Genomic DNA, 144,179 nt, shown 5'->3' on the forward strand with positions numbered 1-144,179 from the left:
GGTTTTTCTCCTCCTGCGGATGCTGTTGTTGAGGATGACTTTTTTACGCAGTATGTCCAGCCTGCTCCGGATTCTTTGCCTTTGCATGCTGCGGTGCGCAATGTGCTGTCTCACGAATGGAAGGAGGTGGACAAGTCTTCTTTTCCTCGGTTCCTGTCCAGACGTTACCCTCTTGAGGGTTTTGCTGATGAGTTCCCTCAGGCTGTGAAAGTGGACAATTTAATGGCTGGCCTTTCCTCTCAGGGTTTGGTTGTTTCTGAGGACGCCCTTCCTGCGGACGCTGTGGATAAGCGTGTTGAAGGGGCGGTGAAGCGTTCATATGCTGCTTCTAATTTCTCTGTCCGGGCGACTGCGTATTCCAACTATATGGTTCAATCGCTCCTTAAGGACTTCCAGTCTCTGTCTGTTGTGTTGAATGACGGCGAGGATGCCATGCCTCTTCTGTCTTTGATGGAGTTGCAGGTGCGTTACCTGTCGGACATTTCCTTCGACAATTTGGGGGTGGCGGCCGCTGCTTCTGGTGCGTCCATTGCTGCCCGTCGTCATCTTTGGATGCGTTCCTGGAAGGCGGACTCTTCCCAGAAGTCGGTTCTCCTTAAGTTGCCTTTTGGGGGTTCGAAGGTGTTCGGTCCTCAGCTGGAGGGCATGGTCAAGCAGTCGGCGGAGAACCGCAAGCTGGTGGCCCCGGTCCGTCCTCCTTCTCGGGGGCGTGGATTTAATTATCGTCACGCTTTTGGGCCTCCTGCTCGTGGCGCTTCTCAGCCCTTTCGAGGCAGGGGTCGTGGCCAGGGGGCCCCTGGAAGTGCCAAGCCCCGGGCCGCTGCCGGTGTTGCCGCCGCCGCTTCCTCCTCTTCTCAATGACTGTCTGCCTTTGCCCGTTGGTGGTCGCCTCCAGTGCTTCCGCACACAGTGGTTGTCGGTCCCGGATGCCTGGGCGGTTCAGACTGTTTCGGAGGGTTGCCGGATAGAATTTTCCTCTCCTCCTCCTCCGGGTTTTGTTCAGACTCCTCTGCCCCGTCTTCCTCTGCGGCGAGATGCTTTGTTGGCCGGCGTACGGCTCCTGTTGGAGAAGAGGGCTATTGTGGAGGTGCCTCCTCTGGAGAGGGGCTTGGGATGTTACTCCATTCTCTTTCTCGTTTCCAAGAAAGACACTTCGGATCTTCGGCCTGTCTTGGATCTGAAGCGGGTCAATCGCTTCGTGCTCCATCGTCCTTTCAAGATGGTGACTCTCCAGTCCATCCTGCCTCTGGTCCTTCCGGGTGGATTCCTGGCGTCCCTGGACCTGATGGATGCTTATCTTCATGTTCCTGTCCATCCTGCCGACCAGTGTTTCCTCCGGTTTGCTGTGGGGAGCCGACATTTTCAGTTCCGGGTGCTCCCGTTCGGCCTTTCATCGGCGCCCAGCCAAGCTGTTGGCCCCTCTGGTGGGTATTCTTCATTCCAGGGGGCTGCTGGTTTTTCCTTACTTGGATGACTGGTTGATTGTCTCTCCTTCTTTTTCGCAGGCTCTGTTGGATGTGGACCAGGTGTGTCTTCTGCTGGGGTCCTTTGGGTTCCTTATCAACCACAGGAAATCCTCCCTGGTGCCCTCCCAGTCCCTGAAGTTCCTGGGGGCTCTCTTCCGAATGGACTTGGACATGGTTTTTCTCTCACAGGAGCGCCAGTTGACTTTGTTTCGTCACCTTTCCTGGCTCCTGTCCCAGTCCTGGGTATCTGCCCGTCTCTGGTTGCGGAGTCAGGGGGAGATGGCGTCCACTCTGCATCTCCTTCCTTGGTCCAGGCTGCATCTGTACCCCCTGTTGCATCATGTCCTGTCGCACTGGGATCCTGCCTCCTTGGATTACGAGACTCTGATCCCTGTCACTCCGGGGATTCGGGCGGATCTCCAGTGGTGGTTGTCCCCTCTGTCTCTGTCCCGGGGGTTCGATCTCCTTCCTCCTCTGTCTGTGGTCGTTTTGTCCACGGATGCCAGTGCTCTGGGATGGGGTGCCGTTCTGGGTGCCTCCAAGGCTCAGGGTCGGTGGACCAGCTTCGAGTCCCTCCAGTCCTCGAACTGGAAGGAGCTGAGGGCGGTTTGGTTGGCTCTTCTTTGGTTGGCTCCTCTCCTTCGGGGTCGGGCCGTCTCTGTGCAGACCGACAATCAGGTGGTTCGTGCTTATGTGAATCACCAGGGGGGAATGTGTCGTACCCTGTTTCTCCTTTCCCGGAAGATCGGCCTGTGGGCCGAATCAAATCTCTTGTCTCTGTCGGCGGTCTATCTTCCGGGGACGGAGAATGGGCCTGCGGACTCTTTGCTCCGAGAGTTCCCGTCCTCGGTGTCCATCTGTCTGTCCCCGGATCTATTCGATCTGATTGTCCTCCGGTTCGGCCTTCCTTGGCTTGATCTTTTTGCCTCGGAGGAGTCCGCCCTTCTTCCTCGGTTTTGCAGCATCGTCCCCTCTCCGCTGGCATGGGCCACCGATGCTTTCTCGATTCCTTGGTCGAGGAGTCTGCTGTTTGCCTTCCCTCCGTTTGCCTTAATTCCGAGGGTCCTCCGGAAGATTCGTTGGGATCGGGCGGAGGTTCTCCTGGTTGTTCCGGAATGGTCTCGGCGGTCTTGGTACCCCCTTCTGCTGGCCTTTTCTGTTCGCCCTCATTGGCGGTTTCCCCTGTGTCCCTCCCCTCTGAGGGTTCCTCTTCTCGGCCTTGCCTCCCTGCGTCGCCTCCGGCTGGGGGTTTGGCACTTGAGAGGTTGAGTTTGCTGGGTTTGGGTTGCTCGTTGGAGGTTGCCCAGTGTCTTCAGCTTTCCAGGCGTCCTTCCACCTTACGTTCTTATGCCCTGCACTGGAAGAGTTTTTCCACTTGGTGTCTGGGGAGGGGTCTCTCTCCTGACTCCTGTGTGGCCGTGAAGGTGCTGGACTTCTTGCGGGATGGTTTCGTCCTGGGGCTTGCGGTTTCTTCCCTGCGGGCTCAGTGGGCTGCCATTCTTGCTTTTCGGGGTTCCTCTGTTTCCTCTGTCTCCCCGTTGGTGGCTCGCCTTCTGCGGAGTTTCTTGCTCCAGCGTCCTGTTTCCCATTCGCCTGTGCCTCCTTGGGATCGTCCCTTGGTTCTGCGGGCTTTGACGGGGCCTCCTTTCGAGCCGTTGGACTCCGTGGCCCTGAAGTTCCTTTCTGCGAAGGTTATTTTTCTAGTGGCCATTACCTCTGGGCGGAGGGTTGGTGAGATTGGTGCGCTGATGGCTTCTCCCCCCTTCTTACGCTTCTGTGCTGACAAGGTCATTCTCCGTCCGAGTCAGTTCTTTCTTCCTAAGGTGGTTTCTTCCTTTCACTGTCAGGAGGATATTGTTCTCCCAGTCTTTTTTCCGGTTCCTTCTTCTCCTGAGGAGGTGCTCCTCCATTCTTTGGATGTGTTGAGGGCTCTCCGCATCTACTTGGAGCGTACGGCTGGGTTTCGTAAGGTGGATTCCCTGTTCGTCACCTATGGCCTGTCGGGTATGGGGCTTCGCCCTTCTCTGTCCACCTTGTCTCGTTGGGTCAAGGGCGCTGTGGTTTCTGCTTACGATTCTGCCCGGTGTCCCCTGCCTTCTTCTGTTCAGGGTCGGTCGACTCGAAGTGCTTCTGCCTCCTGGGCCATGTTCAAAGGGGATTCTTTGAGGGACATTTGCAATGCTGCCACGTGGGCTTCTCCCCACACTTTTGTTGCCCATTATCTTCTGGAATTGGGGATGGCGGCCTCTGCTGCTTTTGGGGCTTCTGTCCTGTCTGCTGTACATGATTTGTGATCTGTACTTGTTTTTGTTGATTAAACTGGACCTGTTTCTTGCTTTATTCTGGTCTGTTTTTTTCTTACAATCACCGTGTGCTTGGGTATGGGCTCACATCATCAGGAATGGGATGGGGAGACAGGACGAGGAGGTAATGCCCGGTTACTCACCGGTAATACCCATTACTCCGAGTCCTGGTCTCCCCGTCCCATTCCTGAGCCCTTCCCTCCCTCCCTGGTTTGGGGGTGTCTGTGGGTGATTGTCTGTGTTTCGTTCTGTTGTCTTTGGTATTTCAGGATGTTTCTTCCGGTGAGTAACCGGGCATTTCAACGTTCTAATAAACAACAGGTCACACAGTCCCTCCCCGCAGCGTTTGATCGTGCACACATTCATTTCAGATGCGCTTGATAAAAGCCTTCCATGATGAAACTAGATAACAAGAAATGTAATTCCATATTTTGAGTTGGCAAAAAACATGTTTTACCTCACTCAAAATGATAAACATCCACTTCAAAAATCTGTGAGTAATCCGTACGTTGGAAAATGTTGATACAAGTAGAGTTTTTGAACTCTATCTTAGATAGCTCTCAGTAGGCCCAACTTTTTGTTGCTCGTTTTATTAACTTTAGAAGGTTAGAAGAACACGTTTTCAGTGTCAATATTTAGAATGTTAACCTGCACATTTTTCACAGATGATTGCACCACATGTAGGGTCCTAATAAACTGTCTCTAGGGCAATACAACATAGGACCCGTTGATGAGGTGCATTCCTTCTGCAGACATTCAAACCAATGATCTATCCTACTGAGACTGGAACAGATCACGTACAATCTAAACAAACATACATACTCAGTTGATGACATCTAGTGAGCTCCATTATAAAGATTAGACCCTGGCATCTGCAGGTTGCATACGCTGATTTAAGAAGCAGGAAAAATAACTTATAGATCTGTGTTATTAAAGCATGGTTTTTGTTGTGCTCTTTAATTTTTTCCTCTAGGTTAACGCACACCCATTTCCATCTTCGTATTCACTGTCCATCATCCCTGACCACTTTTCTTCCTTTTAATCTTTGATTTGGAGAGGTTAGTAGGTCAAATCTGACCCTAACCCTCAAATCATCCAATATTCTCAGGGAATTCAGTAAGGGATTCCTGACTACTTGGTAAACTATGACCCAGATTTATAAAATAATTCACGCGTCTCAGTGCACTGAAGGAGTTGCTGTGCCAGGAGAGAGCCGAACAGTGCCATATATACAAAGGTGTGGTGATGTTCTGCTCTTTCCTTTTGCTGGCACAATTTATGCTGCCATACGCCAGCACAGACACCCTTGGAGCATTGTCCAAAAGGTTCTGCAATGTGGTCACTTCCTGCACAAAAAGTATGTTAAAAGGCAGTTTGCTTTTTTGAATGTATGCTGCAGAATGCAGCACACATGAAAAGAGAAAAATATTTCCCATTGCTACGCCAGCCTAAGGGTGCTGCAGAATTTCGGCACAAATTATTTATAGATATGTAGATACAGTAGAAAGTCTTTGTAGATGTGGATTTGAGTCAAAAACCATGGATGGATGCAGAGGGACAAACATTCAGCATCCATGGAAAGCCTCCTTTACACAAAGTAATGCAAGGCAGTGCATTGTACTGCCTTGTGCTACTTTGGGTTACAGTCCAACTCATTTCATGATTTACATTGGGTTGAAAATACCAACCCACCACTTTACATCACATCTACACAGGATGATATTGACAATGATATGTTATGCAATGCCTATCTGTATGGCTCGCAACTCACCTGAGAAGCTATCCTGGAACTGGAGCAGAAGCTTTAGGGCCGGGCTGGGGTCAGGGCTAGCTGAAGCACCGGGTCTTCAGTTTCTTGTGGTATTCAAGAATAGAGGAGTTGCTTTGTTGTGCAGGTCATTCCAGGCTTTAGGAGTGAGTAAGGAGAAGGCACGACCACCAGATCTGGTTCTGTATATCTGGGATGTGTGTGCAGGCTGAGCATATCTGTCTAGTACGTTTGTGGAAGTTTATGCTGTTGTTTTGGTATGTGGGGCCAAAGTTATGTGTGGCTTTGCATGTGTGCTTGAGGAGTTTGAGGAGTGCTTGTTTATGGATTGGGAGACAATAGAGCTCTTTAAGGTGTGAGGTGGTGTGAGTGTTGCGTGTTTGGTCGGGCCACACCATTTTGTATGGTATGGAGTATTCTGGTTAGTTGAGCATTGATTCGGCATAGAGTGCATTGTTGTAGTCCAGGTTTCTGGTGATGATGGCTTGGGTAAAATTTGAAGATCTTTTTGAGCATATTGAGTGTGTGGAAGCAGTAGATGAAGACTAATTTTACTTGGCCGGTCATGACAAGTTTGTTGTTGATTACTATTCTGAGGTTCTTTGCGTAGGTTGCCAGGCAGGTTGCGGGTCTACATTCGGATGGCCACCGAGTGGAGTCCCAGAGAGAGGTGTCTTTGCTAAAGATTGCTACTCACAGCTTATCTGTGCGGAGTTTGAGGTAGTTGGTTTTCACCCATCTGGTGGCTTCAGTCATGCAGGTGCAGAAATTAGTCCGGCCGTTTGGCGTCTTTTTGGAAAGAGAAAGCATGAGCGCTCCCTTTCTGACATTGATAATGAATCTTCTGCTGATATTCTCCAAGTTCATGTCATACAGAAACATGTTGACCACTTAAAGGGGGTATATATGTTAAAAACTCCCATAATTGTAACCCTGCCCCAGAGAGCTTTTGAATAAAGCGTATCTGGTCCTCCTGAGATAGGTATATTCTTTTCCTTCATTTTCTTACACTCTGCCCCTCGCTCCCTGCTACTATCAGCTTATTATTTTTCAAATCATCTGGGCTTCTTCGCGTTGGGGAGTTGTAGCCCACATCAGGTACCTTGTAGTCCTGGTGTGAGGAGGGAACCCAATGATGAAGCATGCCAGCTGCGGGTGAGTGAGGGTTCTCGTCCTTAAAGAAGTGCTTTACCTTTGGGAGACTTACATTTACATGGTGTCTTCTTGTCTTATGTAGACAGCATAAGTTCTTTTACTGAGTTTCATGATATATAGGGAGTAGAACGCCTCTGGTTGGACTTCACCCTCTAGATCCCTTGTGTGAATGTAATGATAATGTATTACCTGTGGATATTCTCCAAGTACATGGGATGGATACATGTGCTAATTAATGTGCATGCAGTATTTGTGCAATACTTGTTCCTCAATATCCTGCAAAAATGTATTCTTAATTATAAGACAAGTTATAACCACAGAACTCAAATGGAAAAAGTAATTTGACTCACACCACTGTTATAATAACTCAATGAAATTATTTAAAGACATAAGATGATCCATGTCCTGCAGTGTCCTGGCTGTTTGGCTGCATGCAGTAGCAGGGATGCTCTGCTGTGCCTGCTGTGCATCTATTGCAAGAGAAGAAACTGCTCAGCCACTAAACTTGGAACTGTTTCTCTGTGGTACAAAAGATAATTTGATATGGAAGAAAACTCCTTATGCATTCAGTGCAAAAGGGCTGTTATATAGGGCCATATTTATCACAAGATTTGCATCGCCATGGCTCCATGCAAAGGGACGTACGGTGACTTAACACCTAGAATGAGATTAACCAAGCCATGCAATGCCTTGTGTGGCCCTGTGTAGCTAGGTTAATCTGGAGTAACGTAAGGCAGTGGGTGAAATGAGGATGTTTCCACGCATCCACCCGTGGATTGTGGTACATTCCCAGTATTAATCCCACGAGCAGGGAGAGGGGCTTGGGAGGTCCAACATACAGGCCCCAAGCAGTTACAATGAAAGGAAAGGGTATGCTGTTCCTATGTAGGATTGGGGGCGGGGGGGAGAAATGGGGTGCAGGCAAGGATGGTATGATTATTAGAACCAGGTGCTTATAAAGAGAGTACGTGGTTGGAAAGTAATAGCTCTAAGGAGCAAGGGACGCCATCCATTCCGAAGGGTGTCACACTTCACCATAGGGCAGCTCCTCGTTGGGCCAGTGCTGCAATGCACAATGAGCCCCGCGAGGGGGCTCTTTGCCGGAGGTCTTCTCTGGTTGATGACGTGAAGAAGAATTTATTTGTTTGTGGGGGCATATGTGTAGTGAGTAGAAGTAGGATAGTGTGAGTGTGGTTTAAAAATAGCTACAGGATTCTCCAAATGTAGTCACTGGGTTCCTGTGCCATGAGCAAAAACATAGACTGAAAAGTCGTAAACTAGAGAGGGGGAATAATACCGGCTTCAGTTCAGAAGAATGTGTAAGGTGTGCAGGCGGGTCGACATGGTTCATGCTCTATACAGTCCAAACGGATATAGGCATTTCATCAGGACCTAGGTTTCCTCATCTACACTTAAGGGATGGCATAAGTGTATATGAGAGAAGGTCATGTACCCTATGGTCTGGACTCAAACTGTAGTACTATTAGGTGGTGAACATAAGAGTTTAGAATTATACCTTCTGGAAAAAGGTACCTGGAGGTGATAAAGCACAAATACAGTGTGGTTGAGTTGCCCCATTCACAACAATCCAGAAAAAGCAAGTGACCGGAAGGGGTAGGGGTACAAGAGAGAGGGCACCTGCATAGGACAGAGTATAAAAACATTTTTGGTGTAGATTTAAAAAAAATGGAAAGCAGGTCCAATTGCATATTGTTCTGTATTTCAAATATTCATGCATATTATCGATAATTTGGTGGTGGTGCCACGCGGTGGCATGTCCGATGTTAGTTGGCTATTTTGTGAAGGAGAGTGGTGGTGTTCCCCTGCAGGAGTGTACCACAGCATGTGTCCCTTACAAATCACTCCATTGAATCACCTAAAAGAGGGGTTGATTAGCCCCAGCTGCAACATGCCAGGGTGCTCGCCAAAGTAGCGAGAGAGAGAAAGTCTGCAAAGTAAAGGAAATAATTGATAAAGCAGTAGAGAGGCCAAGGTGCATCTGACAAAGTGGTCGGCCAGGGTGTATAAAGAGACAGCACTCATTAATTGATGGCTGCCAGCATCCCCTTATAAGGAATGGCATACTTTACACTGGGCGCATGCTCTACAATGATGAGAAAAAAGCAAAATGCGGCATATGCAGGCGGCTATTACTGGGTGCTAACCCACAGGGGCCAGGAGCAGCTAATTGCTGGCTGGGGCTAGAGGGTAGGCATGTGAAGCTAAAATGATGCATAGTTCGGTCCGCCTGATGACAAGGGTAGCCCAGGGGGAGTCACCCACAGTGATTAGCTGGCTCCCTGTGGTGGTGGCACAACAGAAGCGGCTTTGCTGCTGGAGTGCAACCGGCAGTTACACATATGGTCCAAATGGTGAGTAGTGGATGTTATCCACAGGTATCAGAATACTGCTGGCGGTTAAATAAATGCTCCAAGGTGGAAGCAGGGGAAACCGAAGCAAGTTGGTGATGCGCCACATGTCTTTAACGATCAAGTGCAAGCGCAAACAGAGTACTTACTCGATTCGAGTTGTCTTCTAGCACGGGACCTACCCATGTCTGGCCATCACAGGATGTTTCGGCGTGGGTGCAGAAGAGGTCTCAAGTACAGGAAGGACGTAATGGTTGGAGCGCTCACTTACATGTAGGGAGACGGACTCTTGGCGGCCATTTTGGAATAGAAAAACGTTGATAGAAGTTGGGCGCCATATTGGACAGGGGTCCCGCTAAATAAAATCTGCTGACTTGATCCTAGCTAGGCCTCTAAGAAGAAGAATAGAAAAATGGCAAAACAAGATATCAGTACCACGGTATGGAGCACACGTGTGTGTGCACGAGCAGTGTGAACTGATTGGATGAAATGAGAGCTGGCAAGGATGCAGTACATCACAAGTGTGTAAGCAGGCTGCATATATCAAAAAGGTGGTGCAAGGGGTGGCAGAGGTACAATTCCTCCTCTCATTGCAAAAATCAACCATGGGAGGTAACCACAATCAGTCTGATAGAGACATGAAAATGAGGGGGGATATTGCAGGGACACATGCGTGAGCTGGCAAGGGCATGTGATCAAGTACACACAATTCCTGGTGTTACAATTAATGTGGGACTTCTGGATCCAAATATCAGTAGGACCCAGATCAACTTGTTTGGAATGTCATGTGAGTGGGCACACACTACATGAACCACATGGAAGGCCCCAGAGTGGCAGTTGTGGCATAAGTGGTTGAGGAGGAGGTCTGGTATACAACTATATCTTTGATGTTAGCAGTTCATTTGAATGCAAGCCTGGGGACAGCAGGTTACATGTTCCTAGTGTGTAAGATGGGCCAGTGCTTTTTAATGATCTTTTTATGTGATTCGACTGGGGGGGGGGGTGAAAGATGTAACACAGGTGATGACATCAGTGGTTGCCCGTTCTCGTGGTTCCAAGAGACCCTTCCTGTTGTTGTTCCTTGCCCTTTTGTATGTTTTCTGAACCACCTTCTTTGGATAGTTTCTCGCCATGAGGTCAGAGCTAAAGGACTGGGCCTATTGTTTGTAGTCGTCAACATCACAGCAATTGCAACGTAATTGCGGAAACTGTCCAAAAGGAAGATTGTCTTGCAGGTGCTTAGGGTGGTGGCTATCGTACCTTAGTAGACGGTTACTGTCTGTGGGCTTTTTGTATGTCTTGGTAGTGAGTTTAATTTCATTAACTGCAATCAATAGGTCTAGGAAAGGTATTGCAGTGGTTGAGAAAGTCTTGCTAAACTTTAGCGACCGATCATGAGTATTGACCCAATTACAAATCTCCACACAGGTGTCGAAGGTACCTTGTCATTGGATCGGTATATCCTTGATATACCTCCGCCAGATTAAGATGTTATTTCTGTAGGGATTGGTCTCGCCCTCAATGTATTTTTTCTCAAAATCAGCCATGTAGAGACATGCCAGGTTCTGGGCAAAAGTACTGGCTATGGAGGTACCCTGAGTTTGGTGGTATAACTGGTCCTCAAATTGAAAGTAGTTCTCCTTTAGGGCTAAAGTAGCACTCTCCATTATGAAACTGACAGGGGTGGGGTAGGTCCAGTCCTCATACCTAAGGATGGTCTCAACTACCTCTAAGGTTGCATCCTGGGATATGTTGGTGTAGAGGGCTTCTACGTTCAAAGTAATTAGGAGATCAACAGAGAAGTCCTCACTTAATCCCTCTAGAAGGTTAAGGACTGCAGGAAGACAATGACTAAAATGCAGACCCATTACAACGAGTTTGGTCACACGTCAAATGAGATTGACTGGACGATACTTGAAACATATAACAATATAACCCTGCAAGCCCTCTTGATTAGGGAACAATGGATTTTCCGCCTAGCCACACACCAGGTGGGACTGAATGATGACATTCTTTGGGGCGAGGTGGCATGATACCAAACTCACCACCCCCTCCCCAAGTTCAAGACTACTCAAAGGGCTAATTACCCCCTACTTATAATCTGGAGCAAGGGCTGGTAAGAAAGGACCTCTGTGCACTTAAAAGACTCTTCGTTGAAGTCACCCCCACTTCAGTGGCACAACTGGGTATAAGGACTGTTTTTTGACCTCACCAAATTAGAATCTTCTGAACCCACAGCTGGACTCTGTCAGAAGAAGAACTGTTCTTCATTGAGGACTAATACTATGCTGGACTGCTGACCTGGAAGTTTTGCTTTTCTGATGTGCTGCACTGCTGCCTGCTGCTGTTTGAATCTCCTGAGGAGAGCTGCACTCTGCCTTGCATCAAAGTGATTTCCAAGGGATTATTGGCTTTTCTCCTGTTGCTTAAGATTCAGGTAAATCAAAGTCCCTACTCCTGCTCCTGTGCCTAGTTCACTGGAAATTGACCCAGATACTTGCACCAGAGAAATCAACACATCTTCAGCTTGCATGTAGCAGACCTGGTGCACCGCTCTCGGAACAAATGCATCACCTCCAGAACCTGACGCATCAGAACTGCTGATTGGGGCAGCGTAGAGGATGTGCCAGTTTAATATACCACACATCAGCTGTGCTGCAGTGGAAGCTGGCAGGTCCACCCTTCAGTGCCCAACAAGGGGACAGGGGCGCCCTGCCCCAAGAGAAGTGGGCATGAGACCTCATACATTTTTTGAAAAAAGAGGAAATGTAAAAAGAATTTGCCCGTAACCCCTGAATAGGACAGATGTGGTGGGGAAGCCAATAATATGATATTCAAGCCCCAGGGAACAGAGGAGTGTTTCATGTGCCCCTGGTGTTGGACTAATTAGAATACTGTAATTCTTTTGAGGGGATCCTCAAAGCACAGCTGAGCCATCAATGTTTTTAAAGAGTGTTTTTGGGGATATAGAAGTGGAAAAAAAACTCCCCCAAGAGAGTTTCTAAAAAAACGCATCCTACCTCTCCCAGGGGATTGAATCCCTGATCCCAAAAGAGGTCTGCCTTAACTTTAAGTACTTCTGGAATTTGTACTTTGTAAAGAGATTCTAAAATGCAGAGAAACCTGTAGATTGATCATGTAACTGTAGTAGCCGTTTAATGGAAGTAAACTAAACATTTTGGGGGGCATGTTTTTAAACCTAATGCCTTTTTGACAATGATGATGTTGACAATACAAGATTTTTCTGTTGGTTCTTCCCCTATTACTTATCATGGTTGTTTATAATGTCTACTGTAGAGTGATACAGTTCCCATCGATTTCAATGGTGTTGCAATATTGAATTGTGACAGGAGACTAGTTTTCTTGATGTAGTGGTACTCTGCCAAAGCCAGTTTGCCTCCCTTTTTGATAACACCGAGCAATTCGATTATTGTCTGCTGCATACGGTATAGGTAGGCATATTGTGATTTTAAGGTTCAGGACCCACAAAGGGTCTAATGTGATAAAAGGGTGACACCAAAGCTAGTTCCATTTACCTGACATATATATTTGTAATTTAATTGATAGTATGTAGAAGTTAATGTGTAATAAAAATACTGTTCCTTTTTTAAAGAAAAAGCTCTGAGAGCACAATGATTTATTGAGGATTGGTGTGCACCTGCGAGATGGAGTTACTAGCCCATGCCACCTCCCCTAGTCCTTCGACTGCTCTGCTTCACTACCCTGAGAGAGTAAAGTGCTGCAAATGGGTACTTGGCTACCACTAAAAGACAATTGTCATATCCTTCACAACTAATAATCCAATTTTTTACAGAAATGCTATAAATTCTACATGTTTTATTTCAACAACACAGACCTAATTTTATCATGAATATTGAAGGTCAGTATTATTGTTGTTACTCAGTTTGTTATGGTAATGTTAGAGTGCAGTATTGGGGATTGAACTGGCACTCTTATGTTGCTGTTGAAAGTATTTTTCACTGAGCTTTTGTATCACACGTTTGATATGATACTTGGAAGTGAACAGAACATGTTAGCTCACTATGTCATTGAGAGCAACTAACAATAATTTTCATTATAAAATGAAACCCCTCATTTAACCCCTCATTAATTTTACTTTAGCCTTTTTTTTAAATAGGAAATGCTTTCTGTTCTTCAACTCCTATTCCAGTAACTTAGCATTGAGCAGTGCCTGACCTTTGCAATGAAAAGAGAATGTTAGCTTTCTAGTTGTTCATTAGTACACTGTACCAGCCGCGGTCGGCAGTAGGAGTTCCTGCGGGGCGGTGATGTGGGGAGGGGGAAGGGCAGCATGGGGGGTAGTAGTGTATGGATTACGGAGTTTAAAAGGTAAGTAAACATATAAATAAATAAAACGAATTTCGTTGCGCGCACTGCATCGCATTTGGTGATGCAGTGCGCGCATCGAAATTAGTTTTTTTATTTATATGTTTACTTACCTGGTAAACTCCATAATCCATAAATTACTACCCCCCCCCACCTTGCCTCTCCCCCTCCCCTCATCACCGCCCTGCAGGAACTCCTACTGCCGACCGCAGCTGGTCTGTACTAAAACGGCAAGTACTACACTGCGGAATCAACTTACAGTGTGTTGCAGCTGTTTGAAATACCTATTTCAAGCAAAATTCCTAAAACTCTCTGGGCTTTGCTAATATATGATGCATATTGTTACTAATATTTGTCACTTCCTTTTGAATATGTTGCTTTCTGTGAACATCAAAACCAAACATTCACTACAATGTATTTTAAGAGGGAAAACCTAATAGTCTGTATGCACTTTGTAAGCTTCCATCTAAAACACCATGAAAAGCACAACAACTAACAAACAATTTTGTGAATTTCACCCACCTTTGAAGGATCTGGGGTACAATATCAATATTTCTAAAATGGAGGGTACTCCCACATGTTTGTGATTCATGAAAAGGAGGGTGCTTTGGTTCACCTTGACCCTCTTTCTCCACCCTGACTGTGACCTCTCCTTTGGATAATATTGCTTAATCCAGTGCATGGATACCTTCACTAATGATTCACTGAGCTATGCAAATCCAGATTGATTGATTGACTGAATGAGAACATGCAAAATGTTCTGTTCATTCTTTATCGAGTCTAAGGGTATGCTCAGGTTTAATGTCCTTTATAATTTTCCTGCAATTATCAAATTAGATATCCACCACTTATTAACACAAATGGCTCACTCAAATCTAAGGAGTGTAGCAGGGTTTCTGTTCTCCCACAGAACTGTGCACAGAGGATTGGAACCTCAGCGAATTAGGGTGACCCAAAACTCACCTTAGTACCCAACAAACCCCTTACCGAGCTAGCTACAGTGTCTCATTGGTCATAACAACTCCCAATGTTTAGACAAACCAGAACATGAACTTACAATACCTCAGGTTACGTGGAACACATGCGCACTCTTTTGTTATACAATCATTTCAAACCAGAACGTGGAGTAAATGAGGACACGTGCACATTTGAAATATTTATTTACTAATGCCGTCTTCTCAGGCGCAGTATCTTAGATAATACAAGGAAACATATTATCAGAAGCAAAGTTATCAGCATAGTTACTAGTCCATAGAAAGCAAATGGTGACAGCATGTTAACATGCTGTAATGAATAAGGGTTAACAACACTTATTTCTCACCCTCCCTAACACACATATTATATTAATAGCTAAGAAGGTCTCTTTGGGTTTTAGCAGGGCGGGCCCATACCTCAGGATCCTAAAATGAAGAGATCACATCAGCATACACCAGCTCTCTCTGCATGCGAACAGCATCAAGTGTGTTTGTGTGCTTCAAGCAAAGCAATATAAAACCCGCCTAAAGCCCAAAGTTGGCAGAAGCTGCACTTATGTTATGTCTATGAAGGCGTGAAGATCAGACCTCATAACAATTCAGTATCGTGTTGTTCCTGAAGCTTCAGCACTCTCTGTACAGACATAGTTTATTAAGCAAAGCTGATATCAGAGTAATAACATATTATTCTCATGTAAACCACAACGAACTACTAGGTTGAAAGCTAATCAACAATTAAGTGTCGTGTGCAGAAGCAGCAAAAGGAAAAATGGCGTTTAAACATGTAATGAGCCTATGCTAACTTAACGCATTATAAAGATATACAGTAGCTATATGACAGGAGCAAAGCAAGTTGAGAGAACAGTTAGGAAAAACAGGATCTCTAAATATAGAAAAATTGATGAAAACTAAAAAATGTGTTAGATGTAAAAGAAGTGTTGCTTATGTAATCCAGTTTTAAGCCTAATCGTGATGCGAAAAAGGCCTGTGTTACATTTCAGAGCCCAGGTTTACTAAGACTTTGCATCAGGGTTACAATACAACACTTTTTGTGGCATAGCCCCAACACAAAATCCATTTAGAGATTTCCAAAGCCACGCAAATCTTGATTTGAGTAACTTTGTAAAAAATAATCAATAGAATGGAGTGTTTAGCACTGCCTTGCATTACCTTGGGTCAGGTACAATTCGGATGGGTGGTGCATGGGTGGTTCTGTGCTTCCATCTATGTATTTGGCACAAATCCTTTTCATGAAGACTTCTGACATTCCGATTCACAGATGCATAGAGGAATTAGCGTGAAAGGATCATTTCTGTTCAAGAGGGTATCCTTACTGCGCAGAAATTAGACTGCCCGCAACGGAGCCAACCTTCCCCCATGACGCCTTAGGCAGCTTCATGTGTGTCAGTACTAGGAGAGAGTATAACTGCACCACATCTTGGAGTGGTGTGGCACACTGGTTAGAGGCGGCAGACCCGGAAGCAGAAGTCGGCCCGGGACCAGGGTTCGATTCCCGACGCGGCAGGGGAGGCAGGGGACAGGGCAGGGGATTACCATTTAGCTTACCTCTGAGGCGGAAGCCGGAGGCTGAGCGTTTTTAAAAGTGTGCAGATGTATTTACTTTGCGGCATATTAATTACGTTTTCATTACCTTTTACTATATCAGCCTTATCCTGTTTACATCGCAGCCCACAGCGCAGCAGACTACGTGCTGACGCTGGGGCCAGAGTGCTCACAGCCGCCATACTGGGTGGGGAAAGGGTGGCGGTCGAGTTGCTGGCTACATCCCGCCCTCCCAAGGTATTTAAAACGCCTTCCAGTACAAGCGCGCTGATTACCATTTAGCTTACCTCTGATGCGGAAGCCGGAGGCTGAGCGTTTTTAAAATTGTGCATTTGTATTTACTTTGCGGCATATTAATTTAGTTTTCATTACCTTTTACTATATCAGCCTTATCCTGTTTACATCGCAGCCCACAGCGCAGCAGACTATGTGCTACGGGGCCAGAGTGCTCACAGCTGCCATACTGGGTGGGGGAAAGGGTGGCGGTCGAGTTGCTGGCCGCATCCTGTCCTCCTCCATACTGGATTTAAGGACGATGTCATCCCGTCCGCGCAAGCCCGTCTGCGCCCGTCCGTGCCGAGACCGGGCCGAGGGCCACGACCTCTGGTCTAAACGGGACTGCTGAGCACATATATTACTCTGGTAATGATCTTTTACATCTAAGGACAGTCCCATGTAACAGCTGCCCACGATTCAACCCCGAGCTTATTGCCCAATCGGTTATCTCCGCCTGTCCCAGCTGTGCTTCTTCTTTGCCGTTCACCAACGGCAAAGTGCGCGCCAACCCTGGTATTAATAACAAAACTAGTAAAATAATCATTGCACTTATTAATGTCAGATCCCTGGGCAACCACAGACAGGAAATTCATGATCTAATTCTAGATAAAAAATAGATATGTTATTTATAACTGAAACATGGATGGAGGCTGAATCAGACCCAGATCTGGTGGTCGTTATACCACCAGGATATACGGCACATCGACTCGATAGACAGGGAAAGAAAGGAGGAGGTTTAGCGGTTGTCACTCGAAATTGCTTCTCAGTTAGAATATTTCTGATTCTGTCCAAATGCTGTGAAGCATTTCAATTATCCATTAAGGTTACGCCCTCATACAATCTTAAGGGAGTACTTATGTACAGGCCGCCGGGTTCTCGATCTGCGTTCCTGGCTAACCTTCATTCGCTTATCGAATCGCTGGTGACTGAGCACTCTTTTATTGTACTGGGAGACTTGAATTTTCACTTAGAAAAACAGGAGGATGCTGATTCCCAAGCACTAAATGGAGATTTGGAAAGCTTGGGGTTGGTTCAACTGGTTAACGCCCCGACACATGAGGCCGGCCATACGCTGGACGGCATTTTCACTAACATACACAGCTTAACCATCCTGTATATTCTACCCCTAACTTGGTCCGATCACTCTGTCATTCTCTGTGCCCTTCCTATTATCAATATGCCTCCAACTAAACCAGCCTATTTAACTCAGGAGCCTTTTAAGGTTTGGAAGGACATAGACAATGTAGCCCTTACTGAGCTGCTGATCAAGTCCCGCCCTACCATTTCCATGGATCCGAACTTAGCTGCTAAACAGTTTATAGACTGGATAGAGAACGCGATGAATCTATTAGTCCCACTTAAGACTATCTCCAGGAACAGAAAGGTGCCGTCTTCCCCATGGTTTACAGAAGAACTTAGGAGATAAAAGCAAGAATGTCGTAAGGAGGAAAGACACTGGCGAAGGTCTTATGACCAAGTTAGTAAAACACGCTATAAGGAGACACAACTTACCTATAAAAAGATGATTATAGAGACTATGAAAAAGTATTTTGGAAATCAAATCGATTCTGCCAAAAACTCTAGCAAACAGTTGTTTGAAGTAGTGAATCATCTGGCCGGGAAGCTCAGAGATATAGCCCCCATCCCATCGCAGGCTCTCTGTGACTCCTTGGCTAACTTCTTCTTCACCAAAGTCCATGACATCTACTCAGAGTTCTCCACTAATAACATTGCCTCCCCAGCTATACAAATCATTCGCCCCACCTGCTCACTAGATCAATTTGAAGCACTACAGGAGGAACAAATTAGGGACCTCATGGTGTCTATAAAAACAGGATCGGCTCTGGACCCCTGTCCTCCCAGAGTCTATCTACCGGTTATTGACATAATCAGCATGGTTATCACGCAAGTTTGTAACGTGATTCTTGGGTCTGGGATATACCCGAACATGTTAAAGACCACCCTTTTAAAACCGCTCCTTAAAAAAACATCTTTAGACAAGGAGATGCTAAAAAACTATAGACCCATAGCCAGTCTGCCATTCCTATCCAAAGTGCTCGAAAAGGCAATGAACATTCAGCTGGCGGACTAGCTTGAGCAAAACAAGCTGCTGGACGATACGCAGTTCGGGTTTCGAAAGCTCAATGGCACGGAGACGGCCCTTATCAAAGCTGCAGACGATATCAGAACCATCAGGGATCAAGGAGGGACAGCCTTTCTCATAATGTTGGACTTATCAGCGGCCTTCGACACGGTCAATCACTCTATCTTGATTGACCGTGTCGGAAGTCTGGGCATCCGATCCAGCGCAAGGGAGCTGCTTACCTCGTTTCTTTCTAGCAGATCACAAGCAGTTACGTTGGGACCTTTTAAATCGCCGGAGCTTGCCTTGCCTTGTGGAGTTCCCCAGGGCTCATCGCTAAGTCCAACACTGTTTAATATCTACGTGTTGGACTTGGCGAGAGTTATTAAAACCTACCAGATGAGCCTTACCTCCTATGCTGATGACACCCAGCTGGTGCTTGCTATCAATAATGATGGGGAACAGGTAGCGGCACAGTTTCAAGAAGGTATGCTGGCTATTAAAGATTGGATGCAGGCCAACTGCTTAAGGTTGAACTCAGAGAAAACGGAGGTAGTCATTTTCAGGAAGATCGCCCCACAATGGTCGCCGGTGTGGTGGCCTCCTTCCTTAGGAGCTTTACCAACTCCTTCTGCTAGGGTCAGAAATTTGGGCATAGTCTTTGACGATAAGCTCAATTTTGTAGCACACGCTAATCAGACAGTGGCGAATGCTCATCATAAACTCAGACTCATAAGGAAAATCATCCCATTTCTTTCGGATAGTGCGGGAAAAACAGTGGCGAGTACATTGGTGCTCTCCTCTCTTGATTACTGCAATGGCTTGTTTGCCAACGCACAATCTCGGGTAATCTCTAAGTTACAAATGATTCAAAACGCGGCAGCAAGACTACTTTCTAAAACCCCAAAATTAAATTCAGTTAGCCACATAATAAAAAGCTATCACTGGTTATCAATTAAAAATCGCATTAAATTCAAGTCACTTTGCTTAGCGTTCAAAGCGATTCATAACCAAGGCCCAAGGTTTCTGCAAACTCATCTCTCTACCTACTGTCCATCTAGACAACTGAGATCGATGTCACTGCACCAACTAGCGGTACCACGCACCAGGACGGTCACTTGGGGAGATAGGCGTTTCACGGTATCTGCAGCCAGACTCTGGAACTCGCTCCCGCTGACAATCCGAGCGGTCCAATCCCTCCTCCAGTTTAGGAAACTGGTGAAGACCTGGTTGTTCAACCAGTAATGGGTCCTACGTACAGATGCTGCCATCCTCAGAGATCCTATTTGGTATTCTTAGCGCCAAGACGCCCACGGGCAAACTTATGCGCTTTACAAATTGTATTAATAAATAAATAAATAATGGACCAGGGTCAGCGGACTCGATAATTCTCGCTTCGGTGCCTACTCTAACCAGGGGTCGCACTCGGCAACTCTGGGCATTAGCTTGCCTAATCTCCACAACGGCCCCCTCAACGCCGGGGATACCTGGCTCCACCTTGGGGATTCCCAGCAGGGACCATCCCACAGGGAAAGCCAGGACGGGTTCCCCAGCGGTATACAGCACCAGGACGCCGGCTGGCAACAGTGCGCTTTACAAGTATACACATTACATTACATTACATCTTTGGAAATATGGCACAGTTCTGACCTCTCCCTCTCAAGCAACACACCTCTGTAACATCAATTGCTTTGCTGAGCTGCATGAAAATGTTAATAAATATGCTCCTTAGAATTCTAATTTTGAAACACGAGACATGGGTGATCCAGGTCTTCTAATTCAGCCCAACATTTAATCAACATTTAACATTCCTCACCACATTCTGGGGTCATGTACACTAGAGGAAAAGGTCGGAGTGTTTGAAAGAGCAGCACATTGGCTTGAGTCTCTCCTTATGGATCAGAATGTGACACTATGTTTAGGACATGCCAAATGTACTTAAATAATAGTCCCTATTGAAGTGCTATAGGGGACCTGCTCATATCCACTATTAGTTTAGATTTACCCACAACCTTTATTTGATTCATTACTTAGCTTGACTATTAAGTGTCATAATTATTTAGACACTACCCAAGAGGACTGTCACCTAACATGAAACAAATGTTCTTCTTACACATTAGTATTTGGGTAGATCCCAATTTACATATTTCTCAACTCGCAGGGAACTCATTTCCTGCAAACACAATTGATAGCTCCTGTCCATACAAAAAGCCAATGTGGAGCGGGGTGAAATCCTTTGTTGCCCAAGAATATAAACCCTTTAAACTTCCTGACAGGTGAGATAGTAAATTGATGAATACAATTTCTTTGGATATTAAAAAGCATTGGACAGAAGAATAAAACACGATTTGCATGCTGCATCTCAGCACCACAATATTGGCAATCTGGATGAAAATATGTCCCCTCCCTTTTGATCCATGTATTGTCTTCTATTGGTATTTGACCAAACTTAAATTCCATAAACATTCTTCAAGTGGTAGGAGATATATTAGCCTTCAAGTAAAATTGCATGATACCACAGTTAACAAACATAAATCTCAGTTGCATTTTTTTTTTATCTGTGAGCAATGTTGCAGATCAACCTGGAAGCTTCTCATCATCACTGCCTTTTTTAATTGTAGCTTCAAGGTCTTACATGAAAGCACCTCATCAAGGTCCTAATCCATCTGTTTAAAAAAACTGTGAAAACATATTACTAAAGGCACAAGTTCCATTCCTATCACATGAACATTCTCTACAAATAATATTTTTCAAAGATTTTTCCGTACTAAAAAACATTTGAAAAATAACAAAAAACCTGGGCATAAGCTCAAAATGTTGTTCCCGTTAGATCAAACTTAAGCCACATCATTTCATTTGAGCTAGACTTACTAAGGCCAAGAAATTGTTTCCATCATTCATATTCGATAAAGGATATAACATGGATCTTGCCTCTATACCATACAAAGCTACAGGAGGAACATTTGTTGCATAAACCTTTAATAGCAATTGCACATATTTCTTTCCCTGTGCATAAAATAATTGCAATATACCAATACCAGTAAACTTTTTTTTTTGGAACACATAAGTTTATACTGATGGCCCACTGGAGATTGTTTGAAATATTAATTCCCAAATAAATGTGCTCTTTCACAACCACTAATGTAACCCCATTTTAAAACCTGGAATGGGGAATTTAAACCATCATGCTCCCATTATCATTATTTTTGTTTTTTCTCATTATGAGTTAATGCAAAGGGGGCTAAAAAGTCCATTGATTTCTGAAGCCCAATTGTAGTCAATGACATTAAAACCAAATCATCAGCATATAACAAGGTAGAAACTTCCCTACTAATCTTTCTTCCCGAAATTCTCTATGAAGAAGAGAAATGTACGCAGCTGATGCTAATGAACAGTGGAAGGGGAGCAACAATGATGACAATAAGCTGGTCATATTTAGAGGGTTTTTTCTTATGGGCGAACAACAATAGGTCTCGGTTTACCCCCCACCACAACAGCCTGGCTTACAGTACCTCCCCTTAAAGTGGATTAACATTCTGAATCTTCCCTCAAGAGAATCATGAACAGTATGATTCTGAAAACGGCAAGGATTGCAGACAAGGACGAAAGCGTGGTTATGGAAGTGAAGCTCAAAAACGGAATTCAGTGAAAACTAAAAATATCAATGTCAGAGGCAAAAGTGGCCTCCCTGGTACATCAACTGAGGAATAAAATTGCAATACTTAAGGAGGATTTAAGAAGAGGGTCATGTACATTAACCACAAACAGAAAGGAAAATACTAAGCATCAAGTGAGTTGCCTGATAATAGACCAACTTACCACCCCCACATTTGCCAACCGTGGATAAAATTGCTCAAATGGAAAGTGGGAACTGTCTCTTACCTGTGGCAGAGATAAATGAGACTATAGTAGCTCCTCTCACCTCAGACTCTGCAGTCAGGCAGAAAACTATGCACATTAAAAGATAGGACAGACTTTTTATTTTCCGTGCGGTGTCTCCACCATAAGTGAGGAGTCCCTGGAGTCGTAAAATTACGATTATTAAAATTAAGCTCATGCTTTGTGAATACCAAAATAGTGAACTTACAAAAAATAGTAAGTTTACCTTTGTGTATCAGACACCTAGGGCCTCATTTCCAAAAGATTAGCATAGGGCAGCGCCACAAGTGTTTGTTACTGTGCTTCGCCAATTTGAAAGGGCAGGAATTACCTGTATTTACAAGATACACTGCATTCCTGTCCTTTCATCCAGTGGCAAATTTTTTCAAGTCCAATCAATGCAACAATAGGTAAGGCATTGGACTTAAAACCCAACAGCAGTCCAACAACGCTCCCCCTAAAGCAAGCCGCTGTAACGACTTGCATGGTAAAGGAATAAAGGAATGCATGGCAATGCAGTAGTCAAGGTAGTGACTGTGTTGTAAAGGCCGATCATGCAAATGACTGCATGGTAAAGGATGATTTATATATATATATATATATATATATATATATATATATATATATATATATATATATATATATCAAGCTCGCTTGTCCGTCATTAGTTCCCTTGCACTCGCGATCGGGTGCTTCTCAAGCAAATATATATTATATGCATGATACATTGGTGTCTTTATAACAACATGCTTATGTTTGTCAGTACCGTTTTCCAACAGATTCGTGGAGTGGCTATGGGTGCATGCTTCTCCCCCAGCTATGTCTGCCTTCATGTGGGTTGATAGGAGGAGCATGTACTCAAGGTCCAACATTCCTATGAATGGTCATCACATGTAGTTAAGTGGTGGCATTACATTGATGACATTTTTGTCATATGGAGAGGTACCAAAGATCTGGCCCAAGAAATTGTGGATAGTATCAATGGCAACAACTTAAATTTGCACTTCACTGCCCGTATTCACAAGACCGCTAATTTTCTAGACATCACTAACCAAGCCAAACAGGGAATACTAGAAACATGTCTTTTTAGAAAGCCCAGAGCAGGGAACACAATCTTGCATGCTGGCAGTTTCCACCCACAACATACGATTATCAGCATTCCTTGTGGAGAGTTCCTTCGTATAGACAGGGCATGTAGTACGCCAGAGGCCTGTGAATACCTTCAATTGGAAGCTAAAAAGAGGACTCATAGAAAGAGGTTACAACCCCAGAAAATTGGACATAGCTGTGAGAAAGGCCAATTTTAAAGGATAGATACCAGTCCATCCAATGACAATTTGCAGATCAGACCTATCACTATTTGCAGTAAGCAGGCCAATGAAAACAAAGCTATTATTAATAAACAATAGCCTATAGTCCTCAATCAATCAATCAATTAATCAATCAATCAATCAATCATTTGTAAAGAGCACTACATACCAGCGAGGGTCTCAAGGTGCTGGGGAGGGGGGGCACTACTGATCGAACAGCCCGGTCTAGAGTATCCTCCTGAATGTCAGCAGGTCTTGGGTCTGTCATAGGCTCAGTGGGAGGGTGTTCCATGGCTTGGCGGCAAGGCGGGAGAAGAATCTCTCACCAGTGGTTGTTCTTCAGATGCGCAGGACGGTGGTGAGTGAGAGGTCAGGGAAGCGTAGCTGGCGGTTGGGGATGTAGAAGAAGAGCCGTCTGTTGAGGTAGGCTGGGCCGGTCTTGTGGAGTGCTTTGTGTGCGTGGATAAGGAGCTTGAGATATCCTCTTGTTGATGGGGAGCCAGTGCAGGTTTCTCAAGTGGGGGGTGATGTGGCCGTGTCGTGGTACGTCAAGGATCAGTCGTGTCGAGGCATTTTGGATGCGTTGTAGTCATTTGATGAGCTTAGTTGGGGCTCCCGCGTAGAGGGCGTTTCCGTAGTTGAGTCTGCTGCTGACGAGGGCCTGGGTGCCTGTTTTTCTTGTATCTGTTGGGATCCATGTGTAGATCTTGCGGAGCATGCAGAGGGTGTTGAAGCAGGAGGAGGAGATGGCGTTGACTTGCTTGGTCATTGAGAGCATTGAGTCAAGGATGATTCCCAGGTTGCGTGCGTGATCAATGGGTGTCGGGGCTGCCCCCAGTGCCGTCGGCCACCAGGAGTCGTCCCAGGCTGAAGGGTTGGAGCTGAGGATGAGGACCTCCGTCTTGTCCGAGTTCAGCTTCAGATGGCTGATCTTCATCCAGTTGGCGACGGCCTTCATTCCTTCGTGGAGGTTGGCTTTGGCAGTGATGGGGTCCTTGGTGAGGGAGAGGATCAGTTGAGTGTCCTTGGCGTAGGAGATTATGTTGAGGTTGTGCTGTCGGGCGACGTGTGCGAGCGGGGCCATGTACATGTTGAACAGTGTCGGGCTGAGGGAGGATCCCTGGGGTATGCCGCAGATGATCTCGGAGGCTTTGGAACGGAATGGGGAGGCGGATGCTCTGGGCTCTGCCGGAGAGGAAGGAAGTGGTCCATTCCAGAGCCTTGTCTCGGATCCCTGCGGCGTGGAGGCGTGCGCGTAGAGTGCGTTGGCAGACGGTGTCGAAGGCGGCGGAGAGGTCAAGGAGGATGAGTGCTGCGGTCTCACTGTTGTCAAGCAGGGTCCTGATGTCGTCGGTGGCGGCAATGAGGGTAGTCTCAGTGCTGTAGTTGCTGCAGAACCCTGACTGGGAAGGGTCCAGGATTCTGTTTTCTTCGAGGTATCGGGTTAGCTGCCTGTTGACGATTTTCTCGATGACCTTGGCCGGGAAGGGGAGCAGAGAGATGAGTCGGAAGTTCTTGAGGTCTCTTGGGTCTGCCTTAGGTTTTTTGATTAGGGCGTTGATCTAGGCGTGTTTCCAGCTCTCTGGGAAGGTCGCGGTCTCGAGGGAGAGATTGATGATGTTGTGCAGGTGGGGTGCGATGGAGCTTCTTGCTTTGTTGAAGACGTGGTGCGGGAATGGGTCTGACGGAGAGCCGGATGGGATTGTGCTCATGGTCTTGATGGCGTCATCGACGCTCACGCTGGCCCAGGCTAGCAGGGGGTCATGGTCGATGGTGTGTGGAGGGTCTGTTGTGTACTTGTCTGTTGGGGCTGTCTGGGTGTTGAAGCTGTTGTGGATGACTGCTATCTTGCGGTGGAAGAAGGTGGTGAGTGAGTCGCACAGGGCTTGCGATGGAGGGATGTCGTTGGTGTTGCAGCTGGGGTTGGAGAGTTCCTTCACAATGTTGAAGAGCTCCTTGCTATTGTGTGCATTGTTGTAGATGGCGGTCTTTGAAGGAGGTCCTCTCTTGGCCGCCCTGATGAGGTGGTGGTGGTTGGGTATGGCGTCCTTGTGTGCTGTGTGGCTGTCGAAGTTTGTTCACTGTGCCATTCCTTCTCTAGTTTCCGGTAGGCTTGCTTGGAGGCAAAGAGTTCTGGGGTGAACCAGCTGGCCCTCTTGCTGGTGTCTCTAGGGGGGGTTTCTTCAGCGATGCGAGGGTGTTGGTGCAGTTTTTGATCCAGCATCTGAGGCTGTGGGCAGTGTTGTGTGTTTGGTGGGTGGGCTGAGAGCGACGTTTGCATGTAGTTGGTCTTCGGTGATTTTGCTCCAGCAGCGACGGGGGATCTGTTGGGTGCGGTGGTGTGTGGTGGGTTTCTGAAAGGCAAAGTGGTTGCAGCGGTGGTCGGGCCAGAGGAGTTTGGTGGTGTAGCTGACAGAGAGGTGTGGGCTTGAGGAGAAGACGGGGTCGAGCATGTGGCCGGCATTGTGGGTGGGTGTTGTGATGAGTTGCTTCCGTCCGAGGTTGGCGAGTTTATTGATCCGGGTTGTGGAGTTGCTGTCGTTGTTGTTTTCAAGGTGAAAGTTCAGGTCTCCGAGAAGGATGTAGTCGGTGGAGGTCAGGGCGTGCGTGCTGATGAGGTCGGCGATGGAGTCGCTGAACTGGGGACTGGGTCCGGGGGGGTCGGTAGACGAGGTTGCCTCTGAGGGTGGAGTTAGGGTCTGTGTGGCTCTAGAAGTGCATGTGTTTATCGGTGCTGAGCGCGTCGTCGGTGCTAGTCGAGACCCTGATGCTGTTCTTGTGGACAATGGCGATTCCTCCTCCGACTCCATTAGTGCGGTCTCTGCGAGTGATCTTGTTGCCGTCTTGGATGGCTATGGCGATGTCAGGTGTGGAGGAGTCGTTCAACCAGGTTTCTGTCATGAACGCTACCCGCGCAAAAAAGGTTCTTCCCAATAAACCCACGGTAACTTTCCACAAAGGATATTCCATGCGGAATGACCCAGTGAGGAATAGCCCGGAATCTACTAGTATCAGTAACTGGTTTTCTCGTAAATAGGGTTTTTACAAGTGCAGCTCGTGTCGAGCTTGCAAATTTAGCATTAATACCACCACCTATTTATAGATAGGCCTTTTAAGCTTAGAGATCATTTTACTTGCAGAACAGACCGCGCAGTTTATGTATTACGGTGTAGCGGTAGTCTGCGCTACATTGGTAGCACGAAACAGCAAGTACATGTACATATATTACAGCACTTGCGTGCAATAGTGAACTCCGACGAAGCCTACCCAGTCGCAAGACATTTCAAAGTAGTTCACAGTAACAACCTTAGCATCTTGCAATATTTTGTAATTGACGCAGTACAACCCAATAAAAGAGGTGTTAATCGTGAGAAAAGGTTGCGCCAACTCAAATCTAGATATATAGTCCAGTTGGATATCAAATCCCCATTAGGTCTCAACATTGGGGAGGACCTGCACAATTTCCTGTGAGCCATTACAACACCAAAGAATAGTTAGGTATCTGCAGCACTGCTACCATCAAATGGGTACGCTACCAGTATATGAGTATAGGAGTCCCATATGATATATATCATTCTACAATCTATAAGGCTTACTTCTTACCACCTATCAATGAAATGGGACTTAAGTCTAGGCTAGAACCAGGGGGCTCCCTGGTTTTCTGATTAATAGTAAGACTTACGTTAAGGGTTAGCATACAAGTGATAGTATCAATTAGGATATAGAATAGATTTGTACCACAGGGTATCAATACTAATATCTTTATGCATTCCCCTAAACCCATAGATCTTCTTATAATTTCCATTATAAGCGGCCGTTAGATGACCAAAAAACGTTTTACTACTTAATTGCACTTTTGCACAGTATATCCTTTTTCTTGCACTTAGCACGCTTCAGTACTGTATAGGCACTGTCATTTTAAACATATACAATTACTACCTCAGCGTTACATAATGGTTTTATGACTTTACTAAATATTTCTTTTAGCGATTTGCCACCTTTGCACACTTACTCTGATGTTGTATATGGATATACGTATATACATACATTAGAGGAATGTATAACTTATACATTTGCCGCATATCTGTATTTGCCAGATGTTTAGTTATGTTTGCACAGGTTCCATACATGAAGTCTGTTAACATGTTTTGACTATTAGGAATAATGTATGCACTATGCACTCTATTCTCAGATGTTATAAATTCACATCTGTTTGCACTATGTACTTTAATATGCAACTATGTCAATGACATTAGCCATAATGAGTGCTTTATGAAAGCTGATACACTTCGTCCAGTTTTAGACCTGAAGTATGCAGAAAGTTATTTGCACAGTTTACATATGTGACTTATTTTAATATGGTTTTAATATTGAAAGTAATGTATGCATTATGCATTTTATAGACCTGAGTATATATTTACATTCCTCATAACAGGATGCACTGTGCAATTTAGCAAAATGACGATATTATCTAATTAAAAGCATTCTTAGCGAGTTTCATTTTTGGTAAATAATTATTCCTATTTATAAGTAAGGATTGATCCATTAATATGGCATGTTGTATATATCTATCTAGTATTCCATAGTATTAGCATGGATAAGTACATATGAATAATGTATATTTTCCTATTACATCATTGTAGGTTGTTTAATATGTTGGCATTCAATTCTATTGTAATAACGGGAGCTAAGATGTGAGTTTTGCTAACAACTACACATCACATATTGGTACAAGGATTTTTTATGAAATAGTGCCATAAGCACCTTATGTGTCTTTAGACTGAAGTTTGAAAAACAGACTTACTCAGTAGATACATTTTTCCTTGGTTGCTAGTGCAGTTTACATCACAGGTAGCACTTCTTTCCCTTTAAATACCGATTTATGAGTAGCGTATTTATATTTATATATATATATATATTTATATATATATATATATATATGTATATATATATATATATATATTCACTGAAAAAAACATAGGTTATAGACCATATAGAGTTAGGAATTAGCATTATCAAAACCTTATTTCACTCACACAAAACCATTGAAATTCGCATATATAGTTAGTTGCACTAACTATATATCGCGCACCGCAATCCACTGCTGATGATGTCACATATTACATCATTCATGACATGGTCAGTGACATCACTGATGACATCTCAAATGGCATCACTGATGACATCACTGATGACATCATCCAGTGACTGTGTGTTTCTGTAAAGTTTAAATATGTTTTACATATTGAAGAATGAGTGGATGTATAAGTGTCTGAATGAAGGTTTTAGTAGGTGCGTGACTGACTGTATGAGTGAGTGATTAAATGCGTCTTACTGAATGCATGGGTTAGTGACTAAACTGTTTGAAAGTGTGCATCAGTATGTCTGTTGTTGTGCAAGCTGCTGCATGTGTTGATCAGTAGCTATATGAGTGGCTATATGGGTTATTGATTGGTTGCCCAAGTATTTGTATGGCAGACTGAGTGTGATTGTGGCTGGCTGGGAGGTGTGTGACTCTGTGCAGATCAATGTGTACTTGTATCAGTGATTGTATAAGAGAGTAAGTATGTGTTAGTATATGTTTGAAAATGTAAGGTGTTCTATGTTAACTGTACAGATGAGAAAATGGAAGTGTGATTGATTCTTTACAGGACTGACTAGGTGTGTGAGTAACTCCATGGATGAGTGGCAGAGTGTGAGTGTCTGTATAGGTGTATGAGTGCATATGATAGTGTTGTAAAGATAAGTGATTGTATGTATGAATGATTGTATGGGTGAATGAGTGAATGTGTGTGTAGACGTAGGAATCAGTGAGTGCGTATGTAGTAACTAGTATTGGTGTGTCCATGGTTTCAAAAATTATACTCTGTATTTAACACTGGGTGTAACAGAGGTTATATTAGAGTGTGAGGAGATGCATTGTATTATCACATGAATGATATCATCAGTGATGTGATCATTGATGTCAAATGAGATGTCATCACTGATGTCATCAGTGATGTCATTTGAGATGTCATCAGTGATGTCATCAGTGATGTCACTGACCATGTCATGAATGATGTAATATGTGACATCATCAGCAGTGGATTGCGGGTGCGCGATATATAGTTAGTGCAACTAACTATATATGCGAATTTCAATGGTTTTGTGTGAGTAAAATAAGGTTTTGATAATGCTAATTCCTAAGTACATATGGTCTATAACCTATGGTTTTTTCAGTGAATTTTCTAGGTTTTGTAAATGCTAATTCCTAACTATATATAGTCTATAACCTATGGTTTTTTCAGTGAATTTCACTGGTTTTTTAATAGCAAATATCAAATGGTGTAAAATATTTTCTTCTTTTAAAGGAAAAATATATTTTATATGTATCTAATTTAATTTTTTTATGTCTTTAATTTTTTTTAAATTATTTTTTTTGTTTCGCTACCGGTCCGCGCACCGGGTAGCTTCCTGTTAGCTCAATTTGGTGCCGCGACCCGATCCGCGCACCGGGAAACGTTCCGTTAGCGCAACTCCCGCGATCGAACACAACATCGTGACGCGTCGCGTAAGCGCGACGTATCGCGTTGCCGCGTAATGCGTCTTATGATGCGCCGCGTTAGCGCACCCGGAAACGCTTCGGTTCGCGTCCCGAGGCACGAAACGCAACACCCCGGAAGTGAACCGTGCGCGGAACGGGACGCGTAACGTAAGCGTAACAGGTCATGTGACCTGAAAATAACACTTTTCATTGGTTCATTACATTTTTTTTTTTACAAATGATGAAAGCCCCCACCTTTTTTCCTCACTCTGACTTTCATCTTTGTGAGAGGAAGACCTACTTTCCATATTTTCTAAAATGGCAAGTGTTGTAGCTGCAGCTGCTGGAGCCAATCCACCACCACCACCACCACCAAAAAAGGATGGACCACCTCCTCAGGTCATCCTTAATCAAGAGGAGGAAGAAGAGGAAGAAGAGGAAGAGGAGCAAGTGAGGAGGCAGTTTTTGCCTGAAGAGCCAAGGAGGTCCCATGTGAAGGATAATTATATCTGGCAATTCTACACATTTCCCCGGGGCCAAAAAAAAGTAAATGCCCGCTACGTCACATGTCTGATCTGTGACAAAGTTCTGTCCAGAGGGACTAATAAAAAGTACAGCTTCGGGAATTACACCATGCATCGGCACATGGAGAGGTGGCACTCTATAAATTATAGTGCTTCGCAGGTACTTGACCTGCAGGAAAACCCCCATCCTGTGGCCAGTACATCAACCGTACAGGCAGTGACGGGACCAGAGGCGAGGGAGACGGTCCCAAACATCCAGATGAACTTCGGGGACCTGAAGCATGTCTGCATTTTTTGCGGCAAATTAATTTGCTATGGGGAGAAAAGCATAAAACTAATCAACAGAGCTGTTGAAAATCATAAATGTACAAAACGCCCCAGAAAGTAAATTATCTTTTTTTTTGTTGCTCCTGTTGAGCCCTTTATAATGAATGATTTTCGTTTCCCCCCCCCAAAAAAAACAAAAAAAATATAAAACCGTTCAAAAAATACAAAAAAAGTAAAAAAATGTTCAGAAAAATAATAAAAAAATATAAAACAACAAAAATAATAAAAAAAATGTTCTTTTCAGAACTACCTCCCATTTATAAAAAATTGCTAGAATGTTTAGCACTCTGGCAACCTCTATTTCTTTTGATTCGCTTCCCGGTTCGCTACCCGGTTCACGTACCGGAAGCGAAACAGAAAAAAAAAAAAGAAAAAAAAAGGAAGAGCGAGTATAAGGGAAGGAAACAGAGAGTAATGTTAAAAGAAAGACAGCTAGAGGCAGTAACACAGAGATACTGTTTAATAGATCTATTTACCAAAGAAAAGATGTAAGAGGGTATAATTGAGAAAAACAAAATAGATAAGGAAGTGAAAGAAAAAAAGGAGAGTAGAAGAATAATAAACAAGAGTTTCTTGGAGAATGTGAGTGAATGTTCAAATTAAGAAGAAAAACAGTAAAGGATGTGGAATGAGAGGTAGGGATAGAACCGGACTAAAAGAACAAACCTGAGGGAAAGTGTTAAGAAAACAGTGAGCGAAAGTAAATAGGAATAAAACAAGATGTATGACAGTGACTAAGGTTAAAACATGTGGAATAACAGAGAGAAAAAACAGAAAGCAGAAAAGAAGAAGTGACAGAAAAGGAATAATTGAAACAGCAAAGAAATGTAAATAACATAGAGTGCTTGAACTACAGGGAGAAAGCATAATGAACAAGTAGTGAAAGAGTAGAGTAAGTAAGTAATAGAAAAAGGTATGAGGGAAGTAGCAAAGGCAGGAAACTGAGGGTTAAAGAAATGAAGCAGTGGAACTAATAGAAGTTACATGTGATAGAGATGTAACGGAAAGAGTACAAAACACTTACCTTATAATTGTCGTTAACTTAGTCACTTGTTATTTTTATACTTTCAATCTGTGAAAGAAAGAACAAAAATTTGAAAAATATTAAAACATGTATTTAAAAATTAGAAAAGACAAGGGAAAAGATTCAAAATCATCCAATTTTACAAAGAAATAAAGTTAGAGATAAACATGCAGAAAGAAAGAGAAAGAAACGGTGATAGACAGACAGAGACAAAAAGAAATTGTAATAGAGTAAATTACTAAGAGAAAAAAAAGGAAGATACTTTCAGTGACAGAAAAGAAGGATAGAAGAGAAAACTAAATTGAAGTTGTGTAAGCTACTAAAAGAAAGTGAGTAAGGTAAACTATATAAGGAAAGGGTGAATAAGGAAAAGAGAGTGAGTGAGAGAGGACATAGAGGAAGTGAAGGAAAGAGTGTCAGATACAGACTGAGTGAGGCAACAAAGAAAGATAAATGAGTGAGGGTGAGTTATACTAACTGATTGCACCAAAAAAGGAGAACCCAAAAATATTTAATTTAGAAAACAAAGGGAGGAAAGATGGAAAAGACAAGCGAAGCAGAGGGTCTAAAAGCTGGAAAATGGTGCAAGGGAGAAAAGAAAAAAGCAGAGTTGGAATAGGGAAACAAAGGTTGAAAGATAAGTGGAGTTAGAGAACAAGGGTGAAAGAGAATAAAACAAAAGGCAATGTGAGTATGTAAAGAGGATTGATAGAAGGTAGTAAAAGACGAGTGAGCATGAGACAAGACGAGTACAAATTAAAATTCACACTACAAAGTACAGAATTAATTATACATGTTAAATGGTTTATTTTTGCTGTTCTCAGAATATATCAAATTTCACTAAAAACAGTGAGTTGAAGGTATTCATCATATAACAGCGGGGAAAAAAACACAATCAAAATGATTGTGTTTATAAAACCCATATAACATAACCAATCAGAAATCAGAACTCCTCAAAAGTAATTTACTTTCCATGACGTCGAAGGATGTCCTATAAACAGCTTATACTCTGTTGTGCTGTTAATATTTTCTGCCCGCCACTTTCTGAAAGAAAAGCTCCATCGTTTTGACAAATATGTTACATACAATAAATGACTTCTCGCTCTCTACCGCACTTCTCCTCAAGGCCAAATAGTGTAAAAGCCATTTATAACTCTTGGAATTCTTCTAAGCAAATCCCGTCATTTTCTTTTTCCACAACTTTCAGAAAGAAAACGTCCAAGATCACTTTCACAATCCTGTACTAGTAATATCTCACCCTTCTTGCTCACTCATGTTCCACATTTCCTATGACACTGATACTGCTTACTATGAGGCACACTTACACTACCTCTATGACTACTACAATTATTTAATTCTCTTGATCACTGTTAATCACAAAGCAATTTAAAACAGTACATAAAATTATATCAACTCCTAGAATCATTATAGGCCAGTTACCTACCCTAAATTCTCTCTTCTGAAAACACAAAGTAAGAATATTTTAAGTCAAAAGGCAACATTGTTTCATAGTCAAATGGGAATCATTTCCGAAACACCAGCTTTTTTTACATTTTAAATAAGCTGTGTAATAAGCAGATGTTGTCAAAGGACCATCATGTCATATAATAGCTGCAGTTACAAATGTTCTTCCTAAAATCAACGACTGTGTAGCCACAACATTTGTAATTAAAGTTGAAAACTTACTTTAATCAGGTTTATATAGTTGGAATTTTAAAATGACATTATAACCAAAAGTTTGTACAAATAATGTGGACAGCATTGCAGACTTACATTACCTCTACTCCATGTTTTAATTGGCTGCTTGAATTAGCTTATTAAAAGAAACAGTTTTTCTGAACTCATTCAAAGTGCAGTTATTTTTCCATGACGTCAAGTGTTATGGTAAGAACACCGTTTGCTTTGGGAAATACTCTGTTGTCCTTTAACTAATCCGTGCCCACCACTTTCTGTAAGAAAACCTTCTTTTTTTTCAGGAACTACTTAAAACTCAAAATTAACTTTTCGGCGGATGCTTGGGCGTGTGATCTTGCTGGTTTCTTCACAAATAAGATCAAGGATATTCAGGCTACCTTCGTGGAGGGACCGGACGGAAGCAGCGCTGTGAGGGCAGTCCGCAGTCTTCCGCATACATCTGCGGCGGTGCTGTCCGATTTCCCTGCTGTTTCCAGCGATGTCTCCCGGACTCTGCTGGCCAATCTCAAATCCGGTTCGCCACTGGACCCCTGCCCTGCCAAATTTTTGGCCGGGATGGCGGCAGTGGTGAATCCACTGGTCAACTCCATCCTCAATGCCTCCCTGAGGGAGGGTAGGGTCCCCAGTTCTTGGAAAAGAGCAATGGTGATCCCCCTCCTAAAAAAACTGGGTCTTGACACCGAGGCTTTGGCGAACTACAGGCCCATCTCGCTTCTACCAGCGCTGGCGAAGATAACGGAAAAACATGCCCACGGTGTCCTGTCGAGCTTTTTGGAAGCTAATAATCTGCTCCATCCATCTCAATCGGGTTTCCGTCCTAATTTTAGTACGGAATCGGCTCTGTTGGAGGTGACTGAGATTATCAGGGAGACCCTGGATGTCGGCGGTAGGGCCATGCTGGTCATGTTAGACCTTTCGGCGGCCTTCGACACCGTCCCCCACAAGGCGCTTTTAGCTAGGCTTTATGACATCGGCCTTAGGGGGACGGTGCTCAGGTGGTTTACTTCTTTTCTTGAAGGCCGCCGCCAGACGGTCTGGGTCTCCCAGAGTTCCGCCGAGATGTCGCCATTGGGAGTTGGGGTTCCACAGGGCTCTGTGTTGAGCCCCACGTTATTTAACATCTTTATGTCCCCTTTGGCGGCCTTGGTGGAGGCTTACGGGGCCCAGATCGTCTCTTATGCCGACGACACGCAACTCCTCTTCACATGCGGGAAAGACCAAGAGTTTGATGGAGAGAGAATCCGGGACTGTCTTGCATTGGTCTTCGACTGGTTCCAGCGGAACAGTCTGAGGGCCAATTCGGGCAAGTCTGAGATTTTATTTTTCGGTTGCGTTGCCGATCCGGAGTGGCAGCATTGGTGGCCGTCCGACATGAACCCTCCGGCACAGTCTTACTTGGTGGCCAAAAATGTGGGCGTCAGGTTAGACAACCAGCTGTCGCTACGTAGTCATATTCTTGGCCTGGCCGGCACCTGCTACGGAATCCTGAAGATGCTCCGCAAATTTTTGCCCTTGCTGTCTGAGGAGCACAGGAGGATTACTGTGCAGGCTCTTGTCGGTTCAAGGCTAGACTATGCCAATGCTCTCTTTCTTGGCCTCCCTGACTACCTGGTCCAGCGCCTTCAGGTGGTGCAGAACTCTGCTGCCCGGGCGATTTTCGGCCTAGGCAGACGAGCTCGAGCTTCCGGGTTGCTTCAGACGTTGCACAGGCTCCCCATCAGGAAGCGGATCCAGTTTAAAACCCTGACCCTGATGCATAAAGCTTTGCATGGATCAGGGGCCGGATATCTGCAGCGGAGACTGACTTTCTATCATCCAGTCCGTTCTCTTCGCTCGGAATCCCTCTTTAAAGCTGTGGTCCCGCGGGTGAGGAAGGCTCGTGCTGGAGGGCGGTCTTTTAGTTGCAGAGCTCCCCAGCTTTGGAATCTGCTTCCACTCCCGCTCCGCAGCACTGCCAATTTACTCCAGTTTAGGAAGGGCCTGAAGACCTGGCTTTTTAATTCTTAGTCTGTTTTATTGTCTACTGTTTTTATTATTTTTCTCTGTTGTCTTCCGTTTTTAGCTGTGTTGTGTTATTCTGAGCTGCTGGTGGAAAGCGTCGGGACACTCTTACCGAGTAGCCGTACGCTATATAAAAACTACATAACATAACATAACATAACATAACATAACTCTGTACTACACTTATCCTCAAGGCCAAATAGTGTAGGAGCCATTAGAACCTCTTGAAATTCCTCAGAGCAAATGCCGAGATTCCTTCCCTAAAATTTTGGTTGTAAAAACACCAGATAAGAATTTTTAAGGTCAAAAGGCAATCTTTTTTTGAAAGTTAAAACAGAATCATTGCAGAATGACAAGCCGTTTCCAGACTTCAAATAAGCTGTGTAATGTCCTGATGTTGTTGAATTATGAGTGTGCGTGTGTTGAGATGAAACCAGCCCTAATTACATGGGGCTACACAATGTTCGGGCAAAACGAACATTCAGGGGATGGCAGATTGAACCATCTCTCTGTCCATAAAGTCTTAAGTATATTCTTTATCAGTCGGGCTAATATGAATGATAAGTGGGACTTGTGGCGCTAATAATAAGTTGTGCCTGAAGACAAATTATAGTTACAATTGTATAAATTTGTGCTTTTCTCTCTTCCCCCTTTTTTTCCCATTTTCTTTACAGAGACCACATTTAGGTCATCTTTTTTGATAAATTTTATCTTGCTTCCCTTGGGCCAGCTCATGCCCTGAAGCTAAAACTACCAGTGGATTTTTACTGCTAGTTTTTAGGACTGTAGGCATATCATACTTAGAAACCGAGCATTTTCTAGTAGGGGCCATTAGAAGGTCCTGATGAGTAAGCAGTAGGGGACTGCTTACGAAACATGTAGACCAGGTAGTAGCTAATTGCTCTACCTCAAAACCCCCTTCTTAACGTCCCCAGCTAGGGAAGTGAATAAATTGTTTTTTTCCACTAGCCAGAGGATTTTTAGCTTTTTAATTCCCACACATTAATAGGTCCCTACACCTTACTGACACCACTCACCTTGCACTGTCACATAGCCTTTGTCACCTTACAAGTGCTCCCGCGTAGTTCGTCAGGTCGTAGCACGCCCCGCCCCGTAGAGGGACGGGAAGACCCCAATGATGAAGCATGACACTAAAGGATTTTTTTAGTGTGTGAGGGGTATTTTAACAAGCACATTGTGCTCTCATCTTTACCACCCGAAGAGAGAGTTTATCTTTTTCATCACCCACAAAAATAAATAAAACATTTAAATCACCACACATTGATAGAATCTCTTTGTTTATGCATATCGAATTGGAGGGTGATTCTGTCAATACCTCTACACTTCCTCTATTGTTTTGGAATTACTGGCAGCGTGCAGCTGCGGAAGTTAACAAAGATTCATTTCTCCACACCACTTTGTGATTCTGCACTCCACGGTATCTAACGCAGGGAAGATAGAGGGATTCCCGTTTTTCTGGCAAAAGAATGGCCGACCTAGGCCTCGCATTCACCGAGGATGAAATTTCTAATCTAATGGCCACTCTGGGGACCTTTGAAGGACTCAACTCCGGGTGCCCCTCCACAAAAAATAGTGACTGGGATGAACTGGAGGAACTGAGGAGAACCCAAATCAAAACTGCCATCCATGGGCTATTAATGTCCGAGTACTTGAAGGTTAATACAGCTCCAGCGGGCCTTGTAGTTCGGAATGAACCATTTATATTTCTTGAGGACAAAACTTTCAAAATTGATTGGTCTCAAATTTCGTGGAGATGCACACGGGATTGGATCGTTTTGATCATCAAGACGGCAAGCAGACTAGCAAGTGATTTAAAAGGGGAGATACAAGCAATAGAGATACGTCTCAAGAGCTATGAATCTCCAGCAAATCTAAAGAAATATCTTGATGAATTAAACAAAACATTGAATGATTTTGAAATAACTCTCAAAGAAAGTAAATATGAGAAACTCAAAAAGGACACCAGTAGGTGGACGAAAGAAAAGATCTACCCTTACATAAAAGACAATTACAAACCATCGAGTGACAATATTTCTAATGATGATTCATCAGATGCTGTATCTAATAGCTCCAATTCAAGTGGCAACAAAAGCCCCAGATACCAGGGCACACGAAGAAATTTTCGACGACCTAATCATCGTGGCATGCGGGGATGGAACAGCTACCCTCAGCCGATGATGTATCCCCCACAACAGTATGGCCCACCGCCTTTTCAACATCCAAATGGCCCCTTTCCACCATGGGGATACCAACAAGACTATGGATATTTTGACAATTCGGCTCCTTTTTTAGGGTCACGCCGAGGACAGAACAAGGGGAGGAACCGGAGAGGCAACTCCGTACACTGGAACACCGAAGAAGAAGGAACTCCGAGAATGTCAACCAGGAGTATGACAGGTGTGTCCAAGAATCAGAAATGAGTCTAGTGGTAAACCTTACAGGCACGGAGCTATCTGAGTCGCAAAAAAGAGTATTAGAAAAAGGCTTAGGATATGTCCCTACTACCAACATGGATAAATTCCACCTTTGTAAAGAAATCCAGGAATTTATAAGGAGGCTGAAACTCCAGGTCTTCTTCAAAGATAAGAAGGACAACTACGAACAAGGAGACACAGGACTCAAGCCACGATCCACCTTCACTCCTATGAACAACACACTCCCCATCGAACTCCTGACCTTCGAAAAAGCGGTTATGAAAGATCTCGAAGCCCTCGATCCAATGCAGAAACGAGTCTTCCAGAATGTCTCCAACGAAGAACGACAAGCACTTCGGGAATTGAGCAACAACCGAGAAGTGGTCATAAAACCAGCGGATAAGGGGGGTGCAACTGTGTTACTGAACAGAGAACAATATGACAAGGAGTGCACAAGGTTACTACAAGACAAAAGAAACTATGAGATCCTACGGACCAACCCCACGGAGAGAATAACAATCAAAATCAAAACGATGGTAGAAGAGGCACTGTCCCATAATTGGATCACCAAAAAAGAAGGGGAGTTTCTATGTCAGAAGAACCCGAGAACCCCTTACTTGTACATCTTACCGAAGATTCATAAGGACCTAGAGAACCCCCCGGGTAGACCTATCGTATCGGGGATCGGGTCTGTCCTTGAACCAGTCTCTAGATTTGCAGACGCATTTCTAAGACCCATGATACAAAGGACATCGACCTATCTTAGAGACACCAAGGATGTGCTGAACCTACTCGAGGAGGTGTCATTTGATCCGAACACACAGCTGTTAATCAGCTGTGATGTAGAGAGTCTGTACACCAGTTTGCCACACAATGAAACCCTGGCAATAATCGAAGACGTTCTCTTCGCAGACGACTGGGAGTACCAAACCCCACGAAATGTGGTGATGGAGTGCTGCTCGTTGGCACTAAAGGAGAACTTTTTTGAACACAACGGTACCCTATACCTTCAAAAACATGGGACCAGCATGGGAAGCACATTTGCTCCAAGCATAGCTGGTCTCTATGTTCACCATCTTGAGGAAACAAGGATATTGAGTGCTAGCAACCCATTCAGAAAAAACATCATGACCTGGAAGAGGTACATCGATGATATCCTTATCATCTGGGATGGAGATGACAAGACCGCTCAGCAGTTCCTTACGTGGCTCAACTACCAAGACGAGTTCCTGAAATTTACCAGTGTCACTACCAAGAACAATCTGATATTTCTTGATCTGAACATTTTTCCTAAAAATGGCAGATTGATGACAACAACACACTTTAAAAGCACTTCAAAGAACTGTCTTTTGATGTACCAAAGCTTCCATCCTAGACATCTGATGGACAATCTACCCTACGGCCAGTTCCTGCGACTTCGCAGGAATTGTACCGAAATTGCCAATTTCAAATCACAGTCCAATGATTTACGGAAGAAGCTACAAACGAGGAACTACCCTCAAAGGATCATTGATCAAGCGTACAAAAGAGCCAGGAACAACTGCAGAGAAAGCCTCCTTGAAGAGAAAGTGAAAAAAGTGGAAGTGCAGAGACCCATATGTGTCACCACGTATAACACGAGCTCGGATCAAGTAACCAAGATCATCAATAAGAATTGGAAGATTCTCAATAGCGGAGGTCTTGAAATTCCGAAACCCATGTTTTCACACAAAAGAGCACAGAGTGTGAGAGATATACTGGTACACACCAGACCCAAGGAAAACAAGGGTAATACCCAAGGTAACTCCAGTTTTGTACAAGGACACTACCCATGCGGTGGATGCAAGGTATGCTGCCTCACCAAAAAGAGTAAAACACTAACCTTCAACAATGGGACAACATGGGAGCAGAGAAGCTTCAGTAACTGCAACAGTTCCAATGTTGTCTATCTAATCACCTGCCCCTGCAATCTTGAGTACATTGGCATGACAAGCAGGGCTGTAAAGACAAGAATTGGTGAGCACAAGAGTACAATCAAATGCAAGAAGTCAAGTACAAAACTAACCAACCACTTCCTGGAAAGTGGGCACAAACCTGAGGACATAGCCTGGACGGTGATAGAACAGATTGACAACGAGAAACATCTACTGGAAAAAGAACAAAGATGGGTTTTTCGTGTCCAGTCCAATAAGCATGGGTTAAACGATGAAATACCGTGGGGTCAGCTGTAGATCATGTACACCCACTCTCCATTGATAGGTACTCCCTTCCCCATGGGTTTTTAAGACAAACTGGGCCTACGCTCAAGAGCCCAGCTATGGATAAACATCTGCTTTTGATTTATCATACCATTACAGATACACTCCAAAGACAGTTACACTGCCTTGACTGGGGAATCTACCCCCCCCTATGGCAAGGGAAATACCCACGTTCCCCAAATAAAACTATCAAGCCAAATGAATATCTTGCAAATTTGTAATACTGCTGCTAAGCTCATTTATCCTAATACACAAGTCCGCAGTACCTGAGAAACTCACTCCGTTTTTTTATAAATATAATTTTTTTATATATTTATATTATTACTCAGCCAAACTATTAAGCCAAATGAATATCTTGCAAATTTGTAATACTGCTGCTAAGCTCATTTATCCTAATACACAAGTCCGCAGTACCTGAGAAACTCACTCAGTTTTTTTTATAAATATAATTTATTTATATATTTATATTATTACTCAGCCCCTGACAAAGTCCGCTAATGCCAGACTTTACACTTCAGACATCGTTAGAATCATTTAGTGATTCTGACACATAATCTGGGCATAAGCCTCTCGATCCCCCCACAGTGGCAACCCAGCCTCCATAACAGTCTGTTGTATTTATATTTTAGATCGAGTGTCAGTCACTTCAGACACAGAATCACCTGTCCGCGAATGATAATAAACAACAAGGACTAACGAACATATATATAAATATTGTTTGGGCTGATGTTTCTTGGCAACGAAATAGACATGGAAGAAAGACTTCCGGGAAAAGCACAATCCTTCGTTCCATCTACGGCGGCCATCTTAGGTTAGCGCGCTAGTCATGCCAGCAGACATCTAACGCGACCACGGCGCTTAGTAGAGCTTATATGATTGCTAAACTCTAGACGCGATCACTCTTCAGAGCGGCAGTACGGGTAGGAGTAAGGCAGTGTACTTATGCGGACATTGTGAGTAATAGACCTTGACCAAGGTCTTTAAACAATTGGCCTACGAGACAGGGGCAAATATGTATGTGTATTTTGACGCTAAGGGCGTGGTTTCTCTCTTACAGATTACCGCGGTGAACACCTACCAACTGTCAGCTCATGGGGCATACAACATGCGCCACAGCAGTATGTATCGTAACCTATCAAAAAACCTGGGTGTGCCCAATGGGGATTTGAATGATTGTTTCCAATACTATTACTGGAATTGAATTACGCAAAAATCGGGTCCCTGGTTTTTATCCCTGTGTGGTGCCTATGTGTGCATCGAGTTATGAGTGTGCGTGTGTTGAGATGAAACCAGCCCTAATTACATGGGGCTACACAATGTTCGGGCAAAATGAACATTCAGGGGTAGGCAGATTGAACCATCTCTCTGTCCATAAAGTCTTAAGTATATTCTTTATCAGTCGGGCTAATATGAATGATAAGTGGGACTTGTGGCGCTAATAATAAGTTGTGCCTAAAGACAAATTATAGTTACAATTGTATAAATTTGTGCTTTTCTCTCTTCCCCCTTTTTTTCCCATTTTCTTTACAGAGACCACATTTAGGTCATCTTTTTTGATAAATTTTATCTTGCTTCCCTTGGGCCAGCTCATGCCCTGAAGCTAAAACTACCAGTGGATTTTTACTGCTAGTTTTTAGGACTGTAGGCATATCATACTTAGAAACCGAGCATTTTCTAGTAGGGGCCATTAGAAGGTCCTGATGAGTAAGCAGTAGGGGACTGCTTACGAAACATGTAGACCAGGTAGTAGCTAATTGCTCTACCTCAAAACCCCCTTCTTAACGTCCCCAGCTAGGGAAGTGAATAAATTGTTTTTTTCCACTAGCCAGAGGATTTTTAGCTTTTTAATTCCCACACATTAATAGGTCCCTACACCTCACTGACACCACTCACCTTGCACTGTCACATAGCCTTTGTCACCTTACAAGTGCTCCCGCGTAGTTCGTCAGGTCGTAGCACGCCCGCCCCGTAGAGGTACGGGAAGACCCCAATGATTAAGCATGACACTAAAGGATTTTTTTAGTGTGTGATGGGTATTTTAACAAGCACATTGTGCTCTCATCTTTACCACCCGAAGAGAGAGTTTATCTTTTTCATCACCCACAAAAATAAATAAAAAATTTAAATCACCACACATTGATAGAATCTCTTTGTTTATGCATATCGAATTGGAGGGTGATTCTGTCAATACCTCTACACTTCCTCTATTGTTTTGGAGTTGTTGAAGGACCGTCATGATATATAATTGCTGCAGTTACAAAAGTCCTTCCTGATATTGACAACTGCGAAGCCACAAAATTTTTAATTAAAGTTGTCAATTTTGTTCCATCAGGCCTACATCGTTGGAACATTAAAATGACATACTGGCCATATCTTCGTATAAATAATGTGGACAGCATTGTAGACTTACATTGGCTACACTCCATGTTTTGATCAGCTGCTTTTACTAGCTTATTAAAGGACACTGATTTACTGTCTGGCAAAGTTAAATATATAATTCTTTCTGAGTCTACACTAGTAGTACTTGATACCCTACAGTTCTCGCAGTCATGCTGCCATTGATAAGAAAGGTCAAACAGATGATCTACATCTACACCTTCATCTTGCAATACATCAAGCATATACATTAAAAACTCCTGACAATCTTGCTGAATATTTTGAGAGAATTGCGTTTGACCTGAACATTTGTCTAACAGATTTCGAATTTCAGACACACTTTCTATTTTTGTTCTATCAGTGCTACATTTCTCTAACACAGAATTCAGCAAACAGCAAAAACTTTGATCCGAATTGATCACAATCTGTTCTTTTAAAGTTTCTAGAGAAAAGACAACATTAACCACTACATTAGCATAGCAGTTGACACCAGAACTATTTTCAAATTGAAAACCAACAACATCTTCAACAGAATTCATTTTCTTTCTGCTTATAATTTTGGCTTCATCGACTTTTCGTCTTTTTGCTACAACCTCCCTACTATTGGTCACATTTCTTCGTTTCCGGCCTACCACACGTTTCTCAAACAAAGGATATTGAGGCAAATGTGGCGCATACTCTCTTCTTAACCTATTGTATTCCTTAACACAATCTAGATCCGCACAAATGTTTGTGACATCACACTCAATCAAGTACAATCCCGATAAAGTTCTGACTCATGACAATGCCACATATGTCATAGCCTCCTTGAACACAGAACTGCCAATATTCACCAATGCAGTGTCTACACTTAAACCTTGCAATTTAAGGATTGTCACCGCATATGCCAAGCAAACAGGAAACTGCTTACGGCGAACATATAAGTCTTTTACAAGCAAAAACCTAGCAGAGCAACGACCAATTAGCTGTACTTCCTCAATGCCATCAAATTTAATTTTTAAAAATTCAATTCCATCTCTATTTCTGTATTTCTCAAAATCAACAACATTACCCATTGATCCATTTACCAGACCTCTTTCAACATGTAAATTCCTTCTCAAAATGATACGGCAATTTAAGCACACATTCAGAGTCTTTTCAAAACCAGCAGTTTTAGATATAATCTTCTCTAATGAATCCAATTTAGGTTTCAAATTCTCAGACAAAATAATTGTTGCTCCCATATGCTCTATTCTGTCAATAGCTTCCAGTTTCACAATCTCTTGCTTTTCTAAATTCAACATTTTGTTGTTGAAGATGGCACATTCTGCAAGAGTTGGCATCAAACATATTCCAGATTTCTTCTCAGTAATTTTCCGAAAAATATTCTCTGGCAGAATGTCTTCTTCTGGATACAAATTTGACAGCAATCGTGCATGTAAAGCTTCTTTCCCATGCTCGGTCACTTTCCCGATTCTAACATCTTGTAGAATATTCTTGTAATCTTCATCCTTCGCCTGATGCATATTTTCACGCAGCTCAGCATAATTGAAGTTTAACCATATGTTAACGTTGCCAATGCTCCCTAGGCACTTCCTGGTATCTTCATGCGTAAGCAGTTTAAACACTGGTTGTCCTTTCACTGGTGTCAGCTGCAGAAGATCACCGAAAACAATGATGTGTTTGCCACCAAATAACACATCATACTCTGTTTAAAGAACTTCCTGCATTCTCAAATGCACAAAGGCAAGCATGACATTAGAAACCATGCTTACTTCATCAATGATAAGAAGTTTCATCTTCTTCAGGACTCTGGAAACTTCACAACAAGCATCTCCAGATAACTTGTGGTATTGTAATTTGTTATCATGCTCCACTGGCAGCATCAGTAGACAATGTAAAGTAATCCCTTTAATGTTATGTGCTGCCAGCCCAGTTGGAGCGGTGACAACACAAGACAGCGATGGCTCGGTCCTTTTCTGCAGATAACATGAAATTGCTTTAATTAGGAAACTTTTTCCAGTTCCTGCTTCTCCACTCACGTACAGTCGGACAGGCTTCAACGACGTACATGAGCACTCTTTCTTCTCATGACTTAATCCATGATCAATTTGGTTTGTAACTTCGTCATATATTTTCCTCTGCTCAACGTTGAGTTGTCTTTCCAAATCTTCTAAGTTAACCGCATCCTCCTGAGCATGTGCCATGGCTCTTTCCACTTCGATCATGGCAGTGGCAGCTTCATTTTCGATAACTGGTCCTCCTAGTGGATCCTGACTCAATGAAACAGAACTCTGACTGTCCTGAGAACTGTCTCTAGCAATCTCGGCTGCAATTGTTGCTTCCTGCTCGATTTCCGCATTCAACATTTCTAGATATTTTGGAAAAACAGGACATTCTATGGTCTCCTTGGCTGCATTGAAAGAGTCTTCGTAACAGAGGAAATCTCCAAGCAGTTCCTCTTCTGCACGCCAAGGCTTGAAAAGTTGCAAAAGAGCTAAATAGAAAAACTCTTTTCTTTCAGGAGATTCGCCACTCAATTTTCGATGATTTACCAATTGGCATTTTCTTTGCTTGACCAGACATCCCTCACTTCCAATTACAGCATACACTCCTTTATCAATATCTTCTTTGATGTTCCTCTTGAATATGTAATTTTGTAGAACCTCATACAGACAAACATTCTCGAGGTGACTGCTTCTATTTGGATAATATGTATCCAACATGTTGGTCTTCAAAATATCTGTACTGTTTGGCTCCTTTTCCGCCAAATACTCAATTTCCCGTACAGGTTTCAGAACTCGATTAAGCGTTGCAGCAAGACCAAGACTCGCCCAAATGATACTCCTAGATTTGGCATAGAGACTTGCTGAAGATAACCGGTCAGAACATTCGTAAGCTCCGATTTATCGATGCGACAACATTTTCAGACTGAAACTGTACAACTTCTTACTGAGGCTCTTTTCATGGGAAATGTCCTCCCACATATCCTTCAATTCTGTCTTTTCTTTTTTTGTGATATAAGATGTCACATACTGAGCCACAGCCATACAGTTATCAGCCACAAACTGTATATCCATGTTAGCATTCCACATGGACAAAATCACTGGGTTGTAGTCGTTGATGTACTTGGACTCTTCGTTTCTTTTCAAATTGTATGTATTTTTGGGTGATTTCCTCGTCACATTATGTCGCAGCGAAGACATCAAACTGTTCACTCTTCCTTTAGATATCACCGATCGTGGAAATCCAAAACGACATTTTGTGTAGAACTTGTCCTTGTTTCTGAATTTACGACGACAGTACTTTCCACAACGATGGCTTTGAAAGCGTAAAACTTGTTCTCTTAGGCTTTTGTCTTCCTTTGTCTTTGGAACAGCACATGTAGAATACTGTTCTATGAAACTCATCACTAAGTCATCCGGATCTGTTCCAAATTTGGGTGCATCTTTGATCCATAGCAGCATATGTATATGAGGAGCACCTCTTGCTTGATACTCCTTTCTCCAGAAGAAATCCAACACCTCTCCAAGAGGTGGATTTTTCTTGTTCATGATGAAAGACATCATAGCTTCGAATCTATGATTGAAGTACCTGCATACATTCACTGGATCCAAAGAGCACAGTTCTCGGGGTGTCTTGAATTCGATATTTTCAATGTTTCCATTTGCCTCTCGTAGAAATTCAAGTAAGTCTTCCCAGCCATACTCGGCACAGCTGAGAGTGAGGAACCATGTGGGAGTTCCTAAGTTCCTCAGCATACATTTTAAATCACCATGACGACGGTACCAGTACTCATTAGTACCACGCTGACATGCCATGAGATTAATCAGGTGAGAATCCAAAATACTGTCTTGCACATTGACTTTATCCATAAAGTCCCTTGCCGAGATATTTTGCATCTGTACACCACTTTTCAAGATGTGGTTCACTGCATATGACAGTCCAGACAGATCACTTTCAAACAGTAGATGAAACAAATAGGGAATGCATTGACGAAACCTAGGATGTTCTGCATACAATCGTAAAGTCTGGTATTCAGAAGCAGGAATTTGATCAGGTCGCTCATCATATCTTCCTCCTTGACCTGTTGGAAATAGCTGTGGGAAACACCGAGCTTCCAAACTTTCCTCCCAAACACTAATGGGACTCCCTTTGGCTTGTTTCATTTGAAACAACTCAAAAGCATTCCCCATGACTTCCTTGGAATGCAAAGGATGAACACTATAATGTTCATATATTTCTTCATTTTTAGAGGCTTCTACTTTCTCAATTTGTCCAGCACACAAATCGCTGTCCTCTTCTTCACTTACTTCCTCCTCTGCAACACATACATTCTTATAGTACTCATTGTTTTTCATCAAATACAATGTTGCCGTTTTGACTTTCCTAACATCCACTAAATCTTGCCAGATTTTCTTACTCTTTGTCGGAACCCCATTAACTAAGATAACCAGAAGTTCCTCTTCCACTTTCTCTACTCCAATTGTATTAATGTTTTTCTTCAAATCTAGAGGCAAATAAACAACTCTTCCCTTTAATCCTCTCTGTAAATCTGATGGAGGCAATTTCCCTGTCTTTGGCTCCATTCGTACAATAGCCTGAAAGGGATGGACACTTTGAATCAAAATAGATTCATAAGTATTTAAATCCTTCAATTCAGAAGGAATGTCAACCAATTCCAGATTATTATGAACCGCTCTAGCAGGCATCCGGTTTTCATTTAATTTGTTACAACAATAGGTACACACACGTTGATCCGATCCCAAATCAAAACAATTTTCTACCATCAAGTATGTTGCGAAATCCTTCCATTCACTATTATTTTCCCTTTCACTTTTTGCATATAAATCCACTAACTTAGTCTGATTCTTATAATAAGTGCGTCGACAACACACACAAGTGAAATTAGGCCTCTCACTTGATTTCACCTGAAATGTGGCAATTTCCTTCTGAAAATTATCTGTACTGGAAATCTGTACACTCTCTTCCACATTACCTTCTTCTTCTGGGTCAATTTTAACATTCTCCTCTTTACTTGCAAAGTAACAAAACTCAATTTCTTCACAAATATTCTTCACATCTACTTCAGAACCATGCAAAAGAGCACTGCTTAATTGTTTAAGCTTAATTGCTGGACTCTTAGCAAAATACAACATTCTCACTAATTTACTCACTTTATTATGATGGACTGCTAGCATCCTGAAATGATGAAAAACACTCTGGCATAATGTCCTGGAAAGACAAGCCAGTGAATGACCATGTAAACCTGTCACTTCTCTCACTCTGCATGGATCTAATTCCTGCAACAACTTCATTTTCTGTTTTAAACTTTTCCTATTAAATGTCCGTACAAAATCACAAAGCAAATTTATGGAATCCTGTCGCACACTGCAAATACTACTACACTTGCAGGTGTACACTGGACCCTTAGCACGTCTCCTTAAAACTTCATCACCTAACACCTCTTCTGCCTCTGTTGACACAAGTTTTTCTTTTTCAACTGGACAACCGTCTTTCACCTCATATGCTCGACCACTGGTGTCAACTGCATGCACCAAATCATTGTCCTGGAAGTAACTCTCCTCATTGAAAAATGCCTCACAACTTGAACTATGCATCCATTCTCCTGAAAATACTTCACAAAAATTTGTACGATTAACTATTCTCTTCCATCTACTATTTGTTTTGAATTCATAAATTTCCTTGTTTAGTTTCCTAATTCTATTGATTACCAAAATAAATAACTTTCGCTTCATTTCCAAAGCCTGATCAATAATTTTCTCAACATTTTTCTTTTTCTTATAAAAAGCCAGTTTCTGTTGACCTTTCTTTACATTTTTCAACAAATTTACAATTATCCTATTGTGGAACATTCGTCTACGAATGTCCCTAAATTGATTGTGCCTTCTACCGGCACTCACAGAGTTTTCTCCTGCTCTACCACTAACTTTATTAAGGGGCCTTTCCTTCCTGTTTAAATTGACTCTCTTCTTCTGGACTAAAACATGTTCTGTAGTGATACTTTTTTTTCTGTAAATGTTTCTTAGGAAAGATTTCGTTGTCTTACCCGGAGCTTTTTTGGTGACTTGACGAGTTTTTATTGTAGAGGACTGCTGCAAGCATGTACTAAGCTGCTGTGTTTGACGTTTTGTAGCCTTTCTCCTCCTTTGCCTTGAAGGCATTTTTTAATTTTGAAATGATCTGCAGTTGAATCTGTGGTAAAATATAATAAAAAATGTTATTAACCACTATTACCAAACAGTAAATCAATAACAGTCGTCAAAAAATTAACACACTAGTTGTCAATTCTACATACAATAATTTTTAGTGCATTGACAAATTTAAAACTCACAAATAGTAGCAAAGAAATGGAATGCTTCTACATTTGACCTGTGCTCTTTTATATGTGAATCTGAACTAATTTTATTAGCATATATCACTATTTTATTAAAGACACTTCACAGCAGCTGTTTTTGAAGTTGTATATAAATTTAAATAAAACGGTTAACATGGTTACTTTTCATTTCCAGTAACTTAAATTTATTTTTAAAAAGTCTTTATAGTTCAATAGACTCCAGCAGGTCAGCTGCCCACCCTATGTCATACAATTCTGACAAATCGGCATCCTCATCATATTTTTCATCATCCACAGGATATAAATCATCCAAGGGATCTACTTCCACTGACGTTTCAATGACAAGTTCAATGATAAGATTGAGATCAACAGATTGCTCATTATCACTCATGGTTGATGTTGTCGTTATCTTTAAAAAAAAAAGAGAACAACAATGAGATGTTGCAGAGTAAGAGACAAATCTCAGAGACTATAATAGTAAAATTGTTTAACAAGAGTAACATTTTGCAGATATTATTTAGCCATGTCCAGCGATGCTGAGGAGGTGAGGCCTATGTCCAAGTTTTCAGTGAACAGGACTCATCTCTTCTTAACCTTGGATAAGCCTCACCGACTCTGTGTCCCCTGCTCATACTTAAATGTAAAGGGGCAGATTTATGTTAACTGGCGCATCCCCAGAGATGCAGCAGTTAACGTGCGCCGCTGCTCTGCCACCCATGGTGTGCCGCATTTACAATGCGGAGTACCATGGGGCAAAAACAGCACAGATGCGTCACGCATCTGTGCCACAAAAGCGGCGCATTGCAGGAATCACGTCGCAAGCGCGACATGACTCCTGAAATGCACAGGGGCAAGCCACACATTGCATGGTGCGTCACTCCTTATGCCTGTTTCAAACAGGCGTAAGGATTTGATTCAGCAATGCCATAAAGCTGACTCAGTGAAATCTTGTAAATTTCACTGTGTTAGTTTTATAGGGCTTTCATGCAAGTGAACGCCCACCCTCCAACAAAACGCCCACATGAAACCTGACGCATGTTTCATGTGGCGCAGGACTTTACAGCATGACACATCTGCCTAGATGCATCAAGTTGTAAATATGTCGCAACATGGCGCATCTTTTGCGCCGCCGCTGCGTCACAAAAGTGACGCAACGGCGGCGCAAAAGAGGCGCACGGCCATCATAAATCTGCCCCTAACATTTTAAATGATTGGTTCAGGATGCCGATAAGGTGTGGCCTATCCAGAGGTTTGTTTGAGGTGAGGCCTACTCAGGGTTGCAGATGAAATTTAGGCTTGTTGAAGAGTACAGAGGAGATAATACATGTGCAGGCCTACCAACGAAGTGAGTCATGTCCACTGCACTCTTGAACAAAGGCCAGACCTCCTCTGTCTCCCTGGACAGGCCTAAACCTCATCTGCACAATGTGATTCGTAATGTTAGGAAACACAGGTGATGTAATTGAAAAACGTGCAAATATTTTTGCTCATTTCACAATCACATCACCTGTATTTCCTCAGCTTAGGTATCTCATTGTGCAGATGTAGTCTAGCATATCCAAGAGTACGCAGAAGATGAGGACTGTATGCAACAGAGCAATGTACATTACTCACCTCCCTTGACACTTACAGAAGCCTCAGTTTCTCCATGCCTCCTACACAGTTCTAAATGTATATCATTATCATCATAGTGACTATGAAACTCTAGCATTACATATTGTGAAACCTAAATGTCTTAAAGTAACGATTTTTTAACCGACAAACAAGCAAATTATTCTCCCAGATTGATGGTGAGAAGTGATATATTTATTTAAAGAAGCAGACACCTTTTTGTCATTGTCATAAATGTAAAAAGCATTCCTTTTCTTTATGAACCATTTTCATGTCATAATTTGAAAACACAGCACAACTCCTATGTACAAGTACACCCTGTCAGTACTTAAATTTGCCAAGCACACATGCGGGCGTATTTACAAGAGCCTTGCACCACGGAGAAATGACTTAAATTTGCAAAGCACTCATGAGGGCTTATTTACAAGGACCTTGCACCACCTTTAAAGTCACTTTTAACATGGGGAAAATGACGTGAATGTAGCTCATAAGCTTTGTAAATTTGCCCCCATGTTGACTATGAAACTCTTGCAGAACATATTGTGAAACCTAAATGACTTCAAGAAACGAGTTTTTAAACCGACAAACAAGCAAATTATTTTCCCATATTCATGGTGGGAAGTGACATATTTATTTAGAGAAGCAGACACCATTTTGACCTTCTCATAAATGTAAAAAGCATTTCTTTTAAAAAAAAAACGATTTTCTGGGCATAATTTGAAAACACAACACAGCTCCTATGTACAAGCACACCCTGTCAGTACTTAAATTTGCCAAGCACACATGGGGGCGTATTTACAAGGACCTTGCACCACGGGGAAATGACTTAAATTTACAAAGCACTCATGAGGGCGTATTTACAAGGACCTTGCACCACCTTTAAAGTCACTTTTAACGTGGAGAAAATGACGTCATGTGGCTCATAAGCTTTGTAAATTTGCCCTCATGTTGACTATGAAACTCTTGCAGAACATATTGTGAAACCTAAATGACTTCAAGAAACGTGTTTTTAAACCGACAAACAAGCAACTTATTCTCCCATATTCATGGTGGGAAATGAAATATTTATATTTAAAGAAGCAAACACCATTTTGTCCTTCTCATAAATGTAAAAAGCATTTCTTTTTTTAAAAAACGATTTTCTGGTCATAATTTGAAAACACAGCACAGCTCTTATGTACAAGCATACTCTGTCAGTACTAATACTTCACATTTTCTCCAATTACAATTTGTCAAAGAAGCAAAATCTTTTTGGAAAATATAATGAATACACTTGACACAAAACAACATTTTAAATGCACAGCTGGCTTCCTTATTTTCTCCATAAACCATACTAGTCTCTATCTAAAGTAAATGAATCTTTTCTCACCTTAGCAAATGCTTTTTGAGTTTGAAAACAGTCTCAGGCACACACCAATTTTTCTTTAGCAGAGCAAAGGGTATGATCTTCTGAGTCTGCAACCAGCAATGGCACAGAAATCCTGTAATTCTTCACACATTTCCCTCATGTCAGCCAATCAAAACTCTTCCCTCACTTTTTTTAAATGAACACCCTTCCCCCCACTGCCCTTTCTGCCTTTTTTCCATAGCAACTACCTCCTGAAAGACCTCTCACACAACAATGTTTCAACTGAACTCTGAACTCTCAGTACACCTGCTTATCCAGTGCAATGTTACTTAAAATGATTTTTTCTTAACCATTCAAATTACATCTTTCAAAGAACTCATCCATGCACCCTAACTTTCTGTTTTCAGCAATCATAATCCACCAATCACTGCTACTGAATCATTAGCACTGAAACTCCACAGTTTTTTTCATAACAAACTCCTACTGTTTCAACTGCCATTTCATTCCCACACTTCATCTGACTGCAGCAGAACATCCTCTCACCATGTTTTCTGTCTGGATTATTGGACATAGTTACATCCACTGGGCTCAAAGGTATGCTGATAATAGAAATTTACACAACCTCAATTTACAAAATGTGGAAATCAACTGGATGGGCCACAGAGGATTAAGATGTCACCAATTGATACCATTGGTAAAAACCTTTTTGCATTTGCCAAACCCTGACGTGTTAATTGTGCACTGTGGAGGAAATGACTTGGGCACTTTGACTGGGGTAGGTCTGGAAATGCTTTTAAAGGACACCTTTGAGCAATTGATGGCACTTTTTCCTCAAACTGCCTTGGTATATTCAAATATATGCAAAAGACAGAAATGGAGGTGGTCCAACCAATTTTGTCCACAAATTGAGAAATCGAGGAAGCATGTAAATAAGTCTGTTTCAGCTTACATGAGAGACCATGGAATGGGCTCCATCTACAACAATAACTTGCGTTACTACATGCAAGATATCTACAGAGCAGATGGAGTTCACTTCTCAGATGAGGGGAACAGAATTTTCATCCTGAATTTAAGACTATGTATTGGTACCTACTTATAAGTACCTAGAACTTTCACAGAACCCAAAAGCTCTTTTCAGAGCTACCTTAACTATGATTACTCTTTAAAAATTTCAAATGTACCTTTTTTCACTAATTTTCACTTTTGTTTGCTTCCCGGTTCGCTACCCGGTTCGCGTACCGGCAGCTAACCTCGCGAAAAATTCCATTTTTTTTTCTTTTTCGACATATATGAGCCTCCTCAGCCACCCTTAGAAAACCTAGGGGGTCAGGATACATCTCCCGTGCCCCCTTATACCCATTTCCCACATTGTTTTTCCTCCATCTTGTGATTAAATTTGACCGAAACACAAGATGGCGGACTCCCGTTACGCTACCGGTTAGCTACCCGGTTCGCGTACCGGGTAGCGCCTCTTCCGCGAAAAAATTGAATTTTTTAATGTTTTTATTTTTTGCCCCGCGAGACCCTTTAATAGCCCCCTCATCAATCCTAGGGGGTCAGGAGGGGTCTACCTTGCCCCCTTTCATTATTTTCCCCCTTCGTTTTTCTTCACCTCTTGTCTCTCGATCCTACCGAGAGACAAGATGGCGGCCGCTCCGGACTGTTTAGAATGTTGACAGACACCGGAGAGCCAATCAGCTTCGCTTCGCGAACTTCCGTTACGCGTCAGGTACGCGAACCGGGGCGCTAACCGGAGCGCTGTTACAGATATATATATTTTTTGGAACATTAATTTATCAAAATCCACTGGAGCACATATATTGAGACCTAGCAAAGGCACATCGGGCAAACAATATCTACAATTTTGCCAAGTTTCGTGGAAATCCATTCAGTTGTTCGAGCTAAAAGTGAGTCCAACCGCCCTATGGAAAATTGCATGGGAAAAACGCGTTTTGGGACCCCCTTTTTTCTCAGCCCCCTTGACGAAACCCCCCCAAATTTTCAGTGGCTGCTCAGAGACCAAATGTTCCATTTTCCTGAAAATTTCAGCCAATTCCGTCCTCAAACGCCAAAGTTATTAGACATAGAACTTTCAAAAATCCCATAGGAAAGAAATCCTAACTATATATACCTACTGGCGACCGCCAGTAGGTAATATATATATATTACCTACTGGCGGTCGCCAGTAGGTATATATAGTTAGGATTTTTTCCCTATGGGATTTTTGAAAATTCTATGTCTAATAACTTTGGCGTTTGTGGACGGAATTGGCTGAAATTTTCTGGAAAATGGAACGTTTTGTTTCTGAGCAGCCCCTGGAAATTTGGGGAGGTTTTGTCAAGGGGGGGCCGAGAAAAAAGGGGGGTCCCAAAACGTGTTTTCCTAATGCAATTTTCCATAGGGCGGTTGGCCTCACTTTTAGCCCGAACGGCTGAATGGATTTGCATGAAACTTGGCAAAATTGTAGGGACTGGTAGCCCGATGTGCCTTTTGTAGGTCTCAATATATGTGCTCCAGTGGATTTTGAGAAATTAACGTTTAAAAAAAGATATATATCTGTAAGCGCGCTCCAGGCAGCGCTCCGGTCCGCGGACCTTAAGCGTACCGGAACTTGGCGTAGCGAAGCTGATTGGCTCTCCGGTGTCTGTCAACATTCTAAACAGTCCGGAGCGGCCGCCATCTTGTCTCTCGGTAGGATTGAGAGACAAGAGGAGGCCAAAACAAAGGGGGAAATAACCATAAGGGGGCATAGTAGATCCTCCCTGACCCCCTAGGTTTAATGTGGAGGCTTTAAAAGGGCCCCGCGGGGCAAAAAAAAAATAATATTTTTTTTGTTTTTTTGCGTGGGTAGCGCCCGGTCCGCGAACCGGGAAGCGTTCTAGGCAGCGTACTACAATGAAAAATGAATGATAGACTTTTCAAATGCTGTATGTTCATTGATTGTTGGTTTTGTTGATTATTTTTTATTTTCTTTATTTTTTAAGCATTTTTTTTATTGTGATTGTGTTTCATAATTTATTAAACTTTCTAACATTTCATTGTCAGAAATTTCATAATTATCATTGAATATACATTGTAGTCTCTGAGGGTGTAAAATGTCCTCATTTTCAAGGAGGTTATCTACTGCTTGTACACATTGCAGTAGTTCTTTGTCTAAAGTTTCATCGAAAAATTCAATATCATTTTCATCAATGATTTCTTGGCTGCTCTCTTGCAGGACAATTTGAAATTCAACTTTCTGTTCGCCTTCCATTTTGCCTGAAATTTAGATAAAAAAAATATATATTAGTAGAGATAGGGCACTGTTGGGATTAATTTTAGATAGGCAGTTTTTATCAGTGAATTTATCTTTGGGCAGTGTATAGTATCAGAGTGGAAGTAGGAATATAAAAAAGTGTATGTGATTTAACGTAAGTAAATTCATAATTATACAAGAGAAGCCTAACTCCATCCATAACTATAACAGAGAAGTCTATCTAAATCTATAACTACTACAGAGGGATAGTATATAACTATCAGAAAAAGTTTACCATATTAACTTATAGTGCACAATATACTTCAGTTTTAAAAATAAAAACTTACCTTTAGAAAGAAGTTGAAGGAATTAGTGAAAATCCTATTGAAATGTACACCAAGAAGTAGTAGTCAAAATGGCTGTGTTTTCTTCTCTTCCTTTATATATATTCAGGTATATAACCAATGAAATGTCAGGTAAAAAAAGTAGAAAATGAAAGTAACATATTAATTGGTTGTCAATTCCAACACTTCAGATGTGTTTTGTGAAGTAATTTACCTCACGGTATTTAGAGAGGTCTACAGGCTAAATGGCTAAATGGAATTCCAATCAAATTTGTGAAAATGGTAGGGATTGGTATGTAGTATGAGCTAATCTATATTTGGTGAAATTGTCTCCAGTGGCTTTTCTGTGAACTACTTTCCCACCTTTTTTGATGGTGCGCTTCCCAGGGAGCGACCCGGTACGCGAACCGTTGAGCGCCCCGGTTCGCGAACCTTAAGCGTTACGGGAGTCCACCATTTTGTGTTTCGGTCGAAATAAGATACAAAATGGAGGGCAAATAATGTTCAGAATGGGTAGAAGGGGGCACGGTAGACTTATCTTGACCCCCTAGGTTTTGTGAGGGTGGCTGAGGAGGCTTATATGTGCGAAAAAAAAACATTTTTTAAAAATTTCGCGAGGTTAGCTCCCGGTTCGCGTACCGGGTAGCGTCCCAGGGAGCGTACTTTGTTGAAAATTAGTGAAAAAAGTTAGAGGAAAAATATCAATTGTGAGTGATCAGATGTAGGGTAGCTCTGAGAAGAGCTTTTGGGTTTATGGTACATTTAGGTACTTATAAGTAGGTACCAATGCACATTCTTAAATTCAGAGTGAAAATTCTGTTGCCCTCATCTGAGAAGTGAACTCCATCTCCTCTGTAGATATCTTGCATGTAGTAACGCAAGTTATTGTTGTACAGGGAGCCCATTCCATGGTCTCTCATGTAAGCTGAAACAGATTTGTTTACATGCTTCCTCGACTTCTCAATTTGTGGACAAAATTGGTTTGACCACCTCCATTTCTGTCTTTGGCATATATTTGAATATACCAAGGCAGTCTGAGGAAAAAGTGCCATTAATTGCTCAAAGGTGTCCTTTAAAAGCATTTCCAGACCTACACCAGTCAAAGTGCCCAAGTCATTACCTCCACAGTGCACAATTAACAGGTCAGGTTTGGGCAAATGCATAAAGGTTTTCACCAATGGTATCAATTGGTGACATTTTAATCCTCTGTGGCCAAACCACTTAATTTCCACATCTTGTAAATTGAGGTTAGGTAAATTCCTGTTTTCAGCGTACCTTTGAGCCCAGTGAATATAACTATGTCCAACAATCCAGACAGAAAACATGGTGAGAGAAGGTTCTCCTGCAGTCAGATGAAGTGTGGCAATGAAATGGCAGTTGAAAAAATGAGAGTTTAAAATGAAAAAAACTGTGGAGTTTCTGTGTTCATGAAGCAGTAACAGTGATTGGTGGATTTTGATTGCTGAAAACAGAAAGTTAGGGTGCACGGATGAGTTATTTGAAAGATGTATTTTGAATGGTCAATAAAAAATCATTAAATGAAAGAATGCACTGGATATGCAGGTGCACTGAGAGTTCAGAGTTCAATTGCAACATTGTTGTGTGAACTTGCAAACACCAGAAGTCTTCCAAGAGGTGGTTGCCATGCAGAAAAGGCAGAAAGGGCAGAGGGGGGAAGGGTTTTCATTTGAAAAAAAGTGAGTTAAGAGTTTTGATTGGGTGACATGAGAGATATGTGTGAAGAATTACAGCATTTCTGTGCTTTTGATAGCTGCAGACACTGGAGTGCATACCTTTTGCTCTGCTGAAGACAAATTGGTGTGTTTCTGAGACTGTTTTCAAACTCAAAGTATTTGCTAAGGTGAGAAAATATTTCTTTAATTTAGATAGAGAATAGTGTGCTTTAAGGAGAAAATTATGAATTATGTGGCGCAAATTGCTTGTAAATATGCTCCCACCTGTGCAATTTAGATTTTGAATGTTTGTGTTACATAGCCATGTTAGAAGTGATACAAACATGCTGCAAAGGCAATTAAAAAACGCTTTTATGTGTCTTAAGGACATTTTAAGTAATTTTCCCATGTGCAGTGTTTTGAAATTATGATTTGAAAATCGTTTTTGGGGAAAAGGAATTGTTTTTAAATTTATGACAAGGACATAATGGTGTATGCTTCTTTATAAGGCAATTGACTGTCCCTGATGTTATTTTTCCCATTTTAATGTAAGACCTTTCTCTGTGGCGCAAATTGCTTGTAAATATGCTCCCACCTGTGCATGGCAAATTTAGATTTTAAATGTTTGTGTTACATAGCCATGTTAAAAGTGACCCAACCATGCTGGAAAGGCAATAAAAAAACACTTTCATGTGTCTTAAGGACATTTTAAGTAATTTCCCTGTGGGCAGTGTTTTCAAATTATGAATTGAAAATCGTTTTTGAGGTAAAGGAATGTTGTTAAAATTTATGTGCGCCATATGCCCCCAAATTTCTTTTTCAGGGGTGCAGCAGGGTGTTATTGAGACACCCCTGCACCTTTGGAAAAATTCCTAATTTGCGATGAGCTAATTGCTAATCGCAAATTGCACCTTCTTTCATATGGGCATCCTGGCGCATGGAAATGAATGGGTAATTTGCAATTAGCAATTTGCTCATCGCAAATTTGGAATGGTAAAGAATCGCTATTTATTCCTTAAAATTCGCTATTTTGGAAATGCAAAATAGTTATATGATACATATGGCGGTTGATGTCTAACAAGATAAGAAGCTTAGGGATACATTTATGATGACTGGCGCAATGAAGTGGACATCACTTACTTCATTGGTAGAGCTTTACATGTATTATGTCCTCTGTATTCTTCATCAAGCGTAACTTTAATCTGCAATCCTGAGTAGGCCTCACCTTAAACAAACCTCTGGATAGGCCACATCTTATCGTCATCCTGAATTAATCATTTAAAATGCTAGGGACAGATTTATGATAGGTGTATGCCTCTTTTGCGCCACTTACAAAACACTGTCCATGGGGAAATGACTTAAAATGTCCTTAAGACACATGAATGTGTTTTTTTAAAGCGTTTGCAATTTTTTTGGGTCACTTTTAACATGGCTATGTGACTCAAACAGTCAAAATCTAAATTCACCATGCACAGGTGGGAGCATATTTACAAGGAATGTGCTCCATGGGGAAAGGTCTTATAATGTAATATGGGAAAAATGACATCAGAGACACTGAAATGCCTTATAGAGAAGCATACACCATTATGTCCTTGTCATAAATTTGCAAACCATTACTTTTCCCCAAAAACGATTTTCAAATCATAATTTGAAAACACTGCACATGTGGAAATGACTTAAAATGTCCTTAATTCAAAATTTGCTATTCCTTATTTTGCGATTGCACTGAAGGATTTGCAAATTTTGCGATTCCTTAAATGCAATGTATCAAACAAAAAATATGTAAAAAATGACATTAAGGATTTGGAAACTACCACCAACTTCTAGTTTGTGGTAATTTGCGAATTCTTTTCAAAAAGCATTTTTTTCCAAAAAACAAAAGGTGCCATATGACGCCAATACATGTCCTTAGGGCATGTATGTGTGCCATATGCCCCCAATTTTCTTTTTCAGGGGTGCAGCAGGGTGTTCTTGAGATACCCCTGCACCCTTGAAAAAATTCCTATTTTGTGATGAGGTAATTGCTAATCGCAAATTGCAACCTTCATTCCTATGAGCCTCCTAGCCCATGGAAATGAATGGGTAATTTGCAATTAGCAATTTGCTCATTGCAAATTAGGAATGGTAAAGAATTGCTATTTATTCCTTAAAATTCGCTATTTAGGAAATGTAAAATAGTTTGATGGTACATATGGTGGTTCATCTGTAACAAGATAAGAAGCTTAGGGATACATTTATGATGACTGGCAAAATAAAGTGCAAATCACTTACTTCATTGGTAGGCCTTTACATGTATTATCTCTTCTGTATTCTTCATCAAGCGTAACTTTAATCTGCAATCCTGAGTAGGCCTCACCTTAAACAAACCTCTGGATAGGCCACACCTTATCGTCATCCTGGATTAATCATTTAAAATGCTAGGGACAGATTTATGATAGGTGTATGCCTCTTTTGCGCCACTGTGCGTCACTTTTATGATGCAGCGGCGGTGCAAAAGATTTGCTATGAGGCGACAAAATTACAAATTGATGCATTTAGGCAGATATGTCATGGTGTAAAAAAACGTACCACATGAAACCGATGCAGCAGTGATGCAAAAGATGCACCATGTTGCAAGACAGGCCTCACTTGGGGCCATATGTATCAAGCTAATTAGCATTCGCAAAGATCAAAATTCTGCGAATTTCGGCCTTTGCGAATGCTAATTAGACAAATGGTATGTATCAAACAAGTTTGATGCAAAATAAGGAATAGCAAAATTTGCTATTCCTTATTTTGCGATTGCACTGAAGGATTTGCAAATTTTGCGATTACTTAAATGCAATGTATCAAACAAAAAATATGTAAAAAAATGACATTAAGGATTTGGAAACTACCACCAACTTCTAGTTGGTGGTAATTTGTGAATTCTTTTCAAAAAGCTTTTTTTCCAAAAAACAAAAGGTGCCATATGACGCCCATACATGCCCTTAGGGCATGTATGTGCGCCATATGCCCCCAAATTTCTTTTTCAGGGGGTGCAGCAGGGTGTTCTTGAGACACCCCTGCACCCTTGGAAAAATTCCTATTTTGTGATGAGCTAATTGCTAATCGCAAATTGCACCTTCATTCCTATGAGCCTCCTAGCCCATGGAAATGAATGGGTAATTTGCAATTAGCAAATTGCTCATTGCAAATTAGGAATGGTAAAGAATTGCTATTTATTCCTTAAAATTCGCTATTTAGGAAATGCAAAATAGTTTGATGGTACATATGGTTGTTCATCTGTAACAAGATAAGAAGCTTAGGGATACATTTATGATGACTGGCGAAATAAAGTGCAAATCACTTACTTCATTGGTAGGCCTTTACATGTATTATCTCCTCTGTATTCTTCATCAAGCGTAACTTTAATCTGCAATCCTGAGTAGACCTCACCTTAAACAAACCTTTGGGTAGGCCACACCTTATCGTCATCCTGGATTAATCATTTAAAATGCTAGGGACAGATTTATGATAGGTGTATGCCTCTTTTGCGCCACTGTGCGTCACTTTTATGATGCAGCGGCGGTGCAAAAGATTTGCTATGAGGCGACAAAATTACAAATTGATGCATTTAGGCAGATATGTCATGGTGTAAAAAAAACGTACCACATGAAACCAATGCAGCAGTGATGCAAAAGATGCACCATGTTGCAAGACAGGCCTCACTTGGGGCCATATGTATCAAGCTAATTAGCATTCGCAAAGATCAAAATTCTGCGAATTTCGGCCTTTGCGAATGTTAATTAGACAAATGGTATGTATCAAACAAGTTTGATGCAAAATAAGGAGTAGCAAAATTTGCTATTCCTTATTTTGCGATTGCACTGAAGGATTTGCAAATTTTGCGATTACTTAAATGCAATGTATCAAACAAAAAATATGTAAAAAATGACATTAAGGATTTGGAAACTATTGTGGTAAATTGGTGGTAATTTGTGAATTCTTTTCAAAAAGCTTTTTTTCAAAAAAACAAAAGGTCCCATATGACGCCAACACATGCCCTTAGGGCATGTATGTGTGCCATATGCCCCCAAATTTCTTTTTCAGGGGTGCAGCAGGGTGTTCTTGAGACACCCCTGCACCCTTGGAAAAATTCCTAATTTGTGATGAGCAAATTGCTAATCGCAAATTAAACCTTCATTCCTATGAGGCTCCTAGCCCATGGAAATGAATGGGTAACTTGCAATTAGCAATTTGCTCATTGCAAATTAGGAATGGTAAAGAATTGCTATTTATTCCTTAAAATTCGCTATTTAGGAAATGCAAAATAGTTTGATGGTACATATGGCGGTTCATCTGTAACAAGATAAGAAGCTTAGGGATAGATTTATGATGACTGGTGCATCACCAGGGATGTGTCAGTCATCCTGCGCCGCTGTTCCGCCACCCATGGTGTGCTGCATTTACAATGCGGGGCATCATGGGGCAAAAATGGCACAGATGCGTGATGTATCTGTGCTGTAAAGGTAGTGATTGCTGGAGTTGTATCGCAAGTGCGATGCAGCTCAAGCAAGGCTCAGGGGTGCCCCATCTCCACAATGTTGCGTCAAGACCTATGCCTGCTTAAAGCAGGCGCAGGGTTTTGACGCAGCTTTCTCCTATCTGATTGTAAATACGGCACACCATGGGTGGCAGAGCAGCGGTGCACGTTAACTGGTGCATGCCTGGGGATGTGCCATTTAACATAAATCTGCCCCTTTACATTTAAGTATGTGCAGGACACACAGAGTCGGTGAGGCTTATCCAAGGTTAAGAAGAGATGAGTCCTGTTCACTGAAAAATTAGACATAGTCTTCACCTGATCAGCATTGCTGGACATGGCTAAATAATAGCTGCAAAATATTACTCTTGTTAAACAATTTTACTATTATAATCTCTGAGATTTGTCTCTTACTCTGCAACATCTCATTGTTGTTATCTTTCTTTAAAGATAAAGACAACATCAACATGAGCGACAATCTGCAATCAGTTGATTTTGACCTCATCATTGAACTTGTAATTGAAACATCAGTGGATGTTGATCCATTGGATGATTTAAATCCTGAGGATGAAGAAGAGCGTGATAAGGATGCAGATTTGTCCGAATTATATGACATAGGGTGGGAAGCTGACCTGCTTGAGCCTATGGAAATATAAACATTTATTTTTAAAATGTATAATTAATAAAAAGTAAAAATGTAAACCGTTTAATTTAAAAATAAAGACACCTTCAAAAACAGGTTATGTGTAGTGTCTTCAATAAAATATTAAAATATGCTCATAAAATTAGATCAGATTCACATATAAAATAGCACAGGTAACATAAATATAAATGTCATTTCTTTTCTGCTATTTCTGTATTGTAAATTTGCCAAGGACTAAAAAATCTTCTATTTAAAATGTCAAGTAGTGTGTTAAGTTTTTGATCACTGTTATTGATTTACTGTTTGGTAATAATGGTTAATAACATTTTTTATTATATTTTACCACAGATTCAACTGCAGATCATTTCAAGATTTCACCATGCCAACAATAGAAAGACAGAGAAAGGCTGCAAAACGTCAAAGACAGCAGGTGAAACAAAATAAGCAGCAGTCCTCTAACAAAAAGATTTGTCAAGTCACGAAGAAAGCACCGGGTAAGAGCACAAAATATTTCATAAGAAATATGTGTAGTAAAAAAAATATTACTACAGAAAATGTTTCAGTCCATAAAAAGAGAAGCAAATCAAATGGAAAGGAAAGGCCAATCAAAAATGTTACTGCTAGAGCAAGAGATAACTCTGTGCATGATAGTAGAAGGAAAGAACAGTTTAGGGACATTCGTAAACGAATGTTCCGCAACAGGATAATTGGCAATTTGTTAAAAAATATTAAGAAAGGTCAACAGAAACTGGTTTTTTATAAGAGAAAAAAAAAAGTTGAGAAAGTTATTGATCAGGCATTTGAAATTAAACGTAAGTTATTTATTTTGATAATCAATAGAATTAGGAAGCTAAACAAGGCAATTTATGATTTCAAAAGAAATAGTAGATGGAAGAGAATAGTTAATCGTAGTAATTTTTGTGAAGTTTTTTCTGGAGAATGGATGCATAGTTCAAGCTGTGAGGCATTTTTTAATGAGGAGAGTTATTTCCAGGATAATGATTTGGTGCATGCAGTTGACACCAGTGGTCGTGCTTATGAAGTGAAAGATGGTTGTCCAGTTGAAAAAGAAAAACTTGTGACAACAGAGACAGAAGAGGTGTTAGGTAATGAGGTTTTAGGAAGACGTGCTAAGGGTCCTGTGTACACCTGGAAGTGTAGTAGTATTTGTAGTGTGCGACAGGATTCCATCAATTTGCTTTGTGATTTTGTACGGTCATTTAATAAGAAAAGTTTGAAGCAGAAAATAAGGTTGTTGCAAGAATTAGATCCTTGCAGAGTGAGAGAAGTGACAGGTTTGCATGGTCATTCACTGGCTTGTCTTTCCAGGAGAGTATGCCAGAGTGTTTTTCATCATTTCAGGATGCTAGCAGTGCATCATAATAAAGTGAGGAAATTAGTTAGAATGTTGTATTATGCTAAGAGTCCAGCAATTATGCTTAAACAATTATGTGCTGCTCTTTTGCATGGTTCTGAAATAGATGTGAAGAACATATGTGAAGAAATTGAGTTTTGTTACTTTGGAAGTAAAGAGGAGAATGTTGAAATTGACCCAGAAGAAGAGGGTAATGTGGAAGATAGTGTACAGGTTTCCAGTACAGATAATTTCCAGAGGGAAATTGCGACGTTTCAGGTGAAATCAAGTGAGAGGCCTAATTTCACTTGTGTGTGTTGTCGACGCACTTATTATAAGAATCAGACTAAGTTGGTGGATTTATATGCAAAAAGTGAAAGGGAAAATAATAGTGAATGGAAGGATTTTGCAACATACTTGATGGTAGAAAATTGTTTTGATTTGGGATTCGATCAACGTGTGTGTACTTATTGTTGTTGCAAATTAAATCAAAACCAGATGCCTGCTAGAGCAGTTCATAATAATCTGGAATTGGTTGAGATTCCTTCTGAATTGAAGGATTTAAATACTTATGAATCTATTTTGATTCAAAGTATCCATCCCTTTCAGGCTATTGTAAGAATGGAGCCAAAGACAGGGAAATTGCCTCCATCAGATTTACAGAGAGGATTAAAGGGAAGAGTTGTTTATTTGCCTCTAGATTTGAAGAAAAACATTAACACAATTGGAGTAGAAAAAGTGGAAGAGGAACCTCTGGTTATCTTAGTTAATGGGGTTCCGACAAAGAATAAGAAAATATGGCAAGATTTAGTAGATGTTAGGAAAGTTAAAAAGGCAACATTGTATTTGAAAAAAAATAATAAATACTATAAGAATGTATATGTTGCAGAAGAGGAAGTAAGTGAGGAAGAGGATAGCGATTTGTGTGCTGGTCAAATTGAGAAAGTAGAACCCTCTACTAGTGAAGAAATATATGAACATTATAGTGTTCATCCTTTGCATTCCAAGGAAGTCATGGGGAATGCTATTGAGTTGTTTCAAATGAAACAAGCCAAAGGGAGTCCCATTAGTGTTTGGGAGGAAAGTTTGGAAGCTCGGTGTTTCCCACAGCTTTTTCCAACAGGTCAGGGAGGAAGATATGATGAGCGACCTCATCAAATTCCTGCTTCTGAATACCGGACTTTGCGATTGTATGCAGGAGATGCTAGGTTTCGACAATGCATTCCCTATTTGTTTCATCTCCTGTTTGAAAGCGATCTGTCTGGACTGTCATATGCAGTGAACCACATCTTGAAAAGTGGTATACACATGCAAAACATCTCGGCAAGTGACTTTATGGATAAAGTCAATGTCCAAGACAGTATTTTGGATTCTTACCTGATTAATCTCATGGCGTGTCAGCGTGGTACTAATGAGTACTGGTACCGTCGTCATGGTGATTTAAAATGTATGCTGAGGAACTTAGGTACTCCCACATGGTTCCTCACTCTGAGCTGTGCCGAGTATGGCTGGGAAGACTTGCTTGAATTTCTAAGAGAGGCAAATGCTAACGTAGATAACATCGAATTCAAGACACCCGGAGAACTGTGCTCTTTGGATCCAGTCAATGTATGTAGGTACTTCAATCATAGATTTGAAGCTATGATGTCTTTCATCATGAATAAGAAGAATCCACCTCTTGGAGAGGTGTTGGATTTCTTCTGGAGAAAGGAGTACCAAGCAAGAGGTGCTCCTCATATACATATGTTGCTGTGGATCAAGGATGCACCTAAATTTGGAACGGATCCAGAAGACTCAGTGATGAGTTTCATCCAACAGTATTCTACGTGTGCTGTTCCAAACGCAAAGGAGAAGAAAAGCCTAAGAGAAAAAGTTCTGCGTTTCCAAAGCCATCGATGTGGAAAGTACTGCCGTCGTAAATTCCGAAACAAGGACAAGTTCTACACCAAATGTCGTTTCGGCTTTCCACGACCGGTGATTTCTAAAGGAAGAGTAAACAGTTTGATGTCTTCGCTGCGACATAATGTCATGAAGAAATCACCTAAAAACACATACAATTTGAAGAGGAACGAAGAGTCCAAGTACATCAACGACTACAACCCGGTGATTTTGTCCATGTGGAATGCTAACATGGATATACAGTTTGTGGCTGATAACTGTATGGCTGTGGCTCGGTATGTGACGTCTTACATCACCAAAAAAGAGAAGACAGAATTGAAGGATATGTGGGAGGACATTTCCCATGAAAAGAGCCTCAGCAAGAAGTTGTACAGTTTCAGTCTGAAGATGTTGTCGCATCGAGAAATTGGAGCTTACGAATGCTCTGACCGGTTGTCTTCAGCAAGTCTCTATGCCAAGTCCAGGAGTATCGTTTGGGCGAGTCTTGGTCTTGCTGCAACGCGTAATCGAGTTCTGAAACCTGTGCGGGAAATTGAGTATTTGGCGGAAAAGGAGCCAAACAGTACCGACATTTTGAAGACCAACATGTTGGATACATATTATCCAAATAGAAGCAGTCACCTCGACAATGTTTGTCTGTATGAGGTTCTTCAAAATTACATATTCAAGAGGAACATCAAAGAAGATACTGAGAAAGGAGTGTATGCTGTAATAGGAAGTGAGGGATGTCTGGTCAAGCAAAGAAAATGCCACTTGGTAAACCATCGAAAATTGAGTGGCGAATCTCCTGAAAAAAAGGAGTTTTTCTATTTAGCACTTTTGCAACTTTTCAAGCCTTGGCGTGCAGAAGAGGAACTGCTTGGAGATTTCCTCTGTTACGAAGACTCTTTCAATGCCGCCAAGGAGACCATAGAATGTCCTGCTTTTCCCAAATATGTAGAAATGTTGAATGCGGAAATTGAGCAGGAAGCAACGATTGCAGCCGAGATTGCCAGAGACAGTTCTCAGGACAGTCAGAGTTCTGCTTCATTGAGTCGGGATCCACTAGGAGGACCTGTTATCGAAAATGAAGCTGCCACTGCCATGAATGAAGTGGAAAGAGCCATGGCACATGCTCAGGAGGATGCGGTTAACTTAGAAGAGTTGGAAAGACAACTCAACGTTGAGCAGAGGAAAATATATGACGAAGTTACCATGCAAATTGATCATGGATTAAGTCATGACAAGAAAGAGTGCTCATGTACGTCGTTGAAGCCTGCCCGACTGTACGTGAGTGGAGAAGCGGGAACTGGAAAAAGTTTCCTCATTAAAGCAATTTCATGCTATTTGCAGGAAAGGACAGAGTCATCGCTGTCTTGTGTTGTCACCGCTCCAACTGGACTGGCAGCACATAACATTAAAGGGATTACTTTACATCGTTTACTGATGCTGCCAGTGGAGCATGACAACAAATTACAATATCACAAGCTATCTGGAGATGCTTGTTTTGAAGTTTCAAGAATCTTGAGGAAAATGAAACTTCTTATCATTGACGAAGTAAGCATGGTTTCCAATGTCATGCTTGCCTTTGTGCATTTGAGAATGCAAGAAGTTCTCAAAACAGAGTATGATGTGTTATTTGGTGGCAAACACATCATTGTTTTCGGAGATCTTCTGCAGCTGACACCAGTGAAAGGGCAACCTGTGTTCAAAATGCTCATGCATGAAGATACCAGGAAGTGCCTAGGCAGCATTGGCAACGTCAATATATGGTTAAACTTCAATTATGCTGAACTGCATGAAAATATGCGTCAGGCGAAGGATGAAGTTTACAAGACTATTCTACAAGATGTTAGAATTGGAAAAGTGACCGAGCATGGGAAAGAAGCTTTACATGCACGATTACTATCAAATTTATATCCAGAACAAGATGTTGTGCCTGAGAATATTTTTCAGAAAATTACTGATAAGAAATCTGGAATATGTTTGATGCCAACTCTTGCAGAATGTGCCAAATTCAACAACAAAATGTTGCATTTAGAAAAGCAAGAGATTGTGAAACTGGAAGCTATTGACAGAGTAGAGCATATGGGATCAACAATTATTTTGTCTGAGAATCTGAAAACAAAATTGGATTCATTAGAGAAGAGTATATCTAAAACTGCAGGTTTTGAAAAGACTCTGAATGTGTGCTTCAACTGCCGTATAATTTTAAGAAGGAATTTACATGTTGAAAGAGGTCTGGTAAATGGATCAATGGGTAATGTTGTTGATTTTGTAAAATACAGAAATAGAGATGGAATTGAATTTTTAAAAATTACATTTGATGGCATTGAGGAAGTACAGCTAATTGGTCGTTGCTCTGCTAGATTTTTGCTTGTAAAAGACTTATATGTTCGCCGTAAGCAGTTTCCTGTTTGCTTGGCATATGCGGTGACAATCCATAAATCGCAAGGTTTAAGTGTAGACTGTGCATTGGTGAATATTGGCAGTTCTGTGTTCAAGGAGGGTATGGCATATGTGGCATTGTCACGAGTTAGAACTTTATCGGGATTGTACTTGATTGAGTGTGATGTCACAAACATTTGTGCGGATCTAGATTGTGTTAAGGAATACAATAGGTTAAGAAGAGAGTATGCGCCACATTTGCCTCAGTATCCTTTGTTTGAGAAACGTGTGGTAGGCCGGAAACGAAGAAATGTGACCAATACTGGGGAGGTTGTAGCAAAAAGACGAAAAGTCGATGAACCTAAAATTACAAGCAGAAACAAAAAGGATTCTGTTGAAGATGTTGTTGGTTTTCAATTTGAAAACAGTTCTGGTGTCAACTGCTATGCTAATGTAGTGGTTAATGTTTTGTTTTCTCTAGAAAATGTAAAAGAAGAGATTGTGGTCAATTCTGATCAAAGATTTTGCAGTTTGTTAAATTCTGTGTTAGAGAAATGTAGCACTGATAGAAGAAACATAGAAAGTGTGTCTGAAATTCGAAATCTGTTAGACAGATGTTCAGGCCAAACACAATTCTCTCAAAATATTCAGCAAGATTGTCAGGAGTTTTTAATGTATATGCTTGATGTATTGCATGCTGAAGGTGTAGATGTAGATCAGCTGTTTGGGCTTTCTTATCAATGGCAGCATGACTGCGAGAACTGTATGGTATCAAGTACTACTAGTGTAGACTCAGAAAGATTTATATATTTAACTTTGCCAGACAGTAAATCAGTCTCCTTTAATAAGCTAGTAAAAGCAGCTGATCACAACATGGAGTGTAGCCAATGTAAATCTGAAATGATGTCCACATTATTTATACGAACATATGGCCAGTATGTCATTTTAATGTTCCAACGATGTAGGCCTGATGGAACAAAATTGACAACTTTAATTAAAAATTTTGTAGCTTCGCAGTTGTCAATATCAGGAAGGACTTTTGTAACTGCAGCAATTATATATCATGACGGCCCTTCAATAACATCAGGACATTAAACAGCTTATTTAAAGTCTAGAAATGGCTGGTCATTCTGCAACGATTCTGTTTTAATTTTCAAAAAAAAATTGCCGTATGACCTTAAAAACTCTTACCTGGTGTTTTTAAAACCAAAATTTTAGGGAAATAATCTTGGGATGTGCTCTGTGGAATTTCAAGAAGTTCTAATGGCTCCTACACAATTTGGCCTTGAGGATAAGTGTAGTTCAGAGACATAACTTCTAACCATAAGACTGGACGTCATGGAGAAATAAGTGCACTTTGAATGAGTTCAGAAAAACTATTTCTTTTTATAAGCTAATTGAAGCAGCCAATCAAAACATAGAGTAGAGGGAATGTAAGTCTGCAACGCTGTCTACTGTTTTACATTGCTTTGTGATTGAAAGTGATGTAGAGAATTAAATAATTGTAGTAGTCATAGAGTTCGTGTAAGTCTGCTTCATAGTAAGCAGTATCAGTGTCATAGGAAATGTAGAACATGACTGAGCAAGAAGGGGAAGATATTACTATTCCAGGATTGTGAAAATGATCTTCAACATTTTAATTCTGAAAGTTGCGGAAATGCCAAATGACGGGATTGGCTTACAAGAAATCCAAGAGTTATAAATGGGTCTGACAAGATTTGGCCTTGTGGAAACTTGTGGTAGAGAGCAAGAAGTCATTTATTGCATGTAACATGTTTTTAAAAACGATGGAGATTTTCTTTCAGAAAGTGGCGGGCTGAAAGTAATAACAGCACAAAAGAGTGTAAGCTGTTCATAGGACATCCTTTGACGTCATGGAAAGTAAGTTAACTTTAAGGAGTTCTGAATTCTGATTTCTTATGTTGTATGGGTTTTTTAAACACAATCATTTTGATTGTGTTTTTTTTTCCCCGCTGTTATATGATGAATACCTTCAAGTCACTGTTTTTAGTGAATTTTGATACATTCTGAGAACAGCAAAAATAAACCATTTAACATGTATAATTAATTCTGTACTGTTTGCATTTATGATGTATATGTAGAAGTGTGTACGAGGCATGGAGAAGGTGAGGCTTCTGTAAGTGTCAAAGTTGTTGCATGCAGTGCTGCACTTCTGCGTATTCTTTCATATGCTAGACTACATCTGCACAATGAGATACCTAAGCAAAGGAAACACAAGTGATGTGATTGTGAAATGAGCAAAATAAATTGCACGTATTTCAATTACATCACCTGTGTTTCCTATCATTACGAATCACATTGTGCAGATCAAGTTTAGGTCTGTCCAGGGAAACATAGGAGGTTTGGACTTTGTTCAAGAGTGCAGTGGACATGACTCACTTCATTGGTAGACCTTCACATGTATTATGTCCTCTATTCTCTTCAACAACTCGAAATTTCATCTGCAACCCTGAGTAGGCCTCACCTCAAACAAACCTCTGGATAGGACACATCTTATTGGCATCCTGAAGCAATTATTTAAAATTTTAGTGTCTTGCGACACTTTTCTGAGACAACAGCAATGCAAAAGATGCACCATGTTTTAAGATAGGCCTCACTTCATCTGCATCAAGATACTGTTAGTTTAAAATGTATATCTTTAGGACTGTGTAGGGGGCCTGGAGAAGCAGAAGCTTCTGTAAGTGTCAAAGTTGTTGAAAAACTGTTTGTCCTTCAATCTTTTCCCTTGTCTTTTGTAATTTTTAAATACATGTTTTAATATTTTTGAAATGTTTGTTCTCTCTTTCACAGATTGAAAGTATAAAAACAAAAAGTGAGTAATTTAACGACAATTATAAGGTAAATGCTTTGTACTCTTTTCGTTACATTTCTATCACATTCACCTACTATTAGTTCCACTGCTTCATTTCTTTAACCCTCAGTTTCCTACCTTTGCTACTTCCCTCATTCCTTTCTCTATTACCTACTTACTCAACTCCTTCCACTCTTTTTCTCAGTCCCTCTCTTCTCATAGTTCCTCACTCTTGTTCACTCACTCCGTCTCTATTACTCTTAGTGTCTTTGACTGATCACTCTATCACTACTTGTTCATAATGCTTTCTCTGTGTAGTTGAAGCACACTAAGGGGCATATTATGAACACAGCCAATAAAATTATTGCTCTTTTTATTGGCAGAAAACTGGTGCAAAAGTGGTTTTAGCGGCAGTTTTCTGCCGCAAAAGCAGCTTTAGCGACACATTTCTGCCAATAAAAGCTGCAAAACTTTTATTGCCTATGTTGATGATATGGCTCTATGTTACTTACATTTCTTTGCTGTTTCAATTAATCTTTTTCTGTTATTTTTTGTTTTCTGTTTTCTATTTTTTCTCTCTGTTATTCCTCATGTTTTAATCTTATTTTGAACATTCACTCACATTCTCCAAGAAACTCTTCTTTGTTAATGTTATACTCTCTTTTTTTTTCTTTCACTTCGTTATCTATTTTGTTTTTCACAATTATACCCTCTTCCGTCTTTTCTTCGGTAAATAGATCTATTAAACAGTATCTCTTCTTTACTCCCTATAGCTGTCTTTCTTTTAACATCACTCTCTGTTTACTTTCCTTATACTTACTCTTTTTTTTTTTTTAAATTTTTTTGGTTAGCTCCCGGTCCGCGTACCGGGAAGCTAACCCGGGAGCGAACCAAAAGAAATAGAGCTTGCCAGAGTGCTAAACATTCTAGCAATTTTTTTTGAAATGGAAGGTAGTTCTGAAAAGAACTTTTTTTTAAATATTTTTGTTGTTTTATATTTTTTTTTAATTTTTTTATTTTTTTTGTTTTTTTTGTATTTTTTGAACGATTTTATATTTTTTTTGGTTTTTTTTGGGGGGGGGGAAACAACAAAAAACATGCGTTGAAAAGGGCTCAACAGGAGCAAAAAAAAAATTACTGGGGGCGGTTAGGGCAATCATGGTGTTCATACGCCAGGTTGAGTGCATTGATGCTCATGTTGCCACACGCTAACAACGCACGACAGTGCATACAAGAGTGTATCATGTGGCCAAAATGTTCTTGTATATTTGGCACAGTTTCCCGTGCCTCTTCTGGTGTTAATGAAATTGGTATTCTTGGTCTGGCCACAGGAGTTGATCTTGGATTGTCCTGCATATCCCTTATTTCCGCCCGGCTGTAATTTAGTGGATGCTTCCTTGTCATGTGCCTGTGCATTGTGTGATTTCCATAACTATATTTCTTGTCCGTCCCTCTTGATAATTGTTCTTTGCATATGAGGCAGGTGACATACCTCGCATTGACTTTTTTTTGGCCACGAGGGATCGAATAAAACTGCCAGATGAAACTGGCTTTCTTTCTGGAAACCCGGGGCACCTCTTCTAAGAACTGTGGTTCTTCTCCCTCCTCATCCATTTCTTCATCTTCCTCCTCAGTGTTGGTAATGACCTGGGGAGGTGGTCCTCTCTTCCCATGAGGAGGTGGAGGTGGTGGTGGGGGTGCACCAGCTGAAGCTACCAATGAAGCCATTTCTCATATAGTAGTAAAGGTCTTCCTCTCACAATGATGAAAGTCAGAGTGAGGAAAGAAGGAGGGGTTTTCATCATTTGGGAAAAACAATACTTCTCAACCAATGAAAAGTGTTATTTTTAGGTCACCTGACCTAGCCTTACATCATTATGAAACCAAAAGTGAAATGAACCAATGAAAAGTGTTATTAACAAGTCACATGACCTGTTATGCTTACGTTACGCGCTCCGGTCCGCGCCCCGGATAGCTTCCGGGTCGCTGCGCTTCGCGCCTCGGTCCGCGCCCCGGGGCACTTCCGGGTGCGCTAACGCGGTACGTCACAAGACGCATTACGCGGCAACGCGATACGTCGCGCTTTCGCGACGCGCCGCGGATCGCTTCCGGGGAGCTGCGTTTCGCGCCTCGGTGCGCGCCCCGGGTCACTTCCGGGTGCGCTAACGCAGTACGTCATAAGACGCATTACGCGGCAACGCGATACCGTCACTATGTTGATATCTTACCGGTTCGCGGACCGGGTCGCGGCATCAATTTGAGCTAACGGAAAGCTTCCCGGTTCGCGGACCGGGAGCGAAACAAAAAAAATATTTAAAAAAAATTATTAATAAATATATAAAATATATTTTTGGATTTAAAGAAGAATACATTTTACAGCTATAGATATTAGCTTTTAAAAAACCAATGAAATTCACTGAAAAAACCATAGGTTATAGACCATATATAGTTAGGAATTAGCATTTACAAAACCTTGAAAATTCACTGAAAAAACCATAGGTTATAGACCATATATAGTTAGGAATTAGCATTTAAAAAACCTTTTTTTACTCACACAAAACCATTGAAATTCCATATATAGTTAGTTGCACTAACTATATATCACGCACCCGCAATCCACTGCTGATCATGTCACATATTACATCATTCATGACATGGTCAGTGACATCACTGATGACATCACTGATGACATCTCAAATGACATCACTGATGACATCACTGATGACATCTCAAATGACATCACTGATAACATCTCAAATGACATCACTGAGGACATCTCAAATTACATCACTGATGACATCATATAATGCATCTCCTCACACTTTAATATAACCTCTGTTACACCCAGTGTTAAATACAGAATATAATTTTTTAAACCATTGACACACCAATACTAGTTACTACATACGCACTCACTGATTCCTACGTCTACACACACATTCACTTATTCACCCATACAATCATTCATACATACAATCACTCATCTTTACAACACTATCATATGCACTCATACACCTATACAGACACTCACACTCTGCCACTCATCCATGGAGTTATTCACACACCTAGTCAGTCCTGTAAAGAATCCATCACACTTCCATTTTTTAATCTATACAGTTAAACATAGAGTACCTTACATTTTCAAACCTATACTAACACATACTTACTCTCTTATACAATCATTGAACACATTGATCTGCACAGAGTCACACATCTCCCAGCCAGCCACACACACACTCAGTCTCCCATACAAATACTTGGACAATCAATCAATAACCCATATAGTTACTCATATAGCTACTGATCAACACATGCAGCACTTTACAGAACAACAGACATAATGATGCACAAATTAAGACAGTTTAGTCACTAACCCATGCACTCAGTGAGACACATCTAATCACTCACTCATACAGTCAGTCACGCACCTACTAAATCTTTTATTTAGACACTTCTACATCTACTTATTTTTCAATATGTAAAACATATTTAAACTTTACAGAAACACACAGTCACTGGATGATGTCATTTTCAAGGTTTTGTAAATGCTAATTCCTAACTATATATGGTCTATAACCTATGGTTTTTTCAGTGAATATATATATATGTATATATATATATATATATAGACAGAGAGAGAGAGAGAGAGAGAGAGAGAGAGAGAGAGGGAGGGAGAGAGAGAGAGAGAGAGAGAGAGTTAGTAAAAGTTAGTAAATGGAATTAAAAAATCCATGGAGATTTACTAAAAAATCAAAGGTTACAGGGACGTTATAGTTAGGCTCCGGTATCTCTCATACGAAACCAGTGGAACTCAGCAAAGTTAGCTGAGCTAACCATAACTCGCACCCTCACAATGCCCTGCTTATGACCTCACATTTTACAAAATCACGACATGGTCAGTAAAATCACTGATGAAATCTCAATTGATATCACTCATGACATCATCCAGTGACTGTGAGTGTTTTGAAAAAAGATTATGAGTGTTAAATATATATACCAAGGTGCATTGGTGAATCAGTGGGTGTATGAGTGCCTGAATGGAGGATTCAGTGAGTGGATGACTGACTGTATAGGTGAGTGATTAGGTATCTCAGTAAATGTATGGATGAGTGACTGTTTGTGTGAATGTTTGTATCAATCAGTCAGTTGATGTCTAAGTGGCAATATGGGTGTGTTAATGGGCACATGAGTGGCTGTATGAGTGATTTGTAAGTTGTGTGAGTACCTGTATGGGTGTCTGAGTGAGTTTGTGTGTGGATGAGGGTGTGTGTGCCTGCCTGTATGGATGAGTGAGTGTATGAACCAGTGGCAGTATAGGTTAGTGAGTGTTTGTATGGCTGTGTGTATGGATGGGCATGTCAGTGGTTGGGTATGTCAAAGGCAGCAGTAGAGGTGAGTGATGGGGAATATGAGTGACTGTATGGGTGAGTGAGTGAAGGTGAGAGTGGCTATATGGTTGGGTGTTTGCTAGTGTTAGTGCCTGTATATTTGAGTGAGTTTGTGTTAGTATCTATATGAGGAAGTAAGTATGTTTGTGAGTAGCTCCATGGGTGACTGACTCAGGGTGTGAGTGGCTGTATGGGTGTATGAGTGGATATGTCAGTGGGTGTATTAGTGAGTGTATGGGTGTATGAATGGCTGTATGGGTGAGAGTGGATGAGTATGTAGCTCTATGAATCAGTGAGTGGCTGTATATGTACAGGTATGGGTCTGTAAATGGGTTTGTGAATGGTTGTGTAGGAGTTAGAGTGGGTTCCATGGGGGTATGTGTGGGTACATTAGAGATTTTGTGAATGATGTCATCAGTGATGTCATTTGAGATGTCATCAATGATGTCACTGAACATGTCATGAGTGATGTAATATGTGAGGTCATAAGCAGGGCGCGAGTTATAATTAGCTCAGCTAAATATAACTGCTGAATTTCACTGGTTTTATATGAGTGAAACCTGAGTCAAACTATAACATCCCTGTAACCTTTGTTTTTTTCAGTGAATTGTTATGTTTTTCTAAGTAGTAAGGGGGCAGGGTCTCTGACCAGTAAGTCCCACACGGTGTGATTGCTCAGAAGGCTTCGGAGGCCAAGCCCCCTTTCTCCACCACTCTGCAAATGCACCGCCTGGCACACCACTGGTTGTGGAATGAAGTCCACTTTACTCCGGAGGGACCCCCCTGTTACCTCAAGTAAGTTCCACACAGCTGGACTGCTAAAAAGTTGTTGGAGGTCGTGCCACCTTTCTCCACCACTCTGCAAACGTGTCTCCTAGCGCTTTATTGGTTCGAGTGTGATTGTGCATGATGAAAGTTATATGGTGTATTGATTTCAAGTATCTTACGTTTAGGGTGCATGTATCACACTAAACCAGGTAAAGGTTGAGCACAACTCATGTGGGTTTCAGATGTATGTTTTAGAGTATGTTGCGGCTTAAACCTAAAGCTGACAATAGATTATCCACATGTGGATATGTGCCCATTTTAAATATTTGTTATACGGTGTTCTAGATAAATAGTATACAGCAAGACATTTATAAGGTGTGGATATTTACTTCCACAACTTCAATTTTGTGGTAGTGCAGCTTTTTGAATAATGCAGATTGAGGTAGTGCCATACTGTCAAGGCCCTGCACCCAACTAGCTGCGGGCAACCAACCCCTTGCCTTTGGCTGTGTGTAGCGGGGGATTGACCTCAAGGCAGACTGGACTAAACCCCCACGGGCAGCTAAACCTTTGTTGAACATGACCTTGGGCTGTGTGCTGTGAGAGTTGCCTATAGGCATTCCCCCACCCCCCAATGAGCTTTCACCTCCTGCTGCACACAGTCCTTGGCCATTCACAGCAGGGTTTGGTCGGGTCCTGCATGCAACCCTCAAAAGATGACCAGAGTCACCATAGGAAGAGCTTTTTTTGTTCTGCTAATAACTGGTGCCTATTGATGAATTTGCATGAAACCTTCTAAAAAAATCATTCAGCTTGTGTGTCCCCTTCTGTAATACTGATAGCACTAGCACACTTTCAGTGCCAGCGATGCGTTTTAGTGGATGTTCCCTCATTTGCATGGGGGCGTGGCCCACTACAAATGACAGGATCACCAAAAAGTGGCGAACTGTCTGTGAGCCCCATGAGTGCAGCTGTCACTCACTGCACCTGCCTGTAGGAGAATCTCTGTCTCCTAGTTAAAGTGCAGGCAGCCACCACCTGCACTATAAAATACAGAGCTGCCTGTAGTTGCACCTTATTTCAAAGAATGTGCTGCCCTCAAGATAGGGCCTAGTTTACAGCTACCCAGTGGCAGTGCATTAACTATGATAGTGGCCACTGACCCTGTTTGCACACAGTGCACCGACTTATAGGTGTGCTGTGGTGCAACAGAGTCAGTTTGATCATTGCGTAATGTGGGCCTAGATGGTATCCCCAATACTTTGTTAAGAAAGAAAACATCCTAGTGTCTTGTGCTTGTAATCCACCTATTTCATTTTTTGACATCATTCACTTCAAGGTAGGTCTATGTCTATGGTCTGTACCTAGGGTTTCCTGAGTACTGGATGAGATGGTTTCAAGTCATCCAGAACACGGCAGCATATCTGATCCTTAAACTTCCCCAGCCTATTTCTGTGTCTTCTCGTCTCAAGATCTTGCATTAGCAACTGTGTCAGAAGAGAATTCTCTTCAAATCTCTTGTTTTGTCCCATAGGACTTATTTCTCATCGGGCGACCAATATCTCTCAGTTAGGTCACAGATTTACTTTCCTGCAAGAGTTCTTCATTCATCCAAGGCATCATTAACAGTGGTTCGAAAGTTCAGGCAGGTAAGGAAAGGTTATTTCCCCTATTTGGCTGCATAGGCCTAGAACCAGCTCCAAGCTGAGCTTTGTTTCCTTAGTTCTGACCCACAGTTTAGGAAGAATTTGAAAACTTGGCAATTTGCTTCTGCCTGAGGTGATGATGACTTTTAGTTACGCTTTTCCTCATGCTGGGATGCTCATAGGAGTAGCCGTACAATTTATAAATCAGTTGATTAATTCATTCACTCATTCAATGTTTCAGATGACCAGAAAGACAGCCATGCCCCATGCAGGTAATTTTATTTTTATTTATGGGTTTATACTGCACTTGAATCGACTCCCGAAGGAGTATCTCTGCGCACACCGCAATTGGTGGACAAGGGTTGAAGAGCTGACCATTTGTAGAGATACTAAGCCTGAAACAGAAAGGTTTTTAGCTGTTTCCTAAAGGACAGATGGTCCGAACATTGCCTAATAGAGTCAGGGAGTTTATTCCAAAGGCTAGGACCAAGAAGGGACAGAGCTTTCCCACCCTGTCTTGCCTTTTTGACCCTTGGAACTAGTACAAACATTGATTACTGGAACAAAGGGTACGTACTGGGTTATAAGGAATGAACTTTTCAGCTAAGTACGAGGGACCCAAACCATGTATACCCTTATGAACCACACAGTAGGTCTTGCATTTAACCCGCTGGCGTATCGGCAACCAGTGTAGTTTTTCCAGCAAGGGGCTTGACGGAGATCTAGGTGGGGCGTTCAGGACCAACCTAGCAGCAGTATTTTGCACCACCTGAAGCTTGCTAAGGACACCATCGTTTGCCGATAACAACAGCCCGTTACAGTATTCTAGGCAACTAAGCACCAAAGCTTGAACCAATGTTTTCCTGGTTATGTCTGGAAGTAAAGGGAAAACTTTACGAAGTAGTCCATTCGTGTGAAAACAGGTCCCAACCGTCTGGTGGACATGGTCCTTTAAAGATAGATCTCGGTCTAGCCGTATGCCCAAATTCTTTACCACCTGTTTAGGGCTAGGGACAGGACCCAAGTCTGGGGGCCACCAGTCAGGAGTCCACCACATTGATGCTTCCTCAAAAAGCATAACCTCCGTTTTTCCAACATTACATTGTAGGAAATTCAGAGCCATCCACTGATAGCCGCCTTCATGCCATCTGAAAAGGACTGTTTGACCATGGAGCTTAGTGACTTAAAAGGGAAGAGGAGCTGAGTGTCATCAGCATATGACACCGGAATAAATCCATAAGATCTCATAATACTGGCCAGAGGGGCTACATATATGTTAAAAAGAGTAGGGCTTAAACATGATCCTTGTGGCACCCCCTTTGTGAGCTCTACAGAGGTAGATCGGAATGAGCCCATATTGACACACTGTGTTCGGCCCGTTAAAAAGCTCCTCATCCAGGCCAATGCCGAACCCTCAAGCTCCACCTCAACCAGGCGCCTGAGCAAGATGTCATGGGATATAGTATCGAACGCCGCCGATAAATCCAATAGCACCAGAATCACGGAATGGCCCATATCCTGAGACATTCGGATGTCATCTACCACTGAAAGGAGCGCTGATTGGGTGTTATGGCGAGGCCTGAAGCCGGACTGAGAATAATCCAGACTTCCTGTTTGCTCAATAAAACTTTACAGATGGGTATTAACATGCTTTTCTGTTAATTTGCTCAGGAACGGGAGGAGGGATATGGGCCTGAGGTTGGACAGCTCGGTCCATGGGATGGAAGAATTCTTCCTAATGGGTCTCACCATTGCCGTCTTCCACTCCTGTGGGATCCGGCCCTCGGAAAGGTTGACAAGAGACTGGATCGTAGGACCGAGCGTCTTGCCAACCGATGACAAAATTCTTACCGGAATAAGATCTAATGGTGAGCCACTCTTGATTTGGCCCATGAGGTCCTCTACCTCATCCATAGAGGCAGCAGGAAACTCGGTGAGCATGAAGGAGTTAGTACCCCTACTTTCCTGAGATGTTACCAAAGGCCAGCCCATGGAAAGGCTAGAGTCAATGATTTTGTCATAGATCCTGTCAATTTTGTTGGTGAAATAGAGAGAAACATCATCGCATAATTGTTGCGAAGATAAATCAGGGCTCTCACAAGCCATGGGTTTAGTAAAAGTTTGCAGAATCCTATACAGTACCTTAGGGGCATTGCCTGCCTCCTTAAGTTGAGAGGCAATATGGTTCTTACATGCCAATCTAATATTCTTATGGTAGGAGGCTCAGGCTGTGTGGTAACAGTTCTTATCCGCCTCAAAATGAGAAGTTCTCCAGATCTTTTCAAGCTTCCTACAGACCTTTTATTGAGACCGTAATTGGCCGGTAAACCAGACTTCCTGGCGTTGTGCGGGGCGAGGTTTGCATCGTTTTAAGGGGGCAATGGTATCCACAACAGAGTGGATGGCCAGAGTGTATTTGGACAGAGCTGAGTCAATATTGTCAGAAGTTGTGATACGGGGTTCAACAAATATCTCTTGAAAACCTTCATAAGATATCTTGTGCCATTGTCTTCGCAACAGAGGTAAAGATAGGGGCTGGCTAGGGTGTTTAACAAAATGAGGCGTAACAAATTCTAAGACCGCATGGTTGGTCCAATTTACCTGTTTGGGGGGGTAACATAGGATTTTAGGAGAGTTGAAAAAGATAAGATCCAATGTATGTCCTGCCTGGTGGGTGGGGCCCGTATTGTATTGTGTAAGCCCAAGTAAGGACCGGTCGGCTAGCAGAGACTGTGCCTCCACATCATCCGGTGATTCACTGTGTACATTAAATTCTCCTAGAAGTAAAAAGTCACTACCGGAATTGATGTGTGGGGCTAATGCTTCAACTAGCAAGATGGAAAAAGTCGCACAAGGGCCTGGTGCCCCTTTCCAACCAACCCGTGACGAAGTATTGATTCTAAAAATCATACGTTCCATATTCGCAGTGCAACAATGGTCCAATATAGAAATAGCTATGTCACATTTATGGACTATGGCAATGCCACCGCCAGTTTTTTTAGGTCTATCCCTCCTCACAATTTTGTATCCTTCCGGGATGCCAAGAGTGATGGCAGGGACTGAATGGGGCTTCAGCCACGTCTCGGTCACAAAGCACAGTTCAGGTTGCGAGGTTGAGATCAGGTCCCAGACCTCCGCGTAATGTTTGGACAGGGATCTGGCGTTACAGAGCAGGTTTTTCCACCCTGTTCGTGAGTTAGGAACGGTCAGAGAAGGCATTCCAGATTGATGGTCATCATGGGGAGCCTGAAACTGACAAAACCAGCAGGAAAATGGCCCTTCTAGGTACGGCCAGTTCTCCCTAGTACAGTCTTGTGCAAGTGCTGGCCAAAAAGCTAATAGGTCCTGGCAGGAGTATTTGATGGACATAGATATATTATTATCTCCATCTCGCGGGACAGGGGTCATGGCTCCTAGCCCCGTCCGGTCGCGGACACGCACAGACGGGCTTCTCTTTGGCTTGTCTTAGGCGCATCTGATGCGCTTCCCTGCGCGCGATCGCTGCGCGCTTGAAGCTACGAGAGGGCTAAATAGCCCTTCCCTTGCAACAACTAGAGCGCTAACCGCTCCAGTTGTAGACCAGAAGTACCTGGCTCTGCCTGTCCCGCCCTGGGTCGGGGGGAATTCGACGGACGATGAAAAATTATTTATTTAATTTTCCCTCATCATTGTCCGTCTAAATCCCCCTCACCTGCCCCCATCGCTCTTACATTCATGGGCTGGGGCTACACCCTTACAGGAGGAGGGGGTGTAACCTTTGTCAAGAATGATTCAAGATTGATCCCAAAAGTCCACACAAGAATTCATGCTTTCTACTCCCCATTTGAACAGCATGCATTTATATATTTTCTGTTGTTATCGGGCGGAGAGGCTGTCTTCAAAACAGTGGGTCAAATACTGCTATGGTGTTAACCAGATCAACGGGCTATAGTTTGTGAATTACTAAACTAATTGCCTGCCTGCATAAGAACATCCAATCTCATAGTGGAATGCTTCTGATCATTCGCTCATTAAGTAATGGCAGTGGATTTAGACATGGATCCATGCTTGCATCTTCCGTATTTTTTGCAAACTAACCTTCAAGCCAGTAGAAAGCAAGGTGGCTCTCAAAGTGGAAAAGTGAATTATCCTCTGTATGTAGACGAAGCACATGTAGATCACCAATTACTCTTCAAAGACTGCTGAACGTTTGAGCTATAGTTGGCATGTTAGTTAATGATGTGAAATTGAATATTATATCTCTTGAATATGTATGCAAACAAACACTGAAAATTGTATGCTCTTGCAGCTAATATAACATGGCATATTTATGTGTCTTTCCAAGTAAAACAATAACTATGATGAAAATAATCGATAGTGGCCCTGTTTCTAAAGGCTGCTGTATGTGTGCGTGTAACATTGCACTCTGTAAATACCGATATTGGGTGGTGGTGATTTACTGTTGGGGGTATCGCTTCCCCATTCCGGATTCTGCACATCGGAATGGACATTATGTGGAAAAATCGTGTTTCTTTCAGTTTGAAGGACTAACTCATTGATGCTTGGACTAGAGATTCTAAAAACAACGACAGTTGAATTCTCTCCTTTAAAGTTCATTGGCTAGTGGTGGATGGCATGTTGAAATTCAATACTGTTCAGTGGTGTCAAGGTTTGGCTCAAAATTTTAGACTTATGGGCATGAGCTCTCCAAAACACAGTTTATCTTGAACTACATATATCACGTATTTCCCCACAGCCAGAATTTACCTGGCTAGCAGGATGGCCAATGCTGTATCCAAGAAGAATGAACTGTCCGTCAAAATGTGATGCCACATCATGTACAATGGATGTTACAGTGAAACTCCTGCCAAAGGAAATAGTAAGGACGTCACCCTATTATTGAAATATATCAATATAAATTATCTTGTATATAGGGTAATGATCAGCTAAATAAATCAGTAAATGAGCTTAATCATCATCAATCCGTACAAATAAGCTACAAAACTGACAGCAAATTCCTTTCAACATATGAAATGTGCTAATTTCTGCACTGAGATGGTATTAAAGATAAAAGATGTATCTGTAGTTAAAGTATGATATTTGGAACAGATCTCAATTTTTTTTCAGTTCAGAAAAGACTTTTTTCAATCAAAAATGCAAGGTATCAATGAACAAATCATGAAAAATAAGAGGGGAACAAAAGGAAAGAAGGGGGAAACAAAAGTTAACCGGTAATGTGGTACAATAAATAGAAAGACATGAGCAAATGAACACAGGAACAAATCATGGGCAAATAATACAGCAGATTCATATAAGCAATTAAAAATGGGAAAATAACATGCAATATTAAAAAGATAAGAAGGAATGTAAAGGGCAATCAAGGCGGTTTAGGAACTTCTTGTTGGATTGGTGGGGGGCAGACAGAACGGAGAGCACATTTATCTAAATACAGTGTAACAGGAAGCCATAATTCTGCCCTTCTCGTAGCCATGGAAACGGGGAAAACAAAAGCATTATCCAGCCTATGATTATGGCAAACATTGTACCACCATGCTTTAAATGAAATATTGGAGGATGCCTTCCAATTGAGAGTAATTTGTTGGAGTGCAGCAGCCAACAACAAATCAACAATGCGAGCCTCAAGATCGACTTCTTCCCAGCAAGACGAAAGACTTCCCAGGAAAATGTGGACAGGGGAGAAGGGGACGTGTGTACCAAAAATGACATTAATTTGAGCCCAAACCTGTATCCAGAAATTGTGTACCTGCTTGCAGAGGAACAACATGTGAAAGAGGGTAGCATTCGGAGAGGAACAAGACCAACAGATATCTGGAAGGGTGGAAAACCTCTTATGAAGGGTGGAGGGGGTAAGGAGCAAACGATTATAAATAAAAAATAGAGATTGCGTGAGGGACGCCCCTCGGGACGACTTACGAAGCTTGATCCATATCTTGTCCCAAATGGAGATAGGCCACGAGATGTCCAAATCAAGCTCCCACTGTGTTTCTACCTTAGATTTGGCCCGAGGAGAATTGTGAGATTGAAAGTGCTTGTAGATAGAGGCTGCTTTGGGAGTAGTGCGAAGGAGTGAGTGAAGTTGTGAAACGGGAGAGGGTGAAGTGGGAGGCAGCTGTGTCTGCAACTCCAGGAGTCGGACATACGTAGACATCACCGCCTCTCTAAGTAAGAGATACTTGGGAGAGAGTGATGAAGGCAGATCAAACAAGGCGGAAAGCATTGAGAAAGGCAGAAAGGTGGAGCCTGAAAACAATTGTGAAATCCAAACCAACCCCTTGTGCCTCCAAGACTTCCAAAAAAAGGGTTTGTGATGTATCAAGAGATCAGTATTATGCCAAATGGTGGATGAAAGAAAATCAGCAACAGTAACAAGAGGAGAGGGTTTAGAGGATAGAAGAAGTTTAATGGTATATTTATGAATCGGAGTGAAAAGTGAGGAAGGTTTACGGGAAAAAGAAAGACACTCAGCAAAGGAGAAAGGAGACAAGAAAAGGCGTTCAACTTTAGCCCATAAGGGACATGGGGAGTCAGGGTCTGCTAACCAAAAGGAGGCTTGGCGAAGCAAAAAGGCCTTCTGATAGGTAGGAAAATCGGGAAAATTCACTCCGCCTTCAGATGCAGGGCGAATCAGTCTTGCCAGAGACATCCTGGGGCGTTTATTGTTCCACAAGAAGGTGGATAAGACCGCGTTCAATTTTTTAAAAAAGTTGGAAGGGATCGAGACCGGAATGTTAGAAATAGTATAAAGGATTATAGGGGACAACATCATTTTAATAGTGTCAAGGCGACCCCACCAAGAGAGATACAGAGGGTGCCATCTGGTTGCTAGATCGGAAACTTTTTGAATGCATTTATTGAGACAGAGGGCAACAGTGTCAAAGATTGAAGGTGTAATATGCAAACCCAGATATTTAATGTGCGAAGGACTCCAGGCAAAATTGGAAGCGCTAAAATCCGGTTTAAAAGTGAACTTTGTGAGGGGAAGAATCTCGCATTTATTGTTATTGAGTTTATATCCAGAAATGAGAGAGTAGTTCCGCACTTCCTCCAAAAAAGCTGGGATGGAGATCGTGGGATTAGAGAGAAAGATTAAAATATAATCTGCATATGCAGCAAGTTTGACATGAGAGGTCGCCGTTTGAAATCCATGAACGTCAGGGTTCTGGCGGAGCTTAGAGAGGAAGGGCTCCAACGCTAAATTGAAAAGAAAAGGAGATCGGGTGGCAACCCTAACGAAAACCCCTGCCAAGACTAAAGAAGGAAGAAATCTGACCATTTGCACATACCGCCGCTCGCGGGTTGGTATACAGGAGGGAAACCAAAGCCAAACCATTCTAAAGTGTGGAAAAGGTAAGGCCACTCCACCCGATCAAATGCCTTCTCGGCATCTAAAGCAATTGCTGCGAGAGGATGTTGAAGGCGAGAGGACTTGGATAAAATATTAAACAGGAGTCTGGTATTGTCGGTTATATAGCGGCCTTTGACGAAACCAGATTGCTCCTCCCCAACAAGGTCTGGAAGCAGATGGTCAAGTCGAGCAGCCAAAGACTTGGCAAATATCTTATAATCAATATTCACCAGGGATATGGGCCTGTAGTTCTTACAGTACTGGGCGTCCTTGCCAGCTTTCGGTATTAAGCAGATGTGGGCATCGGAGAAGGACCCAGAGGAAGACCCAAGCGCAGAAAAGGAGCCTAAAAGAGAGTGGTGTTTGGGAATGAGGAACTTAGAGAAATGCAAGTAAAATTCTACAGTAAAACCATCAGGCCCCGGAGCCTTGTTTAATTTGAGGTGTTTAGGTGCAGTTAGCAATTCTCCTTGGGAAACATCAGATTCTAAGTGGGTCAAATCAAGAGGGAAATGGTCGGGTTTGCGAATGGTAGAAAGGTATTGTGTGAGGGAGGGAGGAGAAGGAGAGATCTCGTAGAAGTACAAGGTCTTATAGAAAAGGGAAAACTCAGTGAGAATGTCAGCATCTTTGTAATGGAGAACAGAGTTGGCATCATAAATAGACTCAATGTTCAGCTTATTATGCTTAACTTTTAAATATTTAGCAAGAAGTCTCCCACCTTTATTTTGCCCCCCGTAAACCTTGGCACTAGATTTTAACAAAAACAAAAAAGCATCTTCAGTGGATTTTTGATTGAACTTCATTTTAGCAGCCACAAGAGCAGTCAAGCTGTCCTGCGCATGCGATGTAAAATAGGCATGCTCCAGTCTCTTAATTTCCTTGAGAAGATTCCCCGTGAATGTGCGAGCAGCTTGTGTTTCCTTGCCACAAAAGTGATAATGAAATCGCGAGCCGCAGCTTTAAATGCATCCCAGATAGTGTGAGCGGGGAGAGTGGGGTCATCATTAAATTTGAAAAATTCATCTGAAAAAGCCAAAAAGGAACTAGTAAATTTAGGGTCCAAGAGAAGACTATTATTAAAACGCCATCTCTTAGGGCCTACAGATTTAGGGAGTACATCTATGCCAATCAAAACGGGGGCGTGAGCCGAAAGTAGGATCGGACCGATTTCAGCTGCACGTAGAGATTGAGCCATGTGGTGAGAGACAAAAATATAATCAATACGTGACTGAGAATGGTGTAAAGGGGAATAAAAAGTAAACTCCTCTAACGTGGGATTGCAGAGACGCCATGCGCCAACGAGCTTATGTTGGGAAATGGCTTGGGTAAAAAGTTTGTGTGGGCGTGTCCAAGATGGCGGACGAGTGAGACGCGCTTTTCGTCCCTCCGACACAGCACTTGCCTTAGCCTTGGTTAGCACCTGTCCGAGCCCTTCCTAGACTGATCCAACCAGTGACGTTAGCTCCGGAGCTCGTGGGGAGCTTCTCTGGCGCTGCGTGCGGGGTCTCACGGCTTCACCGAAAGAGGGATCGGCCCCTGCGCACTTCTGGGCCTACAGCGTGGTCGGGCTGCTGGAGCCGGGGCCTTTGCGTGAGTGGAGGTGGAGACTGCAGACCCTCTCACTGCCACTACAGCGGCAGCTGCTGCCGGGGGCGCCGGAGCCCTAAGGGGGGTGCGGCTGACGTTCCTGCTCCCTGCGTCCGCCGGGACAGCTCCGCTGCTGTTCCTGTGCTGGCCTGACGGTCCGGTGTTCATGGCTGGACGGCACCGCCTCCTACCCAAGGCCGGGGATCGACGAGCGGACCGGGCCTGACCTTGTTGCCTCACGCCGCCATTGAGCCCGCCTCCCGAACGGCTCACAGGGGTCTTGCTGCTGGGACCGGAGCCTCCCCCTGCCGCCTCATACGAACTTTTGGATGGCTCGGGACGTGGGAGCGGTCCACGCGCTCCGCCCGGGGTCGCCCTGGGGAGCCGGGAGTGGAGGAGGGGACTGCCTACTGGCGCGGGCCGCCGAGAACGCCTGCAACTCGGCAGAGAACACCTACTAGGAGGTGAGCCTAAGCGCGATACTGGGGGTCCAGTGCTCTTCGGGCCCAGCTTACTACAGCACTAGAGGCCGGGGATCTTGGGCCTACTAGCCCTTCCTCTGCCTGGTGTCAGCGCTGATTCTGTGTCCCCTCCTCGAGGCCTCTACCTTCATCGTGGGCACTGCGGATGGAATTTCTCCCCCCTTGGCACTATCTCTGGGGCATCATTAGCTTGGCCTGTTGTGGCGCCGTCCCTGGCGTTCTCCCCCTGCGGAGCTCCGCCTGGCAGGGCTATCGGCCCCTTGTGACATCGTCGGTAGCAGTGCAGTGGAGCTGGGTTGGGAACCCTTCCCTTGGGCCTGCGGCCTGCGGATTCGCGCAGGGCCTGCTGTCTCGTTCTTGGGGCCTGCCCGGGATTGCGTAGCCTACGGAGCCGGGGAGTAGCTGTTATAAGGCCCGTCAGACACCTAAGCTTTGCCCTGACGCCCCCGCTGGGGTGGTGGACCTGTCGAATTGGAGCCATGTCCCACCGACTGCCGCAGAAGGAGAAACCGGGCAAAGACACCCCATCCAGGAGCTCCCAGCCGCCGGCGTCGCCCGGCCCCAGCACTTCGCCCAAGCCCAGAGACGATGAAGCACCCGCCACTAAAGCATTCATGCTGGAGCTGTTTTCCGCTATTAAAGACGACATCTCGGAGCTCCGCTCTCAACTTACATCGGACCTCCGCGAGATGAGGAGAGATGTAGATAATATTGGTGAACGAGTGGCCACGCTGGAGGACCATGATCTGGGGATGGCTGACGAGGTGCACCAGCTCCAGCAGGACGTGATACGCATTACAGAACAGAACTTAGACCTCCAGGCCCACGCGGAGGACCTGGAAAATAGGTCCAGATGGAATAACATCCGCATTCGTGCAGTACACTGGGATGGTGAGGCTGGGGACCTGCGGGGCTATGTAGAGGCCCTTTTTCTGCAGGTTTTGGGTGAGGAAGATCTTCGCGAAATCCGAATGGACAGAGTTCATAGGGTGGGCCTACCTAGTAACGGTGGAGCTCCCCCTCCTGACATCCTCGTTTGCATCCACGACTACCAACTGAAAGAACGCATACTTAGGAAGGCGCGGGGGCTTCCAGCACTACAGTTTCGGAACCATCATCCTCAGCTCTTTCAGGACTTGGCGGCCTCGATGCTTCAAAAGCGACGAGAATTTCGGCCAGTAACCTCCTTCCTGCGAGATCACAATGTGGCCTACTCCAGGGGACATCCCTTCCGTCTCATCTTCCGTTGGCAGAACAGGTTGGTTCAGCTTCGATCCCTGCAGGCTGCCAAAGACCTCTTGGGCTTGGACGACACGGCTCCCTCCCCGAGAAGAGGGGGCCCCCCTTCAAGGCGGAGACGGCGCTCTCCCTCCTGGTAACGAGTGGGAGCCGCAACCGCGGTGGGGAGGCCGGACCCCCCTGCCAGCCAGCTTGAGCGGGGAGCGGCAGTAGCATCTGTGACCGCGGTCACGGTGGCTTCGTCCCAGGGTAGCTCCGGAGCGGCCTGAACCCTGGACAGCTGGGGGCCCGTGTCAGGTACCGTGGGTTCTTATGTACTTTGTGGGAAGACACCCCGGTCCGGACTTCTGGGGAATCACTGACTGTTCCCCAGGCCCCTCTTCTATACAAATGTTCGATCCTGTTCATCCTCTGGCCATTGTTTATAAGGTGACGGGTTTCCTTGCAGTTTTTTGGGAGGGTTGGGATCCGGAATGGTGTGTTGAGGGAGTGGGGAGGGGGGGACATGGGGAAGGGGGGGCTGCACTAGGGGGTGGTGGTGACCGGAATGCGTGGTTTTATGTGAATGTTGCTTCTGAATTTGTGCTCTGTATGTGTTCTGTTGACCTGGGCCTCAGCCGTGATATAGCGAGAGTGGACTTACTGTGTTGCAATGCCACTTAGTATTGGTACTTGGAATGTGAAAGGTCTGAACTCCCCGCAAAAACGCCAGAAAATTTGGAAGTACCTGAATGATCATCAACTGCATGTGGTGGGCCTCCAGGAGACCCATTTGGCGCGCAAAGATGAGCTTCGACTCAAGCACCGACATTTCCCCTTCATTTACAGGTCCTCTGCCTCCACTAAACATCGGGGGTGGCCCTTCTGTTCCGTGCGTCCCTTCACTTTCAGCCTATGGGAGTGAGTTGCGATAAGGAAGGCCGCTGGTTGATGGTTAAGGGGATGCTGCATGGGAGGCTCTGCACTTTTGTGGTGTGTATGTCCCCAATGCGGGACAGAATAGCTTTCTCCAGGGTCTGCTACATAGAGTTGGGGACTTTGTTGAGGGGCACTTGTTTCTTCTGGGAGACTTTAATTTGGTTTGGGACAAGGATCTAGATAGCTCACGTACTCAAAGACCCGATGCCGGTCTGTTCTCTACTGAAACGCAGCGAATGGTGAGTGAATTGGGCTTGATTGATGGCTGGCGTTCTCTACACCCCCAAACCCGGGATTACACCTTCTTCTCTCATGTCCACCATTCCTATTCCCGCCTAGACCACATTTTTTTGAGCCAAGTCCTTAGGGGAGATGTTCGCGACTCCAACGTTTTTCCACTCTCGGTATTTGATCATAGCTTGCTAGTCCTCGGGTTACACTGGTCGGCGAAAGGTGACGGCCTGTGCAAATGGTATGTTCCAGCCGCGCTAGTCCGAGACGACACATCATGTAAGGAACTGCGGAAAGCCATTCGAGACTTCCTGGTCCTCAACCCCGTATCGGACACGTTCATATTCACTACCTGGGACGCATGCAAAGCTTCACTGCGGGGCACCTGCCTAGCTCTCAACGCTAATCTCAATAGACTGAGGAGGAGGGACCGGGAGGAGCTGGAGGCGGAACTCGCCACTTTGGAACGAGTGCACAAATTGCACCCTTCTAGACTGACCCTTCGCCCGCTGACGGCGATCAGGGGAAAACTGAAGGCCCACTACAATAACCGAGCAGAATTCACCCTGCTGAGGCTGCGGCACCTCTCGTACTCTCAGGGGAACAAAGTGGGAAGGCACTTGGCCCGCCAACTTCGGGACAAGAGAGAAAGGGATTACATCGGGGGTATCCGAGATTTGACAGGGGACCTGCAACACCGGGATGGGGATAAGGCAGCCCTTTTTGGCCGCTTTTATGCCGCTCTTTATGCGGGGGATGCCCTCGATCATGAGGCCCAGAAGAGATATCTGGCAGACCTTCCCGTACTTCCAAAACAAAAAGAGGAAGCATAGAGGCGTTGATAGAATCACCCACCTAGCAGTATTATATAAACAATAAGATTCTATCAATGTGAAGTGGTGGTAATTTATAGGTCATTTTTTTAATTTTTTGGTCTAGTGAGATACTAGGCTTTCTCTTAGGTCTAGAAAGACAAGAGCACTATGTGCTTGTTAAAATACCTTTAGGGCATGAGCTGGCCCTAGTGAAGCATGGTAATTTGCAATGAATACCCAAAATATTGACCTATTGTGGTCTTCTTGTCATAATTGTTCAGTGCCCCATGAGCCTGCAGGCGAAGGGTGTTCAGCGCGGTCGGATCACCGGCATGAGAACGTTTCTTTATTCCTACCCCCGTGCTGCAAATTACCATGCTTCACTAGGGCCAGCTCATGCCCTGAAGCTCAAACAGTCAGCCTATTTTTGCTGCTTTGTTTGTAGGACAGTAGGCTTACCTCTGTAGAACTGAGCTATCTGTAGTAGGGATCACTATATGGTCCTGATGAGTAAGCAGTAGGGGACTGCTTACGAAACATGTCGACTTGGTAGTAAGATATTGCTCTACCTCAAAATCCCCTTCTTAATGTTCCCAGCTAGAGAAGTGAATAAAATGTATTTTTTCTACTAGCCAGGGAATTTTTAAACATTTTTATATTTTTCGCACTCACTTGTCAGGCCCCTACACTTCACTGACACCCCTACACCTACACATAGCCTCTGTCACAACTTAAGTGCTCCTGCGTAGTCCGTTTGGTCGTAGCTCGCCCCGCCCCGTTATAGGGACGGGAAGACCCCTATGATGAAGCATGACACTAAAGGAGTTTTTTAGTGTGTGAGGGGTATTTTAACAAGCACATAATGCTCTTGTCTTTCTAGACCTAAGAGAGAGCCTAGTATCTCACTAGACCAAAATTTTTTAAAAATCACCTATAAATTACCACCACTTCACATTGATAGAATCTTATTGTTTATATAGACCTTCCCGTACGCCAGGTCTCGAAGGAGCGGAATGATCTCTCGGCTGCCCCCATCTCCAGGACAGAAGTGCTGGATGCTATCCAGGCCCTGAAACTCCATAAAGCACCGGGACCAGATGGCTATACCGCCCTTTTCTATCAGACGTTCGCGGCAGAGGTGTGTGACTATTTGGTCTTCCTCTTTAATGAAATGGCAGAGACTGGGAGAACTTCGGGTTCTATGGCTGAGGCGGTGATCTCCGTTATTCCTAAACCGGGGAAAGACCTGTCCAAATGCTCCTCGTACCGCCCTATAGCCCTCCTCAATATTGATGCTAAGTTATACTCTTCCATCATTGCACGTAGACTTCAGGACTTAATGCCGATCCTCATTCATCCGGACCAGTCCGGCTTCATCAAGGGCCGGCAGACGCATGATAATATGAGACGGGTAATCCACCTGATAGAAAAGGCCAATAGGTTTCGCATACCAGCAGTACTGGTGGGCCTTGACGCGGAAACGGCCTTCAACCGCGTTGACTGGGGATTTCCGTTCCACACCCTGGTCGCCTTTGGCTTTTCGGATAAGTCTATAACAATGATTAGGGCAAACTGTAGCAATCCCCGCTCTAGAGTGGCGGTTAATGGACATCTATCCACCTTTTTCTCGCACTCCAGCGGTACCAGACAGGGCTGTCCCCTCTCCCCCCTGCTCTTCGCACTGAGCATTGAGCCGTTAGCACTGGCGGTGAGGGAGCACGAGGAGATCCGGGGTCTCCCCTTTACCGGTGAGCAGCACAAAATCTCCCTGTTTGCGGATGACGTTTTGTTATCCGTTGGGGATCCGGCTCACTCACTCCCACACATCCAAGCTGTCCTATCTCGCTTTGAAGGGGTGGCCGGTTTCAAAGTCAACTTTGATAAATCATATATCCTCAATCTCACTCCCGTTATATGGGGCACTGGGAGGAACTTCTCGAGAGGGATATTACAGATGAAGAGTGGTTGGGTCTCTGGCGAGACATTACGGCGCACAATCAATCAGTAGATTTGCGGGAGGCCCATCTTAAGACCCTTATGGATTGCTACTTGTACCCGTCCAAGTTACATCGCATATTCCCGGCCTCGTCGGACCGATGTTGGAGGGGCTGTGGTCTGTTAGGAGACTTCCGCCACGTCTGGTGGGATTGCCCGGTCACCCGCCCATACTGGGAAGAGATTCTGTCCCATATCAAAGACATTCTCGGATACCCGTTAACTGATTCCATGGCCCAAGTCCTGCTAGGTCTCCGGGACCCAGCTCTCGAACATCAAACCAGAGCTGACAAACGGATCTTGTGGCTCTGTCTTGGAGCGGCCAAACTTACCTTGGCAGCGGCCTGGAAGAGGCCGGACGCCCCGGCAATATCCCTGTGGCACACGAGACTGTGGAGATTATTGAGCGTGGAACGAGTTTCGGGCATCTTTCTAGGCAACTTCAAAAATTTAATGTTCAGATGGGGTCCCTTGGTCCGCTTTCTCTCACGGGGCTTACCATCTGCAGTTTGCCCATCCTCAGTTCGTGCGCTCCACCTATTTCAGATATAACCACGGTCATATCAATGTAGGAATGAATGTAAGTAGTTGTCACCACCACCTGGGGGGTGGGTAGGGAGGGGGGTTGGGTGGGGTAATGTAATTACGTTATTGTTGCGACGCCCACAGGGCACTTGGAGGCCTCGGAAAATCATCTGCACCGAATCACTCACCTTGATTCCACTTCCCTTCTTCGCAGCAACTTCTACTCCTCTGGGATTCTGGAGGGGGATTGACTTTGACCACCCGTCTTGCTGCCCTCAGGAACTGCTCCTTCGAACTGTGCTATGGTAGCTCTCTATAATGCCTTGCCTATGCTTTATGCCTCTTCAATGCCCCCTATGTGGGAAGCACTGTGGGACTGTCGCTTGTTTTTTATTCTCTCTGTTTTTTTTCTCTCCATAAAATAATCAATCAATCATAACATTTGCATAGCGCACTACTCACCCGGAAGGGTCTCAAGGCGCTTGGGGGAAGGGGTCCGCTACTGCTCGAACAGCGAGGTCTTGAGTTGTCTCCTGAAGGCGAAATGGTCCTGGGTCAGCCGAAGGTGGATGGGGAGGGAGTTCCATGTCTTGGCCGCCAGGTAGAGAAGGATCTTCCTCCGGCGGTGGCTCTTCGGATGCGTGGTACGGCGGCGAGGGCGAGGCTGGTAGACCGTAGCTGGCGGGTGGGCGTGTAGAAGGTCAGGCGGTCGTTGAGGTACTTGGGGCCCAGGTCATGGAGAGACTTGTGTGCGTGGGTGAGGAGCTGGGAACGTGATCCTCTTGTTAACGGGGAGCCAGTGCAGGTCTCTCAGGTGGCCGGAGATGTGGCTGCGTCGGGGATGTCCAGGATGATTCGGGCGGAGGCGTTCTGGATGCGTTCGTGTTTTTTCTGTAGCTTGGCTGTGGTTCCGGCGTAGAGGGTGTTTCCGTAGTCCACTCGGCTGGTGACGAGTGCTTGGGTGACCGTCTTCCTGGTTTTGGTCGGGATCCATCGGAAGATCTTTCGGAGCATGCGCAGGGTGAGAAAGCACGATGAGGAGACGGCGTTGACTTGTCTGGTCATCGAGAGTGAGGAGTCCAGGATGAAGCCCAGGTTGCGTGCGTGGTCTGTTGGCTTGGGTGCGGTGCCCAGGGCGGGGGGCCACCAGGAGTCATCCCAGGCGGAGGGCGATGGTCCCAGGATGAGGACTTCCGTCTTGTCTGAGTTCAGTGTCAGGCGGCTGTTCTTCATCCACTCGGCGACGTCTTTCATCCCTTCGTGTAGGCTGGTTCTGGCGGTGTCGGGGTCTCTGGTGAGGGAGAGGATCAGCTGGGTGTCGTCGGCGTAGGAGATGATGTTGAGGTTGTGTTGGCGTGCGATGGCTGCAAGAGGTCTCATGTAGACGTTGAAGAGCGTGGGGCTGAGTGAAGATCCTTGCGGTACGCCGCAGATGACTTCGGTAGCCTCGGATCGAAACGGGGGGAGGCAGACTCTCTGTGTTCTTCCGGCGAGGAACGAGATGATCCACTCCAGTGCCTTCTCTTGGATGCCGATGTCGCTGAGGCGTTGAACTAGGGTACGGTGGCAGACAGTGTCGAATGCTGCAGAGAGGTCCAGGCGGATGAGTGCCGCTGTTTCCCCGTTGTCGAGCAGGGCTCGGATGTCGTCGGTGGCTGCGATGAGGGCGGTCTCGGTGCTGTGGTTGGCTCTGAAACCGGACTGCGAGGGGTCGAGGGATCCGTTCGTCTCGAGGAAGGCGGCAAGCTGTCTGTTGACGATCTTCTCGATGACTTTAGCAGGAAAAGGGAGGTGCGAGATGGGGCGGAAGTTTTTGAGGTCGGTGGGGTCCGCTGTTGGTTTCTTCAGTAGGGCGCTGAGCTCGGCATGCTTCCAGCTCTCCGGGAAGGTGGCGGTGTTGAAGGAGGTGTTGATGATGTTCCGGAGTTGGGGTGCGATGGTGGAGTCGGCCTTGTTGAAGACGTGGTGGGGCAGGGGTCGGTCGGAGATCCGGAGTTGATGGTGTTCATCGTGCGGGCTGTGTCCTCGGTGGTCACCGTGGTCCAGGTGCGGAGGGTGGTGGTGGGGGGCGTTGGTTCGACGGTTGGGTGCGTGGATGGTGCGCTGATGCTGTTGTGGATGTTGGCGATCTTGCGGTGGAAGAACGAGGCGAGGGAGTCGCAGAGATCTTGTGACGGAGTGATGTCGTTGTTGCCGGTGGGTGTTGTTGTCCAGTCGTTCCTTCAGAGATTTCTTCTTGGTGGTGCGGATAAGCTGGTGGTGCTTGCGGGTGGCGTGTTTGAGGGCGGTCATGTTGTCAGTGGTCTGGTCGAGGAGCCAGGCTTTCTCGAGGGTGCGGCAGGTCTTCTTGGAGTCCTTGAGTTTGTCGGTGAACCAGGATGCCTTCTTGCTTCTGGGTCTGCTGGGAGGGTTCTTCAGAGGTGCGAGGTCGTCGGCGTAGGCGGTCAGCCACTGCGTGAAGTTGCGGGCTGCTTTGCTGGGGTCCGTTGTGCTGGCGGGTGGGTTCTGGCTGAGGGAGGTGGTGAGCTGGTCGGCGGTGATCTTGCTCCAGCTTCTGTGGGGAACCTGTAGCGGGTGGTGGTGGGTCGTGGTTCTTCTGAAGCTGAAGTGGACGCAGCTGTGGTTGGTCCAGTGGAGTCCGGTGGAGTGGCTGAAGGTGATGTGCTTGCTGGATGAGAAGACATGGTCAAGCGTGTGGCCGGCGTAGTGGGTGGGTGTGTTGACCAGTTGCTTGAGTCCGAGGTTGGCGAGGTTGTCCAGCAGGGCGGCGGTGTTGCGGTCCTTGTTGTTCTCCAGGTGGAAGTTGTGGTCTCCAAGGAGGATGTAGTCAGCGGAGGGGAGGGCGTGCGGGCTGATGAAGTCTGTGATGTCTTCGCTGAATTGTGTGCGTGGTCCCGGGGGTCTGTAGACGAGGGTGCCTCTGAGGGTCGTCTTTGGGTCGGTGTGAATCTGGAAGTGGAGATGCTCGGCTGCGGCGAAGGTGTCGTTGGAGTCGGTCGTGATGCGGATGGTGATCCTGTGGACGATGACGATGCCTCCTCCGTTCTGGTTGACGCGGTCCCTCCTGATGATCTTGTACCCATCCGGGATGGCGATGGCGATGTCGGGGGCTGAGGAGACGTTCATCCAGGTTTCCGTGCGGAAGGCAACGTCTGGTGATGTTGCATCGAGGAGGTTCCAGAGTTCCACGGCGTGTCTGTGGTCGGAGCGGGTGTTGAGCAGGATGCACTTGAGGTGGTTGCTGCTGGTGCTTGGCTTGGCGGGTGCGGTGCAGGTTCGGAGGGAGGTGAACTTGCATGCCTTGCAGGTGAAGGGTCCGTGGATGCGTCTCGGGGTGGCTCGGCAGCAGGCGGGGTTCCGGCCAGCATTGAGTGCGTTGAGGGCGGCGGCGTCGTAGGTCTGGCGGGTCGTCTTGCATCAGCGAGGGCCAGGGGTCCTGGCACTGGGCGCGGTCCAGGCGCGGACGGGCGCGGACGGGCGCAGACGGGGGCGCCTTCGGCGCACAATCGGCGCGTCCGCTGCGCGTCAATGCTGCGCGTGCGTGGGGGCGACATAAGAAGGAGCCGGGAGGGAGGAGCAGCTGGGTGGCGGGAGCGGGGCGGCGAATGGGCAGGAGGGGGGCGGGGCCGCATGGAGGCAGCGGCGGGAAAGGAGGGCAGAGGGTGGCTCAGCGGCGGCTGGGTCGCCCTTTGAAAACGCTGGGAAAGGAAAATAAAAAACGAATAAAAACTATAAAGTTATCATCCTGGAAACGTGTGATGAGCCGGGAAAACTCAGCCCAAAAAAGAGGCTCACCACCCGTAGGGGCATAAACATTGAGAAAAGAGACTGAAACACCCCTACGAGACAGCTTGACAAATGCCCATCTACCGTTCACATCCGATTCTTGTGAAATAAGCGTGAGAGGAAGTGATTTACGACAAAGGATTGCGACACCATTGCGCTTCCCATCACCTTGTGAATAGAAAACCTCACCCACCCACCCCTTTTAAGTTTCTCAGATTCAGTGTCAGATAGGTGAGTTTCCTGCAAAAAAGCTATGTCAACGTTCAACTTGGCTAAATGAGATAAGATACGCTGACGCTTAATTGGAGAATTGATACCCTTAACACTCCATGAAATTAAATTAAGAGACATAGCATATAAAGCAAAGCATGGTTAACAGCAAGTTCAAATGGAAAAAAAAACCATGAAGAGGTGGAAAAAAGACAAAAGGAGAATCACATCATAAACACGGTAAATACAAAGTGCATCGAAAACAAATCCCAAAAGAAAGAATGAGACGCGAGGAGAAGAGCACCTGTAAGGAAGAAGGTGAAATAGGAAGGAGGAGGAATTAAGGAAAGCAAAGTGTGAAACAGCAGCAATGAATAGAAACAAAATGTGGAAGAGAAGAATGAAAGGAAGCAGAGGAAAAAGAACAGAGGCAAGGAAGTAAACAGAGGCCGAGTCGTAGAAAACATCATCCACAAATGAACAAGAAAAATGAATCCATAAAAGAGAAAAACAAACCAAATAGAGGAACAAATGAAAAGACGAGGAAATAACATACCTACACAAGAAGAAAGCGAGAAGAGGACTGGGGGATAGAACCACAAGGGTGAAGCGGCACATCCGGGATCGGCCAAGCAGGGACCCAGGGAGACATCACCAGACAAGATAGGATTCCTGCGGGGACGAGGACAGAAAAAACATATGATTAAATTACAGAACTGAGTCGGACAAGAGCAATAAAAACAAGAAACAACAATGCGACTTAAAGAGAACATCAACATGAACATGAATTAGAGAGCTCCATAAACAAAAACAAGAAAAAAGAAGCAATACATGGCAGAACTACGAGAGTACAGAAACAACAATGCAGTCCAGAGCATCTCAGCCAGGAGCAGATGAGGAAGGACCCGAAGAGTCCATGGCTGAAGTCTTATGTGCGTTAATAAAGCTCTGCAGTCGAACCGGATCCTCATAGGTGGTGGTCCTGTTGTTATAGGTGACTTTGAATAGGCAAGGGTGGAACAAACCATATCTGGCACCCATTGAGCGGAGATCATCCATCATGTTCAGGAAGGCTTTTCGACGGTTTGCCGTTGCCTTTGCGTAGTCCTGGGCAAAGAATAGAGAAGAGCCAGACCATGTCAACCTAGAGGTGGATTTAGCAGCTGCCAGTACCTTAAGGAGATCAGTGTATTCCAGAAAATATAGAATGACAACTTGTGGCCTCTGGGAAGGCGAAGAAGCAGTAAATGGACGACCAAGGCGATGAGCACGTTGAATGTTAAGAGTAGTACCTTCTGGTAGACGTAACAGCTTGGGAAGGAAAGATCTAAAGAAGGCGAGTTGATCCGAGCCCTCAAGATCCTCCACCAGGCCATAAATACGTAGGTTGTTACGCCTGTTCTTGTTCTCCAACTCCTCCACTTGTCTCTGGAGAGCGGATACTTGTGAAGCTAGATGTGGAACTTTAGAGCACGTGTCCTGAATGGATGAGACTGCAAGTTCGACAGAAGAAACTCTGGTATCCATGTTGGACCAATTGTCTGTAAGAGTTTGGAGCTTGACATTCGTTTCCTCCATGAAGGGGCATAAAGCTCTAATTTCCTCCAGGAATGGGCAAAAATATCGTATTTCCTCTAGCAAAAGCTCCATTGAAACAGGCTTATGCTGACTAGGAGATGAGGGAGGATTCTTCCTGTGACATTTAGTGGTAGCTTTCTCAGAAGGCATCTGAGAGGATTCCATGAGTGTGTCAAACCCAGAGGAGGCCAGAGGATCGTCAAGTTTGGATAGAGCAGAAAAAACTTTAGAGTTTTTCAAAACGACAGTCTTTTTAGTAGTGGTAGGCACGTGCGGCATCGTCCTGAGTCGGTCCGTACAACGAGGCAAGAAAACAACACCCCGCAAGAAAGCACTGAATGCAAAAAAATAAAATAAAATAGAAGCGCGTGCAGGTACTGGAGGACAAATAATTCAATCACTAAGCCAACAGTAAAGATAAGCTCAGCGCTGTTAACAAGTAGTGGGAGGGGAAGAAAAAGAGATTCCTTGGGCGTAGAAACACTCTCTCATTGTAGCATTGAAAGCCCCAAATCCAATAAGAAATATCGGAAAGAAAGACAGCATGAGGAAAAAACAGTGAACTAGGTCTCAAAAATGCTCCTGTACCATGGTTTAGAGTGCCCAGCGATATTAGGAAGAATTATGCAGAAGAAACCATCTCCAAGGGCTAAATTGCACTGCTGCGTCATATATGGTAATTGCAGAAGTCAGCGCCTGAGGCAATCAAAATGGCGGCCGAAAAAACACCAATAAAGCAAAGAACACATCAACTGAAAAATATAGGCAGTACTCCATTGTATTAAAAGGCCCAGGCAAAGTCTTAAATTGAGCAAAGCAAAACTGAGAAGCGGAGCTGAAAGGAAGAGTGCTAGGTGATAGAGTTCCGTTCACCGGCAAAGAAGTCGGGTCTGCACCGCCGTAGAAAATGGCGGTCGCGGCCACGGCCAGGGCCGAGCAACTTACTGAAGAGGAGCGCTCCATCACAAAGCCAGGAAATGTCACGGCGGGTGCCGCATCAGAGTCCTGGGATGTTCCGACGCAGCTCCATGTCCGTCACGCAGGAGAAGGCAGGCTTCGGTCGGCAAGTCACCCAGCGTCCCAACAGAGCCTCACGGCGGCGCCGCCATCACCACTGGGCGCTAAGCCACGCCCCCCAACAATTTTGAAAATTAAAGTTTATTCAGGTAAAGGTGAGGAGCACATAGAAGGTCAGCCAAAAAACGCAGAAGTTAGTCAAATTTAACCTTTAGAGCGTGCATTCTTTCAGCGTTTTTTATGTAGAAAACTGAAATTAAACCTGATGAAAGAGTTACTCAATACTCAGTAGAGTTTTTTAAATGACTTAGAGTAATAATGGAAAGTTATGTTGTTGTGGTTTTATGGTTGCGTGGCTAAGGCCTTGTGGGGTAAATACTTAGGGCCACATTTATCAGTATTGGAAATAGAGATTACATAATTGCGATTTTCTGCGAATTGCAATTAGGTAATCGCTATTCGTATTCTATAAAACTTTATAAGTTTCATTTAATGATTCCTAGTGGGTCGTAAAAATGACCTTCCTCATTAATATAAACAAGTTGGGTCACAATTTGTGACCCATTGGTACTCGCTAAAATCTGGGGGATGGTGGCCTCCATGTCCGTGATTGCTTTTAAACAAAGCAATAATTTCTTTTTTAAATGCAGCCCGTTTTCATTAAAGGAAATGGGTTGTGATTAAAATAGAAAAATATAGATTCTTTTTCTCCATTTTTTTAAGAGCATTCAGGATCTGTGGGACCATTGCCTGCTCTGAAAAAAAACATTTTTGCTACCATTCCCAAAGGGAAACAGGTCCCTTGGTGACCCATTCCCATTTGCGAATGGGTTACCACCTACTTGAAGTTAGTGGTAAAATGAGAATGTTTTGCAACTGCATTTCGGTCACAAAACATTCCTACACATGTCTGTGATTCAGGATTAGGAAGGGAAACCCTGAACATTCCTCTTCCCAATCGGTATGCATTCACAATTCCAAATTGCGATTTGGTAACATGTTACCGAAACGTAAATTGGAATTCATACATACCAAAATTCATTTTACCGGTAGCAAACCCCCTGATTTTGCGAATCGGTCTGTTTGTGACCAGTAAAATGCATGATACATGTGGCCTTTAATACATAATATTTTGGGCTTTTCTATTACTTGTGCGAATTTTCACATATACTACAGAGCAAGAAGAAATCTGTTCACAAATCCAGTTGTATAGAGGCAGAAATGTACTTTTCTAGGGATTCTTCATTATGTGAAGCAAACTTCTCAGTTTTAAGGGAATCACAATGAATTATATGATTACTTGTGTAAATGTATGACCATAATGTGTCGCTGCATACTCGAAATTCGCAACATTTTCAAATGCTTATAGTTGCCCAGTTGCAAAATCCTCATGTGGTAATCATGGGGAAATATACGTTTAGATGAGTAATATTTAAATTGCTTGTCTCCATAGAGGATGTTTTTTTCCGATGATAAGTTACCAATTTAATTTAGGGAATCCACTACCCTTAAAGCCCTGAAAAAACAGTTACTCCAGCCTTTTGTTAGGAGTAAACATATATGCATTTATATGAAACGATCTGCAATATATTTATGAAACACCTAAATGCCTTACTTTGTGGGTATTTACTGCCCTCTGCTTCACCTCCAGTGGAATATCTCCTCTTTCCTATAACTAAGTGACATATTTACTGAGGAATTGTGCTATCTTTGTATGCCACAAATCGCCCAATGCAACATAAATCCTTAAATGGAATTTACAAAGCCACCCAAGGGTCTATTTGTGGTGCCTTTGTAAAGAAATATAATGCAACTCCATGGCTTGTGCTGCATTACATTTCACTGTAGTAGGTGTTCCATAGGTGGAGCATGGGCATTCCGGTGCATCCTACCATAGAATGTGATGAAATCCTAGATTTACTAAAGGCAGTAAACCTGGGATTGCTCCATAACAGTGTACCTACCACATAGAGGAATATATGATGTTACAGCGCATGTAATTACAATGTATGCTTTTACAATGCAGTCTTTACATCGCAACTACCATTACATTGCATGATTTTACAATGCATGCCATTACAGTGCATTTTATACAAAATACCATTACAACGCATACCATTACAATGCATACCATTGCAATGCATAATACATTTAGGGCAACAGTAGGGTAAGTGTTGGATAGTGTAGGGTTAACAATTGTTATTACCTCTCCAGTGAGTGCAACAGTAGGGTAAGTGTTGGATAGTGTAAGGGTACAAATTACTATTCCCATGTACCCCAAAAACCATACCCACCCTAATACAAAAATAAATCTCTGTTACTTAGCTTTAATGCATTGTAATGGCATGCATCGTAATGGAATGCGTTGTAATGGCATGCGTTGTACTGACATGCATTGTAATGGCATGCGATGCAAAGGCAGTTGGGTTGTAACAGTTGCATTGTAAAGGTAGGTCATTGTAATGACTTTGTTGTAATGGATGTTTCCCACACAGAGTTGTACAAGGAAAACTATAATTATTTCTTCAGTTACTTCTTCCTTCTATGCATGATGCAGTCTGCACCACACACTGAAAGAGGAAATTGATGTAGGATTGTTATTGTGCAGAAAGTTATCCCTAGATGCATACACAAATCCTGCCTGTAAGGCAGGCCCTGTTGCAGCATTGCACCAGGGTACCTGCATTGGTGCTAAACAGAATGCCTTCAGTCCTTAAAGGTACAGGCCCCGTCCTTCCTATGTCCTGGATGGACCATTCCCTTATTTCCCTGTGGATATTGCTAGCTGGCACCAAACTGTAGCTGCACCACAACCCCACACTCAAACATCCCTTTTATAAACTGGTCCCTGCCACCTTTTTAGCGGCCTTAAGCACACAGCTCCTAGAAAGGTCCGCCAATATTGAAGCTGCTAATAAATCCTTTCGGGGGTGGGTCACCCAAACATTGGATAATTGCATCCCGATCAAACAAACCCACCCAAAAAACGCAGAGACTAACGTCTGGTTCAATGAGTCCCTAACTCTAGCCAGGAAGAACTGTAAGGTCCTGGAACAAGCATGGAAACGGTCCTACGAACCTCAGGCCAAAACACAGTACAGAAGTGCGATTAAAGCATAATATAAACTGATCCGTAAGACATGGGGTGTACACTATGCCAACTTGATCTCTATGAGTAGAAATCTGACCAAAAATATATTCACACTTTTGAAGGACATGGTAAAATCCCCCTCTGCTTCTGACAGCACCATATCTTCCAGTCTACAACGCGAAGTACTGGCTGATTATTTTATTGAAAAGGTTGAGTGTATCTACAGCAGTTTTTGCCATGGGGACACCTCTCCTGGCATGGGAAGGAATGTGCCCTTGCGTTTTGAACCCCATTCTCTTTCCTCGTTTCCTCCTATTCCTCTTATTCCCCCTAAAGCTATGGAAGCTCTGTTTATGAAGGTAAAATCAGGGTCTCCAGATGACCCCCTGAAACCTGATTATTTCATAGAATTCTAAAAGTGTTTTCTACCTGAATACTTGGAGCTGAATAATCTGTCCCTATCTGCGGCATCAATCCCTAAGTAATGGAAACATGGCAAAGTTGTCCCTCTGTTGAAAAAGCCAATATTGGATGTGTCCAAGTCTGAACATTTTCAACAGATTTCTTTGCTCCCGTTCCTATCCAAAATCATGGAATCATATGTTAACACGATTCTAGTCCAATACCTGGAAGTAAACTCAATACTGGACACATTTCAGAACAGTTTTTGGCCACGGCAGAGTACAGAATCCGCTCTACTGGCAGTTATACAACAGCTACATACCTCTTTAAATGCGGGCAGAACCACCGCACTGATTTTGCTTGACCTGAGCTCGACCTTCAATATGGTTTCCCACAAGATCTTGCTGCATTGCCTGATGAGGATCGATGTCGATGACAAGGCCATCTCCTGGTTCGCGCCCTTTTTGCCCCTCCTTTTTTTCTTCTACACACACCCATTATGTTGCGCTGTCCACCAGGGGTCAGCATTGAGCTCTACTTTATTCAACATCTACATCAGACCATTGGCTTTGATGGGTAAAGACCGGGGCATTTCTCTGGTGTCATATACAGATGACACTCAGCTGGTGATCACCTTTTCTAATAACCCCAGCCAGGATTCAGCAAAACTTAAAGTAGATCTAATTGCCGTGTCTGAGTGGATAGCTATCAACTATCTACAGCTGAACTCCACCAAATCCAAAATCCTCCTGGTAGGCAGAGAGGTAACCAGTGGTGGCTTCCTGCTCTTGGTTTACCCTCCGCCCAAACCTGTGGTTAAGAACTCTGGAGTACAGTTGGATAACGATCTCTCCTTTGAGGCTCATGCCAAATCTGTGGCAGGCACATGTTTCAAACTGCTGCAGGGCCTCCAAGGTCTCTATGATTCTCAACCCCAGCAGTTGATCATCCAGTCTACCATTTTGGCTAGATTGGACTTTTGTAATGTGTTACATCTCAGGTCCAGCAAATCTGTTATCAAAAGGTTTCAACGTGTACAGAACACTGCTGCCCGTGCTTTGTTCTCTCTTCCTAAACATTGTCATGTTTCCATTCTCTTCTGCCGGTTACACTGGTTACACATGGAACAGAGAATACATTTCAAAGCCCTGTGTATCATCCACAAGATCTTTTCGGGAATTTGCCCGGGATATTGAGCAATATGTGCTCCCTGTAAGTACCCACCCACGCTTTGCGCTCAGCAGACCTGAATTTGGCCAGAGTCCCGTGAATAAAGGAGGGCCAGAGTAGGTGGCCGCACGTTCAAGAAACTGGCACCTGCCCTCTGGCACTCCTTAACTCTGTCTATCTGGAGCACCCCTGATCACTGGACTTTTAGAAGGATTGTGAAGACCTGGCTTTTCTCCAATCATTAAAATTCTCTTTGACCCTACACTATGTTTGACAGTCAGTGCTGGGACTCCCGTTGCTGGGGCAGCAATGTGCTTTACAAATATTATAACATAACATAAAGCAGGGAGACCAACACTAGGAGAAAGAAGAAGTGTGACATATCTTAGGAGATATGGCACATTTCTTCTTTCTCCCTTTCATGCAATGCAGCAAGGTGCCTTGCTGCATTTCGTTGCACACAATTTTTTGGTCAATCTTTCCAGAGCTTTGTGACAAAGCCAATAAGCGATACTGGCAGATATTTAACTGCAATGAAAACAATGTAAAGGGATACATTTTCTGACTCATGATGTAAAATGTACTATTATAAATGACCTTTTGTGAACCCAAGTAAAATTTGGGAGTGTAAAATGGTTTGTAAATAAATAATGTAAATGTACAGGAATTTATATAGCGCAAATCACCAAGCGGTTTCTAAGCGCTTGCTTAGGGAACCCGTCCTGGTATTCCCCTGTGAGATAACCCCAGCAGGGTATCCGCAAGGTGAAAGCCAGGCATCCCGCCACGAGGGGCCGTTGTGGAGATTAAGCAAGCTATTGCCCAGAGTCGCAGAGTGTGAACCCGTGAATCGAGGAGGCACCCGAGCGAGAATTGTCGAGTCCATGGACATTTTAGGACTCAAGCCCCGCCGAGCTGGGAATTGAACCCTGGTCCCGGGCTGACCTCTGTTTCCAGGTCTGCCTCCTCTAACCAGTGAGCCTCTAAAGGTCTTTACCTTGAGCACCTTTTTGCTGCTACACACTCTTTAATTATACAGATGTTCCTGCAAAAATACTTACCTTTGTGAGATCCAGTTCAGAGAGACAACTGGAATTGCATTTCTGTCTGGCTGCACCTGCTGTATCTGAATTCTGAGACTTTAATTATAAGGGGAACCAATTAAACTATTCAAAAGGAGCTTGATGTCTGATCTACCTCTGACATCACCTGAGATATACTCTCATGGCACAACCTAGACTGGTTGTTGATCCCAACCTCATGAAAGAACCATAATGACAGTTAGAATTTGTTCAGAAAAGGCCTAATCTTCAGGAATTGCTATAAAACCAATAAATCAGGGGCTTATTAAGTGCATCTACTCACCTGTGGGGGTTCCAAGGTACTGGGGGAGTGGGGCTGCTGGTTTGACTTGGTATAGGCTCATTCGAAGAGCCAGACCTTAAGGTCCTTCCTGAATTGGGTCAGTGATGCTGATTGGCTGACGTACAGGGGCAGGGTGTTCCAGGTCTTGGTGGCAAGGTAGGAGAATGCTCTTCCTCTGGTTCTGGTCTTGTGGATCCTGGGGATGGCGGCGAGGGTGAGCTGGGAGGATCAGAGTTGTCTGGTGGGTACGTGGAATGTGAGATGGTTGGTTCAGGTATGCTGGTCCTTCATTGTATAGGGCTTGCAGGTGTGAGTGAGGAGCTTAAAAGTGGCTTTTTTGTAGACTGGTAGCCAGTGGAGTTGTCAAAGGTGGTGTGTGATGTGGCTGTGGCGGGGAATGTTGAGGACCAGTCTGGTGGCAGCATTTTGGATGTTCTGTAGTTTCTTGGTGATGCAGGAGTAAAGTGCATTGCCGTAGTCGAGTCTGCAGTGATGAGTGCGTGGGTGTTCGTCCTTTTGGATTCTGTGGGGATCCATTAGGGAATCCATTGATTTGGCAGTTCATTGTGAGCAAAGAGCCCAGTATAATGCACAGGTTGCGTGCGTGGTCCATCGGGGTGGGTTGAGCACCCAGAGTGACTTGCCACCAGGTGTCGTCCCAAGCTGACCTGGTGGGTCCCAGGTTGAGGACTTCGATCTTATCCAAGTAGAGCTTGAGGCAGCTGTCTTTCATTCAAGTAGTGACAGCCTGCATTCCACCATGGAAGTTGGTTCTGGTGGTTGAGTGTTCATTGGTGAGGGATAGGATCAGCTGGATGTCGTGGCGTAGGAGACGATGTTAAGTCAGTGGCCTCTGATGATGGCTGCGAGGAGGGCCATGTAGACATTGAAGAGTGTTGGGCGGAACCCGGGGGACTCCACTGCTGTTCTCCTAGGGTTCTGGGAGGAACAGTGGTAGTCTGACTCACTGAATCTAGCCGGTGATGAAGGAGTGAATCTAGTCCAGGGCATTGTCTCAGATGGCGTTGTTGTGGAGTCTGGTGATTAGGGTGAGGTGAGAGAAGGTGTTGTAGGTGGCCGAGCGGTCTAGTAGGATGAGCGCTGCGATTTCACCCCGGTCTAGGAGGGAGCAGAAGTTGTGTGTTGAGGCGAGGAGTGAGGTCTCTGTGCTGTGGTTGCTTTGAAAGCCAGATTGTGAGGTGTCCAAGACATGGTTTGCTTCGATGAAATCGGAGAGATGGGCGTTGATTAGACCTGGGCGGTAAATTCTGCTCCGCTCGCAGAATATACTGAATTTGGGTAATTTCGCGTTCCGCAGAGAACACGAGATTGCCCAAAATTCTGCGTTCCGCAACTTCGGGAATGTTTTGCTTGTTTGCGTTTTCAAAATGTGTGTTTGCGAGATATTTCCCACCAAGCACTCAGACAGCGATCGCGAACAGGAAAAAAGCATTGCGCACAAGCAATTCTGCCTGTTTGCGGAATTTCTGCGTGTTCGCAGAAATTTTTTACCTTTTCGCGGAGATTTGCATAACACAATTCCGCAAATTCCGCCCACCCCTAGTGTTGATGGCCTTCTCCATGACCTTAGTTGGAAAGGGGAGGCGCGACATCGGTCTGACGTTCTTGAGCTCTTTCGGGTCTGTGGATGGCTTTTTGAGCTGGTGGTTGACTCAGCGTATTTCCAGTCATTGGTGAAGGTGGCTGTTTCGATGGAGCAGTTGATGGTGCAGCCCAGCAGGGGGGCGATGGCGGTGGCTGCTCTGAGGAAGATGTGGTGGGTGCATGGGTCCATCGGGGCTCCTGAGTAGATGCTCTTCATGGTCTTGAGCATGTCCTCTGTAATGAGCGAAGTCCAGCAGCACATGAGTGTGTGATGGTGGCTGGCATGGTGGCCAAGTCTAGGGTGTCGAAGCTGTCATAGATCTTCCTGATCTGGTGGTGGAAGAAGTTGCCGAGTTTGTTGCAGAGGTCTTGGGAGGGGGAACTTCTGTGGCCTTTTTAGTGAACCTGGTGAACTCCTTAAGTATGGCAAAGAGTTCTATGCTGTTGTGTGCATTGGTGTTGATTCTGTCTTGGAGGGCTGTTTTTTTTGTTGTTTTCACGATGAGGTGGGGTGTTTTCAAGGTTGCGTGAGTTTCTGGGGTTTTGTTGCTCCTCCATATCTTCTCAAGATGTCTGTGGGTGCATCTGGACTCTTGGAGCGTGGGGGCGAACCATCTGGCAGCCTTGGAGCATTGTTTACCTGGTGTTCTCTGAAAAGGTGCTAGGGTCTTGGTGCAGTTGGAGATCCATTGATGGAGTCTGCGGGCTGCGGAGATGGCGTCTGTGGGTGTTGGTGGAGTGGTTGTGCTGAGGGAGTTGATGAAGAGTTCCTTGTTGGCTTGATTCAGCTGCAGCTGAGGGAGCAATGATGGTGGTGGTATACGGTGGGTGTGTGGAAGGCAAGGTGTATGCAGTGATGGTCGGTCCGGGAAAGTTTGGTGGTGTGATTGTAAGTGATTTTCCCACTAGTGGAGGAGACGGAGCCAAGTGTTTCTCCGACAGTTAAGGCAAACATGTGTGCTGTCGGTCAGCTGGATGGCGGGGGAGCTGGCAAGATGGCGTGGCTGAAGGTGCAGTTACAGTTCCGGCTGGCAAAGGGCCCAAGGGTCATCTTTGGTGATGCTAGATGGCAGGCTGCATGTCGTCCCGGGTTGAGGGCAAGGAAGGTCATTGCTTCGTAGCAGTGGGGGGATCCAAGCGGCAGGGTCCCTGGTGCTAGTCATGGTCCAGGTGCGGACGGGGGCAGACGGGCTTGCCGTTGGCGCACCCACTGTGCGGTTGCACAGTGGCTGCCATTAAGTACTGCTGCAGGGGGCTGGACAGCTGGGAGGCGGGAAATGCAGGAAAAAGGACACTGGAAGGGGTTGGGGCTTGCAGGAAACACAATGGCAATGAGGGAGAGGGCAGCAAAAATTTGAAAACAGGAAAAACAGCCAAAAGCTAAGAAACCAGAGGAAGCAAGAGAATGAATAAAGGCAGAGGCAAAAAAACAAAAAAAAACAAAGAGAGGGACAGAAACAGCGAGATTTTGGAAAGTCAAGCGGCAGAGCAGTGACACTCTACCACTGGACCATGACAGATGAGGCTCAGGCAGGAGCCTGCGAGTGTAGAAGGGCCTTGAACCTTTGACTTTCAGGACTTCCAGGTCAGTGGTGCCACCAGCAGCAGGAGGGGAGTGCTACCAGATGGTGCTGCACTGTGGAAGGAGCAAGTCCACTAAGGATAGTGGACAGCACTTTCACCGTGCTGCAGCCGCCATTGAGTAGTGCTGCCGGGGGCTGACAACTGGGAGGCGGGAAATGCAGGAGTGGGAAAAAGTACACTGGGGGGCCGGTTCCATGGGGGAACACAGCAGCAATGAGGGAGAGGGTAGCAAAACGGGAAAACAGGAGAAAAAGGCCAAAGTTAAAAAAACAGAGAATGCAAGACAATGAATAAAGGCAGAGGCAGAAAAAGGAAATAAAAACAGAGAGAGGGACAGAAACAGCGAGAAGAGGGCAGTCAAGCAGCAGAGCAGTGATGCTCTACCGCTGGACCACCAGGGATGAGGCATAGGCAGGAGCCTGCGGGTGGAGGAGGGCCACGAACTTCTGACCTCCAGGTTATTAGCGCCAGCAGCAGCAGAAGGGGACCGCAGCTGCAGCTACCAGATGACACGACACTGTGGAAGGTAAAGGTCCACTTAGGATAGTTACAGATTCTATCTGCTAAACATAGTACCAAAACCCACTCTATGGCCCATATGTACAAAACTTCAATTTTGAATTTCCTAAACAGCGAATCCTAAGAAATCGCTATTTAGGAAATGCAACATGGGAATATTTTATTTAAGTTTAAATATTGACAGAAAGGATCTTAAAACATAATTCAAGGACTTAAAAGAATAGTTATGATAAATGCAACAACTTGCAATTGTTAGATTTGTTATAACTATTACAAAACATAAGTTATAGAACGTTCTTTTCTGTAAGCCAACTTCCAGCCTCCAGCTACCTCTCTTGATTGATCAGCCTCTGCCAGGCTGAGCCAAGCTGTCTTAATAAGGTCTGAAGTGGCCTGATAGAGATACAAAGGATTTCCTGTGGGAGGAGAACTGAAACTGCAGAAGGTAGGATGGGGCGGAGTAACCAAACTGGTCTTCAAAGAGGAAATGAAACTTCATGACAGCACAGTATAGGCCCACCCCCACATACTGCACCCCTAGCCACTCAGGTGCTCCTGAATATAGATTAGTCAAGGGGCTGAAAAGGGAGCACTAAAGAATCTTATCCACACCAGTGGGTTGGCTTAGCCACATCTAACCCTAGGAAGGTTAGTGCTTTCTGGGGCAAGAATATGCCATACTTTGGAGGAAGTGGTCATACACCTGTGTGCCACCCTGCATCCCATTGGTCAGGTGCCCCCCTGCTTGACTCCCAGGAACACTGAAAAATATGGAAGAGCTGCATCGTAACTCACATCTACTGCATGAAACAACAAGAATATGAAAGACTGCCCTAATGGAACCCTGATTTGTACCCAAAGGATTGTACTCTGAAGGACTTCACCTGCTGTTCAATCTGGAACCAGAGCCCTAAGTACTTTACCTGGCTTCACAAGGACTAAGGAGTGGGCTCCCTGACAGAAACAGGATAAAATAGCGACACCTAAATAATTTCCACCAAGAAGAACCCAACTGGACTGCGTCCAGGAAAAGTTTGAGAATTTGGGCAGGTGCATTGTGGAAAACATAGTCCCAGCGTCCCAAGGACCATCTCAGAGCTTCTAGACACTTGAATTGGTGTTTGGACACTTTGAACCTACAAAATGAATTTAACAAAGAAATTCCAGAGGTTTAGAGCAACTTTTGTAAAAAGTTCCATAAGTTGACCACGTGCATTGTCGGAGTTGTTGTCCAAGACCCCAAGAGGCAAACCAGATCATCTGAATCCTTGACTGGTGCTGTGTACCACTTTCCTACATCAAAAACCCTTCAGGAAGTAAGTGCAAACGTTTTACTTTTAATCTTTAAAACACCATATCTCTGGTTTGTCATTTTGTTGTCTATTTGTTCATAAAAACACAATCTATTTTTATAAATTGGTGTTGGATTTTAATTGTGTGCTGTGTCTTACTTATTTAATGTATTGGTGTCTTTATATGCTTTATACAACAGGTTTTTAAGTTAAGCCTGCCTGCTTGTTGCCAGCTACCAAGGGATGAGCAAGGGAATAATTTATTAAGATCTTTACTGAACCATTAATTGTGTTTGTGGCCTTATTACTAGAGGAAGGTCCTTACTTATCAGTATTAATATACCACTTTCCAACAGTTATCATCAAACCACATTTGATGATAATAGCATTTCCTAAGTGCCCATTTCAAACTTAATAAATGCTTTGTACATTTGCTTAGGAAATTGAAAATAGGAAATCCCTATTTGCGATCTCTCGTTTTGGCAAAAGCAAAATGCGAATTCTATGGGGTAGAAATCAAAATTTGCAACCGCGATTCTGCTTTCGTACATTTTGTACAGACTATTTAGTATTTCTTAACAACCCAAAATAGTGATTGACTCCATGAGGAAATGATATGTCGCTTTGTACCTATGGGCCTACAAGTAAATTGAAAGTGAACATCATTTTGATCAAATTGGGTACATGTTGCCTGAAATGGACGTCTAAGACCCTTAAATACAGTGTAATTTGCCTGATCATGAACACTAGCTTGATATGAACAATGATTGAACCTCACATCTCAAAATTAAGTTATAAGATCATCATGATTTACAAACTGAGCCACCCACGGAAAAAACATGAATGTATTTGCATTGAAAAGTAGACAAGCAACATTTAGTAAAGGGTACATCTCCAAATTCAGAGCCAACAAAATTATGGCTATGAAATTATTTCACTGCCCTTGTGTTGGTCTGGGCTGCCTTTCATGCCATGCTGACTTAGGTCTCAGATCTATGTGTTGTGAGACTTCAGGTCACTCCTGCTGAATATAGTGTGCTACTGATTCATGTCAGCTGATGTGCCGGTTTGCTTTCTCTGTTCCCATTATTCAGTGTAAGAAATTAGAGTATTGAAAGGGGTTAGGAACCATTTAAAAAAATAGTCACTATCATTGTCAGGGTGAACCACTGAAGTCCCTAAATAAGCCTGTGTTTAACCACCTGTGTTACCCCGAAACTGGCCCCAGGATGCTTGTTTCCGGTCCAGGGAAGACCTGGCTTGGCAATTCGGGCTGGACTGTTCTAATGATGAACAGGGTCAAGGCTGATTTGCATATAGCTGGGTCAGAACTGGAGAGGCAATATGAGCTAAAGAAGGATGATGGATTCAACCCAGATATGTGACTGGGGGTGGGTGTCTGAAAAGTTTCTGCGCTCCATCCATCATCTCCTTGTGTTTCTTTAAACCCCTGGTTGCCTGGCACAAATAAGTCAGTCTAAACCTAAAGGCAATAGGTAAAGTATTCCGGCAGCATAAAAAGCTCAAAAAGTTAACCATGAGTATCTGGTCAAAATCGAAAGTTAAGGCTGACCACAGTGGATCATCTTTCAAATATCAGGACTAAGTTCATGCCAGTGAAAAATTTACCTTCTGACTTAGATGCTTTTCAAGGGCTAAAGTAGTGGTCCACAAGTTATTGGTGGAGCAAGCTTCAAGTAGATCTGAAGCAACGCATAAGAATTGTGGGCTGCTAAAGACCTGGGTCCTGGTACAGTCATCGATGGAGGTGGAAAAGTTCCAAGTGGATGAAGGCTGAAGTCTGTGCCCAGGAAGTCCTTGATATCAATCAGATGCTGCTCGGCATCAGTCACTGTGAGGTCCTCAAAATTTGAATGTAGAAATTTGTCTGGAAGTTGGATCTCCTTCAGCATGGCTAACTGAAAAGTTGTAGCCTGACCGGCAATTGGACATTGACCAGCATGGCTTAAAAAATAACCATGGTCTCTGTTGCTTCTGCAGGATGAAAGTTGGCAAAAATCCAGGGGCCCCAGGCGTTGGGAGCACCATTTTGGGGTTAGGACTCACTCTGTTAGTGGACAGCAGCAGGGACCTTGGAAGGTCAAGTTGGAACTGGTGAGCTCAGCAGTATCATGAAAAGAGGTCTCAGGAAGCTTTTTGTGTTCGTGTAACTAAAACAGGAGGTCAGCCACCTGATGATTGGAGCCTCCTCTGGGGTCCTGAATTTAAGGCAACCAGGTCCAGCCTTCCTTCAGTTTCTGCAGATGGTAGGGCAGTCCTTCTTGTGATTCTTGCCAGGGTTTAGGAATGCACCGACGAGAGATCTGTGGCGTCGAAATGTATGCCCAGATACCAGCCTTTGGGTGGAGGGCAGTCCTTTGTCCATCCTGTAAACCAGTTCTGGTTAGTTTCTTCCCTCCAACTGGATTTGTAGCCAGCCTGATTAGAGAGACTAAAAGGAGCCAGGCCTAGGTGTGAACGTAATCTGCCAGTGACATGGTAGATATCATTTGAAGCTCAGAAAGAAGCTGGGCACAGCTCCCAGGTCAAACTCGTAAGGGAAGAGATGCACTCCCCACACCCAGAGCCCTTTGTAGACTGTCTGTGATCAATTTACATCTCAACACGGGTGGCCTCAGGTGTTAGTAGGGCACTGGACACTGGAAGGAAAGCCTTTTGGTTTTAAGCCAAGACTGGTTAGCAGTGGTATAGAGCTCAGAGTTCTATAGCCAACTATTGGAAGGTGGTTTATTAGTAGGTGCAGGTAGGTGTGTAGAGCATTACACACCCTAATAACAGTAAATAAATAAGACACACACACAATAAAAATCCAACACCAATTTTTGAAATTAGGACATCATTTTATGATAAAAATGGGTGTTAACACTAGCTAGCTACACAAAATATCGAAATTAAAATATCGTCCTACCAAAATATTGTGTACAAAATATTGTGATGTAGAAATATTGTCTGCAAGAATATCGTTTTTTAATTATTGTTATGTATTTTAGTATATATTTGAAATGTATATGATGGCATTTGACACTTGTGAATAATTATTGTTTATGTTTTTTAATGTAGTTGTTAAATTGTAGTAGGTATTACATTATTTTAATGATTTTTTATAATTTTTAGTACTGTAACGGGTTATGGGTTTATGGGGTAAAGGGAGGGAAGGTATTTAATTATATTTAATTAATAATTCATTTTTAATTATTATTAATTATTACATTTATAATTAATTATGTTAATTGTTTTTTTTTTATTATTTTGTCCTCATACGCCAGAAGATATTCTCAGATTACCTTTTGTCGATACCATCCACTGCGTGGCAGATGAGCCCCAACATTTATCATGAGCTCCGAAGATCTTTTTGGATGCTCTTTCTGCAGATACCCTCAGTAAAACGGTCAGTTCAGTTCATCTCACTTGCCAACCATGGGACTCATCCTGGGATAATTTATTCTGCAAAAAGGCATAATCATTGGACAGTTTAGATCAGTACTACAACTTATCCAATTTAAAGTGTGTTTGATTGCATTATTCCAATGTAGGTAGGTAGGTGTGGTATCTTTTAGCCAGGATTTACAAATTTCTCTACGAGCGAGAATAACTAAATATAACAACAGCTTATTAAAATTTGGTCACCCGAAATAAAAAATAATAATCAAATTAAAAGTGATAAAAGCTGCAGCAAGATCTTGGCATGAAATAAGAAGAACCCTAAACATTCCATACTATAGCAAACACGAGCCAATCTGGGATACACCAGGCACCCCAGAATGCCTAAAAGACACATTATCGACTCCGCTAAGAAAGCACAAAATAGAATACTGAGGACAGTTGATTGAGAAAAACCAGATGGTAAAATGGGAACTTTTGTATGAACAAACGCAGGGGTCGATATCCAGATTCAAATTTTACCAACTAAATAGCTGGGTAAACACTCTAAAGGAAAAACTTCAAGGGGACGAGATCATAGAATCAAAAATCACTAATCCAGAGTCTTTCAAAAAAGAGGTTTACTACTGGTACTGGGCTCTTATAAGAGCAGGAGAATTTGAGTACAAAACTCCTCAGATCATTTGGGAAAAAGACATGCCAGGCCTAGACCACCTAAACCTCTGGCATACTACGAACGCTATTATGGGTCGAACAGTAAAAGCTGCCCCCTTAAGGAAAAACCACCTCTTCACAATTCACCGATCTACTGGTCCCCATAAAAAATATCTAAAATGAGCAGCAACAAACCAAAAAAGTATCCTAAATGTGGAGAAGACAGAGCCGATGATCTACATATGTTCCGGGACTGTACTTCACTAAAAGACTTCTGGGAGCAGATCGGTAAGACCATCTCTAACGTGGTAGTCAAGCATATAAAGGTAAGCACAGAAATTATTATTTTTGGGATACAAAGCAGTGTAACATCTCTACCACTATCTAAAGATCAAGAAAATATTATCTTTATTTTAATCCTGCTAGCTAGAAGAGAGATCTGCATTAATTGGGTTAAGGCTGTACCACCAAAGCATACAGACTGGTTAAACTCTATATTAAGAGTGTATAATCTAGAGAAGCAAAGGAAAAACATTAAGAAAAATAAATTTTGGAAACTGTGGGAGCGGTACAATCTAAGGTACACTAGGGGGTCCAATGATTAAGGCAACACAAACAACAATTTCAAGTTAATTCTTGAACCGAGAAGTCATAATGACTAGCTCAACCCCCACCGAAAATCGTGTCCCTCTGGGTTTGGACAAAAGAATGCCCCAAAAGGATAAGGTTAAACAGTTTTCCATTCAGGGTAAAGCTGGGCCCCTCACTCTAGAGCTCTGAATGGATACTGGGGCTTTCGACTACTCCTGACCCTAAGGGTTTTTGCTTGATGAGGACTTAAAAAACCCCCCCCAGCTTATTAATATCTCGAGAGAGTAATTCATAATTAGGAAAAATACCAAAAAAGATTAGTGTTGTGCTCACCTGTATATCGAAATTGAACAGAGTTTTCATACCTTCAGATACCGCACACCAGAAATTGGTCAGAACAGGACACGTTAAAAACATATGAAGATCATCAGCTTTTTCCTGCTTGCACTTTGGACAGCAGGGAGTGTTACCTTTCGAAAATTTAGAGAGTTTAGCTGGGGCCCAATATACTCTGTGAAGAGAAAACAAATGGCTCCATTTCAGATTGGCGGGAGATACTGTGGTGTGTAATAAATCAAAGGATACTTGCCATAGCTCTTCTAGATCTGCATCCGAGACGTGGTCTCCCCATAAACGGACTGGCAGGGTGAAATCACCATCCTCTGCTTCCAAGATAGTCCAGTACATGGTTGCTGTCTTTACCTTGCTGCTCTTCCCCTGAAGCAATTTCTCCAAGACGTTCATTACTCCTACTTCAGATCCCACAGCCTGGCTCCAGCTCTTAATTTGGAGATATTTAAACTTAGATAATTTGCTCTCGGTCAAAATAGAAATCTCATCCCAAGATAACAACGACCCCTCGGGCATTAGCTGGAACCAGTACTTTATATCAGCGTCCAACAATGGTTTTGCGAGGGTATCCTTAGTCCACTCTGGAGAACCCGGTGACTCCCATATAGGAGCCATAGCTGTGTAGTATACTAAATTCAAGGATTTCCTTAATCTTGCCCAGGTAAAAGCCATATCCCTCAGCAACTTCAGTCGGACCTTTTTAAAAAAAAGCGGGTCCCCGAACTTATGCAGGAAGCCATGAGATCCCCCTTGAATTTCTGTCAACATTTCCTTATACATTGTGCCTACTTCTGATCCATCTGGCTTATCGAAGAGCATTTCCCTGCCTTGAGTAGCAATGTCCAGGCATAAAGCTTCAAGTCTGGGGCACACAAGCCACCTTTGCTTTTTTTTCTCCGAAGCTTCCTCCATGAGATCCTAATACCCTTTGAAGCCCATACAAAAGAATTAAATTCAGCTTGAATTTTCTTTAACTTCTCTAAAGGAATATTCTGAAATAAAAATATTAGTTTGGGCAGGAGCATCATTTTTACAATATTTACTCTGCCAATTAGCGTAAGGGGAAGAAGAGACCAGCCCTTTAAAGACTCAGCAATTTCTCTTTCTATTTTGGCAAGATTTCTGTCTGCTAATTGTTCAATGTCCTGAGTAATTTAAAATCCCAAATATCTTATCTCCTGTTTCAGAATAGAAAAATGAGCTTCTATATTCCACAGCATACATTCCGATTTTGACTGATTAATCCGATATCCAGCGATCTGACCAAACTGGTTAGTTGCTGCAATATAGATTAGCGGGATTGCTTGTATTGGATCCGAGGTAAAGATCATGATACCATCCGCATAAAGTGAGATTTTTTTTCCCAATTCTGTATATAAAAGGCACGATCTTGTTGTCTTGCCTAATTTTCTCCGCCAGAGGCTCAATGTATAAGTTAAAGAGCAGAGGTGAGAGGAGGCATCCTTGTCTCGTCCCTCTTTTAATAGTCATAGGTACAGAAAGGCTGCCGTTAACCAATACTCTAGCTGTAGGATGATGGTAAAAAGAAGAAATAGCTCTACAAAAGTTCTTACCCAGATTACATCTCTCCAATACTCTGGCTAAATAGATCCAATTTACACGGTCGAACGCCTTAGTGGCATCGAGTGTGATAATAGCCATTGGCAACTTATTAGAATATGCTAGATCTATTGCTCCCACTAATCCTTGAGTCAGGTCTTGTATAGTCTGACCTTTTACAAACCCCTTCTGATTGCAATGCAACAGTTTGCCAGCTACCCTGTTTAATCTCGTTGCTAAAATCTTGGCAAGAATCTTATAGTCAAGATTCAGCGGAGAGATTGGACTGTAAGAATCACACTGCACCGCTGGTTTACACGGTTTGAGAATAAGGACTACAATTGCCTCGTTCCATGATGGGGGGATGTTCCTTCCTTCCTCAAAAATAAAATAAAAGAACCTGTGAAGCACGGGAACAATAACTGGCGCTAAAATCTTATATAATTCAGCTGGCAGCCCGTCAGGACCTGGCGCTTTACCTCTCTTGCCCGACTCTATTACACTAGCCACTTCAATCAGACTAATACTTCCATTTAAATTAATAGAAGCCTCCTCCTCAATGCTCAAAAATGCATATTGTTCTAGCCATGCTTGAATTGAGCTATCCTGCGGAGATAAATCTTCTTTGTATACCTGCTAAAAGTGGTTAAAAAAGCTTTCTCGATATCAGAAGCGTTCTCTGAGATCTCACCCATATAACCAGACTGGACTCCTCTAATCCTATTCCTACTTTGTTCTTTTTTAGTTTTCCAGGCTAGGAGCTTCCCGCTAGCTTCCCCATATTCAAAATGAGCAAGAGAGCTAGCCTGCCAACGTTTCCTAACTCTGGCATCGAGAACCTCTTCTAATTGCGATTTACAAGCTAAAAGTTCCCTCCCGGATACCTGCTTCAAAGGATTGATTCTGAGCTAAAAGATCAAATTCTAGCTTAGCGATTTTTGCCTCAATTTCCGTTATCGTAGCCCTCAACTTTTTTTGCCTTGTAGATTGAATAGCAAAAATCACCCCTCTCAAATAGACTTTATAAGAGTCCCATATGATTTCAATTGAGGCGGTACCAAGATTTACCTCAAAGAACCTCTCTTAGTCTTCTAACAGTTTTTTTACTACTTCTTCCTCGAGCAGGATACTATGATCCATAGTCCACCTTTTAGCTCTCTGTGGGCCAGAGAGCTTCAAAATGAGAGAGACGGCCGAATGGTCTGAGAGGTGCCCTCCTAAATGCTTAACATTCTCCACAACCCCCCGTAGGTCGTCAGCAATCAAGAAAAAGTCTAGTCTAGATTTGTGTCCTAGTTTCTTATTATGGAAGGTGTATTTTTTTTTTGTCCCCCATTTGTTCCTCCATATATCTAACCAGCTCATCTAATGCATTGCACTCAGCAAAAGGGATCTTGTTTTAGAATTATATATGGATTTATCCTTATATGTTTTGTCAATTTGGGGATCGAGAACAAGATTAAAGTCTACCGCTAGGATTAGAGAATCATTAAAGTCTAGGAGTTCTTCCAGCATTTCTCTAAGCGGGAGCGAATCGTCCAAGTTTGGACCATAGTACCCAGCAACTGTACATTTGTATGTATAATACTTAATTCTTACTATGGCCCATCTACCCTTCTTATCTACCTTAAACTCTTCCACTACGAGAGCTGGATTCATTTTAACCAAAATAGCAACCCCACTTATCGTTACTTGCTAAGAGGTGCATATAACATCCTGAATTCATTTTTCCCTCTTGCAAAACTCCCTTAGCTCTTTCTCTGTGAGGTGAGTGTCTTGGAGAATGAAAATTTGCTCGGGTGAATCTCTCAGATATTGAAATATCCTCTCCCTTCTATGCTTTACCCTTAGACCATTTAGGATCCATGTTAAGACCTTCAGATAAATATCCTGGGCTAATCTGGCCTGCGACATTGATTCCTTAATGGATGGTATGTTCCATTAGATAACCAAAATTGGCGAATTGGACATTTAAATTTTTTTTTACCCATTTGCTCCCCACCCAGTACCCAGCTCCTATCTCCACCATAGCCCCCCTCCTCTGCTCCTCCCTAGTGCTCCCCTAGAGAACCCCCCCTTCTTCTTCTTGGCCCTACTCTGGCCTTGAGGCTCCCTCTCCCTATATCCGGACGACATATTTACACTGGAAAAAAAATTAAAAAGAGATTTTTGATTTTGTTTTCTTTTTTTTTACCTTTGTTCCCTTTTTTTTAATTCTCATCTTTACCTACACTTACTACGCACCCTGTATTTCCCAAGACACAAGAGTCCAAAAACAAAAGGATAGCGAGAGACAGAATTATATGAATATACATCAATCAATCAATCATGCCATTTGTATAGCGCACTACTCACCGGGAGGGTCTCAAGGCGCTTGGGGGGAGGGGTATGCTACTGCTCCAACAGCCAGGTCTTGAGTTGTTTCCTGAAGGCGAGATGGTCCTGGGTCAGCCGAAGGTGGATGGGGAGGGAGTTCCAAGTCTTGGCAGCCAGGTAAGAGAAGGATCTTCCTCCGGCGGTGGCTCTTCGGATGCGTGGTACGGCTGCGAGGGCAAGGCTGGTGGACCGTAGCTGGCGGGTGGGCGTGTAGAAGGTCAGGCGGTCTTTGAGGTACTTGGGGCCCAGGTCGTGGAGAGACTTGTGTGCGTGGGTGAGGAGCCGGAATGTGATCCTCTTGTCGACGGGGAGCCAGTGCAGGTTCCTCAGGTGGCTGGAGATGTGGCTGCGTCGGGGGACATCCAGGATGAGTCGGGCGGAGGCGTTCTGGATGCGCTGGAGTCTTTTCTGTAGCTTTGCTGTGGTTCCGGTGTAGAGGGCGTTTCCGTAGTCCAGTCGGCTGGTGACGAGTGCCTGGGTGACAGTCTTCCTGGTCTCGGTCGGGATCCAGCAGAAGATCTTGCGAAGCATACGCAGGGTGTTGAAGCACGATGAGAAGACGGCATTGACTTGTCTGGTCATCGAGAGGGAGGGGTCCAGGATGAAGCCCAGGTTGCGTGCATGGTCAGTTGGCTTGGGTGCGGTGCCCAGGGCTGGGGGCCACCAGGAGTCGTCCCAGGCGGAGGGCGAAGATCCCAGGATGTGGACTTCTGTCTTGTCCGAGTTCAGTTTCAGGCGGCTGTCCTTCATCCACTCGGCGACGTCTTTCATCCCTTCATGTAGGCAGGTTCTGGCGGTGTCGGGGTCTCTGGTGAGGGAGAGGATCAGCTGGGTGTCGTCGGCGTAAGAGATGATGTTGAGGTTGTGCTTGCGTGCGATGGCCGCGAGAGGTTTCATGTAGATGTTGAAGAGGGTGTTGCTGAGTGAAGATCCTTGCGGGACGCCGCAGATGACTTCGGTGGCCTCGGAGCGAAACGGGGGGAGGCAGACTCTTTGTGTTCTTCCGGCACGGAACGAGATGAACCACTCCAGTGCCTTCTCTTGGATACCGATGTTGCTGAGGCGCTGGACTAGGGTGCGGTGGCAGACCGTGTCGAACGCAGCGGAGAGGTCCAGGAGGATGAGGGCCACTGTTTCCCCCTTGTCGAGCAGGGTCCGGATGTCGTCGGTGGCTGCAATGAGGGCAGTCTCGGTGCTGTGGTTGGCTCTGAAGCTGGACTGCGAGGGGTCGAGGGATCCATTCGTCTCGAGGAAGGCGGTCAGCTGTCTGTTGACGATCTTCTCGATGACTTTAGCAGGAAAAGGGAGGAGCGAGATGGGGCGGAAGTTTTTGAGATCGGTGGTGTCCGCTGTAGGTTTCTTCAGGAGGGCGCTGATCTCGGCGTGCTTCCTGCTCTCCGGGAAGGTGGCGGTGTTGAAGGAGGCATTGATGATGTTCCGGAGTTGGGGTGCGATGGTGGAGTCGGCCTTGTTGAAGACGTGGTATGGGCAGGGGTCGGTCGGTTATCCAGAGTGGATGGTGTTCATCGTGCGGGCTGTGTCTTCGGTGGTCACTGTGGTCCAGGTGCAAAGGGTGGCGGTGGGGGGCATTGGTTTGACGGTTGGGTGCGTGGGTGGGGCGCCGAAGCTGTTGTGGATGTCGGCGATCTTGCGGTGGAAGAACGAGGCGAGGGAGTCGCAGAGGTCTTGTGACGGAGTGATGTCGTTGGTGCCGGTGCTGGGGTTGGAGAACTCCTTGACGATAGTGAAGATCTCTTTGCTGTCGTGGGCGTTGTTGTCCAGTCGTTCCTTCAGAGATTTCTTCTTGGTGGTGCGGATGAGCTGGTGGTGCTTGCGGATAGCGTGTTTGAGGGCGGTCATGTTGTCGGTGGTCCGGTGGAGGAGCCAGGCTTTCTCGAGGGTGCGGCAGGTCTTCTTGGAGTCCTTGAGGTCGTCGGTGAACCAGGATGCCTTCTTGCTTCTGGGTCTGCTGGGAGGGTTCTTTAGTGGCACGAGGTAATCGGCGCAGGCGGTCAGCCACTGTGTGAAGTTGCGGGCTGCTTCGTTGGGGTCCATTGTGTTGGCGGGTGGGCTCTGGCTGAGGGAGGTGGTGAGCTGGTCTGCGGTGATCTTACTCCAATTCCTGTGAGGTACCTGTTGCGGGTGGTGGTGGGTCATGGATCTTTTGAAGCTGAAGTGGACGCAGCTGTGGTCGGTCCAGTGGAGTCCGGTGGCGTGGCTGAAGGTGATGTACTTGCTGGAAGAGAAGACGGGATCAAGCGTGTGGCCGGCGTAGTGGGTGGGGGTGTTGACCAGTTGCTTGAGTCCGAGGTTTGCGAGGTTTTCCAGCAGGGCGGTGGTGTTGCGGTCCTCGTTGTTCTCCAGGTGGAAGTTGAGGTCCCCGAGGAGGATGTAGTCAGTGCAGGGGAGGGCATGCGGGCTGATGAAGTCTGTGATGTCTTCGCTGAATTGTGTGCGTGGTCCCGGGGGTCTGTAGACGAGGGTGCCTCTGAGGGTCGTCTTAGGGTCGGTGTGAATCTGGAAGTGGAGATGTTCGGCTGCGGCGAAGGAGTCGTTGGCGTCGGTCGTGATGCGGATGGTGTTCCTGTGGACGATGGCGATGCCATCTCCGGTCTGGTTGATGCGGTCCCTCCTGATGATCTTGTACCCGTCCGGGATGGCGATGGCGATGTCGGGTGCAGAGGAGGCGTTCATCCAGGTTTCCGTGAGGAAGGCGACGTCCGGTGATGTAGCGTCGAGGAGGTTCCAGAGTTCCACGGCGCGTCTGTGGACGGAGCGGGTGTTGATCAGGATGCACTTGAGGTGGTTGCTGCTGGTGTTTGTCTTGGCGGGTGCGGGGCAGGTTCGGAGGCAGGTGAACTTGCAGGTGCAGCAGGTCAAGGGTCCGTGGGTGCGTCTCGGGGTGGCTCGGCAGCAGGCGTGGGTCCGGCCGGCATTGAGTGCGTTGAGAGTGGCGGCGTCGTAGGTCAGTCGGGTCGTCTTGCCTCGGCGGGGAGGGCCAGGGGTCCTGGCGCTGGGTGCGGGCCAGGCGCGGATGGGTGCAGACAGGCTTACCTTTGGCGCACCTTCGGCGCTCAATCGGCGCTCCCGCTGCGCGCGTCCGCTGCGCGGTTGCTCTGGGGGCGTCATAAGTAAGGAGCCGGGAGGGAGGAGCAGCTGGGTGGGGGGAACGGGGCGGCGAATGGAATCACAGGGGGGCGGGGCCGCAGGGAGGCAGTGGCGGGAAATTCCAAGAAGCAGCGGGCAGCGGGAAATTCCCAGGAGCAGCGGGAAATTCCCAGGAGCAGCGGGCAGCGAGCGAAGGAATCTGCAGGCAGGAGGCGGCAAAGGCAGGCAGGAGCGGCAGCAGTGAGTTGGGCGACCAAGCCCTGTGGAGGGCTGAGCGGTCACACCGGGGGTACGGATGGAAAGTACAGTAAGATATAGAAAGAAGTTACCCCACCTCCATCTCCCGACCTGTTTCTGAGATCAATTGTAGATACGCTTCTGCCTCGTCCACTCTTTTAAAGACCCTCATTTTGTTATCATACATAACCTTTAAGGATGCGGGAAATTTGTATTACGCAGTTGCGCCTACCTGCCTGAAGGGGTCTAGTAATTTCCCTAGCACCCACTGTCTGGATGCCGTGATTGAGGAAACATCTGACCTGATTTGAAAGGTGATCCCCTCTGCTGACAGGGAACTGTGCTTTAAGGCCCTATTAAGAATCTCATCTTTTAAAGTATACGTCAAAAAATGTATCAAAATCTTTCTTGGTCTACTTTTATTCGGATTTAGTCAAAACGGTTCCCTGTGGACTCTCTGAATGTCTCTAATAAGGTCTTGCTTCGAGACATCCACCGCAGTAGCTTGCTTGATAAGTTTAACTGCAAATTCAGTGATATTACTCCCTTCGGCCCCTTCCGGTACTTTCAGAAGACGAAGATTGTTTCTCCTCTGAGCATTTTCCATAGATTCTAGTTTATCCTGATACCCCAGCTCACTCTGTCTTAAGTCATCGAATTTCTTTTTATGTTGAAGGGCCAGGGTTTTCAAATCTGTGACTTAGGATTCTTGGGCCGAAGTTCTGACAGCTAATGTGTCAAACTTTTCCTCTAGCTTTTCACAAAATGATTTAATTTCTTGCTAGTTCTTCTCCGAGACCCTGAACCCATTTCTCATCTCCTGGCTTAGTGATTGAAGGAGCAATAAAACAGATTGGTCACTGGAGAGCCCCTCTTCAATCTTATCCTTTGCCTCTGTAACCTGCCTGCTCCTCCTTAAAGGGCACTTGTCCTCTTCATTATTTAGCAGGTGCTCATTCCCCTCCTTATATATTAAATCTATGTCAGCAGATAGTGTTGGTCCAATTTATGGACTGGATATGTTTTCAGTCAAATCCGGGCTTCCAATAGCTGATATCAATTAGGGCTCAGAAAGCCCTCCTGGAATTTAGAGACAATGGAAGTAGGGCTTCGGGTGGAAGTTTTAGTTCAAGAGTAGAGGGAATTGCCTTAAAATAATGTTTAAGCGACGGTGTTGGCTTGGGTCCTTGCAAAATGTCTTGATTGGTCGGATTTTTAAGACCACCCATCTTCATTGATTTGAACTTAGCTTTGGTTGAGATGGGGGTTAGCTATAGATACTAACACTTTATTTTCATGCAGCACTGCAGAATCTTTTTTCTTTATATTTGCAGGTGTTAAGATGTCAGCCGCTGCTGCCTCTTGTTTCCTGCCTTTACTTATACTAGGTATATCTAGAGACGGGCCCCTTAGTAAATCTCTAGACAACTGCATAGAAGCAATTTTAGGAAAATCAAAGAGACAACACATAGAAAAAATAACTAGACTAGTCTAAGTAAAAACGCTACGGTCACCAAGAGACATATGGACACAATGTAGGTAATAATATCAAGGTCCAAACTATATACTAGAAACAATAATCTACATTGCAGAACATCCTGGGGAAATAAATCAGAATGATCATTGCAATATTTACTCCCACATAGATAGACATTTCAGTTATGCTCCATCAAGGGCAATGATGTACTGATAGAACTTGATGGAGAGGGCAGATTCCATAACCAAATGGACTAGGGAGCAACCTTTGTTAAAACAGATATTGAGTAAATTGTTCAGCTGTCAGTTATTGTATGAATTTGCTCCTAAGGAAGATCTTAGCTTCCTTCTTGAAGGACAAAGTAGTCTGATTTTTTCTAATAAAAGGAAAAAGCGAATTCCAGATTCCCGGGCAGATCCGGAGAAGGCTCTGTCATAGCTGTTCTTCTTCTGGAAGATGGGCAGTTTCAGCACTAGGTCCTGTTGCAGGGATTCTGTGAAGTCACAGAACTATGTTTGGGATCATAGAACCTTAGTAGGCAGGGACTGAGCCATCCTACCACTGGAGTACCCATGAGCCCGGGACCGACTAGCTATAGTGTCTCACTTGCCCTCCTACTCACAAAAGACCAAGTGATTATACCCTCCAGAACACAACATTCCTAAGCCTCTCAGGAATCGTGGTTGCAGGACACACCCTTTCACTCTCACACTCGTACTAGTGCAATATATGATCTGACAAACAAAACTTTAAAATGTTTATTTTAACTATCGTGCTCTAGAGGCATCGCCATCGTCCACAAGAACACCATCCGCAGCACAACCAACTCCGACGACACCCTCACAGACGCCGAACACCTGCACTTCCAGATACACACCGACCCCAAGACCACCCTCAGAGGCACCCTCATCTACAGACCCCCGGGACCACGCACACAATTCAGCGAAGACATCGCCGACTTCATCAGCCCACACGCCCTCCCCTCCGCTGACTACATCCTCCTAGGGGACCTCAACTTCCACCTGGAGAACCACAGCGACGGCAACACCACCACCCTGCTGGACAACCTCGCCAACCTCGGACTCAAGCAACTGGTGACCACCCCCACCCACTACGCCGGCCACACGCTTGACCCCGTCTTCTCCTCCAGCAAGGACATCTCCTTCAGCCACGCCACCGGACTCCACTGGATAGACCACAGCTGCGTCCACTTCAGCTTCAGAAGGACCACGCTCCATCACCACCCGCAACAGGTTCCCCGCAGAAGCTGGAACAAGATCACAGCCGACCAGCTCGCCACATCCCTGAGCCAGAACCCTCCCGCCAGCTCAGCGAACCCCAAAAAGCCGCCAACAACCTCAAAAGGTGGATCAGCAACTGCGCAGACGACCTCACTCCACTGAAGACCCCCCGTCAGACCCGGCAACAAGAAAGCATCCTGGTTCACCGACGAACTCAAGAGCTCTAAGAAGAACTGCCGAGCCCTCGAGAAAGCCTGGCGCAGAGACCCGACACCAGACAACATGACCACCCTCAAGCTCGCCACACGAAAACACCACCAGCTTATCCACAGACCACCAAGAAAACCGCATTCAAGGAACGACTAGACAACAATGCCCACAACAGCAAGGAACTCTTCAACATCGTCAAAGAGCTCTCGAACCCTAGCGCCGGAAACAACAACATCACCCCATCGCAAGACCTCTGCAACTCGCTCGCCACGTTCTTCCACAGCAAGATTGCAGATATACACAATAGTTTCAGCACATAGCCGACGCACCCTACTACCACACCAACGCCCCCCACCACCATCCTCCGCGCCTGGACCCCGATCAACACCGAAGACACCATCCGCACAATGAACTCCATCCACTCCGGATCACCAACCGACCCCTGCCCTCACCACGTCTTCAACAAGGTCGACTCCATCATCGCACCCCAAATCCGGGACATCATCAACACCTCCTTGGACACCGCCACCTTCCCAGAGAGCTGGAAGCACGCCGAACTCAGTGCCCTACTGAAGAAACCATCAGCGGACCCCACCGACCTCAAAAACTACCGCCCCATCTCGCTCCTTCCTTTTCCTGCCAAAGTCATCGAGAAGACCGTCAACAGACAGCTGGCCGCCTTCCTCGAGACGAATGGATCCCTCGACCACTCGTAGTCCGGTTTCAGAGCCAAACACAGCACCGAGACCGCCCTCATCGCAGCCACAGACGACATCCGAGCCCTGCTCGACAACGGGGAAACAGCGGCACTCATCCTCTTGGACTTCTCTACGGCGTTCAACACGGTCTGCCACCGCACCCTAGTGCAGTGCCTCAGCAACATCGGAATCCAGGAGAAGGCGAGGAAGGAGTGGATCATCTCCTTCCTCGCCGGAAGAACCCAGAGAATCCGCCTCCCGCTGTTCAGATCAGAGGTCACCGAAGTCATCTGCGGCGTACCACAAGGATCATCGCTCAGCCCCACGCTGTTCAACATCTACATGAGCCCCATCGCGGCCATCGCACGCCAACACAACCTCAACATCATCTCCTACGCCGACGACACCCAGCTGATCCTCTCCCTCACCAACGACCCAGCAACCGCCAGAACCAACCTACACGAAGGGATAAAAGACGTAGCCGAGTGGATGATGAACAGCCGCCTGAAACTGAACTCAGATAAGACGGAAGTCCTCATCCTGGGATCATCACCCTCTGTCTGGGACGACTCCTGGTGGCCCCCTGCCCTGGGCAGCGCACCCAAACCAACGGACCACACACGCAACCTGGGCTTCATCCTGGACTTCTCCCTCTCGATGACCAGACAAGTCAACGCCGTCTCCTCGTCATGCTTCAACATCCTACGCATGCTACGGAAGATCTTCCGGTGGATCCCCACCGAAACCAGGAAGACGGTCACCCAGGCACTCGTCACCAGCCGACTGGACTACGGGAACTCCCTCTATGCCGGAACCACAGCCAAACTTCAGAAAATACTCCAGCGCATTCAGAACGCCTCAGCACGACTCATCCTGGACATCCCCCGACACAGCCACATCTCCGGACACCTGAGAGACCTGCACTGGCTCCCCATCAGCAAGAGAATCCCGTTCCGGCTCCTCACCCACGCACACAAATCTCTCCACAACCAAGGCCCCAGATACCTCAACAACCGCCTGACCTTCTAATCTCCAACCCGCCAGCTACGATCGACCAGCCACGCCCTCGCCGCCATTCCCCGCATCCAAAGAGCCACAACGGGAGGAAGATCCTTCTCCTACCTGGCGGCCAAGACGTGGAACTCCCTCCCCATCCACCTCCGCCTGACCCAAGACCACCTCTCCTTCAGGAAGCAACTCAACACCTGGCTGTTCGAGCAGTAGCTGACCCCACACCCCCAAGCGCCTTGAGACCCTCCGGGTGAGTAGCGCGCTATACAAATGCTTTGATTGATTGATTGATTGATTGAGTATGCAGTATACGTGCCACAATGTGTAAGAAAATGCCTAACACAAATACGGTCAGAATAGTAAGTAGTTCATAAGTCATAAAAGAAGCTGTCATAATATAAGACTGGGTAGCCCAGCCCCCTCCCCCTCTACAGAAGCAAAGTGATTATATAGCAGAGGATTTCTGGGTGTTTGCTGCCGACCCCATACCTTAGCATGCACATATGAAAGTTCTACATCTCTGGTGCTGTCAGAACCTCTTCACTGGAAAGATCCCTCTCCAAGTGTCTATTCTGTACATAGATATATGACAAAGTACGTATTCCCAAACAACTGTGTGTTTTGTCTAGGTGCTGAGGTCTGACCAGAACAAAATAACAAGGGGCATTGTTGCTTGACCTTATCTACGGTGTGCAGACTTGAGGGGGTCATTAGGATGGCAGGCAGACTTTGCCCGCCATCCTAGCGGTAATGGGACCGCTCACCTGTAAGGTGGTGGTTCCGCACTCCAAATCAGGATGCGACCACCACCGTGTTGGCCGCATCCAGTGTTTTAACATTGCAGACGATGCTGCTGCCTGTAGCACCCCCGCAGTGTTGAAAAACGCTTGTTGTGCATTTCCATGCACAACGTGGCAGGCACCACTTGGTGCCTGCCACCTTGTGCATGAAAATTTAGAGGAGTACCATGGGTACCCCCAGTGCAGCAACACCCCCTCCCCAACAAGGGGGGACCGCAACGGGCCACCAAACCCAATCTCTGCCAGCCTGGCCACGCACATCCTAATACGGTGGAAGGTGCCTGCTAGACATATTAGTGGCTCTGCTCCACCCGCCAGGCAAGTAACCCGATTGCCACCGGCGGAAAAGCGGCTGATGGACTTTGCGTCCAATGCGATATCCAACGCCATGCTAATATGGAGGTGGGTAAATCTCAATGTGATGGCGGAATGATCACCACTGCCTGCCCGGGGGTGGCGATAGTTCTACCATCGTAAAGAGCCCCTAAATCCCAGGAAAGAGTAGAACACAAAAACAACAGCAGGTTCTGTTTGAAGGTACAGTGTGTCACAAAGCAAAATACATTTGTATAGTAACTTGTGCAAAGCAGAGGGTAGTCTAAAACGTGCTCATGCTAACATCTCTGGAGGTTGTTCTACAGATACGCAGGATCGTGGCCAGGGCGTGGTCGGCAGAGCGGAGTTTTCTGTTGGGTATGTAGAAGGAGAGTCGGTTGTTGAGATAGGCTGGTCCGGTCTTGTGGAGTGCCTTGTGTGCGTGGATCAGGAGCTTTAAGGAGATTCTCCTTTCGACGGGGAGCCAGTGTAGGTTCCTCAGGTGGGGGATGATGTGTTCGTGGCACGGGACTTCGAGGATCAGGTGTGCAGAGGCGTTCTGAATTCTCTGTAGTCTGTTGATGAGCTTGGACGAGGCTCCAGCGTAGAGGGCGTTTCCGTAGTCGAGCCTGCTGCAGTGCAGACTAGGGCTTGGGTGACTGTTTTCCTCGTGTTTGTCGGGATCCATCTGTAGATCTTGCGGAGCATGCGGAGGGTGTTGAAGCAGGCGGAGGAGACTGCGTTGACTTGTTTGGTCATGGTGAGTTTTGATTCCAGGATGATTCCCAGGTTGCGTGCGTGGTCGGTGGGGGCCAGGGGGGTCCCCAGTGCTGTGAGCCACCATGAGTCATCCCATGCTGAGGGGGTGGACCCGAGGATGAGGATCTCCATCTTGTCTGTGTTCAGCTTGAGTCGGCTTTCCTTCATCCAGTTGGCGATTGCCTTCATCCCCTGGTGGAGGTTGGATTTGGCAGTGAGAGGGTCCTTGGTGGGGGAGAGGATCAGCTGCGTGTTGTCAGCTTAGGAGATTATGTTGAGGTTGTGCTGTCGGGCGATGCGTGCTAGTGGTTCCATGTATATGTTGAACAGCGTCGGGCTAAGGGAGGATCCTTGAGGGACGATGCAGATGATCTCGGAGGCCTCGGGCCAGAACGGGGTGAGGCGGGCTCTCTGAGTTCTGCCGGAGAGGAAGGAGGTGATCCAGTCCAGGGCTTTCTCCCGGATCCCTGCGTCTTGGAGTCGTGTGCGTAGTGTGTGGTGGCAGACGGTGTCGATGGCGGCGGAGAGATCCAGGAGGACGAGGGCTGCCGTCTCGCCTTTGTCTATAAGGATCCTGATGCCGTCTGTGGCGGCGATGAGGGCGGCCTCGGTGCTGTGGTTGCTGCGGAATCCTGATTGGGAGGGGTCCAGGATGTTGGTGTCTTCGAGGTGAGGGGTGAGCTGGATGTTAACTATCTACTCGATGACCTTTGTTGGGAATGGAAGCAGGGAGATGGGCCGGAAGTTCTTGAGGTCGCTCGGATCTGCCTTGGGTTTCTTCAGTAGGGCATTGATCACTGCGTGCTTCCCGTTCTCAGGGAAGGTGGCGGTCTCGAAGGAGAGGTTGATGATTTTGTGCAGGTGGGGTGGGATGAAGTTGCTGGCTTTGTTGAAGATGTGGTACGGGTGAGGGTCGGACGGGGATCCTGAGTGGATTGTGCCCTTGGTCTTCATGGTGTCCTCGATGCTCATGTTGGCGCAGGTTGTCAGGGGGTCGTGGGTGGTAGGGTGTAGTGGGTCCAGTGCGGCGAGGTCTGCAGCGGTCGATTGAAACTGTTGTGGATGTTGGTGATTTTCCGGTGAAAGAAGGTGGCGAGGGAGTCGCACAGGGCTTGCGATGGTGGGATGTCGTTGGCAATGGAGCTGGGTTTGGAGAGTTCTTTCACAATAGTGAAGAGCTCCTTGCTGTTGTGTGCATTGTTGTCAAGGTGGTCTGTGAAGGAGGTCCTTTTGGCAGTCCTGATGAGATGGTGGTGGTTGAGGATGGCGTCTTTGTGGGCAGCGCAGCTGTCTGGTGTCTTCTCGTTGTGCCATACGTTCTTCAATTTTTGGCAGGTGCGTTCAGAATCGAGGAGTACCGGGGTGAACCAGCTGACTCTTTTTCTAGTGTCTCTGTTGGAGGGTTTTTTCAGCGGGGCTACGGTGTTAGCGCAGTCGTTCATCCTGCATTCCAGGGTGAGTGCACCCTCATTGGGGTTGGTGGGGTTAGTCGGAGGATTGAGTGCGAGGCTTGTCTGCAGTTGTTCTTCAGTGACTTTGCCCCAGCAGCAGCGGGGGGTCTGTAGGGGGCGGGACTGTGTGGGGGGTTTGCGGAAGGAGAAGTGGATGCAGTGGTTGTCAGTCCAGGTGAGTTCAGAGGCATGGCTGAAGGTGAAGTGGGGGTTTGAGGAGAAGATGGCATCTAGCATGTGGCCGGCGATGTGGGTCAGCGTCATGACAAGTTGTTTCAGTCCGAGGTTGGCGAGGTTGTCAATCAGGGTGGAGGAGTTGTTGTCGTTGTTGTTCTCCAGGTTATAGTTCAGGTCTCCGAGGAGGATGTAGTCGGTGGAAGTCAGAGCGTGCGAGCTGTTGAGGTCGGCGATGGAGTCGCAGAATTGAGGCCGGGGTCCTGGCGGTCTGTAGCAGGGTATGCCTCTTAGGGTGGTCTTGGGGTCCGTGTGGATCTGGAAGTGCATGTGTTCGGCGGTGCTGAGGGTTTAGTTGGTGTTTGTTGAGATCCTGATGGTGCTTTTGTGGACGATGGCGATTCCTCCTCTGGCCCTGTTTTGTGCGGTCTCTGCGGGTTATCTTGTACCCGTCTGGGATGGCTATGGCGATGTCTGTCTAGGAGGCTTCATTCATCCAGGTCTCGGTGAGGAAGGCTTCGTCCGGTGATGCGGTGTTGAGTAGGTCCCAGAGTTCGACGGCATGTTTGTGTGCAGAGCGGGTGTTGATCAGGATGCATCTAAGCTGGTTGGGTTCCATCGTGGCAGGCCTCCTGGTGCTTTCGAGGCAGGAGAAGCTGCTGTTCTGGCAGGTGAAGGGACCCTGGGTGTGCTTCGGGGCTGCCTTGCAGCAGGTGTGGGTCCTTCCTGGGTTGAGAGTGACGAGGGTGCTGGCGTCCTAATGGAGGCGATCTTCATGGCTGGTGTGGGGGCCAGGGGTTCTGGCGCTGGGTGCGGTCCAGGCACGGATGGGCGCAGACGGGCTTGCCTTAGGCACGCCTTCCGCGCGCCAACAGCGCGGCCGCCAAATATGGGGAGGTGGGGAGGGAAGAGCAGCTGGGAGGCGGGAGACGAGGGATGGGTGGAGTGAATGGGCGTGGATGGGGCAGGGCCGCAGGGGAGGCAGCGGCGGGGACAGTGGAAAGAAAACCGGCGTGGGGCACAGACTTGAGAGGGGGGCACAGAAAAGAGCACAAGGGGTACAAAAACAACAGGGCACAGACGGCACAGAAGTCAGCACAGGGGTAAACGGAGGCACAGAAGTTGGCGAGGGGTACTGAATAAAGGGGGCACAGAAGCAAAGCAGCGAGCGGGGGGCAGGGGGCACAGGCAGTTGCAGGCACACACAATGAAGCTGGTACAAACCTAAGGCCACCACTGGCACCAGGGATGAGGCACAGGTGGAAGCCTGTGGGTGGTGGAGGGCCTCGGTATCACCAGCGGCAGCAGGGACAGCGGGGATGCAGGCGGAGCTGCAGCGGGGGGCGACCTACCAGGAAGGTCAAGGGTCGTGGCTGCTACTTCAATGTAGAGTTGGCACGGTGGGTCAATGTTAATTTTCTCAATATGTCCCAAATACATTTTGACAATATTGCTACTAGTACATTAAGTTTTTTTATTACCGACTTTAAGCGATTTTTTATAAATTTGTAAGTCTTTATGTTTGTGGATTTGTGGTTATTTCTGGTTTTGGGCAGAAGACTACAGTCACTGATCTATCTCCTTCCAACCATGTAGATGAAGGCATATCTAATGTATGATTTTGCAAACATTTGCTACTTGGGTAAATTAATAACCTAATATTATCTTTGCCAAGCATGGCTTCTATGTCTGTGTTCATTTTCATAAATTGGCTACCACTCTCATGCACGTGCATCACTGCTTATATTTTCTTTGATAAATGTTTTGGTAACATTTGCTTGTGATCAATGATGTTGGTGTACAGGTCTTAAATACGACAGAGCCTCTGATATCATCCTCACTGGCAGATGCGAGAAATAGAAGATGTTTCCAGCAGACAAATTGCCTGCCAGTTTTTTTGTCTGAAATACTGCTACTTCCCCAACTCTAAGTGAGCTTGAGAACTGAGACATGGTCAGATGGAAGATCTATAATTTTTTATGACTGTCCCATTACGCTTTTTAGCTAAACATGGCCCAAAGTTCCAAACCTAAAAGCTGTGCTCTGTTCATAAATATTATCCAATTGGAACATGATCCCAAAAAATATAGGGCCTGATAATGATGGTGTGAAGTCGGAAACTCCGACCGCCAAGGCCCTGTCAGGCGGTGTATATCTGACCGCCTGTCGGACCTACCTGTAGTCCCAGAACGGCAGCGGTGCATGTCAGGCACCTTCATCGAGTTAACAATATCCCTTTCTGCCGGTCGTTCTGCGGCGGTCAACCCGCCACAAAACGGCAGACGGCAACGGATTTTAAGGGGCTGTAGCGGGCCCCCTAAGCCCCTGGACCAGGGGCACTGAAGGGCACCTATGGTTGCCCCCTACACATCCCTAAACCATGTGGTAAGCACTGCATGGTGACTTCCATGAAGTGCAGGAATATGTGTGGGGTGTCTGTTATGTCTTGCAGTGGGTGCTGCAGAGCGCAGCACTCGCCGCAATACAAAACATGGGCAATGTGACTGCCACGGTGGCGGTCGCATCATAATTTGCCCTGTGGGACTGCTGCCTTGAAGGAAATCTGTCCTAAATATGCTATGAGGGTGGACAGACTGAACTCTGTCTATCATCATAATGACCCCCAAAATATTTTGAATACATTGATGTTATGGAAATGTAAAACATGTAAGAAATAATGATTTATTTTAACTGAATATCAAATTATGAAACTTAAAAGTACTGAACATTTAAATATCACAAGTTTATGTTTATTATTCTATTGAGAATCATTCTGGCCTCTTTGATTTTCATTTTCTGATAATTCATATACATTACTCACATGAAAATATAGAGATCGCAAAAGCTTTCAGGTGATCAATGCATTTTACAAATGCAACTAACTAACTTTCAAGCGATCATTAAATGAACACAAATTAATGTACATTATGGATAACACACCAAGTCCTTTGCACCAAAGAATTTAAAATTGTGTGCACTCTGTTTCATTCCTTAAAGTATATATATATATTACCTAATGGCGATCGCCACTAGGTAGTTATAGTTAAAACCTAGTTTCCGTAGGAAAAGCATTTTTTGATTTGCTAATAACGTTTGATGAATCTTCATGAAATTCTCCCTAAAAAAGTCTATCCAGGTCAGCTACTATCCTGAAAGTTTGAGGGTGATTCATCAAACGGGGCTGAGAAAAAAGGGGGGGGTCCCAAAACACGTTTTCCCCATGTTATTTTATTTGGGAAATTCTGCGACAGGCTATAGTCCAAATTTGGCAAAAAAAGTTCAGCTTGGTTCAGTAAGCGACCTTTTTTTTAAAAATGGTGTAAATCCATTCAGGAGTTTTTGAGAAATTCAAAAAATAAGAGTCAAAAAATCAATTTCCCATAGGAAACTTTGGGCAAGGCTACAACCGAAACTACTGAACGGAATTACGATAAATTTGGTAGTGAGGAAGGTCTTGGTCCAGAAAGCACACTTTTGTTTAAATGGTGTAAATCTGTTTAGTAGTTTTTGAGAAATATTAAATTTTACAAATATCAATATTTGAGAATTCTGATATCTGTTTGGCTGAGGGGATACATGCACAAGCTTGCGGCTCATTGGCTGTGAACTGTTGAAACTAGGAAGTGTTGGCAGGCATTTTGTTATTTAGTCCGTCAGCTCGCATCTCTTCCTCTACAAGCCATCGGGTCCATAGTTCTACCTCTGCGAGGCAACACTGAAAATGTACCGCAGCTCTGTCTCCGCGAGATACCCTTCACGGTTCCTCTCCCCACATCACCAGTTCGCGGTTATGCTTTTAGAAGCTAGTGCGTCTGCTTGCAGCTCTGGGTCTGCAAGCTGCCAGACATTTTGTGACTTAGTCTGGGAGCTTGTATCTTTCCCTCTACAAGCCATTGGATACGTAGTTCTACCTGTGCGAGGCCACAATGAAAATATTCCTCATGTGTGTCTGTGTGAGACACACCTTTCATGCTGCCTCTCCCCATATCACCAGGTCGCGGCTATGCCTTTAGAAGCCAGTCCGTTGGCTCGGAGCTCTGTGGCTCAGTCCATCGGCATGACTACCTACACTACCCAAACATCACTGCACTACCCTAAACTCTAAAACTACTCCCAGCATGACCTCCTACATCACAGCACTATCCTAAAACACTACTCCCAGGATGATGTCACACTACACAAACACCACTTCGCTACCCTAAATCCTAAAACTCTACTCCCAGCATGACCTTCTACACTACAAAAACACCACTGCACACCTCTAAACCCCAAAAGACTATTCCCAACACAAACCTCCGAACAGTTCACAAACACCACTGTACTACTCTAAATCCTAAAACACGACACCCAGCACGATCCCCTTCATTGACCAAACACCACTGCACTACCCTAAAACTTAAAACACTAACCTCAGGACGACCCCCTACATTACCCAAACACCACTGCACTGTCATAAATACTAAAACACTACCCCCAGCAGGACCCCATAGACTACACAAACACAAGTGCACTATCCTAAACCCTAAAACAGTATCCCCAGCATGCCCCCCTACACTACACAAACACCACTGGAGTACTCTAAACCTTAAAATACTACTCCCAGCATGACCCCTTACACTATCCAAATCTACTGTATTACCCTAATCCTAAAACACTATCCTCAGCATGATCCCCTACACTACCCAAACACTACTGCACTGGCCTAAACCCTAAAACCCTGCCCTGACACCCCCGCCACCAGCCCCTTGTCAGCCATACCCCCTCATCCCCCCAAAAACAAATGTGAGAGCAACCTTAGGAAATATGGAACGTAACAAATTGGCTGATGTGGCACAATTATTATAAAAATGATGCATATGAGGTTGGACAAAAAAGAATCTCAGTCATCTATGGATTCACATGTAAAACATTTTATTTACACAAAACAACAAAATAAAATTAGGTACAGCCATGGCGTGTCAACCCTCGATAATTTGTGAATCACAGCCTGGAAGACAAAAAAAAGATAAGATTGTGCATCATTTGTCCATCAAAGGAGAGAGAGAGAGAGAGAGACAGAGAGAGAGAGAAAGAGAATAAGTGAGAGAGGAAGAGAGGATGAGTGAGAGAGATGAAGAGATAGAGAAAGAAAGAAAGAAAGAGAGAGAGAGGAAGACAGAGGAAGCAAGAAAGAGTGAGAGAAAGAAAAAGAGTGAGATACAAGGAAGAGATAGAGAGATAGAAACAGTGTGAGAGAGAGGAAGTGAGAGTGAAAGAGTGAGACAGAGGAAGAGAGAGAGAAAGAGAAAGAATAAGATCGAGAGAGGAAGAGACAGAGAAAGAGAGAAAGAGTGGAGAGAGAGAAAGGAAGAGATAGAGAGTGAGAGAGAAAGAGTGTGAGTGACAGAAATCAGTCAATCAACCAATCAATAACTTGTAAAGCGCGCTCCAAACCTGTGAGGGTCTCAGGGCGCTGGAAGGGAGTGGGTGCTGTTACTGATCGAAGAGCCAGGTCTTGAGGAGTCTTCTGAAGGTGAGCAGGTCTTTGGTCTGCCATAGGTGGATAGGGAGGGTGTTCCAGGCCCTGGCGGCAAGGAAGGAGAAGGATCTGCTGCAGGAAGTTGCACGAAGGATGCAGGGGACAGCGGCGAGGGCGAGGCCGGCAGAGCGGAGCTGGTGGCTGGGGGTGTAGAAGTTGAGTCTGCTGTTCAGGTAGGCTGGTCCGGTGTTGTGGAGTGCTTTGTATGCGTGGGTGAGGAGCTTGAAGGTTATCCTATTGCCCACTACTGTGCACACAGGCTGCTGCACCCCATTCACTCCCACTGCCTGGAGGTGACCGCCCGCCGCTGCGCAAACAAGCCTCTCTGCTCACCTTTCACCACCCACGTGTGTCAAAGAGGGTCGTCCAAGTGCCGAAGCAACCTCCTCACCCATTGTATACACGTGGTGAAGCCGAGCTCACAATTCAGGGTAAGTGTTGATTGCAGGATGGCAAAGCATCATCGCAGGCCTGCTAGACAAAAATCAAGATAAGTTTGTGCGTCATGCGTCCATCAGGGGAGAGGGAGAGAGAAAGAGAGAGAAAGAGTGAGAGGAAACAGAGAGAAAGAGTGAGAGAGAGAGGAAGAGAGAGACAAACAGTAAGAGAGAGGAAGAGAGAGAAAAAGAGAGAAACAGTGTGAGAAAGAGGAGGAGCGAAACAGAGGAAGAGTGGGAGAGACAGAGAAAGAGTGAGAGAGGAAGAGCGAGAGAAAGAGATAAACAGTGAGAGAGAGAGAAAGAGATAGAGTGAGAGAGAGAAAGAGTGTGAGAGAGAGAGAACGGAAGAGATAGAGAGTCAGAGAGAGAGAGAGAGAGAAATAGTGTGAGTGACAGAAAGGAAGAGATTGAGAGGGAGAGGGAGTGTTGACACTGTGGAGAGAATCCTCACAGCTCACCTTTCTGCCACCGGTGTGTCCCCAACCACATGCCAGGATATAGGGCAGCCCTAAAGCTTAGTAATCTGAAACATAGTATGTAATCAGTAATGGCAGAGTACATACAACTGTGCATGGCTAAATTGCTGTGCCACCTTTGTGTATCCAGGCTGGTGTACCCCATCCGCTTCCACTGCCGAGAGGTGTCTGCCTGCCGCTGCGAACCCAGGTTGCTGCATGCCATCCACTTCCACTGCTCAGAGGTGTCTGCCCGCTGCTGTACACCAAAGCTGCTGCACCCATCCACTCCAACTGTCCATAGGTGTCACCTGCTGCTGCACACCCAGGCTGCTGCACCCCATCCACTCCCATTGCCCAGAGGTGTCTGACAGCCACTGCACACCCAGGCTGCTGCATCCCATGCACTCCCAGTACCTGGAGGTGACTGCCTGCCATTGCACACCTAGGCTGCTGCACCCCATCCACTCCCACTGCCCAGAGGTGACTGCCTGCCGCTGTGCAAACAAGCCTCTCTCCTCACCGTCTGCCACCGGCATGTGCCGTGGAGGGTCCACCACGTGCCGAAGCAACCTCCTCACCCACTGTGTACATGCGGTGAAGCCGAGCTCACAAATGAGGGTGAGTGTTGATTTCAGGATGGCCACGCAAGATAAGATTGTATGTCATGCATCCATCAAAAGAGAGAGAGAAAGGGAGAAAATAAATGCGAGAGAGGAACAGAGAGAAAGAAAGAAAGAGTGAGAGGAGAAGAAAGAGACAAAGAGTGTGAGAGAGGAAGAGAGAGAGGAAGAGAGAAACAGTGTGAGAAAGAGAAAAATAGTGAGAGAGGACAAGATAGTGAAAGAGAGAAACATTGTGAGAGAGAGGAAGAGATAGAGTGAGAGAGAGAGGAAGCGAGAGAGAAAGAGTGAGGGAGAGAAAGGAAGAGATGGAGAGTGAGTGAGAGAAAAAGAGTGTGAGTGACAGAAAGGAAGATATGGAGAGGGAGAGTGAATGTTGACACTGTGTTAAAAATCCTCACAGCTCACCTTTCTGCCAGCGGTGTGTCTCCAACCACATGCCAGGATATAGGGCAGCCCTCAAGCTTAATCATCTGAAACATAGTATGGAAATAGTATTGGCAGAGTACATACAACTGTGCACACCTAAATTGCTGTCCTGCCTTTGTGTATCCAGGCTAGTGTAGCCAATCCTCTTCCACTGCCCAGAGGTGTCTGCCCGCTGCTGCACACCCAGGTTAGTGCATCCCATCACTTCCACTGCCCAGATCTGTCTGCCCGCTGCTCTACATCCAGGCTGCTGCACCCCATCCACTCCCACTGTCCATAGGTGTCTACCCGCCGCTGCACACCCAGGCAGCTGCACCCCCTCCCCCCCACTGCCCAGAGGTATCTGAAAGCTGCTGCTGCATCCCATGCACTCCCACTGCCAGGAGGTGAATGCCCGACGCTGCACAAACAAGCCTCTCTGCTCAACTTCCACCACCGGTGTGTGTCGAAGAGGGTCCACCACGTGCCAAAGCAACCTCCTCATCCATTGTGTACACGCAGTAAGGCCAAGCTCACAATTCAGGGTGAGTGTTGATTGCAGGATGGACATGCATCATCGCAGGCTTGCAAGACAAAAACCAAGATAAGATTGTGGATCATGCGTTCATCAAATAAGAGAGAGAGAGAGAAAGAGTGAGAGAGAGGAAGAGAGAGAAAGAAAGAAAGAGTGAGAGGAAGACAGAGAGAAAGAGTGTGAGAGAGAGGAAGATAGAGAGAAACAGTGTGAGAAAGAGGAAGAGAGAAACAGAGGAAGAGTGGGAGAGAAAGAGTGAGAGGAAGAGAGTGAAAGAGAGAAACAGTGTGAGTTTATTTAAAACATCACAAAATTCCATTATGCAATGTGTTAGAACACCGTACTGTATGCTCCTTTATATGATTCCGCTTTTCAGTTAGCACGTGGCTCCAGCGGATATAAAATTTCGGAGCAGGGTACCTGTTGTTCTTTTACTAGGAGATTTTTACACTATCCCTTTCGCCAACGTTATTGTGTTGTGGCGTATCTAATCATTTGAACTCAAATTGGGTTAAAAATTATATAAAATAGAGATCCTCAATTTGCGGACAAATAACATTATGCCAAATAGAGCATAATGCTTGCAAAAGCTAATGCCTTCAAGCTAAAGACGGCCGCGCTAATCTATAGGTTTAAATGGCACCCCTACTTAAAGCATAACTCGGCGACTAACGTTCCATTCCTACCTTTTAATCGCGTTTCGGCCTCCCTGTTCCAACGTCCCAAGTCGCTTTTCCGTATTTTTACCCATGTGTGGCATCTTGCTTAAATACTGGCGCTACTATGCATGACCCGGAACTAATTGTTCCTTCGTTCTTAGTTTACCTTAAAACTCATCCATTTGGTATTATTTCTTATCTATATTAATATGTCATCGCAAAGTACTTTTACTTTGTTAGTTAAACTTGCCCCCTCTATATCTTTCTTGTTATTTCAATTTAATATGTCCGATTAACCCGGAAGTGGTTGTCGTTACTTTCTGATCGACCGGAGTTTCTACAGTTTTATATTCTTCAATATACCCGTATTCCTATTAATGGGAATTGGAAATATAAATATTTTTGACTAAGGGGTACCCTCAATTTGCCAATTTTGCCGGATATATTCTTATAATGGGAATTACGGAGGCCATCTTAGACTAGTGTTAGTCTGCTCGTGGTATACGCTCGATTTTTAACTTCTCATTTAATTGCAGTTTTCAATTTATGGTTTATTCCAACATTATATCCTAATTATTCCTTATGATGTAAATAGAAAATATGAGCTTTTATCGTATACAAATGCACATGTCTAAGTTGCTGTCCCACCGCTGCGCACACAGGCTGCTGCACCCCATCCACTTCCACTGCCCAGACATGTCTGCCTGCTGTTGCACACCCAGGCTACTACACCCCATCCACTCCCACTTTCCGGAGGTGACTACCCGCTGCTGTGCACCCAGGCTGCTGCACCCCATGCACTACCACTACCAAGAGGTGACTGCCTGCCGCTGCGCAAACAAGCCTCTCTGCTCACCTTTCGTAACCTGCGTGTAGAAAAGAGGGTCTACCACGTGCCGCTGCAAGCCCGGGGCCCACGGACAGGCACAGGGCCCCCTGCATATCATGCAGCCCCGCTCCGTACGCCACCAGGTCTCATATTTGGTTCTGGGTCTTGTGCTATTGGTTTGTCTATAGTTTCAAAAATGGTTAGTCTGTATTTTAGAGTGGATGTATCAAAGGTTATATTAGGGTGTGAGGAGGCGCATCAGATTATCATGTGGATGATGTCATCAGTGATGTCATTTGAGCTGTCATAAGTTATGTCATCAGTGATGTCAATGACCATGTCATTAGTGATGTAATATGTGACGTCATCAGTAGTGCATTGCGGGGGCACGAGTTATAGTTAGCTCAACTAACTATAACGTTCTAATTTCTCTTGATTTGTATCAGTGAAATGTCCAACTAACTATAACTTCCCTGAAACCTATGGTTTTTTCAGTGAATATATATATATATATATATATATATATCCAAAGTAAACCACTCCTTCTGGATCCCTCCGACCCATGGAAGGTGGCGTGCGCGCCGGCGGAGTCAAACCGGTGGTATTCACTATTGTCCCAAAGAATAATTCAATAAACACGCTCTCAGGAAAGAAAAAGGAGTATGCCGGTCAAATGAAGTGCTGTTTAATCACAACGCGTTTCACCAAACAAATGGCTTGATCACGTGATTGTATGCTTGTTGTTCAAAGGTTAAATAACATCAACAACAATGTGCTGAACATAAACATAGGACTGCGGCAAGAGGGCAGACATTACTGAAAAGTCAGGCATAATCAGGCAGAATGCGCGCGGTCAATGCATAGAATAGAATACATTAAGCATGATTCAAAATTACAAACTTGTACTGTGGTAAAAGAAAATTGGCTTAAATAAAGGTAAATAAGTAGGCAGATGAGATAACCGCTCTCATCAAATTAAAGTGGACAGTAATCCGACTTGCCTAAACAAGTGTGTCGCGCTAAATGCATCATGTGTTCAGTCCACTTTAACTTGACGAGATCAGTCATTGCATCCGCCTGCCTCTTCACCATTGGGTCTATTTCATGCAACGCAGTTTTTTACCACAACTTGGGTTTATTGCTACGTTTTTTGAATCATGCTTTATGTATTTCATTTGATGCATTGATCGCGCGCGCGCGCATGAGGCCAATTTTCTTTTACCACAGTACAAGTTTGTAATTTTGAATCATGCTTAATGTATTCTATTCTATGCATTGACCGCGCGCATTCTGCCTGATTATGCCTGACTTTTCAGTAATGTCTGCCCTCTTGCCGCAGTCCTATGTTTATGTTCAGCACATTGTTGTTGATGTTATTTAACCTTTGAACAACAAGCATACAATCACGTGATCAAGCCATTTGTTTGGTGAAACGCGTTGTGATTAAACAGCACTTCATTTGACCGGCATACTCCTTTTTCTTTCCTGAGAGCGTGTTTATTGAATTCTTCTTTGGGACAATATATATATATATATATATATATATATATATATATATATATATTCACTGAAAAAACCATAGGTTATAGACCATATATAGTTAGGAATTAGCATTTACAAAACCTTGAAAATTCACTGAAAAAACCATAGGTTATAGACCATATATAGTTAGGAATTAGCATTTAAAAAACCTTATTTTACTCACACAAAACCATTGAAATTCCATATATAGTTAGTTGCACTAACTATATATCGCGCACCTGCAATCCACTGCTGATGATGTCACATATTACATCATTCATGACATGGTCAGTGACATCACTGATGACATCACTGATGACATCTCAAATGACATCACTGATGACATCACTGATGACATCTCATTTGACATCAATGACCACATCACTGATGATATCATTCATGTGACAATACAATGCATCTCCTCACATTTTAATATAACCTCTGTTTCACCCAGTGTTAAATACAGAATATAATTTTTGAAACCATTGACACACCAATACTAGTTACTACATACGCACTCACTGATTCCTACGTCTACACACACCTTCACTCATTCACCCATACTATCATTCATACATACAATCACTCATCTTTACAACACTATCATATGCACTCATACACCTATACAGACACTCACAGTCTGCCACTCATCCATGGAGTTACTCACACACCTAGTCAGTCCTGTAAAGAATCAATGACACTTCCATTTTCTTGTCTATACAGTTAAACATAGAGCACCTTACATTTTCAAACATATACTAACACATACTTACCTTGTTATACAATCATTGATACAAGTACACATTGATCTGCACAGAGTCACACACCTCCCAGCCAGCCACACACACACTCAGTCTCCCATACAAATACTTGGACAATCAATCAGTAACCCATATAGTTAATCATATAGCTACTGATCAAAACATGCAGCAGTTTACAGAACAACAGACATAATGATGCACAAATTAAGACACTTTAGTCACTAACCCATGCACTCAGTGAGACACATTTAATCACTCACTCATGCATTCAGTCATGCACCTACTAAATCCTTTGTCCAGACACTTATACTTCCACTCATTCTTCAATATGTAAGACACATTTTAACTTTACAGAAACATACAGTCACTGGATGTTGTCATCAGTGATGTCATCAGTGATGTCATTTGAGATGTCATCAGTGATGTCATCAGTGATGTCACTGACCATGTCATGAATGATGTAATATGTGACATCATCAGCAGTGGATTGCAGGTGCGCGATATATAGTTAGTGCAACTAACTATATATGGAATTTCAATGGTTTTGTGTGAGTAAAATAAGGTTTTTTAAATGCTAATTCCTAACTATATATGGTCTATAACCTATGGTTTTTTCAGTGAATTTTCAAGGTTTTGTAAATGCTAATTCCTAACTATATATGGTCTATAACCTATGGTTTTTTCAGTGAATTTCAATGGTTTTTTAATAGCAAATATCATAAGCTGTCGAATGTCAAGTACGTGGTAAGTGAAAACATTTTCGTGTTTATGCACACTGATCTGCTTTGAATGGTGCCCCCCCCCCTCATTTCTATTAGGAGTACTCTCTCTTTGCAGATAGTGAAAGGTAGTTAACGCAGGTCTTTGCCCCCATTGTAATCCGTCGTGCCTGCTTCTCTCTCCATTTGATTCATTGTTATCCAAGTATTTACTGTTTTAGAATTAGTTCTCTTTGGTTCATTCTCTATTTACAAACAAACACAGAGTCGCAATACTCTGTTTAGTCTTTGCAGATAACGAAAAATCGTGTAAAAAAAAAGAAAAGGAATCGAGCAAAATCAGTAGGCCACTAATGGGATCTCTTTTTGACCTCGCTAAAATAGAAACATTAGGAACAACCCCTCATGACAAATACAAAACTAGTGAGATGAACTGAACTCCACACAATGATGGCTGCAAAACAGCTCTGCTCCGCCACCCACCCCGCCCAAAATAACGATAAAGAACGGCTGCCATGATTGGTTGCGGAATGACCACGACGGAGCTACGAAATGGTGCTGCTCTCATGCTAACCCCAGCTTCAGTCTGAAACATCCAGAAACACTGTAGACTACCAATTCGATCAGTTCCGGTAGCGCCCCAATGTAACCCGGTAGAGAAGAACTAGCCCTCCCCTCTTTGACTGATGGTTCTTGTTGCCTGTCCCTTCTGTTGTCATTTAACAGAACTATTTAGCCTGCTGAAAGGGGTTGTGTTCCGACCGCTGGTTGGTGGAGACATTTTGACTATATTCTGTACCTGCGTTGTCGCGTAATGCATCATATGACGCGCCGCGTTAGCGCATCCGGAAGTCATCCGGGGCGCGCAGCGCGTAACGTAAGCATAACAAGTCATGTGACTTGTTAATAAAACTTTTCATTGGTTCATTTTACTTTTCTTATTGTAATGATGAAAGGCTTGGTCATATGACCT

This window comes from Lissotriton helveticus, chromosome 8 (genome assembly GCF_964261635.1).
Source record: "Lissotriton helveticus chromosome 8, aLisHel1.1, whole genome shotgun sequence".
NCBI classification, from domain to species: Eukaryota; Metazoa; Chordata; class Amphibia; order Caudata; family Salamandridae; genus Lissotriton; species Lissotriton helveticus.